This window comes from Rana temporaria, chromosome 4, assembly GCF_905171775.1.
Source record: "Rana temporaria chromosome 4, aRanTem1.1, whole genome shotgun sequence".
Taxonomy (NCBI): domain Eukaryota; kingdom Metazoa; phylum Chordata; class Amphibia; order Anura; family Ranidae; genus Rana; species Rana temporaria.
The window spans coordinates 2205537-2349715 of NC_053492.1; the positions used below are offsets into that span (position 1 = coordinate 2205537).

Consider the following 144179-nt stretch of genomic DNA (forward strand, 5'->3'; position numbering starts at 1 on the left):
CTTAGGCTGCAGTCAGCGTAACAAGCTCTCTGAATCAGGAGAAGTCGTTACGGCGCAAGTAAGCAATTGCGCTGCGTAACTATCGTTACGCAGACGCAATTGCTTCTTGAATCTGGGCCACTTTTTCTAAACATGCACAGGCTATATCCCTCAATCAGTGCAAAATAATTATTAATGTGGATACCTAAATCATTTTGATATGTGTTTGATGAATATGTGTTACAGGTAGGGTTGTCCCGATACCGATACCAGTATTGGTATCGGGACCGATACTGAGCATTTGCGGGAGTACTTGTACTCCCGCAAATGCCCCCGATGCCAGATCCGATACTACCCCGCCGTCACTGCATACCGCAACGCCCCCGCCGCCTATTTAATCAGCGTGCAAGGAACATTACAGCTTTCATTTGAATAGCTGTCTGTTCCCCGCCGCGTATAGACACTCCCCCTTGCTCGGGATTGGACGGGTGATCTGTCTATCAAAGTGCAGATCACCCGTCCAATCCTGAGCAAGGGGGGGTGTCTATACGTGGCGCGGCGGGGAACAGACAGCTATTCAAATGAAAGCTGTAATGTTCCCTGCACGCTGATTAACTAGGCGGCGGCTGCATCTAGGTATGGGGAGACATGGCTGCATATGTGGGGGGACATGGCTGCATATGTGGGGGGACATGGCTGCGTATGTGGGGGGACATGGCTGCGTATGTGGGGGGACATGGCTGTGTATGTGGGGGACATGGCTGTGTATGTGGGGGGACATGGCTGCATATATGGGGGACATGGCTGCATATGTGGGGGACATGGCTGCATATGTGGGGGACATGACTGCATATGTGGGGACATGGCTGTATATGTGGGGAGAAATGGCTGCATATGTGGGGGGACATGGCTGCATATGTGGGGGACAGGGCTGTATATGTGGGGAGACATGGCTGCATATGTGGGGGGACATGGCTGTATATGTGGGGGGACATGGCTGCATATGTGGGGGACATGGCTGCATTCGTGGGGGACATGGTTGCATTTGGGGACACATTTAAAAAAAAGTATCGGTATTCGGTATCGGCGAGTACTTGAAAAAAAGTATCGGTACTTGTACTCGGTCCTAAAAAAGTGGTATCGGGACAACCCTAGTTACAGGTTAATTTATATTTTTATAATCACAATTTGATATCGTTCATAATGTCGGTTAGCTTCTATCACACTTCTATTTAAACTCATATACATATATGTACCGTATTTATCGGCGTATACGCGCACTTTTTTGCCCTGAAAATCAGGGCAAAATCGTGGGTGCACGGTATACGCCGATACCCGCGTCGAGTGTGAATACTGCACCGACATATACCGAGCGCAGTACACTCGTGTATTGTCGGGCAGTCTCGGGTCCTCTCGCGCTGACGTCCTGGGCGTACAGGACGTCAGCGCGAGAGTAGCCGAGCCTGCCCGACAATACACGAGTGTACTGCGCTCTGTATATGTCGGCGCAGTATTCAAACTCGGCACGGGAAACGAGCGGGGAGGACGCGAGGACGCCGCAGAAGGACGCCGGACCCGACGAAGAGGACACCCGAAGCCGCAGACGGACCCGACGAGGCCGCCGATGGACGCCGCGCAAGACACCAAAACTGTAAATACAAAAAAACTTTTTTCCACAGGAATTCGGGGCAACTTTAGGGGTGCGCGCTATACGCGGGAGCGCGCTATACCCCGATAAATACGTTATTTATATTTAGATATTTCTTTCTTCTAACAAGGTTTATAAATCAACAGATGCGATGGTCATATTTTTCCCTCTGTCCTAAGATGTCATTGATAATCTAAACATTATTTTTCATTTATTTCATGTCAACATATATTCTTACTTTTAATATCATGTGTATTTACAATGCAAGTCAAATTTGTACATTGGTTTGTGAAGATCGGACTTTAAGCCCTGGTTCACACTGGGTACGATTTGGAACGATTTGAGATGCGATTTGACATGTCAAATCGCATCTCAAATCGGCGGCAATTGTCGGCAATGGCACTGTCCTAATCAGTGCGACGCCGCATCTGCGATTTCAAAAAGTAGTTCCTGTACTACTTTTTGCGATTTCGGGCCGCGATTTACATTAAATTGCGGCCGAAATCGCGGCAAATCGCGGCCGCGAAATCGCGGTAAAATCGCGCATTTTACCGCGATTTTGAATTCGCAGCAGTGTGAACCTAGGCTAAACTGTCTCTTAATGGAGACAGGATATTAGCTCAGCTGTGTAAACAATTTCTTCTCAGGGACTCTCGTTGGCCAACACCAGCCATTGTTTTTAGGACAGCTAGAGCCAACACTAGTGTCCACTAAAACTACCCCACAATATGGGTATATCTCCTCACCTGAGACCAGTTCAAACATCTTGTTTGGTGAGAAAGCTACTATCATTGTTCTAAACTTTCGAGAGCTCAAAACACCACTCTCAGCTACATGACACCATTATTCAAATCATTCTGAGTACATATCAGGCCTGGTCTTTCGTTTCCACAAAGGGCTCTTAAAATTAGAAGATGGCTGATCCCCTGACCATTGGAAAACATGTGTTTTTGCTCTGAAAGGTTTCTTAACAAGCAACAGTCCAATAATGGTGAATTCTGGTTCATCAGCTTTTGAGGCCTGAGCAAACTTTTAACATCTCTACCAGTAAATATTAAATTAATATTATTATTTGCCTCATAACCCACGACACTTCATTCCCTATTTTTATATCGTCTTCTTATACCTGTCCTGATGAAGTCACACTTTGAAGCCATGAAACGCGTTGATGATGCATTTTACAGTTCTTATCCAATAAACACCTACCTTTTGAAGAAAATGTTTCAAATTTTCCTCATTTACTATGGGGGCCTCTGCTGACCTTATCTTAATTTTTTTCTTGGGGTGAAATATCTCCACCGGGATCCAAATACTGCTTAGTATATGACCATCCGGAATTCCCTGATGACCATGGAGTATGGCCAATCATTGACTTCAGTGAGGAGACAGACATATTCTCCACAAGTCCTCAGATAGGTTGTCTGATCCCTGAATGGGTTCCCCACAACCTCACAGATGTGATTCCATCCCCCGTACTTCTAGAGCAATCTCACAGATGTGATTCCATGCCCGTACTTCTACCGATCTTCTAGAACAATCTCACAGATTTGAGTCCATGCCCCATACTTCCACCGATCTTCTAGAACAATCTCACAGATTTGAGTCCATGCCCCGTACTTCCACCGATCTTCTAGAACAATCTCACAGATGTGAGTCCATCCCCCGTACTTCTACCGATCTTCTAGAACAATCTCACAGGTGTGAGTCCATCCCCCGTACTTCTACCGATCTTCTAGAACAATCTCACAGATGTGAGTCCATCCCCCGTACTTCTACCGATCTTCTAGAACAATCTCACAGGTGTGAGTCCATGCCCCCGTACTTCTACCGATCTTCTAGAACAATCTCACAGATGTGAGTCCATCCCCGTACTTCTACCGATCTTCTAGAACAACCTCACAGATGTGAGTCCATCCCCCGTACTTCTACCGATCTTCTAGAACAACCTCACAGATGCGAGTCCATGCCTCGTACTTCTACCGATCTTCTAGAACAATCTCACACCTTCTAGTATTATCACTACACTTAGTCCCATCTCTCCCATCGTCTTTTATCCACTTTTTCCCGTCTCCTGATGGTTTGGAGAATTTCTACATATTGCTCTCATGACAGGTCTACTTTAATTATATACAGAGGGAAGGGGGAGGCGTACACAGACTCCTCCCAGTGTTGGTTTATTAGGGGGGATCTATAGGGTATTCTGACCCGTCCAATCACAATACCCCTGAGGAGGCGCCTGCACTGTGTATAGGTACCTCCCAGACATGAGATCGTCCTCCAATCTGGTCATTTCCTGATAGATCAGATGACAAAGTGGTATCTATGAGGGTCTCTGCCATGTCATGTCTATGGGGCCCTTATTGTACTATAACACACCCCCTCCCCCTCCTGACCTGTACTGGGAAATATCAGGGCTGTGATTGGTGAAGACAATACTGCTGTTATCTCCAATATTGTTCTATGGGTGTGATTTGTAGGAAGCTTCTGTACAGAGGCTCCTATTCATTCACAAAACTAAAGCACAGCAAACACTCTTTACTATGCTTCAGTGGGGAATAAACACAGCGGTAATTGGTACCAATCCCTCAATGTGCTCATTCAGGAGGGGGCTGGAAACACATGACATGCCAATACCCCCACTCTCCATCCTGAATACCACACTCTATCTCCATTGGGCGAGGGAGGAGAGGAAGACAGCCAGCGGCACTGCAGGGAGGGAACTCGCAGGCATTAGTAGGTGGTCCCAGGAAAGAGGTGAATGGTTTCAGTGACGAAAGATGTATTTGAACATTTTGATCTTCCCGTGGCTTCTCTGCAGCAGCTGAAGCTGGTGGAAGTAGAGAGAAGCCAGCAACAATGGAACCACGGGTGTATCGGTGCTGTGGGGGGGCAATGGGTACTGTGGGGGGGATCAATTCTGAAGGGGAGCTTATAGCAGAAGGGGAATGCCATGGATGTAAATCGTACTGACCTGGCCACCTGGAAGCAGTTCTGTAGATCAGTATGACATCCATGGCAGTGGAAAGGTAAAAAGTGTCACCTATGGCCTGTTTTTAAGTACCAACGTTTGTCATCATTTCACCGCCACACACCTGTGCACAATTTTAGGGCTGGACATGTTGGGTGTCTATTTACTCAGCACAACCACAGCTTTGATATTTTACCAAAAAGATGGTAAAATATTGAAGTTGTGCACTCCTGAAATAAAATTTTGTATATTTTTTTTACTGAAATGTGCCCTTAATATCGTTCAGTGTGTACTGTACTGACAAGTGTATGAGTATGATCTCAGGTACGAGTATGAAAGCTGCCTGATGAAGGAAACCAAGGGGTCTTATAGACAATTAATTGAATGAAAGTGACAAGCATTTGTTCATATAAACTTTAATAACACAGTGATTTCCTATGATGGTGAGGTCCATCTAGTGGCCATAATACAGTATTTTTCCAGAAATACCTCCATCAGTAAAAATAGTGCAATACGACTTTTTTTTTTTTAAATCAGAGAGGTTTATTGACAAAAACAAATTTTTTTTTTTTTAAACAGAAAAGAAAATCACAGCAAGTACACAGCTCATAAATATATCACCGAAACATTCCACCAGAGCAAATGACAGTTCACACATAAAGCACAGCAGACTCCCATATGGCATAAAACCTCAGTCCGAGGCCACTATTTAAAAGGCACTAGCCCCACTGGAGCACCTACATCCCCCAAATCACATACAAACGATAAATCCAATGGATCAAACTCCCCACCCTCTGACTGCCCCCCATGGCTGACTACCCCCCCGTCTATCTAAGCAACCTATCCATGACCAGATCTACCGGGGACAAGCCAGGGGAATCTAACCATGGGGCCCACACTTGCTCAAACTTTCTCGAGCAACCCCTGTGTTGATAGACATACCTCTCCATTCTTATGGTGTCACCCATTTGAGTAATCCATTCCTTCAACGTTGGAGGATCAACTGCCTTCCAATGCCGAAGGATTAGCCTACGGGCCTGAAACAGAGCTCTCAGTATGGCCAGCCTGCTATTATCGTCCAGTGACATATCTATAATTCCAAGAAGACACGGTTTCGGGTCAACAGGTATGTTAGTCAGATAAACTCTGTTAAGGAGAGCCACGACCCCTGACCAGAATAAATGAAGCTTGGGGCACCGCCACAGTAAATGAATTAGGTCGCCATGGTCTAGTGCAGTTAGAGTCTGACCTTATCCCCATTTTAAATAGTCTGACGGGTGTGTAATGCACTCTGAGCACAATATACAATTGGGATAACCGCTGGGCCACATTCAGGGAGCACAGCTGTGCAATACGACTTTAAAGCCACTAGATTAATCCAATGATCATATGAAATAAAATATGGCCATAAATTGTCACAGCTGGACACATTAATTCAACAAAGTTTTAAAAAAAAAAAACAGACCTCTAAGTGTTTGTGAAATCTTCCACCCCAAAATGTACTCAGCCGATGAGAGGTAATGACTCCATTTTTATTTTTCTCCTGCTATCAATGGCCAACACGGTACAACACTTCATCCATGTCTTTGGTGATCTCTGATCTCCTTATGAACTGTTTCTTACATGATGAAGATCAGCCATGGAGTATATCTGAGGTGTATATCAGGGTGTGCTTCTTCCCTACATGAGAGCTGTGATGTCCAGCAACATTCATATACAAGACATTTCCCGCACTCACGAATACACCTCAAGGGATGTGTGGGATCCCTGATGTACAGGAAGACAGAACTTCAGTGAGGAACATTTCCCTCACTCAGGACAGGAAAGTGGCTTCTCCCCCGTGTGAGATCTCTGATGTTTGTAAAGAGTGGACTTCGCTGTAAAACATTTCCCGCACTCAGCACAGGAAAACGGCTTCTCCCCCGTGTGAGATCTCTGATGTCTGGAAAGATTGCGCTTAATTGAAAAACATTTCCTGCAAACAGGACAGGAATATGGCTTCTCCCCTGTGTGAGACCTCTGATGTCTGTAAAGATTGGTCTGCACTGAAAAACATTTTCCGCACTCAGGACAGGAATACGGCTTCTCCCCTGTGTGAGAATTCTGATGCATAGAAAGAGCGGACTTTATTGAAAAACATTTCCCACACTCAGGACAGGAATACGGCTTCTCCCCCGTGTGAGATCTCCGATGTTTGTAAAGATTGAACTTCTGTGAAAAACATTTCCCACACTCAGAGCAGAAATACGGCTTCTCCTCAGTGTGCAACATCTTATGTTTTTCAAGATTGGACTGAATTGAAAAACATTTACCGCACTCAGAACAGGAATACGGCTTCTCCCCCGTGTGAGATCTCTGATGTGTGGATAAATGCGAGGCCTGTGAAAAACATTTCCCGCACTCAGTACAGGAATACGGCTTTTCCCCTGTGTGACATCTCTGATGTATTAAAAGTTCTGATTTTAGTATAAAACATTTCTCGCACTCAGGACAGGAATATGGCTTCTCACCCGTGTGCACTTTTTGATGCGTGTAAAGATGTGAGGCCCGTGAATAAGATTTTCCACACTCGGAACAGGAATACGTTTTTTCTTCCGAATGAGATGTTCTATGTTCGTCAAGTCTTGATTTAAAAAGAAAACATTTCCCACACTCAGGACAGGCGTACGGCTTCTCCCCTGTGTGATTCCTTATATGCACATTAAGTTGGGATTTAAAATGGAAACCCTTTCCGCACTCAGTACAGAAAAACCTCTTATCTGCAGGAAGGACAGCACAGTCCCTCACAGTCTGAGGTTCCTCAGGATAAGAGGAATACGGCTTCTCCCCCGTGAGAGATCGCTGATGTGTGTAAAGATTGGACTTCTGTGAAAAACATTTCCCGCACTTAGGACAGGAATACGGCTTCTCCCCCGTATGAGTTCTTTTATGCACATTAAGATTAGATTTAAAGCGGAAACACTTCCCGCACTCAGTACAGGAAAACCTCTTCTCTGTTAGAAGGACGGCACCATCCCTCACAGTCTGAGGTTCCTCAGGATAAGAGGAATACGATGGTCCGGCACCGTCCCGCACAGTCTGAGGTTCCTCAGGATAAGAGGAATACGATGGTCCGGCGCCGTCCCGCACAGTCTGAGGTTCCTCAGGATAAGAGGAATACGATGGTCCGGCACCGTCCCGCACAGTCTGAGGTTCCTCGGGATAAGAGGAATACGATGGTCCGGCGCCGTCCCGCACAGTCTGAGGTTCCTCAGGATAAGAGGAATACGATGGTCCATCTACACTGTGTGGTGCCGGATGGACATTTGAGGTAGTCGGGTTTTCTCCTGGACTATACTGTGTGATGTCCTCATCTTCTACTTTACAGTCTGGAGACAAAGTGAGACAATCCTCTGAGGTTTTCCTCATCTCCCGTCCATCTACTAAAATAGAGATTAAGAAGATTATTACTAGACATGAGCAGATTGGTTCCCCTAAACCAGGACTCCGCCCACATCAGGCAGCTTTGTTTCTGAGGATCTTACAATTCCCCCCTGAAGGTAACTAGTAAATGGCTCCTCTGATCTCCTACCTTATTTATCCTCTTGACCACTGGGCACTTAAACCCCCTTCCTCACCAGACCAATTTTCAGCTTTCGGTGCTCTCACAATTTGAATGACAATAACTCAGTCATACAACATTGTGCCCATCTGAATTTTTTTTCCTTTTTTCCCCACAAATAGAGCTTTCTTTTGGTGGTACTTGATCACCTCTGCGGTTTTTATTTTTTGCGCTATAAAAGAAAAAACACTAAAAATTCTGTAAAAAAAAAAAAAAAAAAAAATCTCGTTTCTGTCATATTAGCAGGTATTGCGGAGTATGGGGGGTATTGCAGAGTGTGGGGGGTATTGCAGAGTGTGGGTGTTATTTATTGCAGAGTATTGCACAGGGAGGGAGGGATGGATCTGTGACTGCATTTGTCACAGATCCATCCCACAGCAGCTGCTGCTGCTGCCGCTCTCCCCCCTCTCCTCTCACACTGTACCGATCGGTACAGAGAGGAGAGGGAGGAACCGGCGTCATTACATGACGCCGGTTTGTTTACAAGTGATCGCTCCGTCATTTGACGGAGCGATCACGTGGTAAACCGCCGCTATCAGCGGCGATTTACCGCGATCTGTGATGCGCCGGGTCTTCTAGACCCGGCGCTCACAGATGCTTCTGGGAGCGCGCCGCAGGGGGCGCGCGAGTGAAGCATTCTGGGAGGACGTCCCAGGGACGTCGTCCCGGAATAACTCCACCGCTCTGTAGACGTCTTTTGTCTATGGAGCGGTGGGGAAGTGGTTAATCCATGATTCAGTCATGAATAACAGCAGGGCTGAGCCCCACCAGAGGTCAGAGAGTGAGGATGGCGGGAGAACAACCAAGATGAAAACTGGACTGATCCTGAAGACCTCCATCATTGGGTTATTGACTCCTCCCTCATTATCACTTTCTGTTTAAGATTCCAGTTTGAGGATATTATCACATTATTATCACCATGTAAAAGTCTGTGCTCCAATCAAATCATCAGATATAAAATGTCCAGCTGGTAGAAAATGGGTGTAACCAACGAGAATACATATTATGTATATATATATAGCAGTGAGTAGAGGGGAGAGAGCAGAAGTCAGGACTATGTAATGTACAACATATTGTATAAGATACAACAGATAGGACTATATAGTATCAGAATGATGTAATGTACACCATAGAGTATATAGTGCAGGGGTCAGGAGTATGTAATGTATAACAGAGTATATTGTGTAAGGGTTAGGACTCATAATATTGATATTCAGTAATCAGTGGTGACCTAAATGTTCACATGAGACAAGTTGCAGAGATCCCACACCGCTGCCTCCCATCTCCTGAGACTGAATACATTGGGGCAGATTCACGTACAGCCGCGTAAAATTGTGTGGGCGTAACGCATCTGATTTACGTTACGCCTCCGCAACTTACACAGGCAAGTGCTGTATTCTCAAAGCACTTGCTCCGTAAGTTGCGGCGGCGTAGCGTAAATTGGCCGGCGTAAGCCAGACTAATTAAAATTTGGATCAGGGGGGCGTGTTTTATGTTAAACTACTGTGACCCGACGTGATTGACGTTTTTGCGGAACGGCGCATGCGCCGTCCGTGGAATTTCCCAGTGTGCATTGCTCCAAAGTACGCCGCAAGGACAGCATTGGTTTCGACATGAACGTAAATGACGTCCAGCCCCATTCACGGACGACTTACGCAAACGACGTAACTTTTTCAAATTTCGACGTGGGAACGACGCCCGTACTTAACATTGGCTGCGCCTCATATAGCAGGGGCAACTTTACGCCGGGAAAAGCCTAATGTCGGCCGTGCGTACGTTCGGGAATTTGCGTATCTAGCTAATTTGCATAATCGACGCGGAATTCGACGGAAGCGCAACCTAGCGGTCAAAAAAAAAATGCAGTTAAGATCCGACGGCATAAGAGACTTACGCCTGTCGGATCTAATGGATATCTATGCGTAACTGATGCTAAGAATCAGGCGCATAGATACGACGGCTCGGATTAGGACTTACGACGGCGTACATGGCGCTGCACCGTCGTAAGTTATCTGAGAATCCGGGCCATTGTTTCTATGTGTTTATCAGATGATGGGGGATCTAGGTGGAGCCTCCGTACTGCTCTCTCCTTTACAATAAAGTCTCCTCTTACCCGGTGATGTGAGGGGCGGCTGATTGTCCATCATGACGTCCTTGTAGAGATCCTTGTGTCCTTCTAAATACTCCCACTCCTCCATGGAGAAATAGACAGTGACATCCTGACACCTTATAGGAACCTGACACACACAATGATACAGTCACCATCCAGACACACCCCTTGTCTGTTACTGGATAATGTCCCAGAATTCCCGGCACCGCTCACCTCTCCTGTCAGCAGATCCATCATCTTCTTGGTGACTTCTAGAATCTTCTGTGTGTTGTGTCTTGTAGGGATCAGGGATGGAGGTGGGGGGATGGGGATGGGATTCTGGATTCTCGAGGATCTTGTGGTCATATTATGAGATTTTCTTGTAGATTTCTTCATTATTACTGTACAGTTCTGTGTTATACAAAGATAAATATCACTCTCCCATAATCCCTCATCTCTATGGTCAGCTCTATATTTATTCTCCAGGGATTGGTCACAATGTTCCCGATTCAGCAAAGGACAGACATCTCCATCCAATGATATGATTACAATGTGGTCAGATTTATAGATCCTTCTAGAAGTCATATAATAGAGTCACTAATGTTTTACTAGGCTCACTGACCCACCAGGAAATGTTACCCATGGATTTAGTGGTCAGTGGGAGCGTGGCATGTTGGTAATCATGGGTCTCACTGATTGGACTAACAGCGGACATTATTCTCTTCTAGAATCAATGCCGCCATCTTGCGCTATAACCAAATATCATAGAGTACGTACACTTCATGTATTCATAGTACTTATCGCTTCTCGGCCTTTTGGCTAAGACCAAGTGTAGTATCTGTTCTTTTCAGTTGCCAGTAGGTGGTGCTATGCTGACCGTCCCCAGTACACAGCGAGGTGGAAAGGGATGGTGGTCGGCGGACGCTAAACCTGCTGGCGTGGAGGTGGAAGCCTTCCGATTTGGACGGAGAGATATGAGGTCAAAGCTGGAGGGCTGGGCCCCTAGCCTGGACTTGGTGGTGGGAGGAGCGGTTAGTATTTCCCGAACGTGATTAGGTGGGAGGGATGGGGGTTGTGGGAGTAAGGAAAAAATACTAAAGCGCTACTAAATATTAAAATATACGACACCACAAAAATAACGAAATAATAATTGCTGCATATAACAAAGGTGAACCAAACCAAAACGTGAATAATAATGTTAATATATATGCGCTAAAATTAACTAAGGTGATGAAACCATGTACAGCATGAGTGTAATACCTGATCCAATTAGGTAAATTACATATACATAAGTGAAGCACAAATAACAAGTGTAGATAGCATTAAGTAACACAATAGTCCCAGTGTAAATGCTGTGAAAAACACACATGCAGCACACCCCCTATGGGAAGGAGGAACAATTCGTATTGATGACTTGAAAATAGGAATGCTGTGTGGGATGAAAACACTCTGCGCTTCTCAGGCTGCCACAGACCCAGGTGTCAGATCTTCAGATCAATACAGCTCATAAAGGACAGGGGAAACAAGAAAACAACAGATCCTCATGGTGCAATACTGCTGTAACCAGGACAAAGACAGAGACTGTAGCTTGTACAAGTCCCCACTCACGGATCCAGGATCCCCTGTCCTGCAGTTACCCATGACTAAGTCACGTGTCTAGTGACGTAACATGTGGGGGAGGAGCCACATGACAGGAACGACGGAATATACATCCGTATGAGGAGACCATTAACCTGAGCAGCAGCTTGAGTAACATTGGCGTATCTTTTTCCGGGGATCCATGAGTGCGCACTTGTACAAGCTACAGTCTCTGTCTTTGTCCTGGTTACAGCAGTATTGCACCATGAGGATCTGTTGTTTTCTTGTTTCCCCTGTCCTTTATGAGCTGTATTGATATGAAGATCTGACACCTGGGTCTGTGGCAGCCTGAGAAGCACAGAGTGTTTTCATCCCACACAGCATTCCTATTTTCAAGTCATCAATACGAATTGTTCCTCCTACCCATAGGGGGTGTGTTTTTCACAGCATTTACACTGGGACTATTGTGTTATTTAATGCTATCTACACTTGTTATTTGTGCTTCACTTATGTATATGTAATTTACCTAATTGGATCAGGTATTACACTCATACTGTACATGGTTTCATCACCTTAGTTAATTTTAGCGCATATATATTATTATTATTCACGGGTTGTGGGAGTAGCCTGCTGAGGTGGGCTCTCCCCGATCTCTCTGAAATCCTACCTTCCTGGCTGGGAGGGGTGCTGCTGGTCCAGGCCGGGGGTCAGGGTTTGTTGAAAAGCCTGTGGAGATAGTGACCCTGGAGTGGCAGTGCAGGGGTGCCATACATTGCACGAGTGTTTGAGGGGCACTCATCGTGTGGCACCTTGGTAACGATCTCCACAAACACACTTTTCACACCAGCCTCTAGGGCCGAGCCTTTTGGATAAGACCAGGGGAATTTTTGTTTCCCATCGTATTGCACGATGGTCACTTTCTACTCACCTCTCCCACACTTTCTTTTTTATCTTTACCCCGTGTGTTGTCACGTTTTTGTCTTCTTTTTGTTGGTGCGCTTTTTGTACACCTTGTGTGTGATTAGTAGAGTGCCGGTCCTCGGACCAGCCCTGAACGTCTTGGGAGTAGGTGGACATGGCCTTTTGGCTTAGTTCGCCTGCTCTCATGGGGTCTCCCTTCGGGGGAGCCTCACAGAGGAGGGTTCTGCTTCGGCAGACCCTCCAAGAAAGTTGGGTCCATGTCGGCTTCGGCTGCAAGGACCACAGATTACCTCAGTCCCTGCCAGGAGCCTAACGCCCCAGGGGATCAGGGTTGGGCCCTTTTCGGAGGGCCACTTGATGATGCACCCGTCACAGTTTTTTGTGTTTCACTCTTTATGTGTGTGCACATTTTTTCCTGCACCGGGTGAAGTTTTTGGGCTGTGTTATGCACGCCACAGGCATTTCAAAAGGAAAAAAAATTCATAGTACTTGTGTGGATGTCGTTATTGATTAGAACAGTGTTTCTCAATCAGGGGTTCTGCTTAATTCACCGTTGTGGAGGATGTATATCTGTCCAATGGACAGACAGTGAGTGAGTGAGTACTGACAAGTCACATTAATACCCGATGTTTCCAGTGTAGTTCCAGCTACTATGGCATCACTGAAGAGGGCGGAGCGGGGTTATGGGAAGGGCGTGCAGTGTGTGAGAAGCATCTTGTCTCCCTCTCATATCAGTAGCTATTGATTCCAGCAGGCATGGAATGCTGTAGTGAGGTGAGCAAAATAGGTGACATGTGTAGCAAAATACCTTCACTCCGACTAATCCTAACTGTACTCATCCATCCCAGGTGTGACATCACCTGGGATGGATGGGAGAGGAGAGCTGGATGGCATCAGCACACCATAACAGACATGTACCAGCAGCTTCCCTGTGCAGGTCTGCATGTGGGGGGGAAATAAACAGTACTACAGACCCCCTGTGCCCTGACCTGGTGACCCCCCCCTGTGCCCTGACCTGATGACAAGACTTGCGTGTGACTTGAGCTGGTGACTTCCCTGTGCCCTCACCTGGTGACCCCCCCTGTTCCCTTACCTGGTGACCCCTGTGTACCCTCACCTGCTGACCCCCCCTGTGCCCTCACCTGGTGACCCCCCCGTGTCCTCACCTGGTGACAAGACTCCCCTGTGACTTGACCTGGTGACAAGACTCCCCTGTGACTTGACCTGGTGACAAGACTCCCCTGTGCCCTCACCTGGTGACCCCCCCTGTTCCCTCACCTGGTGAGACCACTGTGCCCGGCCCAGGTAACATGACTCCCCTGTAACTTCCCTGTGCTCCTCTCTGGTGACACCCTTTGCTTTGCTCCGGTGACAACCCTGTCTAATTTCAGTTGACATTCGACCCGGAATGTAGGGCCAGATTCACGTAGAATCGCGGCGGCGTAACGTATCCTAGATACGTTACACCGCCGCAATTTTTCATCGCAAGTGCCTGATTCACCAAGCACTTGCGATGAAAACCTACGCCCGCGGCCTCCGGCGCAAGGCGGGCCAATTCAAATGGGCGTGTGCCATTTAAATTAGGCGCGCTCCCGCGCCGGACCTATTGCGCATGCTCCGTTTCCTAACTCCCGCTGTGCTATGCGCGCCGTGACGTCATTTTTTTGAACGGCGATGCGTGTAGCGTACTTCCGTATTCCCGGACGGCTTACGCAAACGACATTGATTTTTAAATTTCTACGCGGGAACGATGGCCATACTTTAGACAGCAATACACTTGCTGACTAAAGTTAAGGCACCAAAAAAAAAGTGTAACTTTGCGACGGGAAACTAGACTAGCGGCGATGTAGCGAACGCGAAAAACCGTCGTGGATCCGCTGTAACTCCTAATTTGCATACCCGACGCTGGTTTACGACGCAAACTCCCCCCAGCAGCGGCCGCGGTACTGCATCCTAAGATCCGACAGTGTAAAACTATTACACCTGTCGGATCTTCTGGCTATCTATGCGTAACTGATTCTATGAATCAGTCGCATAGATAGAAACAGAGATACATCGTCGTATCTCCTTTGTGAATCTGGCCCTTTGCTTCTATGCAGAAAAAAAGCCAGCCTAAGTTTTCCATTAAGGAAGTAAGTGTTATTATTTATTCTATTATTTAATGATATTTTATAAAAATAATTGTTATACCAACAGCTTGCTGATCACACTGATGTTCCATGATCTGTTAATCCGAAAATAATTTTAGGGGTTTCCCAAGATCTTATTTTTTTGCCAAAGGTTCCTCAATGCCCCAAAAAAATGTGAAACACTGGATTAGAAGAAAGTGACTCTGAGGCCTCGTACACACGACAGAGTTTCTCGGCAGAATTCACCGAGAAACTCGGTCAAAACCCGGATTCTGCCGAGAATCTCTGTCGTGTGTACACTTTTGGCTCGATGGAGCCGCCGAGGAGCTCGTCGAGAAAATAGAGAACATGTTCTCTATTTTCTCGTTGTTCTATGGGAGAAGGCGGCCCGCCGAGCTCCTCGGCGGCTTCATCCCAAAACTCGACGAGGAACTCGACGTGCCAAGCACGTCGAGTTTCTCTGTCGTGTGTACGAGGCCTGAATACATCCCAGTGTACAGCGGGGTCAGATTTAACCCTTCATTACACTCACCTCTCCAGTCAGCAGGCTGAGCATCTCCAGGATGAGGTTCAATATCTTCTCATTCCGGGGAAATTCCTTCCTTACATTCTTCACAAAACTCAAATTCTGCTGATTGTCCATCATGACGTCCTTGTAGAGATCCTTGTGTCCTTCTAAATACTCCCACTCCTCCATGGAGAAATAGACAGTGACATCCTGACACCTTATAGGAACCTGACACACACAATGATACAGTCACCATCCAGACACACCCCTTGTCTGTTACTGGATAATGTCCCAGAATCCTCCTCACCTCTCCTGTCAGCAGCTCCATCATCTTCTTGGTGACTTCTAGAATCTTCTCCATGTTGTGTCTCTCGGGTTTTAGGGAGTCACATGGAGGCTCTGTGATGGTCATGTGATCACCTGACTTCACAAGAGGAAATCTCTGTATTGAGGAACCAATAGGAATATCATGTTAGAATCCCAGAATCCTCCTCACCTCTCCGGTCAGGTCTGTGTTTTATTAATAGAGATAAGAGTGATGTCATGTGACCTCCCAGAATCCTCCTCACCTCTCCGGTCAGCAGGTAGATGATCTCCAGGGTGAGGTTTAGTATCTTCTCAGTCATGTGACTCCGGTCCTCCTCCATCCTCATTGGTGGCGTCATTTGATCTATACAGGTCTCCTTGTAGACGGATAACTTTGGGAAATGAAAGTAAGAATTATCTGGATGGTATTGGTCACACAATTATTATTCATGATTTATACAGTGCCAACAGTTTATGCAGCGCTTTACAATGTAGAGGGGGGACAACACAATCACAGTACAGTTCAATACAGAAGGTACAGGAGGGCCCGGCTCATAGAGCTTACATTCTAAAGGTGGCGGTACAAGAGGTAATAGCTTCAGAGAATGATTTGATGGTGGTGGCTTGGGGACAGTTGTTAGGTGGGATAGGATGTGGATGTGAGGGGGTAATAGAAGGGTTGCTGGATATTTAAGAACTACTGCCCCACAGGAACACACTTATTCCGCGTACACACGATCGGAAATTCTGACAAGAAAAGTCTGATGGACTTTTGCTGTCGGAATTTCCGCCAAGAAAAAATTGAAAGCAGGGTCTCTATTTAGCCTCTGTAATTTTTTTTCGAAAAATCCATTTGTCTGTATGCAATTCTGACGCGCAAAATTCCTACGCATGCTCGGAAACAATTTGACGCATGCTCGGAAGCATTGAACTTAATTTTCTCGCCTCGTCGTAGTGTTGTATATCACCGCGTTCTTGACGGTCGAAAGTAAAGGGATTTTTAATACAGCTTACCTGTAAAATCCTTTTCTTGGAGTACATCACGGGACACAGAGCGGCATATTCATTACTATATGGGTTATATGGAGTACCTTCAGGTGTTGACACTGGCAATCTCAAACAGGAAATGCCCCTCCCTATATAACCCCCTCCCATAGGAGGAGTACCTCAGTTTTGTAGCAAGCAGTATGCCTCCCAAAATGGTCCCCAAAAAGAGGGGTGGGAGCTCTGTGTCCCGTGATGTACTCCAAGAAAAGGATTTTACAGGTAAGCTGTATTAAAAATCCCTTTTTCTTTATCGTACATCACGGGACACAGAGCGGCATATTCATTACTATATGGGATGTCCCAAAGCAATGCTCACAATGAGGGGAGGGAGAACATCTCCAAGACAAAAGGATTTAATTTAGAGAAATACTCAAATCATAATAAATCCAACTTAGTTGAGAAAAATAATCTTAAATTTTAAATTTAACTCAAAAAAGAGGAGCCCCCGGAATCCGAGGGTCTCAAACTGCAGCCTGCAGCACTGCCTGCCCAAAGGCTGTATCAGACTTCCTTCTTACGTCCAACTGGTAGAATTTTGTAAACGTGTGGACAGAAGACCAGGTTGCCGCCTTGCAAACTTGAGCCATAGAGATCTGGTGGTGTGCTGCCCAGGAGGCGCCCATGGCTCTAGTAGAATGAGCCTTTAATGATACTGGAGGAGGCAACCCTTTCAAGCCGTAGGCCTGAGTGATTAATTGCTTAATCCACCTAGAAATGGCGGACTTTGCAGCTGCCTGCCCCTTCTTGGGCCCATCCGGTAATATGAACAGCACATCTGTTTTCCGGATCTTCTTTGTAGCTTTAAGATAGGCCTTCATGGCCCTGACGATATCCAAGGTATGCAGCAACCCTTCCTTTCTGGAAGTAGGTTTAGGGAAGAAGGATGGTAATACCAAATCCTGGTTCAAATGAAAACTGGAGACAACCTTCGGTAGGAAGGAAGGATGAGGGCGGAGAACGACCCTGTCCTTATGAAAAATAAGATATGGTTCCTTACAGGATAAGGCCGCCAGTTCCGATACTCTTCTTGCGGAAACTATGGCGACCAAAAATACTAACTTTCTTGTCAGTAAAACCAAAGGAATTTCAGCCAACGGCTCAAACGGTTGTTTCTGTAAACTTGACAGAACAAGGTTTAAATCCCACGGGCAAAGCGGGGATTTAACTGGAGGTTTAATACGTAAGACCCCTTGAAGGAAGGTCTTAACCAGCGAGTGGGTGGCCAGCGGCCGCTGAAACCACACTGACAGAGCAGAAATCTGTCCTTTGATTGTGCTTAATGCCAATCCTTTATCCACTCCTAGCTGGAGAAAACTTAATACTCTATCGATGGTAAATTTGCGAGAAAGCCATCGCTTGGACTCACACCAGCCTACATAGGCCTTCCAGACCCTGTAATAAATCACCCTAGAGACCGGTTTCCTGGCTCTGATTAGGGTAGAGATTACTTTCTGAGACAGACCTCTACCCCTGAGAATCAGGGATTCAGCTTCCAGGCCGTCAAATTTAGATGCCGTAAGGCAGGGTGGAGGATCGGACCTTGCGATAGCAGGTCTGGCCGTAGAGGAAGAGTCCAAGGGTCTCACACTACCATCCTTAAGATTAGTGAGTACCATGCCCTTCTGGGCCATGCTGGAGCTACCAGGATGACTGGTATGTGCTCCACCCGGATCCTGCGCAGCAGGCGGGGTAGTAACTGGAGCGGGGGAAACGCATAAAGAAGTTTGAACTGATGCCAAGGGCAAACCAACGCATCGGTTCCGCTGGCCATCGGATCCCTTGAGCGGGACATGAACCTGTCTAGCTTCTTGTTGAGTCTCGATGCCATGATATCCACGTCCGGCACTCCCCATCTTTGGCAGAGTGCTTGAAAGATTTGTGGATGCAGAGACCATTCCCCCGGCAAAAGAGTCTGGCGGCTTAAGAAGTCCGCCTGAAAGTTGTCCACTCCTGGAATGAATATTGCCGATATGCAGGGCACATGAGCCTCTGCCCATGGGAGAATCAAGCTCACCTCTCTCTGAGCGGCTTGACTCCTGGTTCCCCCTTGGTGATTTATGTATGCCACGGCCGTGGCATTGTCTGATTGAATTCTCACCGGGAACCCCTGCAATTTTGACGTCCAAGCCCTGAGGGCTAGTCGAGCAGCTCTGAGCTCCAAGATGTTGATGGGCAACTGCTTCTCTGGCGTTGCCCAAGTACCTTGGCGAGTGCAACCATCCAAAATTGCTCCCCAGCCCGTCAGGCTGGCGTCTGTGGTCACTATCTTCCAAGCCACTGGGCTGAAAGACTTCCCCTTCAGTAGATTCTGAGGGTCTAACCACCAACACAGACTTTGTCGGACTCTTGATGAGAGCGGCAACGGGATATCCAAGGCCTGTGGCCTTCTGCTCCATGCTGACAGGATGGCTGCCTGCAGGATGCGAGTGTGGCTCTGGGCGTATGGTACCGCCTCGAATGTGGCCACCATCTTGCCTAGTAACCTCATACATAGGCGAATAGTCGGTTCCTTCTTGCTTAGAACCAGTAGGATTAATTCCTTGATGGCTTTGACCTTCATCAGAGGTAGAAACACTCTTTGTTGTTCTGTGTCTAATCTCATGCCGAGATATTCCAACTGCCTTGTGGGCAGGAAAGCTGACTTTTCTCGATTTAGGACCCAGCCGAACTTCTCGAGGTATTGGACCGTGAGGGCCACTGCTCGCTCCAAGCCGGGAGACGAGTGATCTATGACTAGGAGGTCGTCCAGGTATGCTAGGATCGTGACCCCTTGGATCCTTAGTTTGGCTAGGATTGGAGCTAGGACCTTCGTGAACACCCGGGGGGCCGTAGCCAACCCGAAGGGAAGCGCCACGAATTGGAAGTGACGCGAAGCCACCATGAAGCGTAGATATTTTTGATGTGGCTGATAAATTGGAAGATGAAGGTAGGCATCCTTTATGTCTATGGACGCCATGAAGTCGTCCTTTTGGAGTGTGGTAGCTGCTGACCGCACGGATTCCATCCGAAATGAGCGGATCTTTAGGTATGTATTTACCATCTTTAGGTCCAAAATTGGCCTGACATCTCCATTGGGCTTCGGGATGATGAATAGGTTGGAGTAGAAACCTAGCCCCTGTTCCAGGACTGGTACCTCTACTATTACTTCCTGGGAAAGTAGATGATTTAATGCCGACATTAATGCGGCTCCTTTCTCCGGATCGTTTGGAATCCTCGACTCCTGGAAATGAAGAGGAGGAAACCTTAGGAAATCTAATTTGTAGCCCGTGGCCACGGAAGACCGTACCCACTCGTCGGGAATGCTGGCTTCCCAAACCTCTGAAAAGAGTCGCAGCCTTCCCCCCACCTTCGTGGGTGGGGGCGCCCCTTCATAAGGTCGGCTTGGGGGCTGGTTTTGCTGGTTTGCGAACCCACTGCTTTCTGCCTCTAGCAGCCTGTCCTTGTGATTTGCTGTTGAAGCCGAAGTTTGCTTTCGCAGGAGGCCGTCGATACTGTTTGGCATTAGAGGGCCCCTGCCCAGGGGAGTACTGTCGTTTAAACGCAGGCCCCTGAAACTTCCTCTTAGTTGGCAAGAGAGTACTTTTGCCATTTGAAATGGTTTGAATGTATTTATCTAGGTCTTCTCCGAAGAGTCGTCCTCCATGGAAGGGGAACCCTACCAGGAGCTTCTTGCATGGGGGCTCGGCCTCCCAGCTTTTTAACCATAAGAGTCTTCTCATATGGATAAGGGATAACGATAAACGTGACGCTTGCTGGATAGAATCCTTAATTGCGTCTACTGTAAAACATATGGCCCTAGGGACATCCGAAAATTCTTCTGCCTGCTGGGCAGGAATAAGTTTAAGCATCTGCTTAACTTGATCCGATAATGCTTGAGCAACCCCAATCGCAGCCACAGCTGGCTGTACTACTGCCCCTGCAGTAGTGAAGGAGTTCTTAAGTAGTGCTTCCAAGCGTTTATCAACTGGATCCTTGAATACCTGTATGTTTTCTACAGGGCATGTTAATGATTTGTTAATACATGAGATGGCTGCGTCCACTGCAGGAGTAGCCCATTTCTTGGAAAATTTATCTTCCATAGGATATAGGGCAGAGAATCTTTTAGGTGGTAAGAAGATTTTATCTGGCTTGTTCCAATCTTGGAACAAAACTCCCTCTAGTAGAGGGTGGATCGGAAATACTGCATTGCTTTGAGGCGCCCTCAGTGAGCCCAAAGCTGAAACCGTAGATACCTGGAGATCTGGTACTGGCAAGCTGAATGCATTATGGACCAAGTCCGTTAAGGCTTGAATCCACCAGCTCTCCCCTTGGGAGACTGCTCCAGACTCCTCTGTATCCGGATCTTCGATCCCTGAACCTACTTGGTCCTTGTCCAAGAGGTCGTCCAATTCCCCTGAGGAAAGGACCTCCTCTTCTGAGGGTCCGCGCTCGGGCGACGGAGATCTAATCCGTTTACTGCCCCGCATAGCTGTGGCTATCATTTTCCCATTCTTTTCTCCATCTCTCTTAAAGAGGTGAGTAATACCTTGTCCGTGACCATCTTAGGGTTGGACTGACCCGCGCCAGCTCCAGATCCCGATGGCCCCAAGGCTCCCTGTGGGGAAAGCAGCGGCATAACTTTGTCCGAGACCTCAGACTCTCGGATGCCATGGTACAATACCGAGGTACACCTGCTACCTATTGGTATTTGGAACTATAAAAGTTAATTGCCCAAACACCTGTTTGGGGGATAAAAAATGCTTCCTCTCCCCTAGATGACTTTTCTTTTTTTTTTTTTTTTTCGTTTTTGTTTCAAATCCAGGAAAGAAAAAACATTCTGTCCCCCTGAGTAGTATTGCAAAGAAAAACTATGAGATGGAAAAGAAACAGCCTATTTCTAGGCTTGAAAAACAGTCTTCTGAAGACTGCAATATCCTTTCTGGCCACTGTGTGTCCTCGGCGCCCCGTGCTGCCGCTCTGGTCTTTCCTCCCCAGTTCCAAAGTATTGAATGAGCTGTATGGAACAAACAAGGAAGGGCCGCCCCTTCCTTAAGCCACTGACCCGCCCTTCCCCCCCAGCAATCTCAAACAGGAAATGCCCCTCCCGACAGGGGGGGGGGGGGTTTGGGAGGAAGGGACCTCTCTGCTCCAGCAAACTGCAGCCTGGAACCACGAGGAGGTCAGCGTTTTGCCTGCTTTGCAGGCTCTGAGGAGGAAGACTGAATGGAGCATCGCCTGGAGGCTTGCAGGTAAGCACAGCTCTCTGACACACACATATACTTTTATATCACACAGGCCCCACTCAATGCTTTTCCAACACTACAAGGGAGGTCACATCTTATGGGGAATAATACATATAGAGCCATCCTATCTTTATGATATGTGACTAGTTTGCCAGATGCAGTGCATAACTTTAGGCATGTCCCCTGTGACCCCCCAGAAAAAACCTGCTAAGAACCAAGTTCCGCAAGTTTTCCCCTCACTTACCTGCTCCATGCCGCAGGACTTTGCCAAGCAAGAGGCCCAATCTTCCCCCATCTCCGTGGGGATGTCTAGACCTTCAGGCCCTGGGTTCCTATGAAGGATCCACTGTCCTGGGCCCATATAGCACCCTGGCAACAGAAAACATTAGGCACCCAAAGGTTTTCTAAGTTCTGGGCCCAGGGTCCAGCTCTCTAAAAAGAAAAGCATTATGGGCTATACCCCAAGGGTTTGGGGCCCGGTTACTGACCACTTTAGCGCTGAGGCTTTTTTGGACAGAACCGGTAGCTCACCTAATCCCAAGGATGCGGAGGCAAGCTAAACCATGACTAACACCTAAGACACTGGCGTAAAAACTGAGGTACTCCTCCTATGGGAGGGGGTTATATAGGGAGGGGCATTTCCTGTTTGAGATTGCCAGTGTCAACACCTGAAGGTACTCCATATAACCCATATAGTAATGAATATGCCGCTCTGTGTCCCGTGATGTACGATAAAGAAAAAGAGAACTTTTGTGAGACCGTGTGTATGCAAGCCAAGCTTGAGTGGAATTCCGTTGGAAAAACCATCCAAGGTTTTTCCAACGGAAATTCCGATTGTGTGTACGCGGCATGAGTTTGGACTGTTTTGCGTCTGATTTTTGTATTTACATTTTTGGGCTCCTAGGACCCTTTTGTTCTGCCAGATCAGAAATTCCCTTTCCTCTGTTGGGTTTGTTTGAATTTAATTAGTTTATAGATCTGCAGACAAGGAATGATAAATACGACCCTTCCTTTGACTTGAGACAGTGCTGTGAGGTCAATGTCGGGGTCATCATGATGTCCAGGAAGGAGAAATTGCTGACTTTTGGCCGGAGTTGCCGGCTAATCAGGATAATTGCCAGAACTCCGGGTGCAAGGCTCCAATCTCCGGCAGCCTGCTGACTGACAGGAGTGATGTCACTCTCTACAGTAAGAGAAGGGATTGGATTGGATAGCAGGAGGATGCAGAAGGTGGAGTACAGAACTGTGGGGGAGGAGTCTATTCTGTACGCTCTAATAGCAATTCAGTGTGGGTAGGAGGACAACAGGGGGAGGGGTTTGTTCTCTAATGCCGCGTACACACGACTGTTTTTCGGGTTGTAAAAAATTACGTTTTTAAGGGTCTAGAAAAAACAAAGTTTTTTTCAACCCAATCATTAAAACGGCTTTGCCTACACATGATCGTGAAAAAAAAAATGCTCTAGCAAAGCGTGGTGACGTACAACGGCACTATAAAGGGGAAGTTCCATGCAGATGGCGCCACCCTTTGGGCTGCTTTAGCTGATTCCGTGTTAGTAAAAGACGATTCGCGCTTTTCAGTCTGTTACAGCGTGATGAATGTGCTTACCAGAACGAGCGCTCCCGTCTCATAACTTGCTTCTGAGCATGCGCATTTTTTTCACGTCGTTATAGCCCACACTCGACCATTTTTTACAACCTTAAGATCGTGAAAAATGATCTGGAGCCCACACACGATCGTTTTTTAATGACATAAAAAAAACGTTATTTTTTATAACAGAAGAAAAACGGTTGTGTGTATGCGACATTAGTCTTGGTCTATTTTGTGTTCTGGAACATTTTTCTTGACCAGTGAGATGGTGAGGTGAAGGCTTCCTACATTTGCTGGCAGGAGTTCTTTAACCACTTCCCGCCCGGCCTATGGCCGATTTACGTCCGGGAAGTGGTTATGAAATCCTGACAGGACGTTCTAGAACGTCCTGCAGAATTTCATGCCGCGCGCGCCCGTGGGGGCGCGCATCGCGGCGATCGGTGATGCGGGGTGTCAGTCTGACACCCTGCATCTCCGATCTCGGTAAAGAGCCTCCGGCGGAGACTCTTTACCACGTGATCAGCCGTGTCCAACCACGGCTGATCACGATGTAAACAGGAAGAGCCGCCGATGGCTCTTCCTCACTCGCGTCTGACAGACGCGAGTAGAGGATAGCCGATCGGCGGCTCTCCTGACAGGGGGGGTTAGCGCTGATTGTTTATCAGCGCAGCCCCCCCTCGGATCGCCACACTGGACCACCAGGGATGCCCACCCTGGAGCACCAGGGTGGGCAAAAAATAAAAAAAGCCAAAAAAAAAAAAAAAGTCTAAAAAAAAAATAAAAAAAAAAAACATAAAGAAAAAAGATGCCAGTCAGTGCCCACAAATGGGCACTGACTGGCAACAATCAGTGCTGCCACCCCAGTGTCCATCAGCGCCACCCCAGTGTCCATCAGCGCCACCCCAGTGTCCATCAGCGCCACCCCAGTGTCCATCAGTGCCACCCCACAGTGCCCATCCATGCCCAGTGCCCACCTAGCAGTGCCCATCTGTGCCACCCATAAGTATCCATCAGTGCCGCCCATGAGTGCCCATCTGTGCCGCCTATGAGTGCCCAGTGCCGCCCATGAGTGCCCATCAGTGCCGCCTATGTGTGCCCATCAGTGCCGCCTATGTGTGCCCATCAGTGCCGCCTATGTGTGCCCATCAGTGCCGCCTATGTGTGCCCATCAGTGCCGCCTATGTGTGCCCATCAGTGTCGCATACCAGCGCCGCCAATCAGTGCCACCTCATCTGTGCCCGTCAGTACTACCTCATCGATGTCCATCAGTGCCATCTCATCGGTGCCCATTAGTGCCGCCATATCAGTGCCCGTAATTGAAAGAGAAAACTTATTTACAAAAAAATTAACAGAAAAAAATAAAAACGTAATTTTTTTTCCAAATTTTCAGCCTTTTTTTAGTTGTTGCGCAAAAAAAAAAAAATCGCAGAGGTGATCAAATACCACCAAAAGAAAGCTCTATTTGTGGGGAAAAAAGGACGCCAATTTTGTTTGGGTACAGTGTAGCATGACCGCGCAATTGCCATTCAAAGTGCGACAGTGCTGAAAGATGAAAATTGGCTTGGGCGGGAAGCTGCGTAAGTACCTGGTATGGAAGTGGTTAAGAAGGTCAGAAAAGTAAGTGCAGGTGGGGTGGGGGGACCATCAGAGACCAAGAGCCCCTATGAGCCCTGAAGCCCCCTCTTACCTCAGAGCCTTGCAGCCTGACTACCCCCTCAGAGCCCCCACAGCCTTACTAACCGCTCATAGTTGTTCAGTCCTATTACTTCCTAGGAGGCCCCCAAAGTCCTTCATCTACACTTCCTCCTCAGGGGTCCCAGAGCCCTTCACATGAAGAAAACTCTCAGAGGCTCCCAGAGTCCTTTAGTCCCACTACCACCTCAGAGACCCCTCAGCTCCTCTAGTTTACTCAGAACCAGCGGCAGAACTATTACAGTCACAAAGGTCACACCTGCGACCCTGGCATTCCGCCAATGCAGGGGGGGCACTAAGTCAGCAGGAAAGGGTCTTGCTGTTGGAGTAAAGGGTCCCAGGATCAGGGGAGGCTCCCCTGGTGATCGCCAATTAGGAGTGTGCAGCACATTCAGTCTTTGCAGAGCCCCCTTGCTGTGTCTGATCTGCTCCCAACATGGGCACAGCGCCCTCCAACATCAGCCAACTCCTCTCCCCACTCCTCATCCCCCAGACACAAGATCAAAGTTCTCCATACTGGGCTGTGCCCTGTGCCGGCTCTGAGGGACCCGTCACTGATGCCAACTGCAGCTCCCAGGGCCTGACGAGTGCCTGTATGTGGGGTGGGGGTCCTCGGTATGTGGGGCCCTTGAGATGTGCGGGGGGAGGACCAACTCTCTGCACATCTCAAACTCCTCTCCTACTGCTCTCTGGAGTTTCTGCCCCCATCTCTCCCAACACCTATGTGCCCCTTTCATGGCTGCCCATATTATTGTCCCTTCATTTGTCCCACCTATTCCTATCCATCCTCCTCATCTCATACCTCTGCCACCCCTGCTAGGGTTGCCACCTGTCCAGGATTCACCCGGATAGTACAGGTTTTGAATCATGTGTCCAGGTTTCAGTCCACCTGAAACCCGGACACAATATTCAGACAGGAATGTGGCTCAGGACAGAACATGACAGGAGGGTGAGGGGGCACTATGTGCGCCACATTACTATTCTCTTTGGAGTTCCCAAAGGTGTCCCAGGTCTGTTACAATCCTATAGTGTATACATAAAAATATATATACTGTGCGCCTCTAAATCGTTCGGGTTTGGCATAAAGAAAAAGTGGCAACCCTAACCCCGCCCATAACCCCCTCTGACTGGCACCCCGGTTCAGACCCCCTCCCCCCATTCATGCCCCTCACCTCAGCCTTTGTCATCACTTGGGAATCTCAGTGGCTGCATTGTGCCATGTTTGGGGTCACAGAGAACGAAGCCCCTCACTGGGGGGCTGCTGGAAGTGATCGGGGGAGGTGACCTCTGTGGGTGTAAATAGGAAATAAGATCTTATTACCTCCTCTGCTGCTACTTCCAGCAATGTCTCCTCTTTCCTGCCTCATGGAACGTCTTGTCTTTATTCCAGATTACTTCCTGTCTGTAATGACATCACTTCCTGTCTGCATTCCATAGAATCTTCCTGTCTGGGTATGAGTGAGATCACCACCTTGTGGAGATGAGAGGAACTGCAGCCCCAAGAAATGTCTCATAGTAATCACGCTTGTAAAATACCTTACAGAGCTACCACAGAAGATCAAATAAAATACAAAAAAAAGTAAGAAAAAATATATACAGTTCTATAGCTATATGTATAGCTAATAAAACAGATACCCCCAAAACTGATCCTTTTGGTGAAGAAAATGCAAAAATACATCAAAAAGCATAAATATATATATATCAATCCACTCATAATAAAGATGTTAAACATAAATTGCAAGGATGTAATGGTCACCTAGGAATGGTGGCGAAGATCTCTCAAAGTAATAACAATTCCTTGAATGTTTATATAAATAAAATAATTAATCCTGGATTGAAAAAAGCTGTAAAACAATAAATAATATATGAACTAGGTCATCCATAAAGACCTTGAGATTCGAGATCTTCTAGATCACATAGAACAGGGGTGTCCAAACTTTTTTCAAAGAGGGCCAGATTTGATGAAGTGAACATGCGTGAGGGCCGACTATTTTGCCTGACATTCTTTGAACCATTAAAATTCTGTCTAAGTGTGTTCGTCTGAGCAACCAATACACGGCCCAACAAGAATTCTCTTGCCTTTGTGGCTGTGTGTGGTGAAGAGATGAGCTTGGGCGTGTTATTTGGATATACAGTATATATTTTATGTGTGGCCCCAACGAATCCCAGAGCGCTGCTTAGGACTAAGGATGAGCTTGGGCGTGTTATTTGGATATACCGTATTTATCGGCGTATAACACGCACAGGCTCACCATTGCCATGAATGCAGCCTCACCATAGCCATGAATGCAGCCTCACAATTGGCATGAATGGAGCCTTACCATTGCAACCAATGCAGCCTTACCATTGCAACCAATGCAGCCTCACATGTGCCATAAATGCAGCCTCACATGTGCCATAAATGCAGCCTTACCATTGCCATCAGTGCAGCCTGAACAATGCCCATCTGCAGCCTCGGAGGGCAGAGGGAGGGGGCGGGACGAGTGCCGACAGATTACAAACAGGAGAATGTCTTGTTTACCCTCTTTAATACAAAGTTCTGCCTCCTATGATAGACAGAACAGTAGTCCAATGGCATCCCAGGAGACGGGACTTCCAATAGAGACGCTGCTGAGTAAACAGGAGATTCTCTTCATGTAATCTGACGGCGCTCCTCCTGCCCCCTCCCTGTCCCCTTCAAGGCAGAGCCAATAAATACAGTATATATCTTGTGTGGCCCTGGGGGCCACAAACAATATATATATCCAAATCCCCAGGGGGGGCATATTAAATCAACAGGGGGCCGCATTTGGCCCCCGGGCCAGACTTTGGACATGCCTGACATAGAAGGAGGACACATCGAGGATTTCATACAATTGTTTGGAAGGATAGAAGAATCCTCAGAAGGGATCATGTAGGATGACAGGAAAGTCTCCTGACTGGTGAGATCCTCCAAACATAATGATCACATCCATGAACTGGAGCTCGTTGGGGTGATAAAGCCAATCTGTAAACACTGTGTAGACTTTATCCAAGAACTCCGAACACTCCAGGTGTGGAGAAAGTCTCAAGGTGGGTTTAGCCCGTCATTTATCATAGGAAGACTCATCTCTTCAGGGAAGACTATCACACCTCCAACTTTTACCTCTTCCATCAGCTCATCCCCCACAGTTATAACCTTTTCTACCACCTGCCCCATCCCATTAGAGTGTAAGCTCTTATGAGCAAGGCCCTATGGTATTGTAACTGTACTGTCTCCCTTTAGATTGTAAAGCACTGTACAAACTGCTGGCACTATTTAAAGTGTCCACACATAGACTTCCATGAGGACCACAAGACTACATGTATAATGTATACAGTGTCCCCGGGTCTCCAGGCAGATTTAGCCTGTAATTAATAATACACAAATGATATATAAGAATACGTTAGTCTGCGCCTGCATCCGCAGCTGGTAGGTGGTGGTGTGCCGCCTCGATGGCAGCTGAATTGGCCTGTACAGCCACTGCAAGGCTCCTCACCTCTGCCACAAGGCCTGATGTTATGGCCTGCAGCTCCCCAATGCAGGTCACTATAGCAGTGCAGTTCGCACTCACATCCTGCAGGCTGTCAGATATAAAGGTACTCTGATCAGCCTGCTGGGTGAGGGACTTTACCTGATTGGGATGGACCCTGAGGGGCTTTCCCTAATGGGGGAGGAGGATGAGGGGCTTCCCCTGATGGGGGAGGAGGTTTGGGAGGGTGCAGGGATGATGTTCTCCTCCTCAAGGTATACACCTTCCTGAAGGTCCACATGCTCCTCCTCAACAACCTCTAGAGAGGTGTGGGCACTCTCCGCCGGGGATGACGTGGGTCGTCTAGCAGCTGACGATGGCCCAGCTCCCTCCAGCACATCTGTGGATGACACAAAGCATTCACATGTTGGTGGACCCACACACTTGTCACATGTTCCCTTGCACCCCCTCACATGCTACACACCGGATAGGAAATAAAAACACACTTACCTGTCCTCAAGGCCTGTTCACCAGAGTCATAGCCCTCCACTTGCTCTCTCTCCAGACACCTGGAAATCGCCTCCTCATCAGGAGTGAGCCTGATATTACTGGCTGGTCCACCTCCCGTGCCCCTGGCGTGCCTCCTCATCCTGGCCAGCTTGTCTCTGACCAGACGACGCAGGTCATTTATCTTTTTGCCAATGTCCCTTGAGGTCCTGCGCTCATGTCCAAGGGCATTGACCTGCATGGTGATCTCCTGGAGGATCTCCTCCTTCCTGACCTTGCTGGTCGTGCCACTCTGTGCCCCGTGGAGGTACACGTCGTACCTTAAGATGGCATTGATCAGGATTGCCTTCTCCTCCGGTGTAAAATTATTTTTCCTCCTCTCTTTCCCAGTCACTGGAGCAGACATGGCTCTGAACGCAAAAGTACTTACACCAAAAGCGGCTGGTGTACTTTTGCGCTCGACGGGCGCATGTCTGGGCGTATTTATGCTCTGGGCGTAGGGCCGGCGTATCTTAGGGGTAATGCTGGGCGTAGTTGTGAGCATGCGCAGAGGGGCACGGGACATACGTCAACGTCAGGGCGCATGCGCCGTTTAAGATACGCTGAACGTAAACCACTTCGACGCGTTTGGACATCATTTGCATGGGGTCACGCCCACTTACGCTGGCCTGCGCCTTCAAAAATACCTTACACTGGCGCATCTTGGTGAGCAATGGCTTTCTGAATACAGTGCATGCCTCTCCGCGCTGCGCCAGCGTGGTGTAAAAAAGATACGCTATGGCTGCATAAATATGCGCGGAGGTATGTGAATCTGGGCCCATAACTTTCACACAAACCAGTCAATATACACTTATTGGGATTTTTTTTACCAAAGACATTGAGCAGAATTTAATTAAATTAACTAATCATTTACCCAGACAAGGTGACTCATAGATTTGACCTTTCAAGGTAGACGTCCCATCTCCTCGCTCACCTGCTATACAATACACATTATCATAAGTGTAAACACAGGACATCTTCACACAATAGCAGGGTCAATTAGCACAGAGAACAGACAGATGGCTGGAGGTGATGGCATTAGCATCTAACAGTATGTGTCCCAACATTATGAATGAGTCACTCTTACAATTAACCCGTTCAAGATCAACAAACAGTAAATAGTTCTTTACAGATATCCTGGAATATTTTGTGGAAAATAATTAGATAATAATCCCATCTCAGGTAGTCCAAGATATCATTTCTCAGTCATCCTATGCCCTTAGTGGACATAGGATGATTTTAGACATAAGAGGGTCTGGGGATGTCCCGGGTGAGTCTGTCACATTTTTCCCCCATCAAAAGTCCACTAACAAGGTCCCAGACCTCCACCTGGTCTGGACATGCGTTAGTCAAAGTGAACTCACATAGTCTGTCCGCATGACCTCCAATCTTGGCTGCAAGGAGTAGTTGACACTAGTAGGTGTGGGGCAGAGGTCACTGACTCTCTGTCCAGCTGCCAGCACGTCAGCTGGGTGGTTTTTTAACATTCCGGGGCTTGGTCTGCTGCTGGGCAGAGGGGCCGACCGCCCCAGCTTCCTGAAGTTGTAGAGACACTGTAGGTTCAAGGCCCTTTTGCCAGCACTTCTGCTGGATTCCTCCACACCTAAACTGTGTAGCTGCCATTGGGGAGGTGAGCTGACTGCTTCCGTTTCCATCCCCTCATATGGCTTCTGGGACAACATGTTTGTGTTACTGTCTCCCAGATGCACGGATCTTTTCTGGGGAGGAAAGACCACGTTCTCCACCCTTGTCAACTGTTGGGGAGGGACAATGAACACCTCCTCTCCCTTCTCCCCCTGTATCAACTGCTGGGAAGTGATCGCCACCTTCTCACCCTGAGCCTCCGGAACTGCCACAAGGGGTGGAACAAGGTCTTGAATCCTCTGTCCGGTGACCAGCGCTTTAGCTGGGGAATTTTATTGCAACTCCACAGATACTGCTGTTGGTGATGGGCAGAGCATAGTGAAGTGTGGCCCTGATACCAGCTCTTCTGCTGGAGGCTCATCAAGTTGTTCTTCCTCAGCAGAAACATCTATCAAATCCCGTCTCTTCAACTGGTGTCTGGGGATAGAGGTTCACCATCTCCTGTCCGTGGAACCAAGAAGATGCTATCGGTGCTGGGCAGAGGTTAGCAGCACTCTGCCCTGCTGTCATCACTTCATCTTTGGAGATGGCAATATCTAGATTTTCCACTGCCAATTCTCTGGCATGCTGCTGGACAGGCACATTCAACCATCCAAGATCCTCCCATGCAGAAACAGGATCATCAAGGTCAGTCAGCACTTGCTGCATCCGTCATAAGACCTCCGCGTCCATAGCTGCAGGGGCAGGTTGGCAAAGCACACTGTTACTCTGCCACATTGCCGACTCTTCAGCCAGGATTTCAGCATTGTCCACTGGTATTTCCTGATAGTCCCAGGCAAAGGGAGCCCAGCCCCTTTGCCTGAGCAGAGTCCAGCAGCCGTCTGTAGGCGATCTCCAGCTCCCATTCCTGAACGGCCAGAAACTCTATTTCTTCCAGTGCCCAGTTCACTTCCGAGACGTTCAGTAACCCTTCTTTGAAATCCATAATTTCGTCCAACCGCCACTCCAAATCACTCCCAAAGTTAGAGTCCCCTGTCAGTTTCACATACAACAGTCCCAGGCCGCCATAGTTTAAGCCTTCCATTGGGATGTCGTCCGCTATCCAGGGACATGCTTGGGATACATGCCACCAAAGGGCTCTGTAGTTCTCATCCAGCCGCATCTCTGCCCAGACCAGCCTGCTTAATTCAGCTGTCTGTTCCTTGTGCAGTTTTTCTCCCAACAACAGCACCCGCAATCCATACAGCGACCAGTACCTTTCCCGGTTGGAGGGGAGAACTTTTTCCTGGTGTTGCTGCTCACGGGCTAGCGCTTCCATCCAGAGTTCGCAGTGAATAGAATCAGACCATCCCAGCAGGACCTGCTCTGATACTGGTCCTGGGGCTGTATATGCTTCTCTCGCAACCTCCTTCCGAATTCCTCTTCCATGGCAGCTGGTATCTGTACCTCTCCTCTCCTGCTATCTGAACCTTGAAACCAGGTGGAGGTTGGATGTCCCCGACTGCAGGAAGCGTCCCGCTGCTAGCCACCAATGTGACAGAACGTCCCACACTCCGCTTGAGTGCTTCCGTCATATACCACTTCCTATCAGTCTGGATCTAGATATCGGATATTCCAGCTGCTCTCAACACACAACGAGACAAGACTTGTTTGTGTGCTAAACATGGAGTGTTTAATAGAACCAAAAATTCCACCCTTATATACATTTTAAAGGAGGTAACCAGAACATAAATTAACATGAGCTAATTAACTAATCATTTATCCAGACTAGGCGAGTAGACGTCACGTCTCCTCGCTCACCTGCTATACAATACACATTATCATAAGTGTAAACACAGGACATCTTCAGACAATAGCAGGGTCAATTAGCACAGAGAACAGACAGATGGCTGGAGGTGACGGCATTAGCACCTAACAGTATGAATGAGTCACTCTTACAATTAACCCGTTGAGTTCAGAATCAACAAACAGTAAATAGTTCTTTACAGATATCCTGGAATATATTGTGGATAATAATTACATAATGATCCCCTCTCAGGTAGTCCAGGATATCATTTTTCAGTCATCCTATGCCCCTAGTGGACATAGGATGATTTTAGACACGAGAGAGTCCGGGGATGTCCCGGGTGAGTCTGTCACACACACAGAGTCCTTAAAACACATGTCCCCACACAGTAAAAAAACCTGTCCCCCCACACATGTCCCAATGATCATCTGCACACATTTGTACATGATCATCTGCGTACATCCGTCCGTGATCACACAAACCAATTATTATACACTTAATGGGATTTTTTTTACCAAAAACATGTAGCAAAATATATTTTGGCTTAAATTTATAACAAAATTCGATTTTATTGGATTTCTTTTAAAATAAAAAGAAGAAAATAGTTTTTTTCCAAATTTCCGCAATTTTTTCACTTATATTGCAAAAAATAAAAAACGGAGTAGTGAATAAATACCACCAAAAGAAAGCTATATTTATGTGAACAAAATGATAAGAATGTAATTTGGGTACAGTGTAGCATAACCGCGCAATTGTCATTGAAAGTGCGAGCGCGCTGAAAGCTGAAAATTGGTCTGGGAAGGAAGGGGGCGAAAGTGGCCAGTATTGAAATGGTTAAACAGACCTCTTAGTGTTTGTGAAATCTTCCACAACAAAATGTACTCAGCCAATGAGAGGTCATGACTCCATTTTTATTTTTCTACTGCTATCAATGGCCGACACGGTACAACACTTCATCCATGTCTTTGATGATCTCCGATCTCCTTATGAACTGTTTCTTACATGATGAAGATCAGCCATGGAGTATATCTGAGGTGTATATCAGGGTGTGCTTCTTCCCCACATGAGAGCTGTGATGTCCAGCAACATTCATATACAAGACATTTCCCACACTCAAGAAATGAATACACCTCGAGGGTTGTGTGGATTATTATAATTATTACTACACAGGATTTATATAGCGCCGACAGTTTGCGCAGCGCTTTACAACATGAGGGCAGACAGTACAACTACAATACAGTTTAATACAGGAGGAATCAGAGGGCCCTGATCCTGAGAGCTTACAATCTAAGAGGGAGGGTCAAGTGATACAAAATTTAATAACTGTGGGGGATGGGCTGATGTAAAAAATAAATATACAGTTGTTTGGTGAGAGCGGTAAAGAATAAGAGATGAGTTTTCAGAATGGACAAAGTAAGAGATAGTCAGACAGATTGGGTTAGTGAGTTCCATAGGATGGGAGAGGCTCTGGAGAAGTACTGGAGGCAAGCATGGGAAGAGGTGACAAGGGAGCTAGAGAGCAGGAGGTCATGGGAGGACCAAAGAGAACAATTTGGTTGATATTTTGAGACTAGGTTAGTGATGTAGCTGAGGGCAGAGTTGTGGATGGTTATGTAAGTTATTGTTAGTATTTTGAATTTAATATGATGGGTGAGTGGCAGCCAATAGAGGGATTAGCAGATGCTGATTGGTTTATGAGGTGGATGAGCCTGGCAGCAGCGTTCATGATGAACGGAAGAAAGGAATAGCCTATTTAAAGTGGAGGTTCACCCAAAAACCTTTTTTTTAAACATTAGATTGAGGCTCGTTTTGTCAAGGGGAATCGGGTGTTTTTTTTTACAATCGAAGCAGTACTTACCGTTTTAGAGATGCATCTTCTCCGCCGCTTCCGGGTATGGGCTGCGGGACTGGGCGTTCCTACTTGATTGACAGGCTTCCGACGGTCGCATACATCGCGTTGCGATTTTCCGAAAGTAGCCGAACGTCGGGGCGCAGGCGCCGTATAGAGCCGCACCGACGTTTGGCTTCTTTCGGCTACTCGTGACGCGATGTATGCGACCGTCAGAAGCCTATCAATCAAATAGGAATGCCCAGTCCCGAAGACCAGACCCAGAAGCGGCGGAGAAGATCGCTCTCTAAAACGGTAAGTACTGCTTCTATTTTAAAAAAACTTCCCGATTCCCCTTGACAAAATGAGCATCAATCTAATGTTAAAAAAAAAAAAATTTGGGTGAACTCCCGCTTTAACCACTTCAATACCGGGCTTTTATACCCACCTCAATACCGGGCCTATTCTGGCACTTCTCTCCTACATGCACTAATCATCATTCTTTTGCTAGAAAACAGACACCCTAGGGAATAAAAATTGTTTCATGAATTCAAAAAATAACAAAACAGGAGTTAATCCAATTTATTTGTAAAATATGAAAAATTATGTTACACCGAGTAAATAGATACCTAACATGTCACGCTTTAAAATTGTGCACACTCATGGAATGGCGCCAAACTTCGGTACTTAAAAATCTCCATAGGCAACGCTTTGAAATTTTTTACAGGTTACCAGTTTAGATTTACAGAGGAAGTCTAGTGCTAGAATTGTTGCTGGCACTCTAACGCACACAGGGGCAGGGGCGTTTTAATTTTTTTACATTTTTTTTTTTTACACTTTTTTTTTTAAATCACTTTTATTCCTATTACAAGGAATGTAAACATCCCTTGTAATAGGAAATGTGTGTGACAGGTCCTATTTATGGAGAGATGCGGGGTCAATAAGACCCCGCATCTCTCCTCCAGGCTGGAAAGCATGAGATCGGTGAAAAAAATTTCACCGATCTCATGATTACTGTTGCTTAGTAGCCGCAATTGCGGCTTTGTTAACTTACGGGGACCCCGGCGTGACGTCATCACATCGCGCCCGGGCCTCCGACGGTCATAGAGATGACTGGTGAGCATCTGGTCACCAGTCATATCTATGCTTCCTGCCAGCGCCGGACGATTCTTTTTCCGGGCCCCCGATGGCACGGGAGAGCCCGGAGAAGCACTGGATGGTGCCGCTATGATCATTCTTATGCACAGAATCGCCGGCAGAAGAGAAGGATATCTGAATGATGCCTCTAGCTGCAGGCATCATTCAGATATCCCCCCACAAAGCCCAAGACGTCATATGACATCCACCCAGGATGGGAGATCCCATCTGTGGACGTCATATGACTATAGGCGGGTATTGAAGTGGTTAAAGATAAGTCAATGAAGAGGGAGTTGCAGTAGTTGAGGCGAGAGAGGACCAGGGAGTGGATTAGAAGCTTTGTGGTGACAATGATTAGGAAGGGGCATATCTTGGAGATTTTGCGGAGGTTGAGGTGGCAAGTTGTGGACAGTGATTGGATGTGGGGCCAAAAGGAAAGAGTCCAGGATTATACCTAGAACCCTTGGCATATGGGGATAGGTTGATAGTTGAGCAGTTGATATCGACAGATAAATCAGGGGAAGAGGCAAGTTGGGGGGGAAATTGCATGAGCTCAGTTTTGGATAGGTTGAGTTCTAGGAAGTCATATGACATCTAGTCTGATATGTCTGTTAGTAAATTGGTGATGTGTGAGGAGACTGATGTTGTGAGCTGAAAGGTAGAGAGATAGATTTGGGTGTCATCTGCGTAGAAATGGTATTGAAAGCCATAGGAGGCCATCAACTGACCCAGGGAGGAGGTGTAGATTGAGAAAAGAAGAAGATCAGGGGATCCCTGATGTACAGGAAGACAGGACTTCAGTGAGTAATTCCCTCACTCGGGACAGGAAAGTGGCTTCTCCCCATGTGAGATCTCTGATGTCTGCAAAGAGTGGACTTCTGTGAAAAACATTTCCCGCACTCAGGACAGGAATACGGCTTCTCCCCCGTGTGAGATCTCTGATGTCTGTAAAGACTTGACTTCCTTGAAAAACATTTCCCACAATCAGGACAGGAATATGGTTTCTCACCTGTGTGTGATCTCTGATGTCTGCAATACTGGGACTTGTGTGAAAAACATTTCCCACAGTCAGAACAGGAGTACGGTTTTTCTCCCGTGTGAAGCCTTTCATGTGTGACCAGATGTGATTTATGTATAAAACATTTTCCGCACTCAGAACAGGAAAATGGCTTCTCACCTGTGTGAGATCTTTTATGCCTATTAAAATGGAATTTAGACTGGAAACACTTCCCGCACTCAGTACAGGAAAACCTCTTCTCTTTTGGAGGGACGGCACCGTCCCTCACAGTCTGATGTTCCTCGGGATAAGAGGAATACGGCTTCTTCCCTGTGTGAGTTCTCTGATGTTTGCAAAGATTGGACTTCTGTGAAAAACATTTCCCGCACTCAGGACAGGAATACGGCTTCTCCCCCGTGTGAGATCTCTGATGTATGGAAAGACTGGACTTCTCTGAAAAACATTTCCCACACTCAGTACAGGAATATGGCTTCTCCCCCGTGTGAGATCTCTGATGTGTGTAAAGATGGGATTTCTCTGAAAAACATTTCCCACACTCAGGACAGGAATACGGCTTCTCCCCTGTGTGAGATCTCTGATGTGTGGAAACATGGGACTTCCGTGAAAAACATTTCCCGCATTCTGGACAAGAATACGGCTTCTCACCTGTGTGAGTTCTTTTATGCACGTTAATTTCAGATTTAAAACGGAAACCCTTCCCGCACTCAGTACAGGAAAGCCTCTTCTCTGTTGGAAGGACGGCACCATCCCGCACAGTCTGAGGTTCCTCAGGATAAGAGGAATACGATGGTCCGGCACCATCCCGCACAGTCTGAGGTTCCTCAGGATAAAAGGAATACGATGGTCCATCTACACTGTGTGGTGCCGGATGGACATTTGAGGTAGTCGGGTTTTCTCCTGGACTATACGGTGTGATGTCCTCATCTTCTACTTTACAGTCTGGAGACAAAGTGAGACAATCCTCTGAGGTTTTCCTCATCTCCCGTCCATCTACTAAAATAGAAATACAAAGATTATTACTAGACATGAGCTGATTGGTTCCCCTAAACCAGGACTCCGCCCACATCAGGCAGCTTTGTCTCTGAGGATCTTACAATTCCCCCCTCAAGGTAACTAGTAAATGGCTCCTCTGATCTCCTACCAGATCATTTCTTTATTCATGGACCTTAGTCAGAGAGTGAGGAAACAACGAGAACTGTCTTTTATAGGAGTGACAGTGATGAGGGGATTACAGGACGAGTGTCCCCACCCCCTCTATCACTCATTGTCATCTTCCCAACACAAGAAGTTCTGCACTTCCTTAATTAGTCCATGATTTAGTCATGAATAACAGCAGGGGCTGAGCCCCACCAGAGGTCAGAGAGTGAGGATGGGGGAGAACAACCAAGATGAAGACTGGACTGATCCTAAAGACCTCCATCAATTGGTTATTGACTCCTCCCTCATTATCACTTTCTGTTTAATGTTCCAAAGTTGGATATTTACGCTGGCCGCTAGGGTCGTGTACACTGATTTACGCCTAGAATATGTAAATCAGCTAGATACGCCTATTCACGAACGTACGCCTGGCCGTTGCAGTACAGATACGCCATTTACGTTAGGCTTTTTCCGGCGTAAAGTTACCCCTGCTATATGAGGCGCAGCCAATGTTATGTATGGATGTCGGGCCAGCATCGGTTTTTCCGTTGATTACGTCGTTTGCGTAAGTCGTTCGCGAATAGGGCTGGACGTAATTTACATTCACGTCGAAAGCATTGGCTTTTTGCGGGACAATTTGGAGCATGGAGCATGGGATACTTTCACGGACGGCGCATGCGCCGTTCAGAAAAAGCGTCATTTACGTGGGGTCATAATAAATTTACATAAAACACGCCCACATCTTCCACATTTGAATTAGGCGGGCTTACGCCGGCCTATTTACGCTACGCCGCCGCAACTTTGCTTTGTGAATACTGCACTTGCCTGTCAAAGTTGCGGAGGCGTAGCGTAAATAGGATACGTTACGCCCGCACACAAATACGCCCTCCCTACCTGAATCTACCCCATTATGTGTATATATAGCAGTGGGTAGAGGGGAGAGAGCAGAAGTCAGGACTATGTAATGTACAACATATTGTATAAGATACAACAGATAGGACTATATAGTATCAGAATGATGTAATGTACACAATAGAGTATATGGTGCAGGGGTCAGGAGTATGTAATGTACAACATTTTGTATAATATATAACGGATAGGGTTTTATAGTATCAAAATGATGTAATGTACACCATAGATGTAGCGCCCTGCTCCTGATGACCAGGCGCTATGTTAAATTTAGTGGGGGTCTGAGCTGATAATTGGCTTAAGCCTCGTACACACAGGCCAGAATCTCATCAGGAAAAAACATTGTTTTTCCTGACGAGAATTTTGGCAAGAATCTCTTGCCGCCCGAGCGTATATACACTCCTTTCAAAAGAACCACGATTCTTTTGAAAGGCAAGAACGCAGTGACGTCATCGCGTACGATGAGCATGCACTCGTCACATTCAATACCGTCGCCGCCATCTTGCTTCAGCCTACCTATGCCGTGGAAGCTACCGTGCATGCATCAAAGTCATTTCGAGCATGAGCGGGTTTTCAGGGAGACAGACAAGTATACAGATGCTCAGGATTCTCGTCGGGAAACAGGCCGACAAGAATCTCAACGAGAAAATAGAGAGTAGGATCTCTATTTTTCTCGTCAGGATTCTGGGCAGATTTCCAGACGAGAAACCTGAAAGCCTCGTACACACGCTCGGTTTACTCGGCAAGAAAGCTCTGCCAGCAGTTTTCTTGCTGGTTCTTGCTGAGAAAACCGAGCGTGTGTACAAGGCTTTAGACTTTAATGATTTATGCTAAAACAGCCTCTGTTCCAGCTGAGGCTGTGCTTGAAGGGATATTCCCACTGTTGCCTTTAGGTGGCGTTACCACCACAGGCCAATGTTGGAACTCAGGCAAGTCATGGTGTATTGGGTACCTTTACCCGGGAACCATCCAGTGGGAGTGGTCTCCCCACTGGGCATGCTGGGAAAGGATACTTTTTTAAAAAATATATTTTTTATTTAAGTTTTTCAACAAACTGACAGAAAAAAAAAACAATACACACACAAAGAAAAAACACAATCACCATACCAGATGGACTGGTTCGAAATGGTAGGCAATATGTTCAGACATAAAGAGATACCAATACAAAGGATATACAGTAGGCACACCGGGAAAAGGTGCATGTAGACCAATACGGGCACAGCAAAGGAGGGAGACTACATTAGAGATCCTTAGGGCACGGTCCAACACTGGCCAAACAAGTGTACCTCAGCTAGTGCTGGGAAAGAGTAAGTGGGCTAGCCAGCCACTTACCCCAAATTTTATGAAAGGTTTTGGTCCGTTTCCGGATTTAAAAAAGTAAGCTTATATAGCGGGGTGGAGTCATTAATACGTTTCAGCCAAAGGGCTTCCAAAGAGGTCTGTGCACCCTTCCAGGACAGTAGAATAAAGTATACGGAGCAGTCTCTTGGCATGCGTTGACAGGTGTAAGTCACAAAAACACCTAGTAGACAGTTCTTAGGGTGAATTATATTTGGGAGGCCCAACACCGAGGAGACAAAGGCACCCACCTCCCCCCAGAAGTCCCGAATTATTGGGCATGACCAAAAAAAGTGTAAGAAATCAGCCTCCTGGTCGCAGCTGTGGAAGCAATTGACAGAGGACAGGAGACCCATCCCACGCAACCTCGCCAGAGTAAGGTAGGTCTGGTGGAAAATCTTAACTTGTATGATTCGGTCTCGGGACGCAATGACAGACATTTTGTAGGTATCCCTGAATTCCGACCAGACCTCGTCCTCTAAGGAGATGTCCATAGAGGTCCATTTGTCCTGAGCTCTATGGAATCTGGAGTTAGAATCGGTCAGCAGGGTTGCGTAATAAGTGGAAATAAGTTTAGTGGGATCCGGTTGTCGGAGCAATTTTTCCAATGGCGGCAGGTCAGTGGGGTCTTTCAGGGAACCAAACTGGGCCTGCATAGCATGCCGAAGCTGGTAGTAGTAAAATAAGTATGAGTTTTGTAGGTCAAAATCTAAGCATAGTTGAGAGAATATTTTAAAGCCCTGAGTGTTATATAAGTGACATAGGTATTTAACCCCCTTGGAGTACCAGCAATTGGGATCGGGAAGAGAGTACAGTTCCTGCAGGTTAGGGTTTGTGAAGGATATGCTTCAGTTAATTCTCCCTGCTAGTAATGCTGTGTATGAAAGGGCAATTGATCTAGTGTGTTGTGTGAAGAAGCCCTGTGTTTACTGTTTACTGTGATTAGAAGGGGCTCATGTTAATTATTCTGATTGCTTCATTGTGGTAATTACCTCTTCTATATGCGGGGCCAAGCTGTCTAGATAACGTATTCGGTTACAACTAGTAATTACCTTCACTGATGTCATTATCTAAAGAAATGTGTCTTCAGAGTCGGCGCCGAAGTGTCTGCCTATAATCTGTATGAGAGCCCCCACTGTGTGTGGAAAGGGGGTGGAGATTTCATTGTTCTTTGATTGAGGATTTAGCTTGTAAACTGCATATATACCTGGTAGCATGCTGCCATTAAAGTGTCTTGTTCCAGCAGTAAGCTCTGACTCATGTGTGGCTTATTGGGCGATCCCAGGAATATTCCTCCTCGTGGAATATTGGGGTGATTTGCTTTTATGGGAAGAAGGGAATGCTTGACGGGGATATTCTAATTCCGTCACAGGGTTGAACCACAGAGGGTTGTTAGGGGACTGCAACCAGGTATGCGTGGATACCTTCTTGACGATGTAATGGAAAGATGAAAGGGAGGTGGCCAGTAGAGAGGTCCCGGGGTGGTCAGGGACCCGTCCCCTGTAGATGATATTATGCAGAGTCTCCAGGGAGGGCGCTATAGCCCCCTCCGTGGAGGTACAGGCATTTGCCGGGACTGGACACAGCCAATCATGGACGTGCACCAGCTGGGATGCTAAGTAATAGAGGAAGACATTCGGAAATGCCAGGCACGCCAATTGTGCCGGTAATCTCAGCGTTTCAAGTGCCACCCTGGGGAAGCCGCCTTTCCACAGGAAAGTCGTGCATTTTGTGTCTATTCATTTAAAAAGATAGCTTTAGGCACCTTGCAAGGGGAGTTAGCAAGGATATAAAGTAATCTTGGTAAGTAAACCATTTTTAAGACATTGACCCTTCCCATGAGGTCCAATGGCAAGTCCATCCACTGCTTGGTCTGCTCCTGAAGGACCAATAGGGGATCTAGGTTATTGGTCATATAGGAAGATAAAGGGGTTTGCACCACAACCCCAAGGTTCCCTTAAGGAGGACACTACTTAAAGCTTGGAATCCGGGTGAATTAGGGGGGCACAGCCACGTCCAGAGGAAAAAGACTGGACTTATCCCAATTCACCCGGAAGCCTGAATAATCACCAAAGGTGGTTATCTCCAACAATAAAGCCTGCAGTGACCCATCTGTATCAGCCAGATACACCGATGTGTCATCCGCATATAGTGAAATACGTTCTTCTACAGTGGCAATTGGGAGACTCCCTGATGGAAGGGGAGGACCGGTTACGTACTGCCATTGGCTCCATGGCCAGGGCAAACAAGAGGGGGGTGATAATGAGCACCCATGTCGCGTAACCCTAGTTATCGGAAAGGGTTCAGTGATAGAGGAGTTGACCCACACCCGAGCCACCGGGGCAGTGTAAAGCAGTTTTACCCATGCCATCACCCAAGGGCCAAAGCTATACATTTGTAGTTCCCGAAAAAGATTTGGCCATTCCACACTATCGAACGCCTTGCATGTGTCTAAGGACACAATGGCACGGGTGGGAGGACAGTCGTATGGATACTGCAGGTTGTGGAACAGCCTGCGAATATTCATTCTGGTGGACCTGCCGGGAATAAAGCCCCCTTGATCACTGTTAACTAGGGACGTTACTACATCATTTAGGCGGTTAGCTAAAATCTTGGCCAAAATCTTAACGTCCACATTGATAAGAGAAATGGGACGTTAAGATTTGTATTTAAGTAGGTCCTTATGGGGTTTTAAAAGAAGCACAATCAGAGCCTCCCACATCGTTGGGGGGAGGACCCCAGCCTCTAGAGCTTGGTTATATGTGCGCAAAAGGAGGGGGCACAAGAGGTCTTTAAATTGTTTATACGATTTGGTCGGGAAACCATCTAGCCCAGGGGTCTTATGAGCAGGCATTTGTGAAATGGCTGCAGCAATCTCCTCCACCGAGATAGGTGCCTCCAACATATCCCGCCCCTCAGTAGATAAGGAGGGGAGAGATATGTCAGCCAGGTAATCAGTCAGTTGGGTGTCGTCATAATCAACCTTAGAGGTATATAGGTCATTATAGAAACATAAAAAAGATTCCAAGATATCCTCCGGATCATCACTGATACGGCCTTGGGTAGTAACGATATGTGGGATAGAGATGGGGAGTATTCAGGTCTGGTCAAGCATGCCAAGAGACGTCCAGCTTTATTACCATGTTCGAACGATTTCTGAGCAACATGTAACATGCGTTTTTGCATGAGGTCCAGCAGGCGGAGTTCATACTCGTCGTTTTAAAAACATTCCATTCAGTAGGGGGGTCCACCTTCCCCAAATTGTCTCTCCAGTAGTTTGCAATTCCCGTCTTACATTCACCTTGCATGATCATGTCCTCCAAACAGTAGGAGTTCAGGCGCCAAATAGCAGGCCCCGAACCTGGAAGGAGATCCACAGAGAGAGGGGCATGATCTGAAACCCCCCTGTGCAGATATGAAGCAGCAGAGATAACAGGAAGGGTCTCGGCCGGGACAAACGCCATATCTAATTGGGACATGGTGTGGAAAGAGTCCGAATGGCAGGAGAAATGGCGCACATCTGGATGTTTCCAGCACCATACTTCTGTAAGGCCATGAACCTGGATCCAATCGAGGAAGGAGGGAAAGGGTCTTCCCCTACCCCCCAAATTTGTCCAGTGTTGGATCTAAAATAGCATTAAAGTCCCCCACGTAAAGTAGGGGGCCAGGAGGCCTAGTCAGCAGTTGAAGTAACAGTTTAGAGAGTAGCTCACTCGAAAATGGGAGGGGATATAAACATTCACCAGGGTAAGTGTCACCTTAGAAATCTGTAAGGTAATAATAATGATCGCCTCTAAGGGTCAGTTTTAACCTGAAGCGTCTCAGCTGGGAGAGATTTGGCCAGTAGAATAGAAACCCCCCTGGAATAATTAGTATGAGTGACATGGTAGGAGTTGGACAACCATGGGCGTTTTAAGGCCCTTGTTTTAGAGCCTGTAAGGTGAGTCTCCTGGAGGCAGATAATATGAGGGCGACATTTTTGTAAAACGGAAAAGACCAGAGATCTCTTCTGGGGTGCATTCAGACCTCTAGTGTTCCATGAGACTATCCTTAGGGGCTTCACCATTGCAAAACATACAGTAAGTGCAGTAAATAGGTGAGCATAGAATAACATGGAAACATACACATAAATGAAGCACCTCCTGAAGCACATACAAGCACGTAAAGAAAAAAGTGCGTGGATCTGCCAGCAGGAAAGTAGAAGCCCGCATTGGAAGAAATAGAAACATTAACAATCTGTCTAAAGCAGAAACCTGAGAAGACAATTTCACAGTAAAAATACAAAACTGAGCTGCAAAAAAAGGAAATTAGAAAAAAGGAAAAAACAAAAGTCCCAAAAAGAAAGAACCCCCTTGTCGTTGTCCCCCCCCCCCACCCCGCTCGGCCATCCCAAACATAGCCATCCTTGGATCCCAAACCAAAAGACCTTCCTGACAAATGAACAAAAAAACGTGTTCCGTGGCCTCGCCACAAGCTGGTGTGAGGGTAGTGTCAAGTCAGATGTGGCTCTCAACCGGTGGCAGAAAAAATATATATAAACATGTCTGGATGTAGAGTGCAAAGTCCTGACGGCCGCGGGAAAGTGCAGGATTTGTTGTCCTCCAATCCGAGCAAGGCCGGATAGTAAATAGTGCAAATGGGGGAAAGATTCCAGAAACGAAGGCCTGGTGGGATAAGTATAAAAAAAAAAATCACAGCATCTGGCACATCAGGGAAGGGGTATCACCCAGCAAAGGAGATAAGGTGGCTTAAACAGCAGTCAGCGTAGATTGCAATAAAGGCACAGGATACACATAGTGATGCACAGTGTCTGGTAGTAAGGCAGGTGGTATGTGCAGTCCTGAGAGTCATATCTGCGTCTTTAAACAGCTCCAAAGCGATCATTTAACCACGCTATGGCCTCCTTGGGGCTGGTGTAAAAATGAGCCTTACCATCATAAATGATGCGCAGTTTGGCAGGGAAGAGCATGGCATAGGACAGACCTTCCGTGCGCAGTCGAGATTTCACTGCAGAAAAGGAGATTCGCTGGTGTTGAATTTGAGAAGGTCATTCTCCCTAGCTAGGTGCAAGATGGCCACTTTATCCTGGAAGTTGAGGATGCGAGCAATAATGGAACGTGGTGGGGCACCCTCAGGGAGAGGGTGGGGAGGGGTGCGATGTGCGCGTTCAATGACATGGGAGAATGAGGGTGCATCTGTACCAAAAAAAATCCGCAACCAGGAATAAAGAATTTTTTCAGGATGAGGGCCCTCAGCCTTTTTCTGGGAACCCTACAAATCTGAGGTTGTTCCTGCGAGAACAATTTTCCAAATCGTCGATTTTGGCGCGGAGTGCCGCCATCTCGCTAATGACATCCGCACATTAACTGATAGGGGATTAACAGTGTCCTCCAGGGAGCGAATCCGTTTCTCTGCCTCTCCAGTTGTATCACGAAGGTTCTGGACATCCTGTTTAAGTAGTGAAAAGTTCATGCGAATAGATGCGATCTGAGTAGAAAGAGAGGCCTCACAGTCCTTGATAGCTAGCATAATGGTGGACAGTGTAGGTTCAATAGAGTCAGGAGAATCCACAGACAGGCCAGTCACAGTGAAATGCTGGGAGTCTTGGGACAGCAGGGGGTCTGCTTGAGAGCGAAAGAGGGCAGGAATAGAAGAACTCACCCCTGTAGCATGGTTCTTGTCAGCAGAGGAGGAGGCCTGCAGCGTTTCTGTCTGCCCTGCATGTGTCCCGGCACCATCTTGCCTCTTGAACCGTGCCAGTTGCTCCTTCGCGGATGGGGGCCAGGGAGTCCCGTATTTTACCCTTTCAGTCAGCCTGCCAGATGCCCACCTTCGTGGGGAACAGATCAGTGCCTTTGGCGAGGAAAACGGACCCAGGATAAGGTAAGGATGTCGGCTGAGAGCCAAAGCAGTGTGTCAATGCGACTGCTCTCTTCACCATCCGGCCACGCCCCCTCAAAATGTTTGTTAACCGCGTTACTCGTTAAACAAAAATCCCACTGTATATTCCCCAGCTGTCTAGCAACATCTATGGTGAAAATCACATTTTGCTGCCAGCTGAACCCCAGAATCTCCATAAATCCATCCTAGATACATAAATTGTGTCTGCAGCACAGAGAAGGAAGATTATCCGAGAGAAATACAGGAATACAGGACGGGGAACACAGCTCAGGAAAGTGACCAGGGGATTACAGGCTGATATCACCCAGTCCCCGCCCTACTCTGGACCAATCAGTGAGCAGTATGGGTGGAGGAATGTATTTAGTGTTAATGACCCACCTGTGCTGATCTCTGTAGGAGTGTCCTCCTCTATAAATGTCCCCGTTATTCCATCCTCCTCCATAGACTGCTGATCATCCCTCACATAAGTCTCTTCTTCTTCTGCTTTAACCTCAAATTCTATATCAATTGGATCTCCACTCTAAATCAAGAGAATGAGAGAGAATATCATCTGTAAGATATAAGCTTTATTATTGTGACATCACATAGAAAATACACACATTGGTGTTGATTTACGAAAGGCAAAGGCAAATCCACTACACTACAAGTATACTTGGAGGTGCAGTCACTGTAGATCTGAGGGGAATATCTGAAATTAGGGGAAGCTCTGCTGATTTCTATCATTCAATCATATACAAGCAAAAATGCATTTTTTTCATTTCCTTCCATGTTCCCGTCAGATCTACAGCGACTGCATCTCCAAGTGCACAGTGGATTTACCTTTAGTAAATAAACCCCCTGTCTCCTCAAGTTCATGTTCTAAATGATCCGTCCCACCAACCTTGTAACAGTGGGGGATGGTGTGACCTTCCTGTGTGGAATCCCGGGAATACAGAGGACGGGGACATCTCTCTGGGGGGTTCCTGGTATTAGGTGGCTCCATCATATCCTTGTGTCCTTCTGATAACTCCCCCATCACTCCATACTCCTCATCCTCCTCTTTATACTCTTCTTTAACATCAATATTATCATCCCCGAGGTTTCCACTCTGAATATATAATAAAACATTCATTGTAACAAACATGCTGTGTATAAATCAGAACTACCAATAATTGTCACTCATCTACCTGATGATGGTGGGGGATGGTGTGACCTTCCTGTGTGGCATCCCGGGAATACAGAGGACGGGGACATCTCTCTGGTGGGTAATTGTAGCTGGATGACTCCACCATGGTGTCCTGGTACAGATCTTTGTGTTCCTCCTTCATCACCCCATCCTCATCATCCTCCTCTTTTATCTCTTCTTTAACCTCAACTTTAGGATCTCTCAGGTTTCCACTCTTAATATAGAAAAAAAATGACATCAATGGTAACAATGCAGATAATGTACAGATCCTAATGATACTATCAGTGATTGTTCCTCATCTACCTGATGATGGTGGGGGATGGTGTGACCTTCCTGTGTGGAATCCCGGGAATACAGAGGACGGGGACATCTCTCTGGTGGGTTCCCATTACTGGATCCATCTGTAGGAAACACACACTGACTGAATACATTGTTTCTATGTGTTTATCAGATGATGGGGGATCTAGGTGGAGCCTCCGTACTGCTCTCTACTTTACAATAAAGTCTCCTCTTACCCGGTGATGTGAGGGGCGGCTGATTGTCCATCATGATGTCCTTCCCAGCACCGCTCACCTCTCCTGTCAGCAGTTTGATGATCTCTCTGGTGACTTCTAGAATCTTCTTTGTATTTCTCTATTCTATCAGGGAGGGAGGTGGAGGCAATGTGATTATCATAGGATCTCCAGACTTCACAGGAGGAAAACTCTAGATTTGAACACATAGTAAAAATCAAATGACATTCCCAGAATCCTCCTCACCTCACCAATCAGGTCTCCTTTTTTATCAAAACCCCACTTGGGATATAATTTACCCAGACAGGGCCCCCCACTCTGTAGGTTAAAAGTTTATTGCAAGGAATTCTGGGACCAACAATCTTGCTTTTGCTTGTGAGAGGGACACTGGGAGGAGGAGCTGTGAGGTCAGTGTGATGTCATAAGATTCTCTGACTCTGGATGGAAGGACATTGAGAGGAGGAGCTGTGAGGTCAGTGTGATGTCATAGGATTCTCTGACTCTGGATGGAAGGACATTGGGAGGAGGGGCTGTGAGGTCATAGTGATGTCATAGGGTTTGCTGACTCTAGTTGGAGGGACATTGGGAGGAGGAGCTGTGAGGGGCGCTCTGTGAGGTATCTGTACACACAGAGTCATTTCTCCCGGGTGCGTCACGCATCTCCTAAATAATAGATGAACGTTGTCTTTGGGCTTTGCCAGGACTCATCATATTCCTGTGATTTCTGTGTACTCCGGAGACTTTACTGATCACATTTTAGGATGAAGATCTGAGACTGGGATCATTATGGAGACATTTGTTTTCAGGACATTCACTACAAATTATATTTTTCCCTCTTTCTTCCTATTTGAATCTTATAAAATAAAGACATATAGCCAGATTCTGAAAGCACTTACGCCGACGTATCTTCTGATACGCCGCGTAAGTGCACGGATGCGCCGTCGTATCTCTGCGCCTGATTCTTGAAATAAGATACGTCTGAATTTTGGCTCCATTTGACCGACGTAAGTCTCCTACGCCATCGTATCTTGGGCGCATATTTACGCTGGCCGCAAGGGGCGCTTCCATTGATTTACGCGTCGAATATGTAAATGAGCGAGATACACCGATTCACGAACGTACTTACGCCCGTCGCAGTAATCTACGCTGTTTATATAAGGCGTAAAGTTATCCCTCATAAAGCAGGTGTAAGTCATGTTAGGGTATGGACCAGGGAACAGCCGTCTTATTTTATGTCGTTTACGTAAGTCGTACGTGAATGGGGCTTGGCGTAGGTTACGTTCACGTCGTAGGCATTGAGCCGACGTATCTTAGGGAGTATATGCAACGTGACTCTGAGCATGCGCCGTTCGTTCGGCCCTTTAGTTGCATGGGGTCACGCTTCATTTTAATACATCATGTCCACTTCCTTCCTACTTTGAATTAGGCGGGCTTACGCCCACCAATTTACATTACGCCGGCGCAACGTTGGGGAGCCGAGTGCTTTGTGAATACTGTTCTTGCCTCTCTAAGTAACGTCGACGTAGCGCATATGAGATGCGATGCAGCGCATCTTTTGACCGGTGTATCGCATCTGAGTAACGTCGACGTAGCGCATATGAGATGCGATACGCCGGTCAAAAGATGCGCCGCACTACGAGAATCCGGCTATTAGACTTTCCAATCCTCCCTACATACCCCCCACCCCCATCTCTAATAAACGTCATATAACTGTTAGTATAGACTGACGAGGTGAGAAGGTGATTGGTGGGAAAGGTGACACATCTCCAAAATGAGGAGAATGTTCCGGCCCCACAAGTGGGGGAATGTTCCGATCCTGAAGGGGTTAATCTAGGTCTCCACACTATATATGTGTGTATCATCATCTGCTGGAGATAAAAGACGTCACAGTGACTAAAAATAAGATCTTATTACCTCCTCTGCTGCCTCTTCCAGCAGCAACGTCTTCTCTCTACTTCCTCCCGACTCACCTCTCACCCGAAACTTCCTGTCTTCCATAGAGGCTTCCTATGTAAATATGTAAAAGTGAGATCACCACCTTGTGGAGCTCAGAGGAACTGCAGCCCAGAGAAACATCTCGTAGTGTGAACACGGCCTTGTGCTGTGTGTGTATGTGTACTGTATATCCTTATAGATGGGTCATCTCCACTCCCACCAGGGTTCCTCCAAAGGTTTCTAGGGGCTCCTTGAGCAATAAAAAATGTATGTAAATAATAATGGTCTAGAACTAGATGAGGGGTGTTTGCCTGCGCACCAAATCATCACTTAACAAAAATGTAAATTTTATTGTAAATCATAAAAGGTATGTAAATGCCCGTATGCCATTATATATGAATCAACGTTTTATCTTTATGTGGTAATATTAACCATTTCCCGTCTGCAATTTAACAGAATGAGGTTCACAAAGTGGTTAACCAACTTCAGCCCCGGACCATTTTGCTGGTCAATGACCGGGCCACTTTTTGCGATTCGGCACTGCGTCGCTTTAACTGACAATTGCGCGGTCGTGCGACGTGGCTCCCAAACAAAATTGACGTCCTTTTTTCCCCACAAATAGAGCTATTCTTCTACATACTTTTCGTAAAAGAAAATCGCAATAAGCATTTATTGATTGGTTTGCGCAAAAGTTATAGTGTCTACTAACTAGGGGATAGTTTTATGACATTTTTATTAATAATTTATGGTGGCGATCTGCGAATCGGTACTGCGACCTTATGGAAGACACATCGGACACTTTTGACACATTTTTGGGACCATTGGCATTTTTATAGCGATCAGTGCTATAAAAATGCATTGATTACTGTAAAAATGACACTGGCAGGGAAGGGGTTAACACTAGGGGGCGGGGAAGGGGTTAATTATGTTCCCTCATTGTGTTCTAACTGAAGGGGGGAGGGGACTGACTAGGGGAAATGACAGATCGCTGTTCATACATTGTATGAACAGACGATTAGTCATTTCTCCCCTGAAAGAACCTGGAGCTGTGTGGTTCTCGCTCTGTCACGAGCGATCGCAGGTGCCCGGAAGTGGTCATGCCCGCCGGGCACTGGCATCGGCACCAGGGGGCACGCGCACACCCCTAGTGGCTGCAATGCAAAATCACGTTATATTACGTGATTTTGCGCAGCCGAGCTGACCTGCCGCCATAAAACTACGGTGGGCGGTCGGCAAGCGGTTAAGTTATCCTGACTGGATATCATATGACATCCAGCAGGATAAGCCGCTATCATGCACCCGTGGGGTTGCACAGCGTGGCAATCATTGGTGTGGTGTGTCAGTTCGCATCACTGATCTTGGTAAAGGGCCTCTGATGGAGGCGCTTTACCATGTGATCAGCTGTGTCCAATCTCGCTGACAGACGTAAGGAGAGGAGAGCCGATCAGCTGCTATCCTGACAGGGGGGTCTGCACTGATTCATTGTCAGCGCAGAACCCCCAAGGATGCCCACCCAGGATCACCAGAGATGCCACCCAGGATCACCAGGAATGCCCACCCAGGGCCACCAGTGATGCTACCCAGGACCACCAGGTATGACCATTAGAGGTGCCAATTAGAGCCCAGCAGTAATGCCTGCCAGTGCCTCCTCATCAGTGCTGCCTTTCAGAGCCATCTATCAGTGCCCAACAGTGCCGCCTATCAGTGCCCATCAGTGATGCATATTAGTACCTCACCAGTCCCGCCTTATCAGTGCAGCCTCATCAGTGCCCATCAGTGAAGGAGAACAAATGTACTTATTTACTACATTTTATAACAAAAATAAAGAAAAACTATTCTTTTCCCTGTTCGTCTTTCAGGACAGGTACTGTAGAGAGAGACACAGGCTCCTCCCCTCACAGGAAACACCGCCTTCCAATTAAGAATTTAAGCCTCATCCTCCCTCAGCTCCTCAGTTTATGGTGTTTCCTCCGGAGGGGAGACACCGCTTGGGGCCAAGGGCCAGACAGCTGGGGAAGCTGAGGCCAGTATTCCTGAGAGGGGGGACCTGTTCTCCCTGGGATCAGGGCTATTTTTTAAAGTGCATGGCGTCCTGGTTGACTGGGGAAGTCACTTACCCAGGACATCGCCGTGTAGCGTCCCGCGGACATTCCTGGGGTGGATTCAGCCGTGGAGGCCTATTTACTAGTCGCACAGGGGTGGCGCTGCAGGCGGGGTGCACGCTCCCTGTGAGAATTCACAGTCGGCCAGGAAGCTGGGCCGGACCGGAGGACGAGTGACGTCAGTTCCGGGGGGGGGGCGGGCACTTCCGCCGGATACGCGTCATTGGTCCCGGACGCTGCAGTGTAAAAAGGCCTGACGCTGGGCTGGTGCGGCCTCTCTCTTCTCAGCCGTAGGGTCGGCGTTTTTGCAGGCAGTCGCGACCACATTCCTCAGCGAGATGTCGGAAGCAGAGGCTTCCCGTGCACCTCCGGATGACGACAGCACCAGCCACTCTAAGGTAAGGAGAACCCTGGGGTGGTGTTCCCTTATCATGTTGTACAGCTTCACTGGTGATTTTTTTGTTTTCTTCTCCTGGTGGTCGGGGAGTTTGTTAGTGTAGTGTGTCTGGAACCCTGGTGGTGGTTGGTCCTAGAACACTCCTGGTGGTTACCTGTGTTATGCGCTGGTCTCTCTTTTAATCTAGCCTCCACTTTCTTCTGTGTTTTTCAGAAATCCACAGAAAAATCAGCCCACAGCAGGAAGAAATGCCCTTCCTGCAGATCTTCCCTTAGTGAGAGTTGGAACAAAGCACTTTGCAGGAGATGTATTGAGGGGCTGGTTAAAGAAAGGGAGGCAGAGCAGGCATCTGAATTAGCAGCTTCTATGAAAGAGCTTTCTGGCACCTTTCAATCGTTTAAAGATATTTTTGCTAATTTTCAATTGCCCCAAAGCAGCCCTTCTGTAGCGCAACAGGTAATTCCACCGAATCCTGAGGTTCTTCCCTCTGGGAGTAGAGAGAAACCTGCGGATATCAGAGAGGATGCTGAGGAGGAGCAAGACAGTGCCGCTTCTAGCTCCCAAGAGGAGTCAGATAGTGAGAAGACAGAGGCAGGGCCCTCAAAAGTCTCTCGCTACAAGCTTTCCCTTGAAGAGGTGGAAGAGTTATTGGAAACTATCCACGCTACTTTAGGGATAGTTGAGGAGAAAAAGACACTGTCACTCCATGACCAGATGTACAGTGGTTTGGGAGAACAAAAGAAAAGAAGAAAAGGGTTTTTCCAGTCCATGAAGTACTGGTCAATGCCATCAAAAAAGAATGGCAGGACCCAGAGAGGAAACCTTTCTTCTCAAACTCTTTGAAGAGGAGGTTTCCTTTTTCTGAAGAGGAGGCTTCAGTGTGGAACAAATCCCCCAAACTAGATGCTGCCTTTTCGCAGGTATCCCGACATACGGACTTGGCGTTTGAGGACATGGGGGTCCTTTCAGACCCCATGGACAGGCGGATGGATTCGCTATTAAAAAAGTCCTGGGATGCTTCCCAGGGGAACCTTAAGCCAGCTATGGCAGCAACAGTGGTGGCCCGTAATCTAGAGCATTGGCTCTTACAGATTAAGGCACATATTGAGGGCGGTACGCCTAAAGAGACTATACTTTCCTCTTTTCCAACTTTACTGAGTGGCGTGCGGTATTTAGCGGACGCCTCAGCAGAGTCAATCCGCATGTCTGCCAGGTCTGCAGCTCTATCTAATTCTGCAAGAAGAGCTCTCTGGCTCAAGACATGGCAGGGGGATAGCGCCTCAAAGGTTAAATTGTGCGGGATCCCCCTTACAGGAGACTTATTATTTGGGCCAGGCTTGGAGGCTGTCTTAGATCGTACAGCCGACAAGAAGAAGGCTTTCCCCTTAAAGAAAAAATTTGGGGGACAGGCAAAGAAAAAATTCTGGACCCAAAAGAAGGTGGAAGTCCCCAAACCTGAGGGAAAGAAAAAGTTTTGGGGACCAAAAGGGAAAGGCCGTGCAGGGGCACTTTTTCGTGCTCCTGAACAGCCCCAAAAACCTCAATGACGGAGTCAAGGTGGGAGGAAGGTTGGGGGCCTTTCTCCCACAATGGGAGACGATCACCAGCAACCAATTTGTGCTGGGGATCATAAGGAGAGGGTACAGACTAGAGTTCTCAAGTCCCCCCCCATCCAGACTCTTAGTCACCAATTTGCCCCAGTGCAAAGAGAAATCTGTGGCTCTGATCTCCTCTCTTCAGGAGTTGGAGGATCAGGAGGTGGTAGTTCGGGTTCCATCGGAGGAGATAGGAAAGGGCTTCTACTCCCACATATTTGTGGTCCGCAAGCCTTCAGGGAAATTCAGGCTTATACTGAATTTAAAACCTCTAAACACCTCGGTCACGTACAAACGGTTTCGGATGGATTCCATCTATTCCGTGAGGACACTCCTCCTTCCGAACTGCTTCATGGCATCCATAGATCTAAAGGATGCCTACCTACACATCCCAATAGCGGAATGCCATCAGAGATTTCTCAGACTGGCCGTGAGGTCCAGAGAGGGGACGTTTCACCTGCAATTCAAAGCACTCCCCTTCGGGCTCTCCTCTTCCCCGCGCATATTCACCAAAGTGATGGTGGAGGTACTAGCCTTTCTACGTCTCAAGGGCATCCTGGTGGTAGCTTATCTGGACGATCTGCTATTTTTTGCAGACTCCCCGACACGGTTGTCCCAGGACCTCCAGGTTGCAAAGGGGATTCTGGAAAACCTAGGTTGGTTACTCAATCTGGAAAAATCCAGCCTGACACCCTCCCAAAGAGTCACTTTTCTGGGATATGTACTGGACTCAACCAGACAGATGACTTTTCTCCCAATAGAAAAAGTTCAGAAGGTGGACAATGTAATATCACTTCTTCAGAGCAGTGGCCAGCTTCCGATAAGGAAAGTCATGTCAGCTCTGGGGTTATTAACATCTTGTCTTCCTGCAGTGCAGTGGGCGGGTCTGCATTTCCGACCTCTACAACTGTTTATACTGAACATTTGGGACCACAAACCGGAATCCTTGGATTCCCTGATATCCATACCGGTTCACATCAAGAGGTCCCTTTGGTGGTGGAGGAAGGGGGCGAACCTTTTACAGGGCCTGGATTGGATCTCCCCGATCTCCAGAACAGTGACAACAGATGCCAGTGGCTCCGGTTGGGGAGCACACCTGGACTCCCTTCTGACACAGGGTCGCTGGGCAAAAGAGGACTCGCAAAAATCTTCGAATTGGAGAGAACTAAAAGCGATAGAGTTAGCCCTCAAAGCCTTTCAGAAGGAGCTGCAGGGACAGCATGTTCGAATCAGGACAGACAACTCCTCGGCAGTAGCTTATGTCAACAAGCAGGGGGGCACCAGGAGCAAGTCCTTATGGGATCTGACAAAATCTATTCTCATATGGGCGGAGGCCAATGTCTTGTCCCTCTCAGCCATACATCTGAAGGGAGAATTAAATCAGGTCGCAGACTTCCTCAGCAGGAAGAAACTGAGGGAAGGCGATTGGGTTCTGAATCAAGAAGTTTTCAGAGCGATCACTCAAAGATGGGGTCTTCCGGAGGTGGATTTATTCGCCTCAAGAGAAAATGCCAAAACTCGGCTCTTTTTTTCCCTAAACAGATGGGATGGAGCTCTGGCGGTGGACGCTCTGGCCCAAACCTGGAAGTTCTCCAGGTGTTATGCTTTCCCCCCTCCGGTTCTAATACCAGCAGTCCTGAGGAAACTGCAGGGGGAGAACACAACACTCATTCTCATCGCACCTCATTGGCCCAGGAGACCATGGTTCTCTATCCTAAAAAATCTATCGATAGAACCTCCTTGGATTCTACCAATTCGGGAGGATCTCCTTTTGCAGGGTCCAATCTGCTGCCCGCAGGTAGAGAGATGGAACCTGGCAGCCTGGCTTCTGAGGAAGAGCTGCTGAGGGGCAAAGGGTTTTCAGAACGCCTGGTTGAAACACTCCTAAGCTGTAGAAAGAAGGAGACGCAAGCCATTTACCAAAAAGTGTGGAAACGGTTTAACATCTGGTGTGCAGAAAGCTCCTTCAGTGTCAACAGCTCTGTGGCTGTTTTAGAATTTCTTCAAGCTGGAGCTGATAAAGGGCTGGCAACTAGCACGCTGAAGGGTCAAGTGTCAGCACTAAGTGTATTTCTTGAAAAACAACTAGCATTTGACCCTTGGGTTTCTAGATTTTTTAAGGCTTTGAGTAGACGGAGACCTGTAAAAACCTCCAACTTCCCAGTTTGGGATCTCTCATTGGTTCTTCAAGCCTTTACAGTAGAACCATTTGACAAACCTTTAGACAAATGTAGTTTAAAAGTGATCACTCTCAAAACAGTATTTTTAGTAGCGATCACTACTGCCAGGAGAGTGAGCGAACTCGAGGACCTATCTATTAGGGTCCCCTTTTTTCAAGTTTTTCCGGATCGCATCATTTTTAAGACAGATCCGGCTTTTCTACCAAAGGTAGCTTCTAAGTTTCACAGAAGTCAAGAAATAACATTGCCTTCTTTTTGTTCAAATCCTGTGAGGGAACAGGAACACAAGTTTCACAACCTAGACGTTAGGAGGTGTGTCCTACAATACTTGGATTACACAAGTCAGTTCAGGAAAGCTGATTCACTATTTGTTTTGTTTTCGGGGTCCAAGAAAGGGTCTAGGGCTTCTAGACGCACGATAGCCAGGTGGTTAAGGGCAGCCATCGTTCTAGCCTATTCTTCTAGGGGAGTAGAGCCTCCACAGGGTATCAAGGCTCATTCCACCAGGGCAGTAGCAACTTCCCAAGCAGAGTGTGCTGGTGCCTCCCCGGAGCAGATCTGCAAGGCTGCAACATGGTCTAGTTTTTCAACGTTTGTAAAACATTACAGACTGGACCTACTTTCAACCAAAGACCAGGCTTTTGGACGCAAAGTACTGCAAGCAGTTGTCCCACCCTAGGGTAAGGTGCTCGCTTATCCTCTCTACAGTACCTGTCCTGAAAGACGAACAGGGAAAAAACGGGGTTACTTACCGGTAACATCCCTTTTCCTGGAGTCTTTCAGGACAGCACTGGTACCCACCCTCTTTGTTGTAGGGGATATTATGGAAACTCATCAGACGAGGCCGTCAGGTAAGATGTAATTTTATACTTTTATGACGTGTTCTTGTGTCTCCCCAGCTGGCCGGAGGTACTCTGGAAAAAACTGAGGAGCTGAGGGAGGATGAGGCTTAAATTCTTAATTGGAAGGCGGTGTTTCCTGTGAGGGGAGGAGCCTGTGTCTCTCTCTACAGTACCTGTCCTGAAAGACTCCAGGAAAAGGGATGTTACCGGTAAGTAACCCCGTTTTTTAAATTTGTTGAGCAAGAAAAAAAAACAGAGGTGATCAAATACCACCAAAAGAAAGCTCTATTTGTGAGAACAAAAGGATAAAAATTGTGCTTGGGTATAGTGTTGGATGACCGCGCAATTGTCATTCAAAGTGCGACAACGGTAAAAGCTGAAAATTGGCCTGGGCAGGAGGAGTTGCCCTGTATTAACCACTTAAGCCCCGGACCAAAATGCAGGTAAAGGAACAGGCCCCTTTTTGCGATTCAGGACTGCGTCACTTTAACTGACAATTGCGTCGTGCGACGTGGCTCCCAAACAAAATTGACGTCCTTTTTTCCCCACAAATAGAGCTTTCTTTTGGTGGTATTTGATCACCTCTGCAGTTTTTATTTTTTGTGCTATAAACGAAAATAGAGCGACAATTTTGAAAAAAAATGCAATATTTTTTACTTATTGCTATAATAAATATCCCCCAAAAATATATATAACATTTTTTTTCCCTCAGTTTAGGCCGATACGTATTCTTCTACATATTTTTGGTAAAAAAATCGCAATAAGTGTTTATCGGTTGGTTTGCGCAAAATTTATAGCGTTTACAAAATAGGGGATTGTTTTATTGCATTTTTATAAAAAAAATATTTTTTACTACTAATGGCGGCGATCAGCGATTTTTTTCGTGGCTCTTCCCGTTCTTCAGCTCCGGGAGCGATCGCGGGACCCCAGCGGCGAGACCGGGTCGCGGGCCGCGGGGCGCGCGTGCGCGACCCATGGCTGGGTAGATGTACAGAACGTGCCGGTACGTCCATCTGCCCAGCCGTGCCATTCTGTGGACGTATATATACAGGCGGCGGTTCTTAAGTGGTGAAAGTGGCTAACATCTACCAAGTTTAAATAGTGAAACTTCTCTTGATATATATATATATAGACAATATGAGGGTTATAATCTCCTCCTACATTCAATATAAGGCTCCAGGCTGTATAGAGGTAAATTCAAGGTCTACTCATCAATACCAACTGGTAACAAGAGATGGGGGTATACATAGTTGCCAACATTTGAAAAAAAATTCCAGGGACACTTTGCAGCACAGCTATTAATTAATTACCACACTCACTTCCCTGAAGCTCCACCCACTCCGCAGTATGTACAGAAGAGGAGGAGTGCAGAGGGTATGATGGGGGGAGTGTGTACAGGAGAGGAGGAGGAGTGCAGAGGGTATGATGGGGGCAGTGTGTACAGGAGAGGAGGAGGAGTGCAGAGGGTATGATGGGGGCAGTGTGTACAGGAGAGGAGGAGGAGTGCAGAGGGTATGATGGGGGCAGTGTGTACAGGAGAGGAGGAGGAGTGCAGAGGGTATGATGGGGGCAGTGTGTACAGGAGAGGAGGAGGAGTGCAGAGGGTATGATGGGGGCAGTGTGTACAGGAGAGGAGGAGGAGTGCAGAGGGTATGATGGGGGCAGTGTGTACAGGAGAGGAGGAGGAGTGCAGAGGGTATGATGGGGGCAGTGTGTACAGGAGAGGAGGAGGAGTGCAGAGGGTATGATGGGGGCAGTGTGTACAGGAGAGGAGGAGGAGTGCAGAGGGTATGATGGGGGCAGTGTGTACAGGAGAGGAGGAGGAGTGCAGAGGGTATGATGGGGGCAGTGTGTACAGGAGAGGAGGAGGAGTGCAGAGGGTATGATGGGGGCAGTGTGTACAGGAGAGGAGGAGGAGTGCAGAGGGTATGATGGGGCAGTGTGTACAGGAGAGGAGGAGTGCAGAGGGTATGATGGGGGCAGTGTGTACAGGAGAGGAGGAGGAGTGCAGAGGGTATGATGGGGGCAGTGTGTACAGGAGAGGAGGAGGAGTGCAGAGGGTATGATGGGGGCAGTGTGTACAGGAGAGGAGGAGGAGTGCAGAGGGTATGATGGGGGCAGTGTGTACAGGAGAGGAGGAGGAGTGCAGAGGGTATGATGGGGGCAGTGTGTACAGGAGAGGAGGAGGAGTGCAGAGGGTATGATGGGGCAGTGTGTACAGGAGAGGAGGAGGAGTGCAGAGGGTATGCTGGGGCAGTATGTACAGGAGAGGAGGAGTGCAGAGGGTATGCTGGGGCAGTATGTACAGGAGAGGAGGAGGAGTGCAGAGGGTATGCTGGGGCAGTATGTACAGGAGAGGAGGAGGAGTGCAGAGGGTATGCTGGGGCAGTATGTACATGAGAGGAGGAGTGAAGAGGGTATGATGGGCACAGTTAGTACAGGAGAGGAGGTTGGAGGGTATGGCGGTGGCATAATGGGGAGGGATTTCTTGTGGTGTCTATGGGGTAATCAGGAAGTGATGTTGGGAAGATAAGGGAAGGTAAGTGACCATGGAATGATGTCCCTCAGCGGGGGGGGGGGGTAGGAAGCTTGGAGTGATGTCTGTATGATGTGATCTGGGGGTGATGCAAGCTGGGGGCAGTATGTACAGGAGAGGGGGACTGAGAAGTGGTCAGATAGCGATGTATATAATAAAAAAAAACTCATCCACTAAAAACATTTAAAACAATGAATCATACAACAGTACTAGATGTAAGTACAGATCTATGTAATCCAGTTTATAGCACTCTGCATCCAATCCAATTGCTCAGACTAGATAATGTGGAGTCATTTATAGCCATTCATGTAACCTGTGTGTAAGTGGTGAGTTCACACCTCTGATTGCACAGACTCAGAACCTGTATACATGTACAATCAGAGGTGTGAACTCACCACATACACACACAGGTTACATGAATGGCTATAAATGACCCCACATTATCTAGTCTGAACAATTGGATTGGATGATGTTTGCACAGAGTGTTCCTGCTTAGAAGTGATCTGTCAAAATGTGTTTGGGCTGCAGACCTCACCCTGCCCCCCTCACTATCTCCTTTGATCCTTCTCCTAAGAAAAAATCTCCTTGAAAGTGTGTACTACTACTATCCACCCTAGGAAACTTCCCACAGAAAAGTTCAGCTTACTCACCTCCTCCCTTCCTCTGGCCAGCCGACAGGAGCTACAGTGAGCTCCGCCTCCCAGGTCTCACAGCACACCGCGCTGCTGATTGGAGGGGAGGCTGAGTCAGAGATAACAAGGATCCGCACAGCACGAGACTGGAAGGAGGGGAGGGGACAGAAACACACAGCGCAGGCTCAGGTCCCTGCCGAGACCCAGAAGCCGCACCTGCCTTCCCCAATAGCCGGGACAAGTCCCGGCAGGCTAAATTAGCTGGGACTAGGTCCCAAATAACGGGACTGTCCCTTTAAAAACGGGACAGTTGGCAAGTATGGGTATATCTGTCTCTCCTCCCATCTATTGGCCACATATAAAAATGAGAAAAACAGAAAAAGAGAAAGTAAGTCATGGGGTGAGATATACCTTGTGTATACACCTCGGGGGGTCTGTGTGATGCTAATAAGTGTAATTATATATCAGACAGGAGGCTCATATCTTGCATTAATCTTTCTTTATTTAATGCCCATAGCAGAAAATGAAGGAAACTACAATTCCCAGCAGTCCCAGCAACTGTGTTAGCCACACCTCCAGGTGTCATGTATATAAAGGACTGCACTGGTGTCCCTCCTCTTTCTTTCTGCTCATGGCAGAGATAAGTATTACTTTATGTTATTGCTTTTTCTCATATTGATTGCTTAAAGCGGGAGTTCACCCATTTATAAAAATTTTCCCCTTTTCCCCTTAGATTCCTGCTCGTTCGGTCTAGGGGAATCGGCTATTTGTATTAAAATATGATCCGTACTTACCCGTTTTCGAGATGCATCTTCTCTGTCGCTTCCGGGTATGGGTCTTCGGGAGCGGGCGTTCCTTCTTGATTGACAGTCTTCCGAGAGGCTTCCGACGGTCGCATCCATCATGTCACTCGTAGCCGAAAGAAGCCGAACGTCGGTGCGGCTCTATACTGCGCCTGCGCACCGACGTTCGGCTTCTTTCGGAAAATCGTGACGCGATGGATGCGACCGTCGGAAGCCTCTCGGAAGACTGTCAATCAAGAAGGAACGCCCATTCCCGCAGCCCATACCCGGAAGCGACGGAGAAGATGCATCTCGTAAACGGGTAAGTAATGCTCATATTTTAAAACAAATAGCCGATTCCCCTAGTAAAAACGAGCAGGAATCTAAGGCTAAAAAGTGCCCTCTAAGGCTGCATTCACACCTAAGCGACAAAACGCCCGACGCGGGACGCTTCTGTCGCTAGAGGGGAGAATTCCCATTGCCGTCTATGGAGATGGTTCACATCTCATAGACGCGCAACGCCTGTCGCCTGAAAAAAAGTCCCGGACCCTTTTTTTCACGCGACAGGCGCGTTTTCCCATAGACAGCAATGGGAATACTTTAGAAAAAAAAAAAAAAAAAAAAGATACATTTGTAATCGCGGCAAATCTGCCGCTACACGCGTACGCGGCTGTCGCTTAGGTGTGAATGCAGCCTAAGGGTGAACCACCGCTTTAAGGTATTATCTATAGAGTGTTCATACTCGCACATCTCTTTTGCGTTTCTACTCATTCATTTATTTTCTAAACAGTCTTTAATCTCTTTTTCTCTATTTCTCTCATACTATCCACTATATTCATCCTTAAGAGCGCTGCAGTTCCTTCTTACAGCAGGGACGCGGCGCTGGTCTTAATTTTCACGCCAGTATTCCCCTTCTTCTGTCCCTATTCAGCAGAAGGCTTTCTATTCGCCGCTTACCTGCGGGCGCCATTTTCCCTTCTTATTCCCGGCTTCTTCCCGCAGCAGGCCGTAACTTTGCGCCTGACGGCGGAGGAGGGGGCGTGTCTACGAGAGGCTTGCTTCCTCCTACCGCCCCCCTTCAGTATCTCGGCCAATCACTAGACTCCCACGACATCTCGCGAGTCTACGGCCATATCTGAGATTGTAGCTACCTCCTCCTCACGGCATCGCCAGTCGGCTGCCGAGCGGTGAGGAGAGCGGTACTATTGTCACTACTGATAGATCGCAGTTTATATATATTTATATATATAGACTTACAACTCTATAGGCTAGTCAGTAAACGGAGCACTCATTTAGCAAGAGTGGTCTGTTTCTTAGTGTTTTTAGCTGGGTTCATAGCTAGAACCCCCCCCCCTCTTTTTATACTGAGAATGGCAGAGGAATCTGGATTCCCTACAAATACTATGTCAGGTCCAGGCTTAACCCCTGAGACCCCGCAGCTGCTGACTGCGGCTCAGATTCAGGAGCTCATAAGTAGCTCTAATATTAACCCCTCCAAGACTCAATCTGAGGTGGTTAGAAAGGGCAAGGTCCCTTACAAACGTAAGCATCTAACTGCTTATCTCGACTCCCCGGCAGGGGAAGTAGAATCAATGCATGAGGCAGGACCCCCTGCCGCCCCTGCCATCCTAACAGTGAGCGACCCTTGATACCCAAGGAGATTCCCCGAAAGAAATTTCAACCTGCCCGCCGGGCTAAACCGGACTCATTTAATGATGAATCGGATGAGGAAGCATCTGAAGGTTCGCTGATAATAGCATCCGATGATTCTGATTCCGAACAAGAGAAGGCTGGGCAAATGGCTACTGAAAAGGAAGCCAATCCGGAATTGCCATCTGAAGCAATCTTGGACTCCCTAGGGGAGCCATTCTTTAATCCGGAGAATATATCACACCCCAGATCCGGGGACTGGGCACCCCTCCCACAAGTGTCCCAATATGTGGAACACTGGACAAGAAGGATTTTGGACAGGACAAATAGAAATAAGTTGAGAGCGGAATGCCCCAGACCGTTCATTCCTAAAAAGGTGGCATCAACACCTGAAATTGACCCGGTGCTTCTCAAGTACTTGACCAAATCGGGCAAGTATACAAAAAAGGGCATAGAACGCTCTTTTAAAACGATCCAAAATCGTATTTTAGATCTTTTAGGTCCTTTGACCAAAATATTGAATTTATCTGAGCAGGCAGCCGCCACCGAAGGTTCAGTGGATTTAGTACAATTGAGAGGTTGGGCACAACGTGCCATCTGCCTGTTAGGCTCAGCCAACACGACCTGCGCTATTGAACGACGCAGGTCGATTTTGATGAGACTCGACCCGCAACTTTCACATTTAGCTGAGTCAGAACCAGGCCCCTCAGCAGAAGGCCTCCTATTCGGAGAAGACTTGATGAAAAACATCAATAGATTTGTAGGCCTATTTAATAGTCTGGACAAAGCCCAAACTTCTCTAAAAAAGTCAGGCTCCGGGCCTAAGGTTTTTAACAGGGCCGGCAGAGGGAGAGGCCGATCTGCCGGCCGTGGCAACTACTACAGGGCCTATCCTAGGGCACCCGCTCAATCTTACTCACCCGTGCAGCAGCAGTACTCCGTCCCGGTGGCACAACCGGCTCCATTTTTTCCTCCTAGAGGACGCCCATGGAGAGGGCGCAGTGGCAGAGGTTTCCCCAGATTCCGACCACCCACCGGTGAGTATATCAATGACTTGCCATACTCATATACCTGTAGGGGGCAGGCCGAGACATTTTACCCATGTCTGGTACACGATTACAGCAGACGTTTGGATACTGTCCGCAGTAGCGGGCTACCACATAGACTTCATATCACAACCGGTCATGTCCGTACTACCACATCCCATACATTTTTCAGAACAAAATGTACGCCTCATAGACAGAGAACTACAGGAACTCATTTCAAAACAAGCTGTGATAGAAGTGGATCCTTTATCTCCCGGTTTCGTAAGCAACCTCTTCTTGGTAAAGAAGAAGGATGGAGGCTACCGACCGGTAATACATTTAAGAGAACTAAACCAATACGTGACGTACCGTCACTTCAAGATGGAGGGAATACATCTACTGAGAGACCTCCTAATCCCGGGAGATTGGCTGGTCAAAATAGATCTCCAAGATGCGTATCTAACGATACCAATGCACCACTCCTCCCAAAAATTTCTAAAATTCCAATGGAAGGACCGTATGTGGCAGTTTACTTGCCTACCCTTCGGCCTATCATCAGCCCCATGGTGCTTCACCAAAATAATGAAGCCAGTGGTGGCTGCACTACATTGCAGAGGAGTACGCCTGATAATTTATCTGGACGATCTCCTAATTATGGCCCGTTCAAAAACAGTGTCACTACTAGAGGAACTGGGTTTCCTCATCAATCACAAAAAGTCTATACTCTCTCCAGCTCAAGAGATGGAGTTTTTAGGATTCTCTGTGGACACCAGACAAGCGGTACTACGCCTACCCAAGTCCAAACTGGCCCTGATCCGGAAAGAAATCAGAGCGGTTTTGCGCAAGAGTCAAATATCGCTGAGAGTTCTTTCACGCATAGTCGGACTATTATCAGCCTCCATTCAGGCAATCTTCCCAGCTCCATTACATTATCGGGCCTTACAACGCCTCAAAGCCCTCCACCTACGGCAAGGCCTCCGTTATTCGGACAAAGTCGACCTTTGTTCGGAATCGGAGGAGGAATTGCGGTGGTGGCTTCAACATGCCGTCGAATGGAACGGCAAGACAATCTTCAACTCTCGGCCGGACGTCATCCTAGAATCAGATGCGAGCCGACAGGGCTGGGGAGCTCGTTGTGGCCAAGACACCACAGGAGGGACATGGTCCGTAGACGAGTCTTCCCTCCACATCAACGCGCTGGAACTACTGGCGGAATTCTTCGCCATCAGGAGTTTTCTCTCTCAGAGGTCCAACTGTTGCGTTCTTTTACGCATGGACAATGTGGCGGCAGTACAATATATCAACCGCCTAGGGGGCACAAAATCCAAAATGCTAGCGGACATCGCGTCCGAATTCTGGAATTTCTGTCTATCCCGCGACATTATCCCAGTGGCGGAATACATTCCAGGGGTGTCCAACTGTGTGGCAGACTGGAATTCCCGTTATCTGACTGATTCCAGCGACTGGACATTGGACAGATCGGTTTTTCTAGCAATACAAGACCTTTGGGGTCCGCTTCACACGGATCTTTTCGCCTCGAGACTCAACCGGCAGTTACCCCGCTTTTACAGCTGGAGACCAGATCCGGAAGCAATAGCAGTGGACGCATTTCTTCAAATGTGGCCCGAGGGGTTACATTATGCCTTTCCCCCTTTCACACTGATCACCAGACTACTCCTTCACATAGTCAATCAGTGGGCGATGGTTGTTCTGATCACTCCCTGGTGGCCGACACAACCGTGGTTCCCTCTGATCCTGGGGATGTCGATCGACTATCCCAGACTCCTTCCCCACTCAACACACCTGTTGACCAATCCGACCAAGGGTCTACACCCATTACTTCTGGAAGGCAAACTACCTCTCCTTGCATGGTTGGTTTTGGGGTGCCAGAATCTGGTACAGAACTTTCACAATCGGCTAGAGACCTCCTCGCCTTGGCCTGGGCCCCAGGGACTAGATCGGCATATCGATCTGCCTGGGGGTTATGGGTTCATTGGTGTGATCAACGACAGATTAGTCCCATTTAGTCCCCTGTCTCTTCGGTAGTAAACTACTTGGCGGAGTCCTACGGAACGGGAAAATCATATAGTTCCCTCAATGTTTATAGATCTGCTATCTCGGCATACCATTGTCCAGTGGATTCTTTACCCATTGGCAAACATCCATTGGTATGTCGCTTACTCCGCAGCGTTAGATATAAATGGCCTCCACGTCCTCGCTACCAGTCGACCTGGGATGTCTCCAAAGTCCTTCAGTTGTTTTCCTCTTGGGAGGACAACGATAGTCTCTCCTTAAAGATTCTATCCCTAAAACTTACTACGCTATTATGCCTGGTTTCCATAAAAAGGGTCTCAGATGTGAGAGCCTTGGATATTTCTAGGCGACAATTCTCGCCGGAAGGGGTTAGATTCTCAGTAGTACGCAGAACCAAAACTCAATTACACTCGGTCTTCTACCCACTCTTCCAATCACATCCGCGACTATGCGTCGTCCGCTGTCTGCAGACTTACGAATCACGCACAACGACTCTACGTTCCCCAGATTTCTCACAGTTGCTAGTCTCATATGTACAACCGCACCACCCGGTGTCTTCAGCCACCTTAGCTAGGTGGGTAAGACTGGTGATGGAGATGTCGGGTATAGATGTATCCCTCTTTGGCGCACACTCGACCAGGGGGGCGATGGCCACTAAGGTGGTTACTTCAGGGGGTTCCCTATCGGACCTCCTATTGGCAGCCGACTGGTCGTCAGAGTCGACCTTTCGTCAATTTTACTTTAGACCTGAGAATCATGTCTCTTTATCTGTCATTACCTCTTAACTGTGATAATCTCTAATTGTCCCACGATTTACTTCGGGTGTGTATTAGATACTGTATATATATATCTGAGTTGTGTGTTGTATTACATGATGTTGTATATATATAGCTTTGAACCTGCAAGATATGAGCCCCCTGTCTGATATATAAATCGAGATTTTCCTAGCTTGTGATGGAAAATATTAGTTATATGAAGACAGGAGGCGAGTATCTTCCCTCCCTACCCACCCTATTACGGATATTTATTCTCTTTTCAGGATACTGAATCTACATACCAAACTCCCGTTGGCGCTTAACAAGTTCATTTCTGGGAAGTTTCGGTTTTATTTTCCCGGTTGGAGTTATTGACAGCAGGGTTGCCGTCCGTTTACCACCTTACTCCAGCATCACAACAGGATGGGCCGGCTGGCCGAAGAGTCACGTTTGGAGTTCTTTCCTAGGTTATCCTGTTCTGGCATTCGCTCCAAGAAAGAGGAGGGAGTACACCAGTGCAGTCCTTTATATACATGACACCTGGACAGTTGCTGGGACTGCTGGGAATTGTAGTTTCCTTTCCACCATTTTAGGTGAAAAAGTTTCTGAGGAATTACATAAAATATGTAGAAAACATTTTCTGCTATGGGCATTAAATAAAGAAAGATTAATGCAAGTCCACCCAGGATAACAGGTCCCCGTTTTGGACGTCATATGACGGCGTGCGGGTATTAAGTGGTTAAATAATCTCCCAAAAATGTCTCATCAGCCGTTGCTTCCCTAGAAGCCAGTGACAGCCAGAAGCCGTCACATTCGTCTGCACCAAATTGCCGTAATTGTTGGATGATCAGAAGAATGTGGGAGGAGCCAGTGTTCATCCAATCTTCTGTTCAGACACGGAGCTCCTCCCTAATGCAGATTATTGTCAGTGTGTGGAAGTGATTGTATCTGGCAGACAGAGATCTGTATGTGTGTGTGTGTACCACTGCCCAGCACACCACTCACTTCACACACTTCATCCAATCTGCCCTAAATCATGTGTGCGGGGGTGGGGGAAGAAGTCATCACACCAGGATTCTTAGGGATCCTCTGAAGTGTGTGGGAATCACTTGTCTGCTCCACACTCCTTAGATTGTATCAGATTGTATGAAAGATTTGTATCTGCCTGTGTGTGTCCAGCCAGATAAATGTGAGAGAGTCTCCCTCCAGTGGTGGTCAGAAGTATTGCAGGCTGTGAGAACTGTATCATAGCTGGTTTTATCTTCTCAGAGAAAGCTCTCCCCTCATTCCTCTTCCACCAATCATGACTCTCACTCCAGTTGGCAAGTCACCATGTGCATGATTTCCTTGTCATCCATTGTTGGTGTCAGAGAGATGAAAAGAAAAAAAACATTGGGGTAGATTCAGAGAGCAATTACGCCGGCGTATCCATAGATACGCCGCGTAATTGCTAAGTTGCGCCGGCGTATCTACTTTCTGTATTCAGATGGCCGCTAGGTGGCGCTCCCATAGTTGTCAGCATAGAGTATGCAAATTACATACTTACGCCATTTCACGAACGTACGTGCGCCCGGCGGTAGTTTTTTTACGTCGTTTGCGTACGTCGTTTTCTGCGTAAGGCTGCTCCTGCTATTAGGAGGCACAGCCAATGTTAAGTATGGACGTCGTTCCCGCGGCACGATTTGAAAATTTTACGTCGTTTGCGTAAGTCGTCCGTGAATGGCGCTGGACGCCATTTACGTTCATGTCGAAACCAATAACGTCCTTGCGACGTCATTTACCGCAATGCACGTCGGGAAATTTTATGGACGGCGCATGAGCAGTACGTTCGGCGTGGGAACACGCCTAATTTAAATGATCCACACCCCCTACGGGATCATTTGAATTACGCGCGCTTACGCCGGCCCCTTTTACGCTACGCCGCCGCAACTTTACAGGCAAGTGCTTTGTGAATCAAGCACTTGCCTATAAAACTTGCGGTGGCGTAACGTAAATGTCATACGTTACGCCGCCGCAGTTTGCGTAAGTTGTCCGTGAATGGCGCTGGACGCCATTTACGTTCACGTCGAAACCAATGACGTCCTTGCGATGTCATTTACCGCAATGCACGTCGGGAAATTTTATGGACGGTGCATGCGCAGTACGTTCGGCGTGGGAACGCGCCTAATTTAAATGATCCACGCCCCCTACGGGATCATTTGAATTACGCACGCTTACGCCGGCCCCTTTTACGCTACGCCGCCGCAACTTTACAGGCAAGTGCTTTGTGAATCAAGCACTTGCCTATAAAACTTGGCGTAACGTAAATGTCATACGTTACGCCGCCGCAGTTTTGCGCGCCCCTACCTGAATCCACCCCATTGTTGGTGTCAGTGAGATAAAATAAGTTCCATAATAGGTGTCAGTGAGATAAATAAGATATAACATTCTCCACAATGCAGAGCAATCCCATCCAATAAAGTGACAGTCCTTCATTCAAAAAAATACAATGGTCCTTCAATGTCCAATACATCGATGATGTTTCCTCCTCCCCGTGATGTGATTTATCTCTTCCTTCCTGTCATGTTACATGATATTATTTTTTATTATGTACTGTCTCTTTAATGTCTATCTAGTTTGTCTCTTGTGGCATTCCGTAGTTTCCATGCTGCTCAGTCTCTCCTCCCCCTCTTTTCTGTATCAGTCATTTTAATGCTGTAATTCATCTGACCTGTGTGTATCCTCTATACCTGCATGGAAGAATCGTTCTTTTACCTGTTGTAACTTACATTCTACGGATCATACGACGAATAAACATCGCCAGATCTTCTTTCATGTGAGTTGTGACTGAGTAAGCTATCTGGAAAGGTGATTTGGTATGGATAATCTCTTCAGGGCAATGAGCGCCATGTGCTACTGAAAAACCACATTCATAGCCTTTGCAGCCGATTCAGAATAGTAAAAGAACGTATCCAGCAGCCTGCACAGAGATAACTGCGTCACAGGACAGATCATAGTGAAGTGTAACTGTGTGTATTGCATGAGAATTCTGCATACAACCCCAGCACAGCTTGTTACAGCTCCTCACAGTATACAGACACTCTTCATTGCTACAGTCAAGCCTGTGTACTGCAGGCCATCATGAGTGGAAAGGGCTCAGTGTGTGATGAAACACCACAGCATGCACCACACAGAGAAAGCCAGGATGAGGACCCAGAGTCCACTGCATTGACCAAACGCTCTGTGAAACCCACTTGGAAGGTTAAAGAGAACTATGAATCCATGAGAACTGAACTAGCAACCAGTTTGAAGCAGATTTGGGATAAAATCCTCACCCACATTGATGTGATTTCGTGTCCCAGCCATGAGGTACTGCAACTAGAGGGCGCCATAAAGCATCTCTCTGCTTCATATGAACTGTACCAGACTACAAGCAATAAATATAAAACTATTCTGCAAAGCATCAACACTGAGGAGTCCTTAGAGCAACTTAACAATGCCCAGCTTCTTAATGAGGAAAGAGAAAGCTTTATCCAGCGAACTAAAGCAAAGGCAGAAGCAAAATTAATGCTGCCACGGGACACTTTATCTCACAAATCTGTATCCACCAGACGTTCTAAAGGTTCCTCTAGATCCCGAAGTTCAAGGCACTCAACGCTTAGTGAACAGCTAATAAATGCCCGCGCCGAAGCAGAGGCTATCCTTTGATAGCCGCATATGCAAAAAAGAGAGCAGACATGGAGGCCGAGGTTGCAGTAATGGAAACCGAGGCAGCGCATCAAAAGGCAGTAATGGAAGCCGAGGCAGCGCATCAAAAGGCAGCAATAGAAGCTCAAACGGCACATCAAAGGGCAGCAATTGAAGCTTTAAAGGAACAGAGCAACTACGAGGCAGCTGCAGCAAAACTAAAGGTTTTGGAACACGCTATCGGTGCAGATGAAAACGCTAGCGAAAGGGTCAGCGTCAAGGCAGATGTAGAAGATCCTTTTGAACGCACTAAGAACTATGTTCTAAACCACAGCAGTGAACACTCAATTACCTCTACGTTTCACGGCAACGCAAGGACTTCACCACATCATCAGGTAAAAGCTGTTCCAGCCACTTCCTACATGCAAACCCACCCAGTACAGCTCCCGCCTGTCATGCTGATCCCGCATATGTCACAAAACGGCACACTAATCCGCAAGCAAGTCGCCAACCTCCTGCTAACAGTACTGTTCCAGACCTTCACCCAACAATTCAGCTGAATGCCCTTGCTGCACCATATCTTCCCACGTCTCTTTACAACAATACCATAAACAATGCAATCCACAACAATCAACCAGCAACCTCCTATGTAAAGTCAGAGGCAACCGATACAACAGAGTTAGTAAAGTACTTACTTCGACATGAGCTCACCAAGTCAGGCCTAGTAAACTTTGACGACCATCCTGAAAATTATAGAAGCTGGAAAGCCGCTTTCAAAACTACAATAGGCGGTATCGGTATTACTGCCGATCGTGAGCTGGATCTGCTGATCGGGTTGCTTGGCCCACAGTCTACAGAACGTGTCAAGAGCCTCAGGTCAGTCTACATCGACAATCCAACTGCAGGTCTCACCGCAGCATGGGAGCGTCTAGAACAGACTTACGGTAGTCCTGAAGCCATAGAGAATGCATTGCTCAAACGATTGGAAAATTTCCCAAGGATATCTGGTTAGGACAATAAAGAGTTCCAGAGACTCAGTGACCTTCTTCTCGAAGTCCAGCTTGCCAAAACCGACCCTAAGCTACCTGGCCTCAGTTACCTGGACACTGCTCGAGGAGTTAACCCTATCATTTGCAAGCTTCCGCATGGCCTACAAGAAAAGTGGATCCAAGTTGGGTCATCATACAAACGGGAAAACAAGGTTTCCTTTCCCCCGTTCTCCTACTTCTGCAATTTCGTCAGGAACATTGCTGACACCAAGAACGATCCTAGTTTTGCATTCAGTGAGTTCAATACTCCCTCACCTAAAGGCGACAACCTACATACTAGCTACAGGAACCGCAGAGGTCCCGTGTCTGTTAGGAAGACAGACATTATTCCCACTCCCGCCTTAGCTCCCGCCTCAAACAAGAGCGTCAAGATCGAAAACCCAAACCGATTATGTCCCATCCACAAGAAGCCTCACCCTCTCAAAAAATGTATCGGTTTCAGAAAGAAGCCCCTACAAGAACGAAAGGAACTCCTAAAGACTTTTGGGGTATGTTATAGATGCTGTGCTTCCACCGATCACTTTGCCAAGGAATGTAAAACTCCTATCAAGTGCATAGAGTGCGGTTCCGAGGACCACGTGCAAGCACTCCATCCCCTTGAGTCCAATCCTTCACAACATGCAGACCTTCCTCCTGGGCAGAACCACAGCGGGAAGAGTATAGATCACGTACCTAATTCCACCATGGTATTTTCTTCGTGCACTGAAGTCTGTGGGGAAGACCACTGTGACAAATCTTGCGCTAAAATATGCCTAGTGAATATTCATCACAAGGATCAGCCAGAAAAGACTTTAAGGGTGTATGCTATCTTAGATGATCAAAGCAATCGATCGCTTGCACGATCCAAACTGTTCGATCTATTTTGCACAAAAGGAGAGGTTCACCCTTACACCTTAGGCACTTGTAGTGGAACTACAGAAGTTTTTGGAAGAAGGGCTCATGGATTTATTGTGTCCTCCCTAGAAAAAAAACTACAATTACCCTTACCTACACTTGTAGAGTGTAACCAGATACCAGCCAACAAAGAAGAAATACCTACACCAGAAGTTGCCTTCTACCACCCTCATCTAAGGTCAATAGCAAGTGAAATCCCACCACTTGACAAAGATGCTAAAATCCTTCTTCTGCTGGGAAGAGATATCCTAAGGATCCACAAGGTACACAGGCAGGTCAGCGGACCTCCAGAGGCCCCATTCGCCCAGTACCTGGACTTAGGCTGGGTCATCATAGGCAACGTCTGTATAGGCAAAATGAAAAGGCCTACTAACATTTCTTTTTTCAAGACAAATGTATTGCCAAATGGTCGTAATACTCACTTTAAGCCATGCCCACATCACTACTGGGTAAAGGAGAAGGTAACTAGCTGCAAGTTGCAACACAAACCTTTCCCGCACCTACGATGACAGCTTTGGTTCTACAGTTTTCAATGTAAGCAGTGAAGACGACAAGTTGGCTCCTTCGGCAGAAGACAAAGAATTCCTTAAAGTAATGGACAATGAGTTCTTTCAGGAAGATTCCAATAGCTGGGTAGCACACCTACCCTTTCGCCTCCCGAGAGAGAAGCTACCAAACAATCTACATCAAGCAGTCAAAATATTCTCCTCCTTAAAGCGTACCTTAAGCAGGAAGCCAGAGATGGAAAGACATTTTGTGGACTTCATACAGAATATCTTTGATAGGGGTCATGCCGAACCCGCACCCCCATTGAAAGAAGGAGAAGAATGCTGGTACCTCCCTTCCTTCGGTGTGTATCACCCACGAAAGCCAGACCAAATCAGAGTTGTCTTTGACTCCAGTGCCCAACATGAAGGCTTCTCACTTAACGACATGCTCCTCACAGGGCCCAACTTGAACAACAACCTCATTGGAGTCCTAATTCGCTTTCGTCAAGAACCTGTAGCGGTGATGGCCGACATTCAACAAATGTTCCACTGCTTCATCGTCAAGGAAGATAACAGGAATTACCTCAGGTTTCTATGGCACAAGGACAACGACATCAACAAAGAGGTAATTGATTACCGAATGAGGGTGCACGTCTTTGGGAACAGCCCTTCCCCAGCTGTAGCAATCTTTGGACTAAAAAAGACAGCTCAGCTTGGAGAAGCTGAGTATGGATCCGATGCTCATCAATTTGTTGAAAGGAACTTTTACGTAGATGACGGGCTCAAATCCTTTCCTACTGCTAAAGAAGCAATTGATCTTCTTACCAGAACAAAGGAGATGCTAGCTGTAGCAAACTTGAGACGTCACAAAATTATATCTAACAGCCAAGAGCTAATGAATGCATTTCACCCTGAGGACTATGCTGCCAGTGTGAAAGACCTTGACCTTGGGTCAGACACACCCCTTATGCAGAGAAGTCTAGGTCTGCTGTGGAACATCAAAGTAGACACATTCACCTTCCAGGTGTCAACCTGTGACAAACCCTTCACCAAGAGAGGAGTCTTGTCCGTAGTGAACAGCATCTACGACCCACTGGGATTTATAGCCCCAGTCACCACCCAAGGTAAGATGTTATTAAGACAGCTTACTACTGATAACATAGATTGGGACACTCCGTTACCTATTGAGAAACAACAAAGATGGGAGAAATGGAGAGGTTCTCTGAAGACATTAGAACAGCTCCAAATTCCACGTTGCTATGCCCCAGTCTCCATCTCAGCCGCTGTCCAGAGGGAAACCCATATTTTCTCAGATGCATCAGTTGAAGCTATAGCTGCAGTGGCCTATTTGAAGACCTCAGGTGTTAATGGAGACATACACTGCAACTTTGTTCTAGGCAAGACAAAGCTAACACCAAAACCTGCACATACCATACCCAGACTTGAACTTTGTGCAGCTGTGCTAGCAGTAGAAATAGCTGAAGTCATAAAGAGTGAAATGGACATTAAAATTGATTCCTTCACATTTTACACAGACAGCAAGATAGTGCTTGGTTACATTTACAACCAAACTAAACAATTTTACGTGTATGTCAGCAATAGAGTAGAACGTATCAGAAGGTTCTCCTTGCCAAAGCAATGGCATCATATTCCCACTGACCTTAATCCTGCCGATTGTGGGACAAGAGCTATATCTTCATCAGCTCTCCTCGACTGCTTGTGGCTGTCGGCTCCAAGATTTCTTTCTGAAAACTCCTACTCAATTTCCACGGACACTACCTATGAACTGGTACATCCTGATGATGATAAAGAAATCAGGTCTATGTACACCACACTGCGTACCTCTGCGAGTTCAGAACAAAAACTAAAGTCGCATCGTTTTGAACGTTTTTCAACCTGGTCATCAGCTGTTAGGGCTCTTGCTTATTTGATACACATTGCCCATTGTTTTAAAAGGAGCTCAACTTCAGAATGTCATGGCTGCCATATCTGTACCAACCTCCCTAATGCAACGGAAATTGAGCGTGCGGAAAGGGCTATCATTCGCTGTGTACAACAAGAAGTGTACATGGAAGAGTTGCACAGATTCAAAGGTGGAATACCTCTATCAAAGGGTAGTTCACTATTTAATCTGAACCCTGTAGTCGATGACAATCAGTTGCTACGAGTTGGAGGTCGAATAGAGAAATCTGACCTGTGCAGCAAGGAACAAAACCCCGTCATCATACCAGGTCAGCACCACATTGCCACTCTTCTAATACGGCACCATCACGAACTAATACAACACCAAGGCCGACAATTTACAGAAGGCGCTATCAGGTCAGCTGGCTTGTGGATTGTTGGAATGAAGAGATGTGTTTCTTCCCTGCTTTTTAAATGTGTCAAGTGTCGCAAGTTAAGAGGTAGACACCAACTACAACAAATGGCAAGCCTGCCATTTGATCGCCTAAGTACAGATCCACCCTTCACCTACGTTGGAGTTGATGTATTTGGTCCGTGGACTGTGGTAACTCGTAGGACTCGCGGTGGAGCAGCCAATAGCAAAAGGTGGGCTGTGTTGTTTACCTGTCTCAGCATATCGAGTTGATCGAGTCAATGGATTCGTCTTGTTTCATCAACGCTTTACGAAGATTCTTCTCCATCCGAGGACCTGTCAAACAGCTAAGATCCGACTGTGGTACCAACTTCGTTGGAGCCTGTAAAGAACTTCAACTAGACAATTTCTTAGCAAACAATGGATGTACTTGGCTGTTTAATTCACCACATTCTTCGCATATGGGAGGATCCTGGGAGCGAATGATTGGAATCGCTCAAAGAATTCTCGATTCCATGTTGCAGGACCACAAGTCTTCACTATTGACTCATGAGACTTTGAGTACCTTTCTCTCTGAAGTATCCGCCATCATAAATGCAAGGCCTCTAGTACCAGTATCTTCCGATCCTGATGCTCCAATGATCCTTACCCCAGCCACACTCCTTACTCAGAAGGTTGGAACTAACGTGATATCTTCTGCCGAGATTGACCCGAAGGATATCTATAGGCGTCAATGGAAATGGGTGCAACACCTAGCCAATGTGTTTTGGCACCGCTGGAGAAAAGAGTACCTGCATACCCTTCAAAGCCGTTCCAAATGGCAAACACCCAAGCCTAACCTCAAAGTAGGAGACCTTGTTCTTCTAAAAGATAGAGAAGTCTGTCGCAATGAGTGGCCTATGGGTCTTGTAACAAGCGTAATGCCCAGCGATGACGGAAAGGTTCGAAAGGTTGAGATTAAGATAACTAAAGGAGGTTCTGCTCGGACTTTCTCACGACCAATCACGGAATTGGTGCTTCTTCTCCCCAAGTGAGTGACTTAGGCAGGAGTACCGGCTATACCTGCTATGGCAGGAAGAATATCACTATCACTATTGACTGTGCTACTGTTGAAGTCCCACGATTATAAATGATAGACTACAGGACTCAAGCCATCTGTTTTTTGGACGTCATGTTTCGTTGTTCATTTACTGCATACCTTCTTGTTTGCGGGTATCACGTATCTATGGTTTACACACCAATTTTACCTTTAACGTTTCTTCCCCTACAGGTTCAAGTTGGACTTCTTGACATTGGGACTTATCTTTATATATGTAATAGACTTTGAAATCTAAAGATTTCAGGCGGGGAGTGTCATGTTACATGATATTGTTTTTTATTATGTACTGTCTCTTTAATGTCTATCTAGTTTGTCTCTTGTGGCATTCCGTAGTTTCCATGCTGCTCAGTCTCTCCTCCCCCTCTTTTCTGTATCAGTCATTTTAATGCTGTAATTCATCTGACCTGTGTGTATCTTCTATACCTGCATGGAAGAATCGTTCTTTTACCTGTTGTAACTTGCATTCTACGGATCATACGACAAATAAACATCGCCAGATCTTCTTAATGTGAGTTGTGACTGAGTAAGCTATCTGAAAGGTGATTTGGGATGAACAATCTCTTCAGAGCATTTAGGAACCATGTGCTACTGAAAACCACATTCATAGCCTTTGCAGCCGATTCAGAATACTTCCTCTTCTATCACACTCGGTGACACATGGTACATGGACCTCAATACAGATCAAGGTCAGAACCCACCTGAGGCCCCCTGAGGAAGTTCTGGTACAGGAGGGTAACACGCACAGGATTTGGAGCCGCTCTCTGGGTATGAGACAACCCGCTGTATTAATCACTATGACCCATGTTTATTCATTATTGCTTTAGTACACTATATTACCAAAAGTATTGGGACACCTGCCTTTACACGCACATGAACTTTTTTGACATCCCGGTCTTAGTCCATAGGGTCAATATTGAGTTGGCCCTCCCTTTACAGCTTCAACTCTTCTGGGAAGGCCGTCCACAAGGTTTAGGAGGGTGTCTATGGGAATGTTTGACCATTCTTCTAGAAGCGCATTTGTGAGGTCAGGCACTGGTGTTGGATGAGAAGGCCTGGCTTACAGTCTCTGCTTTAACTCATCCCAAAAGTGTTCTATCAGGTTAAGGTCAGGACTCCGTGCAGGCCAGTCAAGTTCCTCCACCCCAAACTCGCTCATCCATGTCTTTATGGACCTTGCTTTGTGCACTGGTGGGCAGTCATTTTGGAACAGGAAGAGGCCGTCCCCAAACTGTTCCCACAAAGTTGGGGGCATGAAATTGTCTAAAATGTCTTGTATACTGACGCCTTAAGTTTCCTTCACTGGAACTAAGGGGCCAAACCCAACCCCTGAAACACAACCCCACACCATAATCCCCCCTCCCCCACATCATAATCCCCCCTCCCCCACATCATAATCACCCCTTCCCAACATTATAATGCCCCCTCCACCAAATGATTTGTACCAGTGCACAAAGCAAGGTCCATAAAGACTTGGATGACCGAGATTGGGGTGGAGGAACTTGACTGGTCTGCACAGAGTCCTAACCTCAACCTGATAGAACACCTTTGGGATGAATTAGAGTGGACACTGTGAGCCAGGCCTTCTCATCCAACATCAGTGCCTGACCTCACAAATGCTCTTCTGGAAAAATGGTCAAACATTCCCATAGACACACTCCTAAACATTGTGGACGGCCTTCCCAGAAGAGTTGAAGCTGCTATAGCTGCAAAAGCAGGGGGGGGACTCAATATTGAACCCTACAGACTTAAGCCTCATACACACGGTCGGACTTCAAACAAACTTTTCTGTGGATTTTTGCCTGAAGGGAGTTGGCCGGGAACACCCATAGCATACACACGACGGGACTTTTCTGCAAACTTTCCCAACATCACGTGATTTTTCTGCTCTTTACCGCCACCCTTTGGTCAACTTCTGCTATTGTTGGTTGATTTTAACATTGGTTCTGGGCATGCGTATTTGTACTTCAGACAAACGTCCGATGGATTTCTGTACACACGTTAGGACTTTGCACCGTAGGACTTTTGTTGCCGAAAAGTTTGTCCGTTTGCAGAGCGAACTTTTGTCTGATGAAAACCGAAAAAGTTTGTCCGATGGAGCGTACACACGCTCAGGATTTTTTTAAAACGTGCTCATTTTGAAGTTTGTTGGCAGAAAGTCCTACCGTGTGTATGGGCCTTATAACTGGGATGCCATTAAAGTTCATGTGTGTGTAAAGGCAGGCGTCCCAATACTTTTGGTAATATAGGGCCAGATTCACAAAAGAGATACGACGGCGATCTGTGATCCGCCCGTCCTAACTATGCGGCTGATTCATAGAATCAGTTCCGCATAGATAGCCCTAAGATCCGACAGGTGTAATTGACTTACACCGTTGGATCTTAGGATGCAATTCTAGGCTGGCCGCTAGGTGGGGATTCCATAGCGGTCGGCGTAGAGTATGCAAATGACTAGTTACGGAGATTTATGAACATCCGCGTTACCCGTCGCTCTAACTTTACGTTGTTTCCGTCGAGACACGCCGCGTAAAACTAAGGCTGCCTCCTAGGTGGTCTAAGCAATGTTAAAGCGGGAGTTCACCCATTAATCTATTTTTTCAAACATTCCCCTTAGATTAATGCTCATTTTCTCTAGGGGAATCGTCTAGTTGTTTTAAAATATGAGCTGTACTTACGGTTTCCGAGATGCATCCTCTCCGTCGCTTCCGGGTATGGTCTTCGGGAGTGGGCGTTCCTTCTTGATTGACAGTCTTCCGAGAGGCTTCCAAAGGTCGCATCCATCGCGTCACTAGTAGCCGAAAGAAGCCGAACGTCGGTGTGGCTCTATACTGCGCCTGCGCACCGACGTTCGGCTTCTTTCGGAAAATCGTGACGCGATGGATGCGACCGTCGGAAGTCTCTCGGAAGACTGTCAATCAAATTAGGAACGCCCAGTCCCGCAGCCCATACCCGGAAGCGACGGAGAAGATGCATCTCGTAAACGGTAAGTACAGCTCATATTTTAAAACAACTAGCCGATTGCCCTAGACAAAACGAGCATGAAGCTAAGGGGAAAAAGTATATTGTACGGGTGAACCTCCGCTTTAAGTATGGCCGTCGTTCCCGCGTCGAAATTAAAAAAATCACGTCGTTTGCGTAAGTCGTCCGTGAATGGCGCTGGACGCCATTTACGTTAACGTCTAAACAAATGACGTCTGTGCAACGGGCGGGCTTGCGCCGAGCGGAATTACGTTACACCGCCGCAAGTTTACAGGTAAGAGCTTTGTGAATCAGGCACTTACGCTGTAAACCTGCGGCGGTGTAACGTAAATGGGATACCTTACGCCGCCGTGGAGTAACATAATTCTCTCTGAATCTGGCCCACAGTGTATATCGGATCTCACAGTTTCTAGTTCTGTAACCCGCTATATCATTCTCAGTAAACGTCACACAGACAAGACATACATTGTGAAGGCGATGTCCTTCATTTAAAGGCTCTACTTACCTCTCTACACCCCAAAATGTACTCAGCCAATGAAAAGCCAACACGCTACAACACTTCATCCATGTCTTTGGTGATCTCTGATCTCCTTATGAACTGTTTCTTACATGATGAAGATCAGCCATGGAGTATATCTTTTTTTTGTAAAATTATTATTATTATTTTTTTTATAATTTTTATTGAAATTTTGACATTGCATAACAAGGCAACAGCTTACAAAGGCTGTCATTAAAAAAATGAAAAAAAAAAGTAGAAAACAAACATGAAAAATAACTACCAAACAGAACAAAAGTCAAGGTATGTCAATGTGAGTTCACCTCAAAGGGGAGAGACCTGTGACCAGTGAAGTTCGGGCCCCTCACACAACAAATGTACACGGATATCAACATTCCCCCCCCCCCCCACCCATCACATTGAGGAACATACAGTCAGTTAGCATGACAAAACAATTGGAGATCAACTCTCCAGAAAAAGGAAAATATATCATAAATCTACAGCAGGCGTGTCCAAAGTCCGGCCTGTGTTACGGTTTAATGTGGCCCCCCTGGTAATGTGGATGTACATATCTTTTCTGGCCCCCAGGGCCACAAAAGATATATACTGTATTTATCAGTGCTGCCTCGGAGGGGACAGGGAGGTGGGCGAGAAGAGCGCCATCAGATTACATACAGGAGAATCTCCTGTTTACTCGACTGCGTCTGTAATTGGAAGTCCTGTCTTCTGGGCTGCCATTGGATGACTGTTCTGTCTATCATAGGAGGCGGGACCTTGTATTAACCACTTAATCACCGCCTGCAGTCGAAATACGTCTGCAAAGCGGTTGCTTAACTCTGGGAGGAAGTCCATGGACGTCCTCCCAGAATCGCGCTCCAGCGCGCCCTCTGGGGCGCGCACACGGGAATGTCCGTGACACGGCGCATCACGGTAAATCGCCGCTGATAATGGCGGTTTACCACGTGATCGCTCCGTCCAATGACGGATCGATCACTTGTAAACAAACTGGCGTCATGTGATGATGCCGGTTCCTCCCTCCCCTTGCTGTACCAAACGGTACAGTGTGAGAGGAGAGGGGGGGGGAGAGAGCAGATGCAGCACGAGTGCTGTGGGCTGGATCTGTGACAATTGTAGTCACAGATCCAGCCAGCCATCCATCCCTGCCCCATACTGTGCAATACTCCATACCCATACTGTGCAATACTCTGCAATACCCCACACTACTCTGCAATACCCCACACTACTCTGCAATACCCCACACTACTCTGCAATACCCCACAATACCCTGCAACGTCGCCTATGGGGATTTTTAAGTAGCGAAGTTTGGCGCCATTCCACGAGCGTGTGCAATTTTGAAGGGTGACATGTTGGGTATCTATTTACTCGGCGTAACTTCATCTTTCACATTTATGCAAAAGAATGAAGAAAAAATACAAAATTTGCTAAATTTTATAACAGAAACAACGAAAAATTCATTTTTTTACAGTGTTTTTTCTCTTATAGCGCAAAAAATAAAAAAACCCAACGGTGATTAAATACCACCAAAAGAAAGCTCTATTTGTGTGAAAAAAAGGACGAAAATTTCATTTGGGTACAGTGTTGTATGACTGAGTAATTGTCATTCAAATTGTGAGAGCACCAAAAGCTGAAAATTGGTCTGGTTATTAAGGGGGTCTACGTGCCTGGTGGTCAAAGAGGCCGCCATGTAAACAGGAGATTCTCCTATTTATAATCTGTCGCCGATCGTCCGGCAAACCCTGCCTATCCCCCTCCGAGGCTGCACTGATGTCAATGGTGAGGCTGCAGATGGGCACTGGTTAGGCTGCATTGATGGGCACTGACCCTTATTTTGCTTCACAGTTATTTAAAATGTAATTTTTTTTCCTGAAACTTCACCCTTAAAGTGAAGGTGCGTGTTATACACCGATAAATACGATATATCCAAATAACACGCCCCAAGCTCATCTCTTCACACACACAGCCACAAATGCAGGAGAATTCTTGTTGGGCCGTGTATTAGTTGCTCAGATGAACACACTTATAGCTAGATTCACAAAGAGTTACGCCGGCGTATCAGTAGATACGCCGTCGTAACTCGGAATCGAAGCCGTCGTACATTTAAGTGTATTCTCAAATTGATATACACTTAAATGTAGCTAAGATACGAAGGCCTGCGCCGTCGTATATTAGCTGTCTAGTTCCGCCGGCCGTTAGGGGCGTGAACGATGATTTACGCCTAGAATGCGTAAATCAGCGAGATACGCCTATTCACGAACGTACGCTTGCCCATCGCAGTAAAGATACGCCGTTTACGTAAAGGCGTTTTCAGGCGTAAAGTTAGTCCAACAAAAAGCTGGCCTAGCCAATGTTAAGTATGGTCGTCGTTCCCGCGTTGAATTTTGAAAACGTTACTTTGTTTGCGTAAGTCGTCTGTGAATGGGGCTGGACGTCATTTACGTTCACGTCGAAACCAATAAGTTCTTGCGGCGTACTTTGGAGCAATGCACACTGGGATATGTCCCCAGATGATGTGTGAATAACACGAAACGCCGTCGGGTCGCCTCCACTGCCGCCTCATACTATAGAATATGCGAGTTTTATCCAGATACATGTGAGTGCACTTGCTATCTTTTTACAATAAATACCCAGTTTTATACCGGTTTACACTATGTGGCCCTTCTCTTTCCATTTTCTCTCAACTATTTAACCCCTTGCTGAGCTGCAAAGATCCAAGGTTATCCATTTATGATCATACACTGATTGATTACTTCTAGCAAGTTTCTTGGTGATTGCTACTTTGTGTACCCTGTCTGGTACTTGAAGCTTGTTATGACTTGATTGACGTACGTCATTTCAGGTCCACCATCTTCGGTAAGCCTCCATTTACTACCACCGGTGGCGGTGATCACTCACTACACAATTTGTCTCGATGGGATTCTAATCAAGTTCCCTCATTTTGCACGTGGTGTCTACAGATATATGGACTTTGTGTTTACAACCATTGGACTTTATCTTTCACGAGAACTTTTTTATTGCATTTGTTACTTTATTTATGTTCCCATTGTTCCCATGAGGAACTACCATTATAGATATTAATTTGCCATAGCGCTACACAATTTTGTTTCACACTGGGATATGTCCATGGACAGCGCATGCGCCGTTCGTTAAAAACGTCAATAACGTCGGGTCATGGTTTATTTACATAAAACACGCTCACCTCTTCACAATTTGAATTAGGCGCGCTTACGCCGGCCCATTTTTTTTTTTGTGTGTATTTTGTGCGTGTACTCGAGAGAGGAGCCGGACTGTAGGATTTGGGAGTAGGCAGGCCTCCCCCAGAGGCAATCTGACACCTTTCTCCATGCCCCGGGTGGCAATGGTGGGTGTGTGAGGGGGTCCTCCCACACAGCCCGCCCTAACTGCTCCGCTTTGAAGCCCAACGGGGCAGAGGGACTCCCTATAAGGGAGTGAGAGGATCTAGCCTGCTCAACCAGCCCCGTTAGTCCTTTGCCTCTCTTTTTAGAGACCGCGGCAGGTAATTCAGATAGGCAGCCTTAATAAAACCACAGCCTTAGATGTAAACAACATCCCTTTTACGGGTCCATCACTACAAGCGGTATTGTGTACTTTGGACAGCTTCTCTGTAGTGTCGGGCCCTTGCTCTGACATCTGGAATCAGGAGGAGGTGTGGTCTTGACAACCCCTCTTCAGTGGGTCTCTCAGGTTAAATACCTAGACTTGATTGGGACTAATTTGGTGACGGATTTTATTGCTCTAAACTTAAACGTAACATTGTTATTCCACTAGAGCATAGCTCTAACTTTAAGCAGCCTATCCCTTACGGAAACGACGGCGTACGTTTGCGTTCGTTCGTGAATCGGCGTATCCCCTCATTTACATAATATACGCCGGCCGCAATGGAAGCACCATCTAGCGGTCAGCAAAAACATTGCAAGCTAAGATAGGATGGCGCAAGCCGTCCTATCTTAGATATGTTTAAGTGTATCTCTGTTTGAGAATACACTTAAACATAGGTCGGCTTAGATTCAGAGTTAGGTCGGCTTATCTGTAGATAAGCCGGCCTAACTCTTTGTGAATCTACCTAACGGTTTCTCCCCTGTGTGCAGTCGCTGATGTGTGTAAAGGCTGGATTTCAGTGAAAAACATTTCCCGCACTCAGGACAGGAATACGGCTTCTCCCCTGTGTGAGATCTCTGATGTGTGTAAAGAATGGATGTCCGTGAAAAACATTTCCCGCACTCAGGACAGGAATATGGCTTCTCCCCCGTGTGAGATCTCTGATGTTTATGTAGATTGGATTTATCTGAGAAACACTTCCCGCACTCAGGACAGGAATACGGCTTCTCCCCAGTGTGAGATCTCTGATGCTTGACAAGACCTGATTTTGTTAGAAAACATTTTCCGCACACAGAACAGGAATACGGCTTCTCCCCCGTGTGAAATCTCTGATGTGTGTATAGATTGGATTTATCTGAAAAACATTTCCCGCACTCAGGACAGAAATACGGCTTCTCACCTGTGTGAGATCTTTTATGCACAATAAGACTGGATTTAGAACGGAAACACTTCCCGCACTCAGTACAGGAAAGCCTCTTCATATCTGTTGGAAGGATGGCACCGTCCCTCACAGTCTGAGGTTCCTCAGGATAAGAGGAATACGATGGTCCGGCACCGTCCCGCACAGTCTGAGGTTCCTCGGGATAAGAGGAATACGATGGTCCGGCACCGTCCCGCACAGTCTGAGGTTCCTCAGGATAAGAGGAATACGATGGTCCGGCACCATCCCGCACAGTCTGAGGTTCCTCAGGATAAGAGGAATACGATGGTCCATCTACACTGTGTGGTGCCGGATGGACATTTGAGGTAGTCAGGTTTTCTCTTGGACTATACTGTGTGATGTCCTCATCTTCTACTTTACAGTCTGGAGACAAAGTGAGACAATCCTCTGAGGTTTTCCTCATCTCCCGTCCATCTACTAAAATAGGAATAAAAAGATTATTGCTAGACATGAGCAGATTGGTTCCCCTAAACCAGGACTCCGCCCACATCAGGCAGCTTTGTCTCTGAGGATCTTACAATTCCCACTCAAGGTAACTAGTAAATGGCTCCTCTGATCTCCTACCAGATCATTTCTTTATTCATGGGCCTTAGTCAGAGAGTGAGGAAACAACGAGAACTGTCTTTTATAGGAGTGACAGTGATGAGGGGATTATAGGACAAGTGTCCCCTCCCCCTCTATCACTCATTGTCATCTTCCCAACACAAGAAGTCCTGCACTTCCTTATTTAGTCCATGATTTAGTCATGAATAACAGCGGGGCTGAGCCACACCAGAGGTCAGAGAGTGAGGATGGGGGGAGAACAACTAAGATGAGGACTGGACTGATCCTGAAGACCATCATTGGATTATTGGCTCCTCCCTCATTATCACTTTTTGTTTAAGGTTCCAAAGTCTGAGGATGTTATCACATTATTATCAACATGTAAAAGTCTGTGCTCCAATCACATCATCAGATATAAAATGTCCAGCTGGTAGGGAATGGGTGTAAGAAAAGAGAATACATACAGTGCCTTGAAATTTTCCCAATTTTTTTCATATTACAACCAAAAATGTAAATGTCATTTATTGGGATTTTATGTAATAGACCAACACAAAGTGACACATAATTGTGAAGTGGAAGGAAAATTATAAATGGTTTTCATTTTTTTTTTTTATAAATGTGTGAAAAGTGTGTGTGTGTGTGTGTGTGTGTGTGTGTGTGTGTGTATTTGTATTCAGTCCCTTTACTCTGATACCCCTAAGGCTGCATTCACACCTGAGCGTTTTGTCGCCTGAAGTGCGACGTTCAAAAACGATAGAGGGGAAAAAATACATTATTCCCTATGGAGATGGTTCACATCTCCACTCCAAAACGCCTGAAGCTCAAACAAGTTCCGGACCCTTTTTTGTCGCGCGTATCGGGCGGTTTGGGCGTTTTTGAGCATTTCCATTTCCCATAGAAAGTAATGGAAATGCTCGATTCAAGCGACTAGCGCGACAACGAGCGTTTGCTACAGGCGTTTTGTCGCTTTAATCAATAGAACATTTCACCCAGGCAGAAGATAAAAAAAAATCTACCAACAAGTGATGAAAAGATGATAATTTTTCCTATTGGCTAAAATAAAAAAAGTTGAAGTACAAAAACGTTGGAGGACGCTGTTTGCAAACGCGCAAATAAGCATGAATACTCGCGAAAAAACGCTGGAAAAAAATGCCGGAAAAAACGACCGAACGACCTACGCTCAGGTGTGAATGCAGCCTAACTAAAATCTAATGGAACCAATTGCCTCCACAAGTCACCTAATTAGTAATTAGAGTCCACCTGTGTGTAATTTAATCTCAGTATAAATACAGCTGTTCTGTGAAGCCCTCAGAGTTTTTTTAGAGAATCTTAGGCCCCTTTCAGATTGGGGCGGGAGCCGCGGTGGCGGTATAACGCTGCTACAAAAAGCGGCGTTATACCGCCGGGATTGCAGCGGGAATCGGCCGCTAGCGGTGTGGCATTAACCCCCCCAGCAGCCAATTAAGGGTTAATACCACCTGCAATGTGCCTCTATAGAGGCGCATTGCCGCGGTTTCCCATTGTTTTCAATGGGAAGGAGCGGTATACATGCCGCTCCTCTCACCGCTCCAAAGATGCCGCTGACAGGAGATTTTCTTCTCTCGCGCCAGCGCATCACCTCAGTGTGAAAGCCCTCGGGCTTTCACATTGAGTAGGCAGTGAAGGAGTTTTTCAGGCGGTATAGCAGCGCTATTTTTAGCGCTGTACCGCCTGAAAAACTCCTCAGTGTGAAAGGGGTCTTAGTGAACAAATAGCATCATAAAGGCCAAGGAACATACCAGACAGGTCAGGGATAAAGTTGTGGAGAAGTATAAAGCAGGGTTAGGTTATAAAAAATCCCCCAAGCTTTGAAGATCTCACGGAGCACTGTTCAATCCATCATCGCAAAATGGAAAGAGTATGGCACAACTGCAAACCTACCAAGACATGGCCGTCCACCTAAACTGACCGGGCCGGGCAAGGAGAGCATTCATCAGAGAAGCAGCCAAGAGGCCCATGGTAACTCTGGAGGAGCTGCACAGCTCAGGGGGGAGAATCTGTCCATAGGACAACTATTAGTGGTGCTCTCCACAAATCTGCCCTTTATGGAAGAGTGACAAGAAGAAAGACATAAGAAGACCTGTTTGCAGTTTGTGAGAAGCCATGTGGGGGAGGGGACACAGCAAACATGTGGAAGAAGGTGCTCAGCTGCTCAGTTGAGACCCAAATGTAACTTTTTGGCCTAAAAGTAAAACGATATTAGCCAGATTCAGAGAGACGGGCGCATCTTTATTTCGGCGTAACGCATCCCATTTGCAGTACGTCGACGTAACATAGTGAGGCAAGGCCAGTATTCACAAAGCACTTGCTCCCTAAGTTATGTCGGCGTAGCGCAAATGGCCCGGCGTAACCCGGCCTAATTCAAATTAGGCAGGTAGTGGGCGTGCTACATGTAAAGTAACCGTGACCCCATGTAAATGAGGGCCGTTGGTACGGCGCATGCGTGCGCATGCTCAGAATCACGTTGCAAATACTCAATGCTTTCGACGTGAACGTAACCTACGCCCAGCCCCATTCACGTACGCTTACGCAAACGACGTAAAATACGACAGGTGTTCCGTCGTCCATACCTTGCATGGGCTGCGCCATCTTTTTGGTGGTTTATCTTTACGCCGGCGTATGTCTTACGGCGTATGTCTTACGTAAACGGCGTAGCTTACTGCGACGGGCATACGTACGTTCGTGAATCGGCGTATCTTGCTCATTTACATATTCAACGCGTAAATCCACGTACACGCCCCTAGCGGCCAACGTAAATATGCACATAAGATACGACGGTGTAGAAGACTTACGTCGGTCGTATCGTAGCAACAGTGAGGCGTATCTCATTTTAAGAATGCGCACAAAGATACGATGGCGCTCATTCGGACTTACGACGGCGTATCTACTGATACGCCGTCGTAAGTCTCTCTGAAGCTGGCTATATATGTGGGGGAAAACTAACAGTGCACATCACCCTAAACAAACCATCCCCACCGTGAAACATGGTGGTGACAGCATCATGTGGTGGGGATGCTTTTCTTCAGCAGGGACAGGTAAGCTGGTCAGAGTTGAAGGAAAGGTGGATAGAGCCAAATGCAGGGCAAACGTAGAGGAAAACCTGTTAGGCCCTGTACAGACGAGAGGTTATCCGATGGAAACGGTCCGCCGGACCATTTCCATCGGACATTTCTCCTCCGGATTTTGATCTGATGGCTGTACACACCATCAGATCAAAATCCCAGCGGAAAACATCCGCGGTGACGTGGCCGCGCCGTCGCCGCGACGATGACGCGGCGACCCTGCTAGGTAAATCCTTCCACGCATGCGTCAAAATCACTTCGACGCATGCGAGGGATGGGGATCGGGCGGACTTATCGGGCAGTCTGTACAGATGACCGGATAAGTCCGAAGGACAGGATTCCAGTGGATAGATTTCTTAGCATGCTAAGAAATTTTTATCCGCTGGAAATCCGTCGGCTGGATTTTTATCCGCTGGAAAATGTCCGCTCGGGCCTACACACGACCGGATCTGTCCGCTGGAACTGATCTGCGGATAAATCCCAGCGGACAGATCCGGTCGTGTGTACAGGGCCTTAGAGTCTGCAAAAGACTTGAGACTGGGGGGAGGTTCACCTTGCAGCAGGACAACGACCCTAAACATACAGCCAGAGCTACAATGGAATGGTTTAGATCAAAGCATATTCATGTGTTAGAATGGCCCAGTCACAGTCCAGACCTAAATCACATTGAGAATCTGTGGCAAGACTTTAAAATTGCTGATCACAGATGCTCTCCATTCAATCTGACAGAGCTTGAGATATTTTACAAAGAAGAATGGGTGAGAAATGTCCCTCTCTAGATGTGCAAAGCTGGTAGAGACATCCCCAAAAAGACCTGCAGCTGTAAATACAAATACGAATGCCCCCCACACAGACTTTTCACATATTTATTTTTATCATTTTCTTTCCACTTCACAATCATGTGCCACTTTGTGTTGGTCTATCACATAAAATACCAATAAAATACATTTCTGTTTTTGGTTGTAACATGAGAAAATGTGAGAAATTTCAAGGGGTATGAATACTGTTTCAAGGCTCTGTATTATGTTTATGGTCGTTACCCTCTGACCGAGAGAGATGTGGATCACATAAACACGCGACAAGACTTACAACATAAATAGACCTGAAGTGTGCCTTGGTGGTCTGGTCAGTATGCCAAGAAAAGGGGGCAAAAGACTCAGATAGGGAAATAGTTTATATTGATTTCTTGTATTTATTGAGCCAGCTTGGTAAAGGCTTGTGCCATCCCTTCATGAGGATTTGGGATGTATGTGGCAAAACAAGGAGACTTCCATCAGCCTGGTATCTTGATTACGTAGTCTGGTACTCCCTGTTGGGAGGCAACTGAGGCTGCTCCAAAGAATGTCCAGAGAACTGACTGGGGTTTGAAGCCCAAGTTACTTAGGAGGATTCTGACATGCTTGACACACTGGCTGACACTCAGGGAGCTGGTTTAGAAAGGGTAGCAACGAGCTACCATCAGATTGGCTGGGTAGATGGAGCAGTAGTGGGTCGAGCACCGTCACTGGGCGTCAGGCGTTGTCAATCTGAAACAGGTTGATGTCAACCCCAGGGGCTGGTTTGTTGCGTTTGCAGACTGTGAGAGTGTAGTGGTTCGAAAGCGAGTCGGGTGGCGTCGGAGCAGTGTGTGACTGCCGGAGCCGCTGACTAAATTCACTAGGTTGTAGGGAACCGTAGAAGGCTTGGTAGATGGCTGTTCGGGTGACTAGTCTGGGCAAAGCCCTTAACAGGGAACGAGTAAGGATTTTAGACATGTCCCTAAAGAGGGGACTCTTGAAAGGTAGGCGCTTGCCACTGACTACAGGTTGGTGCTTCTGTATGCCCTGTAGGAGGGACTTGACTGCATGGGCTCGAGAATACTGACGGTTTACTGGGGTCCTGCAGGGACAGGAAATGCTGGATGCCATCTAGATATGGCGTGATAGTATTGAGAAATGGTCAGCTGCATGTGGCAATACGATATGAAGGCTAGGATGTGTCCAACTGCTGCATCGGGGGAAGGGGCCAAAAATTTGCGATTAGTGTTCCAAGCAGTGCGATGGGCCTTCAGTGTGTTGCGTGCCAAGGAGTGGTTAATAAGTTGGATTGCGTTGGTGAGATGTGACTTCAGTCCATCGTCAGCAATGTCCATGGTGGGACAGGGTTAGTTTTTGGGTTCGGCTCCAGGCTCTTGCTGGAAAAAACATCCATTCCAAGGTTGGAATAGGAAAGCGCATCAGCTGCTTTTTGCATTTGCCTGGAAAAAGGTCTACATAAGATATTAACTGGTGACGGAGTGACAGCTGCGCGAGCCTGCGCAGGAAGTGATGGGGAGTGACTTAGATCTACCTTAATTGATGATGTCGGCTGTGGCCTGATTGTCTGTGGTGAAGAACAGTGTCTGTCCTGTTCAAGTGTGGTCCCAGACCTGGGCAGCTGCCACGATGGGGTGCAGCACGAGGTGTGATGAAGACTGGGTAAAAAATTTTAAGAGAATTTCTGGGGGCCAAGTTTTGGAGAACCAGTGGCGGCCTAAAAATGGCTGCAAAAGCCTTTGGTGGCTCGGCTGACACTGCCAGGATGAAGATTGAAATGCTGTTCTATCAGGTGGGGAAGTTGTCCCACATAGCTAAGTCTGCTACTGATGCTTGGTCTAGTTTGAGAACTTGGACTGGATCTTGCATTGGTGTGAGAAAATCAAGACAATACACAGGTGCTCAACAAGACGATATACATGCACTCGCAGGCCAACGTGCACTCGCAGGCCAACGTGCACTCGATGGTGCTGGATGAAAACCTGAACTAACCGCAGGGAAAAAACAGAGAAAAGATGAGTGGCCCGCGTGCCACTGAAGATGAATGGCCAACTGAATGCCACTGTGTGTTTGTGTGGCTGATTGTTTGTCACTGAGGTGTGTTTGCAAGTTTAGTTTGTATTCGGGTTTGCACGTAGGTGCCTGCCGCAAAGTGTTTGATACTATTGCAGACAATATTGTGCGGTTGCAAGGGTGTCAGTGAGTGTCAGGTTGCTGGGACGATATTGTGTGGTTGCAGGGGCCTTGAGTATGAAGGTTTGTTTTGAGACGGCATTGCGTGGTTGCAAGGGTCTCAGTCTGGTTTGCTGAGACGATATTGCGTGGTTGCAAAAGGTCTCGATGACTATGAGGTTGTTTTGAGATGGCATTGTGTGGTTGCCACGACTTTGTATGGCTGCAAAGGTCTGAACGGGTGTCAGGTTGCTGAGATGAGATTGTGTGGTTGCAAAGGTCTAGACGGGTGTGAGGTAGCTGAGATGATATTACATTTAGCAAGGGTCTCAAATGAGTGTCAAGTTGCTGAGAAAATATTCCCCTTTATTTTTATTTTTTTATGAAAACGACTGTGAATGAAACGCTGGTAAACATGAGTTACCGCATCTGGCAGTGTTTACAAGCTGTTACAGGCATTGGCGTTTCAAATGCGTTTCGAATGCCTCTGAACATCCGTCTGAACCCATTTTTTTTACCAACAGCAGTGTACATGAGGCCAAAGATGATTTGTCTGGCTGCAAGGGTCTCAATGAATGCCAGGTTGCTGGGGCGAGACTGCATGGTCACAAAGGTCTTTGACGAGTGGGAGGTTGCTCAAGACAGTATTGCGTGGTTGCAAGGGTCTCGATGAGTGTGGCGCTGCTGAGACGGTATTGCGTTTGCAAGGGTCTGAACTATGGTGTGAGGCTGCTGAGACGGTATTGCGTGGTTGCAAGGGCCTTGATGAGTGTGGGGCTGCTGAGACGGTATTGCGTTTGCAAGGGTCTGAACTATGGTGTAAGGCTGCTGAGACGGTATTGCGTGGTTGCAAGGTTCTCGATGAGTGTGGGGCTGCTGAGACGGTATTGCGTTTGCAAGGGTCTGAACTATGGTGTAAGGCTGCTGAGATGGTATTGCGTGGTTGCAAGGGTCTCGATGAGTGTGGGTCTGCTGAGATAGTATTGCGTTTGCATGGGTCTCAACAATGGTGTGAGGCTACTGAGATGGTATTGCGTGGTTGCAAGAGTCTTGACGAGTGTAGGGCTGCTGAGACGGTATTGCGCTTGCAAGGGTCTCAACAATGGTGTGAGGCTGCTGAAACGATTTTGCATGGTTGCAATGGTCTCAACAGGTGTCAGGTTGCTGGGCCGAGATTGTGTGGTGACAATTTTTTTTTTTTTTTTGCATTTTTTTTTTGCGTTTTGTAAGGGTCATGTGTTGCAAGGGTCTCAGGCTGCTGAGACAATTTTGTGTGCTTGCAAGAGTCTCCATGAGTGTGGGGCTGCTGAGACGGTATTGCGTTTGCAAGGGTCTCAACAAGGGTGTCAGGCTGCAGAGACGAATTTTGCGTGCTTTCCAAGAGTCTCCATGAGTGTGGGGCTGCTGAGACGGTATTGCGTTTGCAAGGGTCTTAACAAGGGTGTCAGGCTGCTGAGACAATTTTGTGTGCTTGCAAGAGTCTCCATGAGTGTGGGGCTGCTAAACGGTATTGCGTTTGCAAGGGTCTCAACAAGGGTGTCAGGCTGCGGAGACGAATTTTGTGTCGTTGCAACGGTCTCAACAGGTGTCAGGTTGCGGGGCTGAGATTGTGTGGTGGCAATTTTTATTTTTTTCTGCACTTTTATTTCTTTTTGCGTTTTATTTATTTATTTATTTATTTTTTGCGTGTTTTTTTTTTGCGTTTTTTTTTTTATAATATTTTTTTTTTTTTAAGGGTCATGTGTTGCAAGGGTCTTAACAAGGGTGTCAGGGTGCTGAGAGGATTTTGTGTGGTTGCAAGAGTCTCGATGAGTGTGGGGCTGCTGAGACGGTATTGCGTTTGCAAGGGTCTCAACAAGGGTGTCAGGCTGTGGAGACGAATTTTGCGTCGTTGCAACGGTCTCAACAGGTGTCAGGTTGCTGGACTGAGATTACGTGGCGGCAATTGTTTTTTTTTTTTTTTGCGTTTCATATATTTTTTTCCTTTTTGCGTTTTTTTTTTTTTTTTTTGCATTTTGTAAGGGTCATGTGTTGCAAGGGTCTCAGCAAGGGTATCAGACTGCTGAGATGATTTGCATGGTTGCAAGGTCTCAATCAATAAGAATTGGGTTACTGAGAAAGGATAGAAACACCTGGTTTGTTTGTACCTTAAGCAAGCAGTATAAGGTAGAAGGACAAAGCCTGTTTGAATCGTAGGTTCCATAGGGGCCACTAATGAACGATATGGGAGACAACGAATGGTAGTAAATTGATAAGACATAAAGAATGTAATTACAAATCTTACTTGCGACAGTGGGCCATGCGAGTGAGTTTGCGGCGGACTGTGGCTGGAGTGAAACATGTCGGGAACGTGCAGCGTGATGCCGTGCATGGGGCAAAACAACGAGGTTTGGTGTAGAAAATAGAACATGAGAAGTGCGTATCAATGCTTTGTAAGCTCCACTGCGGGAACCAAACATATGGTACAGGTGACACAATGAGTGGCCACGAATTTGACATGACAAACAAGCTAACGAATCCTACCTGGGACAGTGAACGTGCGACTGGGTTTGCTTTGGACTGGAGTGGATGTGCAACACATCCCAAGAGTGTGGTGTGGCGCCATGCATGACTCACAGGCAATAACTTTGGTAAATAAATGAGAGAGAAGAGCCGGTACAAGCAATTCGTAAGTTCCGCTGTGGGAACTAAAACACACGACATGGGGGAAACAATGAATGACAACGGTAGAAAGTATGCAATGTATGTGATACAAAATGGTTGTAAAATGCATGAAATGAATCCGATACGAATTGATAGTAAGGAGTATTGAACGAATCTGATACGAATTGGTTGTAGAGTGTGTGCTACCCCTTGCTTTGAAACCGAACACCTACCAACCACCCATCCCCCCAGGCTAATCAAGTGCAGACAAGGCACCATGTGAGTCCAATTACCACCTCAATCTGCCAAAGAACCCATACAAACACATGTCAATCTCCAAATGGATTTACAAATGAATCGTATGTTTGGCAAAAGAAAGTTACAAATTACTACGCCTGAGCCGAATGATGTTGAAACATGAGCAAAAGTAACTCAGAAGCAGATTTTTTCCCAAAAGGGATGCAGGATAGGAAGCATAACGAATTGCAAGATTGCACAAGATACGAAAAGGTTTGAATCCTACCTGCGAAGTAAGCGGGAACCGCCGGCGAAGACCATGAAGGGAGAAGCCGCAAAGCGCTTGCGATGTCGAATGCGATTGAATGCGCAGACTCACGGACATGAGGTGAGCTGGGAAGAGTCGGCCCAGTGACGTGTAGTACCGCACACTGAACCGACAAAGAGCATGTGTGAGTGGGCTGCTTAAATACCCTCCGGGCTCCTCCCATAAACTCAGGCTACCATACTGGCCTTCTTATTTATATGTAGCAGTGGGTAGAGGGGAGAGAGGAGAAGTCAGGACTATGTAATGTACAACATATTGTATAAGATACAACAGATAGGACTATATAGTATCAGAATGGTGTAATGTACAACATAGAGTATATAGTGCAGGGGTCAGGAGTATGTAATGTACAACATAGAGTATATAGTGCAGGGGTCAGGAGTATGTAATGTACAATATAGAGTATGCAGTGCAAGGGTCAGGAGTATGTAATGTACAACATAGAGTACATAGTGCAGGGGTCAGGAGTATGTAATGTACAATATAAATGATATAGAGTAAGGGTCAGGACTCATAATATTGGTATTCAGTAATTAGTGGAAGATTAAATGTTTACATGAGACAAGTTGCAGAGATCCCACACCGCTGCCTCCCATCTCCTGAGACTGCACTCAGTGACTTGGGTCTGAGACTATACAGACATATCCCTCCACCCGGCACAGCCAGCAAACAGAGCAAGTGACCATGGGAGAATTGTCTGTCAGAGACCATGCTAGACTCATATATGGGAAGGAGGCCCAAGATACATGTCCCATGTGCCAAGGTCTAGTAATGTCTATGAAGACAATCAACATTTTGCTGCCGGCTGGACCCCAAAATCTCCATAAATCCAGTCTAGAGCACAGAGAAGGAAGATTATCCGAGAGAAATACAGGAATACAGGACGGGGAACACAGCTCAGGAAAGTGACCAGAGGATTACAGGCTGATATCACCCAGTCCCCGCCCTACTCTGGACCAATCAGTGAGCAGTATGGGTGGAGGAATGGATTTAGTGTTAATGACCCACCTGTGCTGATCTCTGTAGGAGTGTCCTCCTCTATAAATGTCCCCGTTATTCCATCCTCCTCCATAGACTGCTGATCATCCCTCACATACGTCTCTTCTTCTTCTTCTGCTTTAACCTCAACTTTTATATCTATCAGACCTTCACCCTAATCCAAGAAAAATAAATAAAACTTCATTGGTAAAATATAAGCTCAGCATTCACACATCATCTTCATGAGTCCATGTTCTAGATGATCCATCCCACCAACCTTGTAATGCTGAGGGATGGTGTGATCTTCCCGGGAATACAGAGGACGGGGACATCTCTCTGGTGGGTTCCTGGTATTAGGCGGCTCCATCATATCCTTGTGTCCTTCTGATAACTCCTCCATCACCCCATACTCCTCATCCTCCTCTTTATACTCTTCTTTAACAACAATATTATAATCATCAAGGTTTCCACTCTGAAAGATATGATATTCATTGTAAAAAACACATCTGTGTATAATTTATAACTACTGTATTTGCCGGCGTATAAGACGACCCCCTAATTTTGCAGTTTTTTAAGAATTTTTTGCTTCTACTCGCCGTATAAGACGACCCCTATTCCGATGCTTCACATTTCTTTCTTCTGGAGCCATATTTTTATGCATTCTTGCTGAAGATGGAGCCAATCACGGCGAGTGATGTATTCCAGGGCTCAAAATTTCAAGTCCTGAGCTACTAGCCAGGCTTTAAGAGTTACTCGCCACCAGTTGCCCCACCTAATTCATACACTGCCCTGCGCCTAATTGAACCCGTAAACACGCCCTCGTAGATTATCTCATGGAATGACAATGTTTTATGCAGAATCAAGTTACAAAATTAAATATTACCAACAACAACTTTAACAAAATGGGACAGGGCACTGGGGGCAGACCAGAGGGACAGGGCACTGGGGGCAGACCAGAGGGACAGGGCACTGGGGGCAGACCAGAGGGACAGGGCACTGGGGGCAGACCAGAGGGACAGGGCACTAGAACTGGGTCTCTTCCCCATTCTCTTGCTGTCTCCTCTGCATCCATCCTCTCTCTCTCTCCCATTCATCTCATCATCAGGAGCCTGTGTGTGCGGCTCCACGCTTGCATGTCCCCACTTCCCCCTTTTATTCAGGCTGGCAGAGAGGAGAGGAGCTGCAGCACAGCAGGAGGAAGTACAATCCAGCGCTGAGATCCACACAACTGCACAGCCATTGACACCATAGCACAGCGCACACTGACAGCGCACAGCACACATTGAGACCAGTCTGTTCACAGTGCTCAGGCTGAACTTACATAGAGCACAAGGAGAAGAAAACTGCACAAACTAGAAGGCTGCTGCTCTCATGTCAGGGCAACTTTCAGTGAGCGCTGCACCGGAGTGGTAATTTTTGCAATCCTCCACCTCACTCATTACTTTCTGCTCTCCAGCTACATTGGTCGGGGCCCGGGGGAGGGGGGCTGGCTCAGAGAGGTCATACTGTTAGGTCCCATGGCTTAATGAGAATTGTAAGTAGAGCACCTGTGTACTGCTCTGCCTGTGCGCGGTTCACCAGACTACTTTTCCCAAGCATGCACCTTTCCTCTTCGGACGCAAATCTCATCGGGACTCTAAGTGTAGACACAGATTGGAGGGAGATTGGTCATGCAGCCCTGTCATCACTCGCCCCCAGCTTAAATCCACTCGCCAAATGCTAGTAGGCGAGTGGAAATTTTGAGGGCTGATGTATTCTATTAATTAATACAAAGCCTGCTTGGATTGGCAGAGGCTGTAACATCATCAGCTGATGCCTCTCTGACTCTCAAAGCCAATCCGAGCAGGCTACTGTATGTAGGCACTCGGATTGCCAGAGGTTGTTACTCCAATCTGAGCAGGCTCTGTATTCATTTGAATACATCACTCACCGGGATTGGCTAAGCGGTATTACCGCACATCCAGCAGGCAGCCGAGCAGCTGACCCGGCGTATAAGACGACCCCTGCTTTTTGGCCATTTTTTTTAAGTGTAAAAGGTAGTCTTATACGCCAGCAAATACAGTACCAATAATTGTCACTCATCTACCTGATGATGGTGAGGGATGGTGTGACCTTCCTGTGTGGAATCCCGGGAATACAGAGGACGGGGACATATCTCTGGTGGGTTTCTGTAGCTGGATGACTCCACCATGGTGTCCTGGTACAGATCTTTGTGTTCTTTTAGAAACTCTGACTCCTCCATCACCCCATCATCTTTTATCTCTTCTTTCACTTCAACTTTAGAATCTCTCACGTTTCCACTCTGAATATAGAAAAAAAATGACATCAATGGTAACAATGCAGATAATGTACAGATCCTAATGATACTATCAGTGATTGTTCCTCATCTACCTGATGATGGTGGGGGATGGTGTGACCTTCCTGTGTGGAATCCCGGGAATACAGAGGACGGGGACATCTCTCTGGTGGGTTCCCATTACTGGATCCATCTGTAGGAAACACACACACTGACTGAATACGTTGTTTCTATGTGTTTATCAGATGATGGGGGATCTAGGTGGAGCCTCCGTACTGCTCTCTCCTTTACAATAAAGTCTCCTCTTACCCGGTGATGTGAGGGGCAGCTGATTCTCCATCATGACGTCCTTGTAGAGATCCTTGTGTCCTTCTAAATACTCCCACTCCTCCATGGAGAAATAGACAGTGACATCCTGACACCTTATAGGAACCTGACACACACAATGATACAGTCACCATCCAGACACATCCCTTGTCTGTTACTGCATAATGTCCCAGAATTCCCGGCACCGCTCACCTCTTCTCCATCATCTCTCTGGTGACTTCTAGAATCTTCTTTGTATTTCTCTATTCTATCAGGGAGGGAGGTGGAGGCAATGTGTTGGTCATATGATCTCCAGTAAATGTGTATATATACTGCGCTGCCAAAAATGAAAATCAAGATTATTAAACAGTTTGCCACATGAAAAGAATAAAGAACTGAATGACACCAGAAAATACAACTAATGTCCAATTTATCAAAAAGACCCCTTCAAATATTAGTTGCTTGAAAAACAATGGCTGGTGCCATTAGTAACAGATAAACACGTGACAACTTCCAGGTGACCCCATATGGATGACACTCACCACAATGGGTGGAAATTCTATTACTAGATAGGTCTCACTGTGCATTTTTTGGTTGGACCCGCTATGTATCTTGTCACCAACTTGACCATTCACATTGTTGTGGAAATTTAATGAAGATGTATTTATTATGTATTGTCATAGTGTCACCCAGTGTTAGTACTCCCGAAACCCGCTCTAAAAAACTGACTGATGCTGGTTGAATCCCGTCTGGTAGTGGAAAACTTCCTGTGATTGGGGAGAGGTGTTTGCAGAGTGGGGGTATGTCCGCCTGCGAAAGGGCCCCTGTGCATTGCACAGACATTCATTTGGAGGGGATATGTTTACTCTCAAGGACTTTATCGGTTATAGGCGGATGTACGCTCTTGTTTCTGCTGTGTGTCTGATCAGCACATGTCAGGACATGAAGAGTATACCTGCAGATAACCTCCTATCCCCAGGAACGGTAGTATAATCCGGGTATGCGTTGTTCTATAGAACAATGCAGAATAAGGATTCATAACCAGCGGTAAATATGGGAGTCTTTGAGTTGTTATGGTCAGAAACGGAGTTCATGTTTGTTTAGCCATGCGGCTGCATTTGATTAGTTGAACGACATGGCTTCCAGGTAACGCATACACAATGGCCCAGATTCACAAAGCACTTTTGCCGACGTATAACAAGATACGCCGATGTAAGTGCAAATGTGCGCCATCGTATCTGTGCGCCAGACCCACAAACTAAGATGCGCCTAAAACCAGGCTACACCCCGCCGATGTAGGATGGGTGCATGGTGCCGCTCCCATTGATTAGCCATTCAAACATGCAAATGAGGGAAATACGGCGATTCATGAACCTGCGTGCGCCCCACGCAGGCTACACGAGGTGCGCGTAAGTTGTACGTCCGGCGTAAACTTATTCACCATAAAGGAGGTGCAACCCAGCAGCAGACATGCAAAGGTCTGCACCAGGGAACACAAGCCGGTGTATTTTACGTTGGACGTGTGTCTGGCTGGGCGTAGGTTACGTTCATGCCGTACGCAGTGATCTGGCGTAGTTTAGGCAGTTTTTCTGACGTGGTTGTGAGCAGGCGCAGGGGGATGCGTCCACGTTGCGGCGCATGCGCAGTTCGTGATACGTATCTGTCTGGCGCTCGGCCCATCATTTGCATCGGGTCACGCTTCATTTGCATGGGTCACGCCCACTTCCTCCTACGCTGGCCTGCGCCTTCGAAACCTACGCCATGCCGACGCAGCGTTGGGAGCAATAGCTTGCTGAATGCAGTGCTTGCCTCTCCGCGCTGCGTCGGCGTAGCGTATGCCGTTTGCGTTATGGCGGCGTAATGTGCGCCCACCTCTCTGTGAATCTGGGCCTCTGTCTCTGCTCAGACATGCCCATAGGACTCCTTTAGCCATTATTCATTGGTTGTTTATATTAACTCATTTTGTTGGAAGGATTTCCTGAAAGGTCATTTCCTGTGATGTCACTTCACATGAAGGAAGCGATTGGCTGTTGGAGTCATCACTTCCTGTTTGTGATTTCTTTTGAGGTCTCTGAATAAAAAGCCAAGCACACTGCTCGCTGGGGCAGTCGTACGATGGAACTGAGAACGTAAGCTGTGGTGATGTCTGTTTACTTGGGGATATACGGCAAATAGAATGATGGGGAAGATGCATTTTATCATTAGACTAAATGTGTGCTTATTATGCACTCAGCCAAATTTCCCTGACAACATCTACCTGGATGTGATTTCTTCCAATGCCATACACTTCCATTCCTCCACTAATAGAAGTGGTATAAACCGTTTAGTATAGACCAGCGGTCTCCAAACTGTGGCCCGGGGGCTGCATGTAGCCATTTGCTTGCCTTTATCTGGCCTTTGGGGCACTATTCCATCCACTGACACTAACAATGGTGTACTTTTTATCCCACGGACATCAAAGATGGGGCACCATTCCTTCTATTGATATCAACAAAGGGGCATTATTCATTTTGTTGATGCGAACAATGGGGCACAGTTCCTCCCACCGAAACCAATGAAGGGACACAGTTCCTCCTACTGACACCAACAATGGGGCATTGTTTACTTCCACTGGACATTTTCTACTCCCCTCTAAAGTCTAAACTGGCCCTTTGTTTGGAAAGTTTGGAGACCCCTGATATAGACTGATGAGGTGAGAAGGTGATTGGTGAGAAAGGTGACACATCTCCAAAATGGAGAGTGTTTTCCGGCCCTGTAAGTGGGGAAATGTTATGACCCTGAAGGGGTTAATGAAGGTCTCCACACTATATATGTGTATCATCATCTGCTGGAGATAAAAGACGTCACAGTGACTATGGTGGAAGAGGACGGACATGACGGGGGTTACTGGGTGTAAATAGAAAATAAGATTTTATTACCTCCTCTGCTGCCACCTCCAGCAACGTCTCCTCTCTACTTCCTCCCGACTCACCTCTCACCCGGAACTTCCTGTCTGTACCTGACATCACTTCCTGTCTTCCATAGAGACTTCCTGGGTAAAAGTGAGATCACCATCTTGTGGAGATCTGAGGAATTGCAGCCCAGAGAAACGTTTCGTAGTGTGAAAACACGGCCTTGTGCTGTGTGTGTGTGTATGTACTGTATATCCTTATAGATGGGTCATCTCCACTCCCACCAAGGGGGATAGAATTATATTACTGACTAGTCCAGTCTTTATCAGCCAGGGTTCCTCTAATGGATTCTAGGGGTTCCCTGTGAATTGATACATTTCTGTCTTTCAGTAACAACAATTTCATGTCCTTCTTTCACTGATCACTGATATGAGGGGATCCTTCTCCCATCGGTCACCAATAAGGGACCAATAAACAGATCACTTGTTTGGTTTGGTTTTGTTTGGGTTTGGAGTGAATTTGCCCTGTTTGGGGTGAGATAACGGCTGCACTGATTGGGTATTCAGACAAGATGAACCTTCAGTTGCAGTATGACTACCAATGCTAAATGTGGCAGCTTCCCACCTCAGTGAGTGCAGATTTTAGTATTTCCTTGTAATAAAAGGCATTACATGATGTGGGATTCCCCTTTCTCTCCTCCCTGAGTGTGTATGAAGAGGCGGAGCCCTGAGTGTGTATGAAGAGGCGGAGCTCTGAGTGTGTATGAAGAGGCGGAACTCTGAGTGTGTATGAAGAGGAGGAGCTCTGAGTGTGTATGAAGAGGCGGAGCTCCTGAGTGTGTATGAAGAGGCGGAGCTCCTGAGTGTGTATGAAGAGGCGGAGCTCCTGAGTGTGTATGAAGAGGCGGAGCCCTGATGGTGTATGAAGAGGCGGAGCCCTGAGTGTGTATGAAGAGGTGGAGCCCTGAGTGTGTATGAAGAGGCGGAGCTCCTGAGTGTGTATGAAGAGGCGGAGCTCCTAAATGTGTATGAAGAGGCGGAGCCCCTGAGTGTGTATGAAGAGGCGGAGCCCCTGAGTGTGTATGAAGAGACGGAGCTCCTGAGTGTGTATGAAGAGGCGGAGCCCTGAGTGTGTATGAAGAGGCGGAGCTCCTGCTGGAACAGTGGTTGGGAGGAGGAAGCCGAGTCTAGGAGGGAGACTGACAGAAACCGCAGCAGACTTGCAGGAGTGAGCGAGGAGGATCCATCGGAGGTGAGGAGAGTGTGAAGGATGTTGGTGACTCTGGTAGATGAAAATCTGGGAGTCATATTGCTCTGGTGAGTGGGGAAACACTACTAAGGGGGCGCCCTCACCATCACGTGTGTAAGAGGTGGAAGAAGGCGTGGCTACACTACAGCTGGCACAGTTTGGAGCACCGAGAACTTTCACACCTTATCAACTTTTCATTGATCGGTGGACTTGTTTTTGAAGCAAAATAAGTTAATTGAAGTAGATGCAAAGTGGAAGTGGTGGACTTGCAGAGAACACGATATTGAGAACAAAATATTGTATGATTACATGAATATACACAGATTTTTACTCTATTTAACAAATATTATAATAAAAAAGAAGTAGGTGTAAAGAGGAAGCAGTGGATCTGCAGGGAACATCATCCTGAGTACAAAGCTCTTTATGTTGTAGATGAATTTGCACATGGATCAGTTTACTTAATTTATTGATAAACACCATAAGATGAATGAAGTAGATGTAAAGTGGAAGCAGTGGATCTGCAGAGAATATTATTGGGGCCCCTAGCACTTTATATATGAATGTCTCCACATATTTTAGTGTATTTGTGATAATTGATGGGCGGCACACACAATAGGACAGCGCTGTGACACATAATGCTCTTCTAGGTGATAAAGGGAAGACTTACCTTTGTTACAGCAGCAGTCCGGTAGAAGTTATTTCTGTAGGTACAGTTGAACCTCAGATTACGAGCATAATCCGTTCCAGGAGAATGCTTGTAATCCAAAGTACTTGCATATCAAAGCGAGTTTTCCCATTGAAGTCAATGGAAAAGAAAATAATTTGGTCCACATTGACTTCAATGGGATGCAATACCGAATGCGGCCAGAGGTGGGGGGATGCCAGAGAGCCTCAGAACGGCCGAAAAGGCCCAAGGACACTTTGGCACGGCTCTTGCACCCCCGTACTTCAGGCCAAATGAGGTACTGCAGGACAATGTTTGGCCCTGCCTGGCTCATGCGCCCCCATACTTCAGGCCAAATGAGGTACTGCAGGCCTATGTTCGGCTCTGCACGGCTCCTGCCCCCCTGTACCTCAGGCCAAATGAGGTACTGCAGCCCTATTTAGCTTTAACTTTGCTCGTCTTGCGAGTCAACACTTGCAAACCGAGTCAGAATTTAAAAAAATAATTGCTCGTAAATCAAAACGCTCTCAAACTAAGTTACTCTTAAACCGAGGTTCCACTGTATTTGAGTTCTTAGTAGTTGAGTAGATGTTCTACATGACTAAATCTGCAATCAATTTGACTGCAAAATCAAAGGTGCCAAAATGTCTCCCCACCTTGGTGGGAGTGGAGATGACCCATCTATAAGGATTTACAGTACATACACACACAGCACAAGGACGTGTTCACACTACGAGATGTTTCTTTGGGCTGCAGTTCCTCTGAGTTCCACAAGGTGGTGATCTCACTTCTACCCAGACAGCAAGTCTCTATGGAATACAGACAGGAAGTGATGTCAGGTACAGACAGGAAGTTCTGGGTGAGAGGTGAGTCGGGAAGAAGTAGTGAGGAGACGTTGCTGGAAAAGGCGGCAGAGGAGGTAATAAGATCTTATTTTCTATTTACACCCAGTAACCCCGTCATGTCCGTCCTCTTCCTCCATAGTCACTGTGATGAAGGTCAGAAATATTGGTATATTTTAATTATGTTCTATGATCTAATCCGGATGCAATGTATAACACAGTCAGTTTATCTGTATAATGTGGTGTGTGAGTTCCGGGGTCCCCACATGGAGAGGACTAGGGTGACCACGTGTCCCGGTTTGCCCTGGATCGTCCTGTAATTAAAATTTTTGTCCCAGGAGCCTTCAATCAGGCACAATAGAGCATCCCGGAATCAAACATGGACTGCCTGCCAGCCTGCCACACTCACTGTGCAGTGCCGCTGTAATTAAATCATTCTAAATCACTGGTTTCTAAGGCCGCCCCACTTGGCATGTAGCAACCAGTGACGTCACCGTGCCCGCTCTCTCTGAGGCTCCGACTCCACCCCCACCTCCTCTCCTCTTTCAGGCACGGTTCTTGCAGCAGAGAGAGCAGCTCAGCATCAGACAGTGAGTCACTCACCTACTGCGGCGCAGACCGAGCCCTCCGACCTCCTCCACCGCTCCAGCCCACTGCCCAGCACAGGCCAGCAGCACAGTGAGTGACCTCGGCTGCTCAGCCTGGACCCGGTCCGTCCCGACCTCCCGCTGCCTGCCCTGCACTCAGTGCACTGCAGTGAATTTCAGGCCCGGGCCGCCCGCGACATCTCCGATGGTCTGACCTCCTCCAGGGCCCAGGCAGGCTCCTCCTCCTCCCACCTGAGCGGCCCGACTCACTGCCTCCTCCTGAGTCCTCTTGTCTGAGTCTGACTCGGAACCAAAAGAGAAGACCGGCCGGCGCTGGCTGAAGACTGCCCTGCCCCACCACCACCAGACGAGGAGTCAGATTTCATCTCCATATCATATTAAAAGGTGAGCAAATAGGGGCAATTGACACTAGCTGGCAGCATCTGATGGGGCACAGTAGCGACAATTCATGGGCACACTGGCAGCATTTGATGGGGCACTGTAGTGACAATTCATGGGCACACTGGCAGCATCTGATGGGCACAGTAGCAGACATTCATGGGCACACTGGCAGCATCTGATGGGCACAGTAGGATCACTCTTCATTGCTGTGTCTATTGTTTGTTCTGTTGGCTAATTCTCCTGCTGCCTGTACCTCGAGTCCCCCAATAAACTTCCACACTTCGGGTTCCTGGTGATTCGCCTCTGTGTGCTCTCTCTCTGCACTCTTAGTTTATCAAACCCCGTCATGTCCGTCCTCTTCCTCCATAGTCACTGAGACAGCTTTTATCTCCAGCAGATGATGATACACACATATATAGAGTGGAAACCTAGATTAACCCCTTCAGCGCTCCTCCGCTCTCAGAATACACAGATCAGTGATGAATCTATTGGCTGCAGCTGCTGATTGAGTGACTTTTATCCGGCAGTGACCACACATGAATGGAAATGTGACCGATCCCTGCTGAACCAGCTGAATTTCCATGTATCTATGGTCACCTTATGTAACTTCCTCCCCTCCCCCTCATCTCCTTCATTATTTTTAGTGGTATTTTAAAGGCTTCATTTTTTTTTTATATACAAAACATGTTATTGTGGAGTCCCCTGCTGACACTCCTGGCCCCTCCCTCCTGCCAATTGCCCCCAGAGCAAGCTGCTTGCTCTGGGGGCACCCAATCAGGCTCACTCCCAAGCTGCTGTTCTGCATGTCTATTCACACACAATGCTGCAGCTCGGCCCCACCCCTCCTCTTTTCTCATTGGCTGACTTGCTGTTATTGACAGCAGCAAAAACCAATGGCTCCTGCAGCTATCTCCGCAAATGAGGAGGGAGAGCCGAGGATTTTGTGCACATCGCTGAAAACATTGCTGTCTCTGGTGAGTATAAGGGGAGGGCTGCTGTACACAGAAGGTTATTTACCTTCATCTATAGAATGCATAAAGGTAAGAAACCTTGAGCCTTTAGAACCACTTTAGGTCATGCTGAGATAATCTCCCATTGCCTGAGCAATATTCTCATTTGTCTCTGAGCTCCTTCTTGCTATTCCTCATCCTGCCTGTTGTTTCCTTGGATTGATTTTCTGTGTAGTGACCCCGGCTTCATCTCTTGGATGCGCTCGTCTGTTGCTTGTCCTGACCTTTATCCTGATTCCTGGATCTCCTCCTCCTCTTACACCCAACATATAGAATGGAATTTGTGATCCAGGAGGTCAAATTTTACAAGACTCTCGATTTGCAAGGATCATAGTGAACACTAAACATTCCAGATCAAATATTTTCTCACTGGGGATCATAGTGTTTAGGTACATACTGACCTTCATATTACCTCCTGATATGAATCCTGTATAATAATATCATCATCCTATTGTACAACCAATCCATATAATTCTCTGTTATCAATGGTATCTGTCTATAGGGAAAAAATCATAGATGATGGCACCAATGAGGATGGAGGAGGACCGGAGTCACATGACTGAGAAGATACTAAACTTCACCCTGGAGATCATCTACCTGCTGACCGGAGAGGTGAGGAGGATTCTGGGAGGTCACATGACATCACTCTTATCTCTATTAATAAAACACAGACCTGACCAGAGAGGTGAGGAGGATTCTGGGAGTCTAACATGATATTCCTATTGGTTCCTCAATACAGAGATTTCCTCTTGTGAAGTCAGGTGATCACATGACCATCACAGTGCCTCCATGTGACTCCCTAAAACCTGAGAGACACAACATGGAGAAGATTCTAGAAGTCACCAAGAAGATGATGGAGCTGCTGACAGGAGAGGTGAGGAGGATTCTGGGAATTCTGGGACATTATCCAGTAACAGACAAGGGGTGTGTCTGGGTGGTGACTGTATCATTGTGTGTGTCAGGTTCCTATAAGGTGTCAGGATGTCACTGTCTATTTCTCCAATCACTGATCGTATCATTAGGATCTGTACATTATCTGCATTGTTACCATTGATGCCATTTTTATTCTATATTCAGAGTGGAAACCTGAGAGATCCTAAAGTGGTAGTTAAAGAAGAGATAAAAGAGGAGGAGGATCTGTACCAGAACACCATGGTGGAGACATCCAGCTACAGAAACCCACCAGAGAGATGTCCCCGTCCTCTGTATTCCCGGGATTCCACACAGGAAGGTCACACCATCCCTCCTTATTTAAAGGTTGGTGGGTTGGATCATCTAGAATATGGACTTGTGGAAACAATGTTTGGATTTTTTTATGTGATGTCACAATAATAAATCCTATTGTTTACAGATGATATTCTCTCTCATTCTCTTGGTTTAGAGTGGAGATCCAATCGATATAGAATTTGAGGTGAAATCAGAAGAAGAAGAGACTTATGTGAGGGATGATCAGCAGTCTATGGAGGAGGATGAGATAAAAGAGAAGGGTGATGAGGATGGGGTGATGGAGAAGTCAGAGTCTCTAAAAGAACACAAAGATCTGTACCAGGACACCATGGTGGAGTCATCCAGCTACAGAGACCCACCAGAGGGATGTCCCCGTCCTCTGTATTCCCGGGATTCCACACAGGAAGGTCACACCATCCCTCACCATCATCAGGTAGATGAGTGACAATTATTGGTAGTTCTGATTTATACACAGCATGTTTGTTACAATGAATGTTTTTATACATCTTTCAGAGTGGAAACCTCGGGGGTTATAATATTGTTATTAAAGAAGAGTATAAAGAGGAGGATGAGGAGTATGGAGTGATGGAGGAGTTTTCAGAAGGACACAAGTATATGAAAGAACCATCTAATACCAGGAACCCACCAGAGAGATGTCCCCGTCCTCTGTATTCCCGGGATTCCACACAGGAAGGTCACACCATCCCCCAACATCATCAGGTAGATGAGGAACAATCACTGATGGTATCATTAGGATCTGTACATTATCTGCATTGTTTTGTTTTTTTGAAAAGCCTATGGCGTGTGAACACACCCAAAAACTCCACCCGGTGCAGAAAAAATGTGCACACACATAAAGAGTGTTCACAAAAACGTGCAGACGGGTGCAACGTCAAGTGGTCCTCCTGTGAAGAGGGACCCAAACCCTGATCCCCCGGGGCGTTAGGCTCCAGACGGGGACTGAGGTAGTGTGGTCCGAGCAACCGAAGCCGACACGGACCCAACTTCCTCAGAGGGACTGCCGAAACAGAACCCTCCCAGTACTAGGTGGGGCTCCTCCGAAGGGAGACCCCATGAGAGCAGGCAAACTAAGCCAGAAGGCCATGTCCACCTACTCCCAAGACGTTCAGGGCTGGCCCGAGGACCCGCACCCTACTAATCACACAGTGACACAAAACGTGCACAACAAAAAATGACAAACACAGGCTTAAATAAAATAAAGTGGGGGAAGGGATAGTGGAGAGGACAGTGAAATAAGTGGCCATTGTGGTGAAACAATGACCAGGCCCTCCGGCCAGGAATAAAAAATTCCTCCGGTCCTAGCCAAAAGGCCCGGCCCAGGAGGCAGGTGCTAAAAAAAGCGTGTAGCTGGTGCAGTGACCGTGGTATCCTAAATCAATGTGTCCCTCACACACAGTGATCTTCAGATACCCCTGGACTGCCACTCCAGGGGCACATGCACCATAGGCTTTTCCTTCCATATCCGACCCCCCGACCGGCCAGTGCAGCCCTCCACCCCTGCCACCCAACCCGGCGGATTTGCATGGCTCTACCCCGTTCCACCATACAGGGCATTACCAGCTCCTCCAACCAGATCGCTGACAGAGATGGCACTTAAACCAGCCAGCCAGAAGGCCAGATTAGAACTCAGCAAAAAGACCAAGACTAAGCGCAGTACCCATCCTCACCAGGAGCACCCTTTCAGATGGCTCAGACTCAACCATGGGCCGGCCCCCAGTAACTGTCGGGCAGCACAGCGTAGTCCCTGCTGAAACCATCCTTCCAGGTGCAATGACGTCATTGGATTGCATCCACCCTCCGCATATAGGAGGTGCTTCAGCGCTCCGCTGACAACTGATAAGAACAGATACCACACCTAGTCCTAGCCAAAAGGCCGAGAAGCGGCAGGGAAGACAACCACGATCAGCACGGCCAGAGTGTGCAATAGCCGTGCCTCGCCCTGGGAGAACCACCTTCATGATCATGGTGTCTCCCCTGCCAGGTAAGTATGCATTGTTACATTTTTATTCTATATTCAGAGTGGAAACCTGAGAGATTCTAAAGTTGAAGTTAAAGAAGAGATAAAAGAGGAGGATAAGGACGGGGTAATGGAGAGTCAATTATCGCCACTGTGCCATCAATTGTCGCCACTGTGCCCATCAGATTGCCCCCCGCCCAGCACTTCCCTTTCTCGGTTCAGCCATCCTCATCCATGCTTCCTCGATGTCTTCTCCCGCCCTCGATGTCGCTTCAGCCAATCAGGTGACCGTTAACCAGATCCGCTGAACCTAATTGGCTGAGAAGCGGAACAGGGAACGCAAAGCCTTGGTTAACCATTTGGAAGCCGATTAGCGCCCACAGGCTGTAATCGATAACCCTATTAGAGCCGCTGGCTCTGATAGGCACTTCCAAAACACACCCACCACTGTTATTCAGATTGCCGGTACTCAACAGAGGGCCGAACACCTGAATAGTGGGCGGCAGCTGCGACAATACATAGATTCATGCAATGCATGAATCTATGTATTGTTGATTGATGGGTGCAGGGAAGAGAGAGGAGGCGGGCGGTGCATTTTTGTGTATTATTTAACCACTTCCCGCCCGGTCAATAGACAATTGACGTCCGGGAAGTGGTTGTGAAATCCTGACTGGACGTCTATTGACATCCTGCAAGATTTCATGGGGGTGCGCAGCGCGGCGATCGGTGATGCGAGGTGTCAGTCTGACACCCTGCATCTCTGATCTTGGTAAAGAGCCTCCGACGGAGGCCCTTTACCACATGATCAGCCGTGTCCAATCACGGTTGATCACGATGTAAACAGGAAGAGCCGTTGATGGCTCTTCCTCACTCGCGTCTGACAGACGCGAGTAGAGGAGAGCCGATCGGCGGCTCTCCTGACAGGGGGTTCGCGCTGATTGTTTATCAGCGCAGCCCCCCCTCGGATGCCCACAATGGACCACCAGGGAAGCTCACACTGGACTACCAGGGAAGGGGGCAGTAAAAAAAATGAGAAAGATGCCAATCAGTGCCCACATTGACTGGCAACATTTGCACTGGGATAAACAAGTGATGCCCAGCAATGCCCTCAGTGTCCATCAGTGCCGTCCATCAGTGCCCACCTATCAGTGCCCATCCATGCCCAGTACCCATCAGTGTCACCTATGAGTGCCCATCACTGACGCATACCAGCGCCACCTATCGGTGCCGCCTCACCGGTGCCCATCAGTGCCCGAAATCGAAGAAGAAAACATACCTATTCACAAAAAAATAACAGAAAAAAAACCTACATTTTTTTCAAAATTTTCTGTCTTTTTTTAGTTGCGCAAAAATAAATATCGCAGATCTGATCAAATACCACCAAAAGAAAGCTCTATTTGTGGGAACAAAATTATAAAAAAAAAAATTTGGGTACAATGTAGCAATTGTCATTTAAAATGCGATAGCGCTGAAAATTGGCTTGGGCAGGAAGGTGCATAAGTGCCTGATATGTTAGTGGTTAAGTAATTTAAAAACATATTTTTATTAAAATTATACTAGAATATTCAATTTTTTTCCATATATCCACATAAATTATAAAAATATATTTATAGTATGGATTTGTAAAAAAAACAATTTTAGTTATTTGAAATGTATAAATTATATATATATATATATATATATATATATATATATATATATATATATATATATATAAAAGCAGTAAATATTTTGTACATATAAGATAATACGTGTATATAATTGCTTTAATATTAGTTATTAAAAAATAAATACATTTTACAGGAATCGCCTAAAATTGATGAAATCGAGCAATCGATATTACAAGATGGAATTTCAGTTACCGCAAGCTCAGAGGTTGGTTTTATATATAATTTATACAATTCAAATAACTAAAATTTTTATATAGATTATACATGTTTAATAAAAAAAATAATTTTTATATCCTTCACACTAAAAATATTATATATTTTTTTTTCCGAAGGACACCATTGAAAGTGTGCATATTGAACTTTCAGAGGAAGAAGAAAGTTATGCATCATCTATACAAAGTGAAATCGATGAGGTAAAAATTTAAATATAATTTATTTTATATAAAACAATTTGTTTATAATTATTGAGATTTTTTTATGAAGCAATAATGTATGATATGTGAAACAGCCACACGATAACCATTTTCAAAATTATATACTAATTATGATATAGGCCCGGATTTACAAAGCACTTGTGCCGACGTATCTCGAGATACGCTACGTAAGTGTAAATATGCGCAGTCGTATCTATGCGCCGGACTCAGTAAGTCAGCAGCATCCATGCAAATGGCTGCACCAGGGAACACAAGCCAACGTATTTTACGTACGTGAATATGACTAGGCGTAGGTTACGTTCACGCCGTAGGCAGTGATCCGGCGTATCTTAGGGAGTATTTCCGATGTGATTCTGAGCATGCGCACTGGGTTGCGTCCACGGGACGGCGCATGCGCCGTTCATTATACGTATCTGTCTGAGACTCAGCCCATCATTTGCATGGGGTCACGCCTCATTTGCATGGCTGACGCCCACTTCCACTTACGAAGACTTACGCCTAAGAAACCCAGCGCAGATTTGGCAGCACTGGCTTTGTGAATCCAGTGCTTGCCTCTCTGCGTCGGCGTAGCGTAAAGGAGATACGCTACGGCGGCATAGATATGCGCCGATGTATGTGAATCCGGGACATAGTGTTTAGGTGATGATGGATTCTCTATGCACTATTAGTCTTGACTTGCCAAGACACCAACGCTAAAGTCATACTAAAAATGACAATTACAAAAAAAAGTAATTCTAATCTCCACTTTGCAGCGCATATTGCATAGAGTGGCCCCGATCCACGTCTTCTGGGGTCCCATTGCCATCTGACTCCGCTCCTCCAAGCTTTTGATAACCCCTCCGGTAAGCACTCTCCCAAGGGTGTTACCATGCGGGCGTGCTCCCTAGTCCTTCATTTGGTGTCTATAGACGTCCACTATAAGACTCGGCCCCCGACCCCGGCCTTCTAGTCATTGTAGTTGATTGACAGCAGCGCAAGCCAATGGCTGCGCTGAGATCCATCTATGTTATGAAGAGCTGAGAAGACCGGGCCAAGATCAAGCGCATTATCAACGCTGGACTTTCGATTTCTCAGCTATGTAAACCGGGTGGGCGTGAGGGCCGGTAATCATGACATCTTTTTTTACCTATAAAGTGGTTCTAAAACTTTGTTAGCCAGATTCTGAGCCAGCGGCGTATTTTTCTTCCGGCGTAGAGCAGCTCATATGCGCTACGCCGACGTAACTCTGAGAGGAAGAGCTGTATTCACAAAGCACTTCCTCCCAAAGTTACGGCGCCGTAGCGTAAATGGGCCGGCGTAAGCCCGCCAATTCAACGTAGGCAGGTAGTGGGCGTGTTGTATTCAAATGAATCGTGACCCCATGTAAATGAAGCGCCGATCGAACGGCGCATGCTCAGAATAACGTCACAAATACCCCCTAAGATACGTCGGCTCAATGCTTTCAACGTGAACGTAACCTACGCACAGCCCCATTCACGCACGATTTACGCAAACAACGTAAAATCCGACGGCTGTTCCGACGTCCATACCTTTGCATGGGCTGCGCCTCCTTTTTGGTGGAATAACTATACGCCGGACGTACGCCTTACGTAAATGGCGTAGCTTACTGCGACGGGCGTACCTACGTTCGTGAATCGGTTTATCTTGCTCATTTACATATTCGACGCGTAAATCAACGTAAGCGCCGCCAGCGTAAATATGCACCCATGATACGACGGCGTAGGAGACTTACGTCGGTCGTTTCTTGGCAACATTCAGGCGTAGCTCATTTTAAGAATGAGCGCATAGATACGACGGCGCACATTCGGCCTTACGACGGCGTATCTACTGATACGTCGGTGTGAGTCTCTCTGAATCTGGCTATGTGTGTTTTCATCTTAAAGGAGTTGTAAAGGAAAAACTTTTTTTGCCTAAAATTAATGGGCCAGATTCACAAAAGAGATACGACGGTGTATCTCCTGATACGCCGTCGTATCTCTGTGATCCGCCCGTCCTAACTATGCGGCTGATTCATAGAATCAGTTTACGCATAGATAGCCCTAAGATCCGACAGGTGTAATTGACTTACACCATCGGATCTTGGGATGCAATTCTAGGCCGGCCGCTAGGTGGCGAGGCCATTGCGGTCGGCGTAGAATATGCAAATGACTAGTTACGGCGATTCACGAACGTCCACGATGCCCGTCGATCTAAATTTACCTCGTTTCCGTAGCGATACGCGTCGTCAAGTTAGGGCTGCCTCCTAGGTGTTCTAAGCAATGTTAAGTATGGCCGTCGTTCCCGCGTCGAAATGTAAAAAATCACGTCGTTTGCGTAAGTCGTCCGTGAATGGCGCTGGACGCCATTTACGTTCACGTCTAAACAAATGACGTCCGTGCGACGTCATTTAGCGCAATGCACGTCGGGTAATTTTCCCGAGGGAGCATGCGCAGTATGTTCGCCGCGGGAACGCGCCTAATTTAAATGGTGCCCGCCCCATTTGAATTAGGCGGGCTTGCGCCGAGCGGATTTACGTTACACCGCCGCAAGTTTACAGGTAAGAGCTTTGTGAATCAGGCACTTACGCTGTAAACCTGCGGCTGTGTAACGTAAATGGGATACGTTACGCCGCCGCTGCGCAACGTAATTCTTTCTGAATCTGGCCCAATGTCTGCAAGGTAGACAGACAGAATAGTGTAATGATTCTGTTAAAAAAACGAGTAAATACCTATTAAATTCCTTCATCTATATCACCTCCGGCGTTCTAGTTCCTGTTCTCTCATTCACTTCCTTGTTGGCAGCGCTCGTTCATGTAAGCGACGTCGCCGTACTGTAAGAACTACATTTCCCAGTATGCATTGTGGCATCACGCATGCGCAGTTTACATTTTCTTTCCAAAACGGGCAAGAGAGCTCTCGGGCACAATTTGAATAAACCGCCCACTAATGACGCCCAACGATGAATATGCGAGGCTTCTAAACACACCCACACAGCCATTCTCACTTCGCAACAACAGCAAAAAAACTATAAATGGTAAGATTTACAAAAATTGTATTATTATCAACTGGAGCATTTTAAATTGAAAATAATGATAAATAACTTAACCACTTAAGCCCCGGACCATATTGCTGCCTAAAGACCCAAGGGGTTTTTACAATTCGGCACTGCGTCGCTTTAACAGACAATTGCGTGGTCGTGCGACGTGGCTCCCAAACAAAATTGGCGTCCTTTTTTCCCCACAAATAGAGCTTTCTTTTGGTGGTATTTGATCACCTCTGCGGTTTTTATTTTTTGCGCTATAAACAGAAATAGAGCGACAATTTAGAAAAAAATGCAATATTTTTTACTTTTTGCTATAATAAATATCCCCCAAAAACATATATACATTTTTTTTTCCTCAGTTTAGGCCGATACGTATTCTTCTACCTATTTTTGGTAAAAAAAATCGCAATAATCGTTTATCGGTTGGTTTGCGCAAAATTTATAGCGTTTACAAAATAGGGGATAGTTTTTTTTTTTTCTTTTTACTACTACTAATGGCGGCGATCAGCGATTTTTTTTTTCGTGACTGCGACATTATGGCGGACACTTCGGACAATTTTGACACATTTTTGGGACCATTGTCATTTTCACAGCAAAAAATGCATTTAAATTGCATTGTTTATTGTGAAAATGACAGTTGCAGTTTGGGAGTTAAACACAGGGGGCGCTATAACATTTAGGGATCACTGTGTGTGTGTTTACTAGTGTAGGGGGGTGTGGCTGTAGGAATGACGTCATCGATCGTGTCTTCCCTATAAAGGGAATGACGCGATCGATGCGCCGCCATAGTGAAGCACGGGGAAGCCATGTTTACACACTGCTCTCCCCGTTCTTCAGCTCCGGGGAGCGATCGCGACGGAGCGGCTATAAACAAATAGCCGCGCCGTCGTCCCGGATCGCTCCCCGAGCGGACCCGACCTCCGCATGTACCGGGGGGGGTCCCGATCGGACCCCCCACCCACGTCAAGCAGAGGACGTACAGGTACGTACATGTGCCTGTCCGTGCCATTCTGCTGACGTATATGTACATGAGGAGGTCGGGAAGTGGTTAATAAAACATAATAAATAGAATAATTAATAAATAAATTATTGATATATGTACTAAAGTTTATTTTAATGTTGTTTAATAAGGGAATAGTTGATTTTATATATATATATATATATATATATATATATATATATATATATATATATATATCTCATACAGTAAACCGATCTTAACAAAAGAGGTAAGATAAATTAAATAAAAAAAAAAATAGGAAATACATTAATACATTTAAAATCATAAATCATTTTTATTTAAAAAGATCGTTAATCATAATTAAAATAAAACATTGAATAATTAAAAAAAAATAGTTTAGAGGACTAGTTTAATCTATTAGATTAATTTAAATTATCAAACTTTTTACTTTTTTTTTATTCATGTAATACATTTTTTAACATTTATGCTTTTGTACTATCTATATAAATTCTAAGTATTGATCTAGTGTTGAAAAATCTTTCTGTTAATATTTTTTATAAAATTATAATATTGAAATATTTGTGTATTGTTTCACGTAATTTTAAAATATAATTATGTAAACATTTCGTATAAAATTCTGTTTATTTTATCTAAATTTTGTTTAGTATATTTAGCTATTTTAAAAAATTATTAGACTATTGATTTTAAAAAAAACAACAACTTCATATTAATTTAAAACGCATAAACTACATACGTATTATATATAATTATTTTGGTAGTATAAAAAATGATGTGTATATCATTGCTTTAATACTAATTGATAATAATTAAATTCATTCCACAGGAATCCCAGAATTTTGATGATCAAGAACTATTATATTTAGAAGATGGAAGATCAATTTCTTCTTGCTCTGAGGTTTGTTTTATATACAATTTTTATAAATTTGTAATAAAAACTCACGTACATTATACATCTTTAATCTCTAAGAAAAAATGTATTTTTATTAGGCACACTAAAAAGACTAATAATTTTTTATTTTTTAAAGGACACCATTCCGAGCTTCCATATCGAGGAATCCGATGAGGAATCTGATGTGTCTTCTGTTAAGAGTGAAATTGATGAGGTAAGCATTCCAAAATGTATTTTTTTCAATGAAACTGTTTAACCGCTTAACGACCGCCGCATGTACATATACGTCGGCAAAATGGCACGGGCAGGCAGAACGAAGTGCCCGCACGTCGCTGCCTTTTCGCGGGTCCGATCGGGACCCCCCCGGTACATGTGGCGGTCACTAAGCCTCAGGGAGCGATCCAGGACGAGGGCGTGGCTATATATTTTTAGCCGCCCCCTCGCGATCGCTCCCCGGAGCTGAAGAACGGGGAGAGCCGTATGTAAACACGGCTTCCCCGTGCTTCACTGTGGCGGCGCATCGATCGTGTCATCCCCTTTATAGGGAGACACAATCGATGACGTCACACCTACAGCCACACCCCCCTACAGTTGTAAACACACACTAGGTGATCCCTAAATGTTACAGCGCCCCCTGTGGTTAACTCCCAAACTGCAACTGTCATTTTCACAATAAACAATGCAATTTAAATGCATTTTTTGCTGTGAAAATGACAATTGTCCCAAAAATGTGTCAAAATTGTCCGAAGTGTCCGCCATAATGTCGCAGTCACGAAAAAAATCGCTGATCGCCGCCATTAGTAGTAAAAAAAAAAAAAAAAAATATCCCCTATTTTGTAAACGCTATAAATTTTGCGCAAACCAACTGATAAACGCTTATTGCGATTTTTTTTTTTTTTTTTTTTACCAAAAATAGGTAGAAGAATACGTATCGGCCTAAACTGAAGAATTTTTTTTTTTTTATATATGTTTTTGGGGGATATTTATTATAGCAAAAAGTTAAAAATATTGATTTTTTTTCAAAATTGTCGCTCTATTTTTGTTTATAGCGCAAAAAATAAAAACCGCAGAGGTGATCAAATACCACCAAAAGAAAGCTCTATTTGTGGGGAAAAAAAGGATGCCAATTTTGTTTGGGGGCCACGTCGCATGACCGCACAATTGTCTGTTAAAGCGACGCAGTCCCGAACTGTAAAAACACCTTGGGTCTTTAGGCAGCATTTTGGTCCGGGGCTTAAGTGGTTAAGTATGGCCGTCGTTCCCGCGTCTAATTTTGAAAATTTTACATCGTTTGCGTAAGTCGTCCGTGAATGGGGCTGGACGCCATTTACGTTCACGTCAAAACCAATGACGTCCTTGCGACGTCATTTAGCGCAATTTTAGGGACGGCGCATGTGCAGTTCGTTCGGCGCGGGGACATTTAAATGAAACACGCCCCCTACCCGCCGCATTTGAATTCCGCGCCCTTACGCCGCGAGAGATACACTACGCCGCCGTAACTTATGGTTCGAATTTGTTGAGGATTCAAACTTATGCCAAGTAAGTTACGGCGGCGTAGCGTATCTTAGATACGCTGCGCCGATGCAGATCTTTGTGGATCTGCCCCTGTGTGTCTGAATCTGAACGCATCATGTAAATGGTAATGTCCTCAGCCACAGCCACATGTGTTCCATTTTAATCCAGACTAGTGTCGTCTGTGTCCCTTTGGTTTTGTCTGCGGTAATAAACTCCGCTATTGTATGAAGAAGTCTTGTGGTGATGTGGATTAGAGCTTGTTAGACGGCACGGCTCCCGCAACTGAGTGAGTGAAAAACGTATATAGCGCTACACATGCGAACTGAATCGCCTCAAGGCACTTGGTATCCATTTCCTACTATTTTTTGCCTTCAGAATAGATGGGTTTTGAGTTTTTTCCTGAAGGCCTGGTGATTCCCTTCCGTTCAGATGTTGGTTGGTAGAGCGTTCCACAGTCTGGGTCCTTGGACTGCAAATCTTTGTTCTCCTTTGGACTTGTAGCGGGCCTTGGGTATTTGGAGTAGATTTTGGTTGGTCTATCGGAGGACGCGATTTGGGTTGTGACATTTTAATTTTTCACATGGATATTGGTGGGCACTTCCTTGTACACATTTTGTACGTCAGGCAGAGCGCTTTAAATGTAATTCGATCTTTTACGGGCAACCAGTGGAGGGACCTGAGGGAGAGATCGGTTCCCAGGTTTTTTTTCCTGTTACAAGTCGTGCCGCCGTATTTTGGACGACTTGTAGACGAGCAATTTGGTATTTTGGGAGTCCGAGGTAAAGGGCGTTTGCATAGTCGAGTCTGGAGTTGATTATTGTTCCCACCACGACTGCTATGTCTTCTTTTGGGATGAAGGGAATGAGTCTACGTAGCAGGCGCAACTGATTAGGGATTGTGTAAATGTCTATCTGTGAACAATGGGGGGGGGGGGGGGGGGTTATCAAACAGCCCTCTGGTAAGAATGTTTGCTGATGAGAAGTTAGCAAACACCTTACCAGACTCTCAATTGTCACAGGACAGTCTGACCTGAACTCTTTCTCAAGGGTGGTGGTGGGGGGGGGGGGGGGGTGTTAAGAGAGATGTTTTTCCAATGTGCTTGAAATTATTATTTGCCATTAGCAAACTAAAGACATGGGTCCAGATTCACAAAGCACTTACGCCGACGTATAACACGTTATGCCGACGTAAGTGCAAATGTGCGCCGGCGTATGTGTGCGGCAGACCCACAAACCAACATGCGGCTAAAAACAGGCTACACCCCGCCGACGTAGCTTGCTTACGCCGGCGTAGGTTGGGCGCACATATGGGCTGGGCGCATGGTGCTGCTCCCATTGATTAGCCATTCAAACATGCAAATGAGGGAAATACACCGATTCATGAATGTGCGTGTGCCCGGCGCATGCTACGCGACATGCGCGTAAGTTGTACGTCCGGCGTAAAGTTATTCTCCATAAATGAGGTGCAACCCGGCAACAGACATGCACAGGTCTGCACCAGGGAACACAAGCCGGCGTATTGGGCGTTGGACGTGTGTCTGGCTGGGCGTAGGTTATGTTCACGGTGCACACGGTGATCCTGCGTAGCTTAGGCAGTTGTGCCGGCGTGGTTGTGAGCAGGCACAGGGGGGTGCTGTGCATGTGTCCATGTCACGGCGCATGCGCATTTCGTGATGCGTACCTGCCCATCATTTGCATGGGGTCACGCCTCATTTGCATGAGTTCACGCACCACTTCCACCTACGCCGGCGTGCGCCTTCGAAAAACCATGCCACACTGGCGCAGCATTGGGAGCACTGGCTTGCTGAATGCAATGCTTGCCTCTCCGTGGCGTTCGGTGTTTGCTCTACGGCGGCGTAATGTGCGCCTTGCTCTCTGTGAATCTGGGCCATAGCGTGTGTCTAGTTAGAGAGTATGGGCCAGATTCTCATACATTAACGTTGCTCCTGGGCAGCGTAATGTATGTGCTGTACGCTACACCGCCGCAGGTTTACAGGTTTACATCCTGAGTCTCAGAACACTTACCTGTAAACTTGCGGCGGTGTATCGTTAATTCGCTCGGCGCAAGCCCGCCCAATTCAAATGGGGCGGGCACCATTTAAATTAGGCGCGCTCCCGCGCCAAGCGTACTGCGCATGCTCCGTCGGGTAAATTACCCGACGTGCATTGCGCTAAATGACGTCGCCCCGATGTCATTTGCTTAGACGTTTACGTAAATGGCGTCCAGCGCCATTCACGGACGTCTTACGCAAACGACGTATTTTTTGTAAACTTTGACGCGGGAACGACGGCCATAGTTAACATTGGTTGCCCCTGCTAATAGCAGGGGCAACCTTACGCGTCGCGTACGCTACGGAAACAGCGTAAATTCTCAGCGTCGGACGCGCGTAGGTTCGGGAATCTCGCGTACTTACCTCATTTGCATAGACGACCGGGGAAAACGACGATGCGACACCTAGCGGCGGGAAAAAAAATTACTTTTAAGATCTGACAGCGTAACAGCCTTACGCATGTCAGATCTAATGGGTATCTATGCGCAACTGATTCTAAGAATCAGTCGCATAGATACCCGGGGCCAGATGAGGAGTTACGACGGCGCTAATGGTTTTGCGCCGTCGTAACGCCTTTGAGAATCTGGCCCCTTATATATTATTATTGGACTGGCGGTAGCTGTCTTCTTATTGCGGCAGTAAATCCCCGGCATTGTTGCCAATAAAATATTTTATAAAGGTATCTGCTCCAACTATCCCCTGATAGCTACATAATGTGACAACGGCGGGGTGGGTGATTTTTACGAAAACCGCAAGTTCTATTTTAGCTGATACTCCACATTAGGATTAAAAAAAAAATTGCTCTGTTTTACGTTTTTATTACTTATTACAAGATTATTTTTCATTTTTTTGAGGTAGCTCGTTTTTTTATAATACATGTTTTTAGTAAAAAATAATATTTAAATCATATATTTTAAAAAATTTGGTCACGTTAACGATATCATTTGTTTTTGATTTCCATTTAGGATGTAATTAATCTTAAAAAAAGATTAGAAAATAAATATAAACAGCCTGGCGAAGAAGAACCTCCGGCATTCCCAGTAAATCCTTTGAAAAAGCATCGACCTCAGGCAAACTTGAAAGAGGAACCGGCTGAGAATCTATTGGGTCATACCAACTGGTGTCATTGTGACAAATGTCGGCCCATGCCGACCAATGGCGAATCGAAATGTTGTCAGAACTTGGAGGAAGTGAAGCCTTTCTTAGAAAAAGGACTGAGCTGTGTGACGGATAACGAAGAATTTATAGAACGTTGTCTGACAAAAAGAATATTGATGTACCAGCTCTCAGTGCAATCCGAATCCTCCAAAAAAGAATACATCCGTGATGCCAACAGGTATTTAACCACTTGCTTACTGGGCACATATACCCCCCTCCTGCCCAGGTGAAATTTCAGCTTCCGGCACTGCGTCGCTTCAACTGACAATTGCGCGGTCGTGCGACGTGGTTCCCAAACAAAATTGGCGTCCTTTTTTTCCCCACAAATAGAGCTTTCTTTTGGTAGTATTTGATCACCTCTTTTTTTTTTTTACGCTATAAACAAAAAAAGAGCGACAATTTTGAAAAAAAGTCAATATTTTTTACTTGTTACTATAATAAATGGCCCATTTAAAAAAAAAAAAAAAAAAAAATTTTTTCTCAGTTTAGGCCGATACGTATTCTTCTACATATTTTTGGTAAAAAAAAAAAAATCGCAATAAGCGACTGGTTTGCGCAAAAGTTATAGCGCTTACAAAATAGGGGACAGAATTATTATTAATTTTTATTATTATTTTTTTTTACTAGTAATGGCGGCGATCTGCGATTTTTATTGGGACTGCGACGTTATGGCGGACGTATCGGACACTTTTGACACATTTTTGGCGCCATTCACATTTATACTGCGATCAGTGCTATAAAAATGCACCGATTACTGTATAAATGTGACTGGCAGTGAAGAGGTTAACACTGGGGGGGCATGGAAGGGGTTAAATGTATTCCCTGGGTGTGTTCTAACTGTGGGGGGAGGGGGGTGACTGGGGGAAGTGACCGATGCTGTGTCCCTATGTACAAGAGACACAGATCGGTCTCCTCTCTCCCTGACAGCACGTGGAGCTCTGTGTTTACACACAGAGATCCATGTCCTTGTCCCTGTAACCGCCGATAGCGAGTGCCTGGCGGACATCACGGCCGCCAGGCACGCGCATCGGTATCTCAGAGGGTGCTCGTGCACCCTCTAGTGGCCTGGAAGAGCGGAGGACGCAAATATGCGTCCTGTCAGAGATTTAGAACCACACCGCGGCCGCACATATTCATACGGCCGTCGGAAAGTGGTTAATAAAAAAAAATTATAATTAAAGGGGTTGTAAAGCAAAATTCTATGCATTAGGGTGAAAAAACATCAGATAATGTCGTTGCCCCACCCCCAGCCCCCGTTTAAATTATCGGACCCTTCTCAAGTCCCATGCTCGCCCCCGTCATCCTCCTCGAGTCTAAGCCCGGTCGTTGATTGGCTGCAGTGGATGGATAGAAAGCAGCGCAGCCATTGTCTGGCGCTGCTGTCAGTCACATCCAATGATGCGGCATGCCGGGACGAAGGGCCGAGGCGCTCTCTGCTTTGTAGATAGAGAAAGGAGCTGTGTGTTAGTGGGCGTCCTGAGACTCCTGCTCACCCCCTCGAGAGGCTTTCTCCACACCAGGGAGAAAGTCTCGCATTACTGTGTGGAGTTACAGACAGAAGAACAGGAAGTGAGGATTTCTCAGAAGAAATAAGGACATTTAAAAGCAAAATGGAAGGATGAGGTAAGTGAAGGAGGACTGCACTAAGGTAAAGGAAGCTATTTACAGCCCCTTTTTAAGTCATGGATTGTGGAAACGAACTAGTGTTGGGTGATTGTATATACTGTAGTGTATACCACATTTACCACTGACTAATGCAGCGTTGCAATGCAAGGAGATCAGCTAAAAGTAGTTGGATCTGTATGTGCGTTATAATTAATCAAAATTAGTCGATTAATCGATTTAAAAAAAAAAAACGATTAATCGAACATGAAAATTGTAATCAGTAACAGCCCTACATTTTTTGTTTAACACTGACATAAAGATAGCCGATCGGTGACTCTCCCTATAAGAGAAAGGTTCTGTGATGGTAATTAGCAGAGTCCCTTTAAAGCGGGGGTTCACCCTTAGAGGGCACTTTTTCCCCTTAGATTCCTGCTCGTTTTGTCTAGGGGAATCGGCAATTTATTTTAAAATATGTGCAGTACTTACCCGTTTACGAGCTGCATCCTCTCCGTCGCTTCCGGGTATGGGCTTCGGGAATGGGCGTTCCTTGATTGACAGGCTTCCGAGAGGCTTCCGACGGTCGCATCCATCGCGTCACGATTTTCCGAAAGAAGCCGAACGTCGGTGCGCAGGCGCAGTATAGAGCCGCACCGACGTTCGGCTTCTTTCGGCTACGAGTGACGCGATGGATGCGACCGTCGGAAGCCTCTCGGAAGGCTGTCAATCAAGAAGGAACGCCCGCTCCCGAAGACCCATACCCGGAAGCGACGGAAGAAGATGCAGCTCGAAAACGGGTAAGTACTGCTCATATTTTAATACAAATAGCCGATTCCCCTAGACCGAACGAGCAGGAAGCTAAGGGGAGAATTTTTTTTTTTTTACAAATGGGTGAACTCCCGCTTTAAGGTTGATCAGAATCTATAAGTCAGTTGCCAACAAAAAATAAACTAAATGTGCCCATCAAAGTGGCAATCATTGACCATTTTATTGAAAACAATGGTCCTTTTACCGACAAATTTCAGTGACCACCAATAAAACATTTCATTGAGTCAACATGAGTGATGCCCATTAGTGACACCAGTCAATGTATATCTGCAACGCCGATCTGACAATCTTTGACGCCTTATAGTGCCCCAAAAGAAAAGTACTACACAAGGTAGTGACAGGGCGGACTTTTTCAGGCAATCACAGGGACATAGGGTTTTTAGAAAAATATAGATTTAATTACAGAAACCTTTTGGCTTGTCCGTTATTGGACATTGCAGCGTGGCTGCCTTGTGTACGGATCTAATTTCCCTCCAGGCTCCCTCCACCTGCTCCCTGCCTTATTGGTCCCGGTCTGCTTTGGTTCTTGTTTTTTGTCAGAACCCGTATTTATTTATGTATTTGGATACATTACGGCTTGCTGCTAATTATAGGAGATCTTCTTCTCTCCTTCTAGTGGGCTTTTCCACAAATTATATATCACCTGTACACTTGTGACTTCAATTGGTCCTCGATGCACGTGGATGGCTATCAATTCAATTGACCTATGAAATTAGCAATACTCTATTGTCAAACTCTCTCTCAAACTCGTCCTGAAGAAGCCGCTAGGCGAAACGCGTAGACGAGACGAAAGAAAATATTGCTTGTGAATGTATTTTTTGTACTTTTTCATCATATTTTATTGAAATTTATTGTATGTATTTTTGTAATTAAATTTATATTTTTCTAAAAACCCTATGTCCCTGTGATTGCCTGAAAAAGTCCGCCCTGTCACTACCTTGTGTAGTACTTTTCTTTTGAATCAATATTTCGGATGTTGGCAAATGTGAGTGCCTTTATGTCTTCCCCTTCCCCTATTTCTTTTGCCTTATAGTGCCCATCACAGCCCCCTGTCACCACCCATGAGTTCAGCCAGTAGGTGATCTTTATACAGCCAGTCAGTGCCCATAATTGCCATGTATCTTTGACTATATGTGTTGCCTATCAGTGATGTATAACATTGTCGCCTATTAGTGCCCATGAATGACTACTGTAATTTCCCCTCTAATTCTAAATATGATTATCACCTTATAAGTGCCAACTCATCAGTGCCCACCCTTTACGCCTCATTATTGCGCATCAGTAACGCCTAATCATTTTCCTGTAATAATTGAAAATTTTGTATTTTTGAATACATTTTAAAAATACTTGAAAAAATCTTTCCAAAGAAATTAAATTATAATTTTATCAAAAAATTTAAAAATTAAAGTTGATAAACTTACCTTATGAAATATATATTCCTTATTTAAAACGTAATAATTTTGTATTGTGTATATTTTGCTCATGAAGGCGTAATTATCATTTGAAAGGCTACGGCGCTTGAAAGCATTAAAGCGGATCTCCACCCTAAAGTGAAGTCGTGCTGATCGGCACCCTCCCCCCTCCGGTGTCACATTTGACACCTTTCAGGGGGGAGGGGGGTGCAGATACCTGTCTAAAGACAGGTATTTGCACCCACTTCCGGCCACACGTCACGGGCAAAAGACGGGTTTTTCCTGACTTCCCATCTGTCCCCCGTTGTGTGCTGGGAACACTCGGCTCCCGGCACACAGCGTGTGAGCCAATCGGCAGGCGCGGCGCGACTCGCGCATGCGCCGTAGGGAACCGGGCAGTGAAGCCGGAAGGCGCTTCACTTCCTGGTTCCCTCAGCGTGGATGGAGGGGGGAGCAGCAGGGTGACGAGCGATCGCTCGTCCTCTGCTGCGGACGCCGCTGGACTCCAGGACAGGTAAGTGTCCTAATATTAAAAGTCAGCAGCTGCAGTATTTGTAGCTGCTGGCTTTTAATATTTTTATTTGAGCGCACATCCGCTTTAAATCGCCCTGTATGTAAATGTTTCGAAATAATTTTTTATTAAAGTTATTAATTAAAAAATATTAAATGTACCTTACCTGTACCTACTATCGCATATACAATTTACTAAAATGATATGTATGCTGTATGTTAAATTTTAATTATTTCTATTTTTAAAGATGTCTGAGAAGAGGGGCCTACCGTTGTTATACCAATATGATACACGGTTTCCTCGGCAAGAATAAACAGATTCCAATACCATCATGCGTGGTTTGGTCCGTTAGATCAACATATCCTGATGCCGAAGGAGAATACAGGGGCTTCAAGTGGTCTTCAGACTACAATGCTAGTGACATGGCTTTCGAATAAAAAAATTATTTTTAGAACGTTGATTTGTTATGTTTTTCATTTAATAAAGTTTTTTAGTTTTATTATAATATTTTTTTTACCCAAAAAAAATATTTTTTTGGGGAAAATTTGTTAAACTATATATTTTAAATAAATGGACATAATATAAAAGATATAATGACTCAATATTTTATGTTATTATCTTAAAAAAAAAAGTGCGTAGATACCACTGTACGCTACACCAAAACAAACTAATTTCTTTGCTCTTCACGTGATCATCACGTTACATTACCAATACAGGAAAAACACTTGAGACGTAGGGTGATCGTGCTTGATTATTCCCCAAATTTTTTTTAATAGGTCCAATCAGAAAAAATGCATACAAATGATACTTCCCCTGGTCCACGGATAATTTTCTTCAATTGACAACATCTAGAGGCATAGGGCCAGATCCACAAACGAGTTACGCTGGCATATCTATTGATACGCCGCGTAACTTCTAATTTGCTCCGGCGTATCTTTGTTTTGTATCCACAAAACAAGATACGCCTGAAGCTGTGCTACATCCGACTTAGTCTTAGTACGCCGTCGGATCTAAGGTGCATATTTACGCTGGCCGCTAGGTGGCGTTTCCGTCGATTTCCGCGTTGAATATGCAAATTAGCTAGATACGGCGATCCACGAACGTACGTCCGGCGCATTTTTTTTACGTCGTTTCCGTAAGGCTTTTTTTTTTTCGGCGTATAGTTACCCCTGCTATATGAGGCATACTCAATATTAAGTATGGCCGTCGTTCCCGCGTCTAATTTTGAATTTTTTACGTCATTTTCATAGGTCGTTCGCGAATACGGCTTTGCGTAGAATGACGTTCACGTCGTAAGCATTGGCTTGTTGCGGGTTAATTTCGAGCAAAAAACGTCATTTACGTCGGGTCAAGACGTATTAATATAAAACACGCCCCCATCACATCCATTTGAATGGACACTATGCCGCCGTAACTTACAGCGCAAATTCTTTCAGGATACCGAAGATATGCTGTAAGTTACGGCGGCGTAGTGTATCAGAGATGCGCTACGCCGGACGGAAGAATGCGCCGCGCTACGTGGATCTGGCCCATAGGCTTCACTCTTTTCATGTAATACCATTAGTAGGCTCATCCCTATGGTGCGAGGAAAAGTCCATTAACGTCAATCAATGTCATGATCTCAAAGCAAAAAATTACTTTGACATGTAGAGGTTGACTTAAAAAAAAAATTATTATAGTTTTTAGTTAAATATAAATCATTGACTATGTATGCTTTACATGCAATGACAATTAGTATGAATGTAAAATTAATTTTTGTCAATGTATTCTAAGTTCATTTAAAAAAAAATATATATATATATATATATATATATATATATATTATGTGTTTATTTATACATATAAAGGGGCAGATCCACAGAGAGAGTACGCCGGCGTATCTACTGATACGCCGGCGTATTTTCAAATTTCCCGCGTCGTATCTTTGGTTTGAATCCTCAAACTAAGATACGACGGCATCTGGGTTAGATCCGACAGGCGTATGGCTTCGTACGCCTTCGGATCTAAGATGCAATTTTTCGGCGTCCGCTGGGTGGCGTTCACGTCGTTTTCCGCGTCGAGTATGCAAATTAGCTATTTCCGACGATCCACGAACGTACAAGCGGCCGTCGCATTCTCTTACGTCGTCTCTAGTCTGCTTTTTCCGGCGTATAGTTAAAGCTGGTGTTTCGTGGCGTATAGTTAGACTTGCCATGTTAAGTATGGCCGTCGTTCCCGCGTTTATTTTGAATTTTTTTTATCTTTGCGTAAGTCGTCCGTGAATCGGGATGGACGTAATTCACGTCTATGTTAAAAAACAATGACGTCCTTGCGACGTCATTTTGCGCAATGCACGGCGGGAAATTTAGGGACGGCGCATGCACAGTTCATTCGGCGCGGGGACGCGCTTTATTTAAATGAAAAACGCCCCCCTAATCGCCGATTTGAATTACGCGCCGTTACGCCGCCAGAGATAGACTACGCTGCCGTAACTTACGGCGCAAAATCTTTATGGATTCGAACCAAGGACAAGTAAGTTACGGCGGCGTAGCGTATCTCTGATATGCTGCGCGGGTGCAGATCTCTGTGGATCTGCCCCAAAATCTCTTATCCACAACAATTGCACTGCACTGATACTTTAATCGCTGTAGATCTGAGGGGTACATTTATAGCAAAACTATAATTATGGAAAATGTATTACATTTGATTGAATGATAGTTTAGGTTCATTTTTCTATAATTATAAAGATCACAGAAAAATCTACATAGAATTATAATGTATAAGCACCAAGTGCGCTGTCAGTGATATTGGTGTTTCAAATAAAAAATTTGATTTCTTTAATCTAAAGAAATTCTATTAATAAAATAATATTTATTTCTAAGATCACTCAAATATATTAGACTCTCATAAGTATTTTTAAAATATAATAATAAATAAAACTAATCAATCTATAACTAACTTCAATACCCCTCCTTCACAATTATTATTAAATAATACATTTCTAAATAAATTATTCACTAAAAGTAAAAAAAAACTGATATAAAATATTATATAAAAAAAAAAACTGAATATTGTTTATTTAACCACTTAAGGACCGCCTCCTGCACATTTACGTCGGCAGAATGGCACGGCTGGGTCCCCTTTAAGTGCCCAGCTGTGGGTCGTGGGCGTCCCGCGATCGGTCACAGGAGCTGAAGAATGGGGAGAGGTGAGTTTAACCACTTGCTTACTGGGCACATAAACCCCCTTCGTGCCCAGGCGAAATTTCAGCTTCCGACACTGCCTCGCTTTAACTGACATTTGCGCTGTCGTGCGACGTGGCTCCCAAACAAAATTAACGTCCTTTTTTCCCCACAAATAGATCTTTCTTTTGGGGGTATTTGATCACCTCTGCGTTTTTTTTTATTTTTTGCGCTATAAACAAAAACAGAGCGACAATTTAAAAAAAGTATATATATTTTTTACTTGTTGCTATAATAAATATCCCAATTTTTTTGAAAAAAAACTATTTTTTTTCTCAGTTAAAGCCGATACGTATTTTTCGACGTATTTTTGTAAAAAAAAAAAAAATCGCAATAAGCGACTGGTTTGCGCAAAAGTTATAGCGCCTACAAAATGGGGAACAGAATTATGATTTTGTTTTATTATTTATTAATTTTTTTACTAGTAATGGCGGTGATCTGCGTTTTTTTTATTGGGACTGCGATATTGCAGCGGACGTATCGGACACTTTTGACACAAATTTGGGACCATTCACATTTATACAGCGATCAGTGCTATAAAAATGCACTAATTACTGTATAAATGTGACTGGCAGGGAAGGGGTTAACACTAGGGGGTGAGGAAGGGGCTAAATGTGTATCCTGGGTGTGTTCTAACTGTGTGGGGGGAGGGGGGGTGACTGGGGGAGGTGACCGATGCTGTGTCCCTATGTACAAGAGACACAGATCGGTCTCCTCTCCTCTGACAGCACGTGGAGCTATGTGTTTACACCCCATCATTACACACAGAGCTCCACGTCCCTGCTGTGTTCTCGCCGATCGCGTGTACCGCGGACATCGCGGCTGCCAGGTACACGCATCGGCTCTTCAGCGATGCACCGGGACAGCCGCGCTGTGGACGTCTTTTTTTCTATAGCGCGGGTCTCAAGTGGTTAAACACACCTTCCCCGTTCTTCTCTGTGGCGCTGTCATTGATTGTTTGTTCCCCGATATAGGGAAAGGCGATCAGTGACATCACATGTCCAGCCCCGCCCCCCCTACAGTTAGAAACACATATGAGGTCACACATAACCCCTTCAGCGCCCCCTAGTGGTTAACACCTAAACTGCAATGGTCATTTTCACAGTAAACAATGCATTTTTATAGCATTTTTTGCTGTGAAAATGACAATGGTCCCAAAAATGTGTCAAAATTGTCCGATGTGTCCGCCATAATGTCGCAGTCACGAAAAAAAACGCTGATCGCCGCCATTGGTAGTAAAAAAAATATATTAATAAAAATGCCATAAAACTATCCCCTATTTTGTAAACACTATAAATTTTGCGCAAACCAACCAATAAACGCTTATTGTGATATTTTTTTTTTTACCAAAAATAGGTAGAAGAATACGTATCGGGCTAAACTGAGAAAAAAATATATTTTTATATCTTTTTTGGGGGATATTTATTATAGCAAAAAGTAAAAAATATTGTTTTTTTTTTTCAAAAATTGTCGCTCTATTTTTGTTTATAGCGCAAAAAATAAAAACCGCATAGGTGATCAAATACCACCAAAAGAAAACTCTATTTGTGGGGAAAAAAGGACGCCAATTTTGTTTGGGAGCCACATCGCACGACCGCGTAATTGTGAGTTAAAGCGACGCAGTGCCGAATCGCAAAAACTGGCCAGGTCCTTTACCTGCATAATGGTCCGGGTCTTAAGTGGTTAAAAAAAATATATATTTTTTTATTCAAATACTTATACATTAACTTCTATTGATAATAAATCAATTTTATTTTAACGGATACAAATTCAATGACATTTTAAACTATGTCATAATACTTTAGTATAATCCGATATGCAAAAACAAACTTTTTATATTTTTTTATTATTAAAAACGAGAAAGATATTTAGAGAGCAGTTCTTGTTTTGCCGGACGTGGAAATGCTGCGATGTTTTCAGAATCCTTGACCTGTCTGGAATGCCATGTAAAGTGTTTCAATCAGGCAGCATAGTCAATAACATCACTGAGAATCTCTATCATGTATGATTGACTGGTTGGTTCATATATTTTCCCGACAATCCAATCTTTTTTGGCCTTACTGAAGCCATAACGATAACGGAAAGCCCCCTTCTCTTCTGTATTGTTTTGGGGGTTTCTGAATAACTGCTTGCAACCTATTTATGTTGCAATTTTGGTCGAGGGCAGCAAGTTGTGTTCTTGCTACCAATGCCGTCCATAGAGAAGTGATGCCGTTTGGATCTATATTTCAACACCATGCTATGAAATACTTCGACCTCTCCAGTATGGGAAAATCCAGAAATATGATCAAGGTCCTTGGATCTTGAATTATTGCTTTTCATCTATGGTGAGCTGCAGATCGTTGTGTGAGCCAGTCATATTCTCTTCATCAGTAGGGATTGGCGTATGTGAACACTGATGGTATAGGGAATTTCCATGCCATTCATGTAAATTTGCTGCATGAAAACTCATTGAAAGACATTTTTCTTTTAGTAGAATAGTATTTTGCTGACAAGTACTAGATGACCACCCACCATAAATGATTTTTTGCCGAAGGAACCCAGCCTGCAAGTTCCCTACTGCTACTTTTTTTACTTGCAGGCATTAGCTTACCTCCAATTGATTTCGCCATATACTGTATTTGCTGGCGTATAAGACTACCATTTACACTTAAAAAAAATGGCCAAAAAGCAGGGGTCGTCTTATACGCCGGGTCAACTGCTCGGATGCCGGCTGGATGTGTGGCAATACTGTATGTAGCTTCGGCTATATACATTATATACCACTTAGCCAATCCCGGTGAGCGATGTATTCAAATTAATACAGAGCCTGCTCGGATTGGAGTAACAACCTCTGCCAATCCGAGCAGGCTACATACAGTAGCCTGCTCGGATTGGCTTTGAGAGTCAGAGAGGAGTGGGCTGATGATGTTACAGCCTCTGCCAATCCAAGCAGGCTTTGTATTCATTAATAAAATACATTGCTCGCCGTGATTGGCTCCAGCTCCAGCAAGAAGGAAGAAGAATATGGCTCCAGAAGGAAGAAATATGAAGTGTCAGAAGCCTCGGAAGGGGGGGTCGTCTTTTACGATGAGTACAGGCAAAAAATCTTAAGAAAAATTTAAAATTAGGGGGTCGTCTTATACACCGGCAAATACGGTACCTTACATCAAATTCCTGCCTAATTTGGGGTATTTCTCCCTTATTAATTTTCAGATGGAGACATGTCTGTCCGTTGCAATGATTTTTACCTGAACGTGATCACTTAAAACACGCTCCAAGGCCTCAATAAGCGCTATTTTTTTCAAGCGACACAGAGACACGACCACTTTACAATTGCTCCACTTGGAAATCTATAATGTGATCTGTTTCTGCATCCATGAATGTGTAGGTGCCGGACTTCGCATCGAAGCCAGGTGAATCACATTGGCCATCACCAATCAATGCAACAGTGTTCTCCGCTATCTTTTGGATGTTATTTGTTCTTTCATTTAACCAATGGTGTTCAATTGTTGGGAACATGAAATTTCATTAAATGTTATAATAAGTTCTAATATACTACAATAAAGCCAATTTATTATTTTTCTACTGCTATCAATGGCCAACACAGTACAACACTTCATCCATGTCTTTGATCTCCTTATAAGATGAGGATCAGCCATGGAGTATATCTGAGGTGTATATCAGGGTGTGCTTCTTCCCACAAGAGAGCTGTGATGTCCAGCAACAAATTCATATAGAACACATTTCCCGCACTCAAGGCACTAATACACCTCAAGGGGTTGTGTGGGATCCCAATGTACAGGAAGACAGGACTTCAGTAAGGAACATTTCCCTCACTCAGGACAGGAAAGTGGCTTCACACCCGTGTGAGATCTCTGGTGTCTGGAAAGATGGGAGGTCTGTGAAAAACATTTCCCGCACTCAGGACAGCAATATGGCTTCTCCCCAGTGTGAGATCTCTGATGTTTATAAAGATTGGACTTCACTGAAAAACATTTCCCGCACTCAAGACAAGAAAATGGCTTCTCCCCCGTGTGAGATCTCTGATGTGTGGAAAGATTGTACTTGTCTGAAAAACATTTTCCACACTCAAGACAACAATATGGCTTGTCCCCTGTGTGAGATCTCTGATGTTTATAAAGACTGGTCTTCTTTGAAAAACATTTCCGGCACTCGGCACAGGAATACAGATTCTCTCCCATGTGAGATCTCTGATGTGTGTAAAGATTGGACTTCTGTAAAAAACATTTCCCACACTCAGAACAGGAATACGGCTTCTCCCCTGTGTGAGATCTCTGATGTGTGTAAAGACTGGACTTCTGTGAAAAACATTTCCCACACTCAGGACAGGAATACGGCTTCTCACCTGTGTGAGATCTCCGATGTTTGTAAAGATGGGACTTTTGTGAAAAACATTTCCCACACTCAGAACAGGAATAAGGCTTCTCACCAGTGTGAGATCTCTGATGTGTGTAAAGATTGAACTTCTGTGAAAAACATTTCCCGCACTCAGGACATGAATACAGCTTTTGCCCCGTATGCAATCTTTGATGTTTGTAAAGACTGGACTTCTGTGAAAAACATTTCCCGCACGCAAGACAAGAATACGGCTTTTCAACTGTGTGAGATCCTTTATGCCCATTGAGTGTGGATTTAGAATGGAAACATTTTCCGCACTCAGGGCAGGGATATGGCTTCTCACCCGTGTGAGATCTCTGATGTCTGTAAAGATTACACTTCTGTGAAAAACATTTCCCGCACTCAGGGCAGGAATACGGCTTCTCAGCTGTGTGAGTTCTTTTATGTACATTAAGATTGGATTTAGAACGGAAACACTTCCCACACTCAGTACAGGAAAATCTCTTTGCTGTTGGAAGGACAGCACCGTCCCGCACAGTCTGAGGTTCCTCAGGATAAGAGGAATACGATGGTCCGGCACCGTCCCGCACAGTCTGAGGTTCCTCAGGATAAGAGGAATATGATGGTCCATCTACACTGTATGGTTTTGGATGGACATTTGAGGTAGTTGGGTTTTCTCCTGGACTATACTGTGTGATGTCCTCATCTTCTACTTTACAGTCTGGAGACAAAGTGAGACAATCCTCTGAGGTTTTCCTCATCTCCCGTCCATCTACTAAAATAGAAATACAAAGATTATTACTATACATGATCAGATGGTTCCCCTAAACCAGGACTCCGCCCACATCAGGCAGCTTTGTCTCTGAGGATCTTACAATTCCCCCCTCAAGGTAACTAGTAAATGGGTCCCCTGATCTCCAACCAGTTCATTTCTTTATTCATGGACCTTAGTCAGAGAGTGAGGAAACAATAAGAACTGTCTTTTATAGGAGTGACAGTGATGAGGGGATTATAGGACGAGTTTCCCCTCCCCTCTATCACTCATTGCCATCTTCCCAACACAAGAAGTACTGCACTTCCTGATTTGGTCATGAATAACAGCAGGGCTGAGCCCCACCAGCGGTCAGAGAGTCCTTCTGCACATCTGTACCGTGTATAGAACTTGCTGCAGCAATAATGAGATTTCTAAAGCCCAAAAAAAAATTTTTTTTCGCTACAAGCTTTATTTTTCAAATATTGGGGAACCAGTCTGTATGATGAGGGCACAATTTAGTGCACTCAGAACAAGATTAGGGATTTTTTGAATTCTGGTGTCTCTTCCACAGACTATAGATAAAAGTAACAGGTGGTGAAAAATTGGGCTTTGAGTGTTGTGGTGCCTTCACACTGTAACCCTATAGCGGTACTCTTGATGAAAGGTAGAATTGGCCTTGCTGTCAAAAATGTTAATGATATGCACATGTCAAACAGGTGTGGAACAATTGGTCTTTGGGTGTTAATTGTGTCCAATAAACCTACACCAAAAAAATTCTTCCAGATGAAACCAACACCCACGCAGCTAGGCAACCTAGAAGTCTTGCAAAGATTCCACATCCCAAAAAACACTTAATCGGAGACATCGGCATCAGGAACTTGATAGTTGCTACTAATCCAGAACTGATAAATTTTGATAAATGTCAACCGGTCCACGGAGTCTGTGCACAGACGCGTTCTCTTATCTGTCATAAAACCTCCAGCAGTACTGAATGCCTGTTCAGAAAGAACGCTGGATGCAGGGCAGCCCAGTAGCTCAATTTCATCCTGGGCAAGTTCTGGTCAGTGGTCTATTTTAATGATAACAACAAAGCCTGGGGAATGCCCAGGGAAAAACCAAGCCTACTTACCGACCAGCTCGCAGAACAACCAATTAACCTGTCTAACAGTATGCGTTAAAAACAGGGGTTTTGTCCGCACACATTTGCAAATGCATGCGTGAGCCACAGAGCCACGACAAGGCACCCTGGAATCTGTGGTCCTAACACTAAACAATGAGTGTCCCCACAATGGAGGCACATGCATTCTGATGGATAGATGAGGGCAGGTGGACTAAAGGGGAGCCACCCCTCCTTAAAGGTGCAGGAGCACACCAAACACCCAGCATGTAGCACAATGGCTGCAAAGGTGTTGGTGCGCTGCTGGACTATTTTAATGACCCAATAACGCAGTGGATAGTCAACTGGAAAGCTTTCCATGTCTGTTTTCGCCCCTAGATAATATTCCCCAATATGATGTAGATACTCCCGATGCGATCTTAAAAGCTGACAGTCCTGAGTGCCAAAGACTTAACAATTTTTGAAATGCATCACTTAGTCAGCCCCCTTCTCCACTGCTTCTCTCTTGACCAATAGAAGCCTCGAAATGATGTTTTCCATGAGACTGTAACCTACGAGAGTCAGGAAAGGCATTACATAAACTTTTCTTTAAGGTGTCCTAAAGAGATTTCATCTATTGCTCCATTTGTGGGGAGAGGAAGAGTTGTGAGACTTTCCCCTTGTAACGGTGGTCAAGGAGGGTTGCTAACCAATCCTTCTCCTTGATGCTACTTATTTTTGGGTCCTTTTGCTAGTTTTAAAGCATGAGAGAGCACATGCACCGCAAGTTTGCAGAGGCATGAAAAGCAGACTCCTCTGGGGCACTGAGAATTACAGTATGGAGGATGAGGATGGTTTAGTAAGCCAGTCAAGGACCTCCTCTGCATGCTGTGGCTGGATAGCACAGGCGGCATCACTAAACAGAGGAAATGATGCCCTGCTTCAAGGCTGAGCACATCCACCTTTGCCCTTTGGACACATATGCTGCTCCTCACAGTGCCATGGGAATGTCTGCCTCTCCTTGTTGGCCTCCAAGACAAGACACGCTTATTAACTAAATGTGGAAATGTGCATGCGGATGCACTTTTATTACAAACTACAATATACTGCAGTTAAAAAGCACTGATGCACTTCGATATACGGAAACTTGCCCTCACAAAATAAACTAACACTAAACTATCACTAGATTCACACTAAACTGATATTCTACACTGACAATAGAAGCAGAATAGCACACTGAGGGGCAGATCCACATACATCTGCGCCGGGCGCAGCGTATCTAAGATACACTACGCCACTGTAACTTACTTTTGTTTGGTTTGAATCCACAACGAATCCGCGCCATAAGTTACGGCGGCGTAGTGTATCTCTTGCGGCGTAAGGGCGCCTAATTTAAATATAAAGAGAAAAGCTGCGCTGCAAGTTGAATCAACATAAATAATCAATTATGTTTAAAGTACACAAAATCCCAGTGCAAAACTGAAAAATAGATTAGTGCAAAAGTCCATGGGCCAGATTCACAAAGGTTAGCGGATCATTAGATCCGTGTAACCTATGTGTTTTAAGATCCGCCCTCGCAAGTTTGTGAGGAAAGTGTCAAATTCACAACACACTTACCTCCAAACTTGCGACGGCGGATCCTAACTCCCCCGGCGGAATTCTAATTCCGCGGCTGGGGGAGTGTACTATTTAAATCAGGCGCGCTCCCGCGCCGATTTAAATACGCATGCGCCGTCCGGGGAATTTCCCGGCGTGCATTGCTCCCACTGACGTCAATAGGACGTCAGTGGTTGCGACGTGAGCGGGACTTGCGACGCGCGTGTTCGTGAATCGGCGTACGCAAACGACGTAGGAAATTTCAAATTCGACGCGGGAACGACGGCCATACTTAACAATACTTACCCCTGCTTTTAGCAAGGGTAAGTATACGACGGGTACCGCGCTACGGAAACGACGTAAGAAGACTGCGTCGGGTCCGCGTACGTTCGTGAATTTCGCGTATCTCGCTGATTTACATATTATTCAGTGTAAATCAGCGGGAACGCCCCCGGCGCCATTTTTAAATCCAAAAAAAGATCCGACAGTGTAACACAGTGTGACACTGTCGGATCTCAGCCCTATCTATGCGTAACTGGTTCTATGAATCAGGTGCATAGATAGGACCAGTAAAAATCAGAGATACGATGGTGTATCTGTAGGAACACCGTCGTATCTCTTTGTGAATCTGGCCCCATATATGAAGTATCACAGAGGATTGCAGGAAGTGACAGGAAGTTCTCCGAATAAGTGAAGCTAAATATCCAGGCACAAATCTTGTGAATCAGATGACAAATCCACCACCACTTATGTACCAACTGCTTACCAGAGCAAGAATAAATTCAGGCATGTATAACATGGGTCAATATGGGTCCTGGATAGACTGCCACTCTCTCTCCTGTATCGCCAATCCTCTATGTCAGACCAACTTTCTCCATAGATGTAACCCAAAGGAGAAAAACACTCACATGGTGTGATATCGTTTTAAAATATTTTAATGTAAAAAGATATTGCACTCACATGTAAAACGGTTAAAAAGTGCGATCAATAATCGTATAGCCGGCCGGCTCTGCTGTCTGCTAGTCCTTCCGGGTAGACAGCGTGGATCGTGGTGTCTACCCGGTGTACCCGGTGTCCTGCTGACGTCACCACGATCCACGCTGTCTATCCGGAAGGACGAGCAGACAGCAGAGCCGGCCGGCTATACGATTATTGATCGCACTTTTTAACCGTTTTACATGTGAGTGCAATATCTTTTATACATTAAAATATTTTAAAACGATATCATACCATGTGAGTGTTTTTCTCCTTTGGGTTACATCTATGGAGAAAGTTGGTCTGACATAGAGGATTGGCGATACAGGAGAGAGAGTGGCAGTCTATCCAGGACCCATATTGACCCATGTTATACATGCCTGAATTTATTCTTGCTCTGGTAAGCAGTTGGTACATAAGTGGTGGTGGATTTGTCATCTGATTCACAAGATTTGTGCCTGGATATTTAGCTTCACTTATTCGGAGAACTTCCTGTCACTTCCTGCAATCCTCTGTGATACTTCATATATGGACTTTTGCACTAATCTATTTTTCAGTTTTGCACTGGGATTTTGTGTACTTTAAACATAATTGATTATTTATGTTGATTCAACTTGCAGCGCAGCTTTTCTCTTTATATTGTATTTGTGTGTGTATCTTACATATAAGTTGCAGCAGCCTTTTTTTATTTTTATATTTATTATTTTTCTCACATATGTTTATAGTGTCATCACTATTTCACTTATCAGACCTGCGCAGTATCTTCCTATTTTGCCTAATTTAAATGGCTGTGATGGGGGCGTGTTTTATGTTAATACGTCGTGACCCGACGTAAACAATGTTTTTTTTTAACTGCGCATGCGCCGTCCCTGGGGGTATCCCAGTGCGCATGCTCGAAATTAAACCGGAACCAGCCAATGCTTACGACGGTGACGTCATTCTACGCAAATTCCTATTCATGAACGATTTACGCAAACGACGCAAAAAATTAAAAATTGTACGCGGGAAGGACGGCCATACTTAACATTGAGTACGCCACCATATAGCAGCTTTAGCTATACGCCGGAAAAAGCCGAACGCAAACGACGGAAAAAAATGCGCCGGGCCGACGTACGTTCGTGGATCGCCGTAAATAGCTAATTTGCTTACTCGACGCGGATTTAGACGGAAACGCCACCTAGCGGCCGCCGAAAAATTGCATCTAAGATCCGAAGGCGTACGAAGACATACGCCTGTCAGATCTAGCCGAGATGCCGTCGTATCTTGTTTTGAGGATTCAAAACAAAGATACGACGCAGGAATTTTGAAATTACGCCAGCGTATCAATAGATACGCCGGCGTAATTTCTTTTTGGATCTGCCCCTAACTGTCTAATAGCACTGAACAGAGCCCTGTTCTATCTCTCTCTCACTACAAATGGCTGCTATTGAAAGAGTACTTTTATAGTGTGGGGCGGGACTAACAGCAATGAGCCATGATTGGATAGGGTCATCATTACTTTCTCCAATCATAACTCTGACAGCACTCTGTGCCCTGATTGGACAAAGCTTGTTTTGCTTTAGCTAGTCATGGCATCCAATGCACTGTGTGGCGGTGCAGTACACTGTGGTCATTTGGCTGTCTCAACAAATGGTCAAATGGCTCAACAATTTGGGTGTTCGTCGAATGGGCAAACAGCCAGTGTTCAGCCTGAACTCATGCTCCTGCCAAACCGTTCATCCAATTCTATCATCAGAGAGAAATACAGGAATACAGGACGGGGAACACAGCTCAGGAAAGTGACCAGGGGATTACAGGCTGATTTCACCCAGTCCCCGCCCTACTCTGGACCAATCAGTGAGCAGTATGGGTGGAGGAATGTATTTAGTGTTAATGACCCACCTGTGCTGATCTCTGTAGGAGTGTCCTCCTCTATAAATGTCCCCGTTATTCCATCCTCCTCCATAGACTGCTGATCATCCCTCACATACCTCTCTTCTTCTTCTGATTTCACCTCAAATTCTATATCGATTGGATCTCCACTCTAAATCAAGAGAATGAGAGAGAATATCATCTGTAAGATATAAGCTTTATTATTGTGACATCACATAAACAAACCCACACATTGAGTCTGTGTTTTATAAGCTCCATCCAACTAACCTTGTAAGAGTGAGGGATAGTGTGACCTTCCTGTGTGGAATAATAACGGGAATACAGAGGACGGGGACATCTCTCTGGTGGGTTCCTGGTATTAGGTGTCTCCATCATATTCTTGTGTCCTTCTGAAAACTCCTCCATCACTCCATACTCCTCATCCTCCTCTTTATACTCTTCTTTAATATCAATAATATCATCCCCGAGGTTTCCACTCTGAATATATAATAAAACATTCATTGTAACAAACATGCTGTGTATAAATCATAACCACCAATAATTGTCACTCATCTACCTGATGATGGTGGGGGATGGTGTGACCTTCCTGTGTGGAATCCCGGGAATACAGAGGACGGGGACATCTCTCTGGTGGGTTTCTGTAGCTGGATGACTCCACCATGGTGTCCTGGTACAGATCTTTGTGTTCTTTTAGAGACTCTGACTCCTCCATCACCCCATCCTCATCATCCTCCTCTTTTATCTCTTCTTTAACCTCAACTTTAGGATCTCTCAGGTCTCCACTCTGAATATAGAATAACAATGACATCAATGGTAACAATACAGATAATGTACAGATCCTAATGATACTCTCAGTGATTGTTCCTCATCTACCTGATGATGGTGGGGGATGGTGTGACCTTCCTGTGTGGAATCCCGGGAATACAGAGGACGGGGACATCTCTCTGGTGGGTTCCCATTACTGGATCCATCTGTAGGAAACACACACACTGACTGAATACATTGTTTATATGTGTTTATCAGATGATGGGGGATCTAAGTGGAGCCTCCGTACTGCTCTCTCCTTTACAATAAAGTCTCCTCTTACCCGGTGATGTGAGGGGCGGCTGATTGTCCATCATGACGTCCTTGTAGAGATCCTTGTGTCCTTCTAAATACTCCCACTCCTCCATGGAGAAATAGACAGTGACATCCTGACACCTTATAGGAACCTGACACACACAATGATACAGTCACCATCCAGACACACCCCTTGTCTGTTACTGGATAATGTCCCAGAATTCCCGACACCGCTCACCTCTCCTCCATCATCTCTCTGGTGACTTCTAGAATCTTCTTTGTATTTCTCTATTCTATCAGGGAGGGAGGTGGAGGCAATGTGATGGTCATATGATCTCCAGACTTCACAGGAGGAAAACTCTAGATTTAGAAATCAAAAGATATTCCCAGAATCCTCCTCACCTCTCCAGTCAGGTCTGTGTTTTATGAATAGAGATAAGAGTGATGTCATGTGACCTCCCAGAATGCTCTTCAACTTTCAGGTCAGGTCGCTATTTTTTAAAGCCTTACTTCAGACTGAAGAATAATTTACCTACGCTGGGCCTCCACACTCCATAGGTTAAAGCCTGCCATCTGAAATAATTGCGTTAATACTGACAACACAGGACAAACAGTCCTACTCTGCTTTGTGAGGATACCAAGGGTCCACCCACATCCTAAGAACATCAGAGAAAAGAGCCAGATGGAGGGACATTGGGATGATGAGCTGTGAGGTCAGTGTGATGTCATAGGATTCTCTGACTCTGGATGGAGGGACATTAGGAGGAGGAGCTGTGAGGTCAGTGTGATGTCATAGGACATATAGACTCTGAATGGAGGGACATTTGGATGGGGAGATTTGAGGGGTCCTCTATATGAGGATCCCATGCAAACCGAATCATTGTTCCTGGGTGTGTCCGACCTCTCCTAAACTGAAGAGTGATCTCTGACCTTAACCATACATAAACCTGTCAGGGATCTGTGAAAGTAAGTTCTCATGTGAGCAATTGACGTGCGGAGGAATGGAGTGTACACACCAGACAATTTTATTCAGAGCTCCTTATGGAGAGGATGGATTTTGCTGAGTGCTGGTGCCAAGTTTCCTCCCCCCAGGGTCACTGCAGGTGTGGAGAAAAGCTGTGTAAGAGAATATGGAGGAGATCCAGGAATCAGGATAAAGGTCAGGACAAGCAACAGACGAGCGCATCCAAGAGATGAAGCCGGGGTCACTACACAGAAAATCAATCCACGGAAACAACAGGCAGGACGAGGAATAGCAAGAAGGAGCTCAGAGATAAATGAGAATATTGCTCAGGCAATGGGAGATTATCTCAGCACAACTTGACAGATTTTTTTTAAATCTAAGAGCCAGCTAAAAAAAGATATGAGTTTTTAGCGTTGCATGGGTAGTCAACGTCCGAGGCAAGGCAAGTAGTTTGTGAGATGCAGAATGCAGGACATGTGGTGCAGGTTACAGAACACTGGACATGGGTGCAGGGTATTAAAGAAGGGTGCTGGTCACTGCAGGACATGTGATGCAGGCAAAGGGTGCAGAATCTAGGACATGTGGTGCAGGGTGCAGAACACAGGACATTTGGCGCAGAACAAGTTTTGCAGAAGATGAAGTGCAAGTCACCGAAAGACGGGGTGCAGAATGCAGGGGATACGGGGCTCAGAATGCAGGACAGTAATACAATCCTCCTCCCCTGTGTCCTCCTGCATGTCCTGTACATCTCCCCCAGCAGTGTGTGAGAGCAGAGTGGATGGAGAGGACGTCTTGTGTACATAAAGCAGCATGTCCCACCCTGTCTGGTTTCTGCTTTTCAGGCTTGTCCTGGTTACTACTGTAAGGACACTATTGTCCTGTTTCTCAGCACATTGTGGGTAATCTGCCGGAGGACTCTGCAGTAGACATTGTGGTCTATGGGAGCTGATCAGGAAAAATCAAAAGTGCCCATTTTCAAGGCTTATATATAAGTAACTAGCTGAATACCCGGCGTTGCCCGGTCTTCCTATCTTAACCTTTTGGGGAGGAAAATCATAGTAATATAAATATACCCATCTTTTATATAAGGGTGTAGGTAAGGGTTAATTTAACTGTCATATATTTTTATTTGGCATATAAGTAATATGTGTACCAGGTATTATTGAAATATCTCCAGGCGTACAGAAGTTATGTGGGAACATACATTTCCCATTGATTTGCATGGGACTTTAAACAAAAACCCCGACCCTCACAAATGGGGGTAGTTAAGGGATAAATTAACTATCCTATAGTTTAAGTGGACATATAAGTAACATGTGACCAAGTGTTATCGAAATATCTACAGCCGTTTGGAAGTTATGAAGTAACATGTATTTCCCATAGAGTTGAATGGGACTTTAAAGGAAAACCCCGACCATGGCAAATGGGGGTGGGTAAGGGTTAAACCACCTATCCTATGTTTGTTGCTGACATATAAGTAACATGTGTGCCAAGTTTCATGTTAATATCTTTAGCCGTTTGGACGTGATGCTGGAACATACATACACACGTTGAGTTTTATATATATAGATTGGCAATACAAGGGGTATGGGGGGTCCAGGTACTTCCTTGTGAGGCATGTATCAATGCAAAAAAAAAAAGCAGGGGGCGATGGTGACAGTAATGCAGCCACAGAAAGGAGAAAGATCAGCAGCGGGGAGATAAGTGAGATGAGTCATCCATGCCGCTGTCCTGCCCAGTCCTCCCCTGACGTCAAAGTTTGGGTGCTGCCGCTGGCCCCTCCTGTCTGAATAATGTGTCCGGGTTTCAGGCAGACACACTGTTCAGACCAACAGTGAGAATGGGATGACAAGAGCCCAGGGGCCAGGACACCATTTCTAGTCACCATGGTGATCTGGGATCTGAGAATAGAAGCATGGAAATTTAGCAGGGATCGGTCACATTTCCATCCATGTGTGGTCACTGCCGGATAAAAGTCACTCCATCAGCATCTACAGCCAATGGCTTCATCACTGATCTGTGTATTCTAGGAGCGGAGGAGCGCCCCCCATTGTCAGAATGCAGCGGGGAGGATTCCCCCTCCAATGTGTAGATGAGGGGGAATCATCAACTAATTCCCCCCTGAAAGGGTTAATCTACCTTTCCACACTATATATGTGTGTATCATCATCTGCTGGAGATAGAAGACGTCACAGTGACTATGGAGGAAGAGGACGGACATGACGGGGTTACTGGGTGTAAATAGAAAATAAGATCTTATTACCTCCTCTGCTGCCGATTCCAACAATGTCTCCTCACTACTTCTTCCCGACTCACCTCTCACCCGAAACTTCCTGTCTGTACCTGACATCACTTCCTGTCTTCCATAGAGATCTCCTGGCTGGATATAAGTGAGATCGCCACCTTGTGGAGCTCAGAGGAACTACAGCCCAGAGAAACATCTCGTAGTGTGAACAGGGCCTTGTGCTGTGTGTGTATGTACTGTATATCCTTATAGATGGGTCATCTCCACTCCCACCAAGGGGGATAGAAATATATTTCTGCTCGGGGGGAGGGGGGGGGAGACATTTTGGCCCCTTTGATTTTGCAGTAAAAGTGATGTCAGATTTAGTCATGTAGAACATCTGTTATATGTGTATACTGTATAGTACTGGTGCTAGTTAAATTTAAGGGTAGATCAGAGTGTAGATAAACTCTGATCCAGATTGTTAGTTCTCTGTCTTAGCTTGGCTGCTCTGTAGCCCATTCTGCTGTACCAGGGTGATCTTCCAGCCCCGGTGCAGTAGGCGGCAGCAGTGGAGTCAAAGTTTGGGTGCTCTTTCCCAGCAGCCAATCATGAGGGTTTGTCCTCGCTGTGCATGCTGGGGAGGGGTATTTATGGGGCAGACGCCATTGGTTCTGGGTCTTCTTTGTCCAGTGTGGCACCTACCTTTGTGGTGGCCGGGGTGTGCGTGCCGCACGGTGTTCCTGGTTCCGGGACCATGCTGACCCGGAACGTCTGAGGAGTGACGGGGACCCAGTGAGTGACTGGGTTCCCACCTTTGGGGATCCCAGGCTGTACTGCTGTTCGGTGGGGAGTCAGTCTGGGGAGCGCCATTGAGAGGCTGGCGGTCCGGGGGGGCCTGGACAGACCACCAGGGATCGAGGTGGCTGGACACTGAGGGATTGATCGCCTGTCGGTTGGTGCCTGTGCGAAGGGTTGAAGGAGATCCGCAAGGGTTGGAGCGGAGTAAATGTGTATTAATGTCCTGCACAGTGCAGGGTGCTGTGTAATGTAAAGGGGTCCAGTGATGCAGGGTGCTGTGTAGTGTAAAGGGTCCAGTAATGCAGGGTGCTGTGTAATGTAAAGGGTCCAGAGGTGCAGGGTGCTGTGCAATGTAAAGGGGTCCAGTGATGCAGGGTGCTGTGTAATGTAAAGGGGTCCAGTGATGCAGGGTGCTGTGTAATGTAAAGGGGTCCAGTGGTGCAGGGTGCTGTGTAATGTAAAGGGGTCCAGTGATGCAGGGTGCTGTGTAATGTAAAGGGGTCCAGTGATGCAGGGTGCTGTGTAGTGTAAAGGGTCCAGTGATGCAGGGTGCTGTGTAATGTAAAGGGGTCCAGTGATGCAGGGTGCTGTGTAAAGGGTCCAGAGGTGCAGGGGGCTGTGTAATGTAAGGGGGTCCAGTGATGCAGGGTGCTGTGAAATATAAAGGGGTCCAGTGATGCAGGGTGCTGTGTAATGTAAAGGGGTCCAGTGATGCAGGGTGCTGTGTAATGTAAAGAGGTCCAGAGGTGCAGGGTGCTGTGTAATGTAAAGGGGTCCAGTGATGCAGGGTGCTGTGTAATGTAAAGGGGTCCAGTGATGAAGGGTGCTGTGTAATGTAAAGGGGTCCAGAGGTGCAGGGTGCTGTGTAGTGTAAAGGGGTCCAGGAGGTGCAGGGTGCTGTGTAGTGTAAAGGGGTCCAGGAGGTGCAGGGTGCTGTGTAATGTAAAGGGGTCCAGAGATTCAGGGTGCTGTGTAATTTAAAGGGGTCCAGAGATGCAGGGTGCTGTGTAATGTAAAGGGGTGCAGGGTGCTGTGTAATGTAAAGGGGTCCAGAGGTGCAGGGTGCTGTGTAGTGTAAAGGGGTCCAGGAGGTGCAGGGTGCTGTGTAATGTAAGGGGTCCAGAAATTCAGGGTGCTGTGTAGTTTAACGGGATCCAGAGATTCAGGGTGATGTGTAATGTAAAGGGGTCCAGAGATTCAGGGTGCTGTGTAATGTAAAGGGGTCCAGAGATGCAGGGTGCTGTGTAATGTAAAGGGGTCCAGATGTGCAGGGTGCTGTGTAATGTAAAGGGATTCAGGAGGTGCAGGGTGTTGTGTAATGTAAAGG

The 144179-nt window shown here is 46.2% G+C and overlaps 1 protein-coding gene and 2 pseudogenes across 1 annotated transcript; 1 reads left to right on the top strand and 2 right to left on the bottom strand.

Annotated features, from left to right (window-relative positions):
* Positions 1–4357: 4357 nt before the first annotated feature.
* On the bottom strand, positions 4358–99321 carry LOC120935219 (zinc finger protein 850-like). Its single transcript, XM_040347386.1, has 7 exons — positions 99286–99321; positions 83159–83646; positions 36942–37361; positions 36470–36875; positions 6482–7457; positions 5538–5685; positions 4358–4454 (listed from the first exon to the last, which is right to left on the bottom strand). The coding sequence occupies exons 1-7, from the start codon at positions 99319–99321 to the stop codon at positions 4358–4360; spliced, it is 2571 nt and encodes an 856-aa protein (XP_040203320.1).
* Positions 11082–11287, top strand: LOC120938689 (annotated as a pseudogene).
* Positions 99322–107729: 8408 nt separating the features above from the next.
* On the bottom strand, positions 107730–107909 carry LOC120938475 (annotated as a pseudogene).
* Positions 107910–144179: the final 36270 nt, after the last annotated feature.

Bases quoted from the DNA above. Each gene is read 5' to 3' on its own strand.
- LOC120935219 (XM_040347386.1), bottom strand. From the start codon at position 99,321: ATGGAAGTGTATGGCATTGGAAGAAATCACATCCAG. The intron at 37,362-83,158 runs GTTAGGTAGATT...AACAGAGAAGAG, and splicing joins CTGCACACAGGGGAGAAACC to GCTTTCCTGTACTGAGTGCG. The intron at 4,455-5,537 runs GTATGTCTATCA...TACTTCCACCAG, and splicing joins GACACCATAAGAATGGAGAG to CTTCAGCTGCTGCAGAGAAG.